We start from the raw sequence: 144,179 nt of genomic DNA on the forward strand, positions 1-144,179 counted from the left end.
CAACATGATAAAGAAACAACGAGACCCAAAATGACCTTTAGATATGAGAAACAAATGAGGGGCATGCAGCTTGTGCTTCTGATTTAAATTTTGTTATGCGGTATAACAGATGCTAAGTGCAATGGAAACTGTCTGATTTATGTTTCATGCTGCCATCTCGCAGTAACCCATGAGGTCTTGACAGATTTTATTAGTATAGGAATCAAATATCTGAAGAGCAAAAAGTTAAAATTGCTAAGTGCTAGATCACCTAAACTTCTAGGGAAAACTACAAAAAGATACATTATTGTAAAGAAGCACAATTTTTCCCGTCTTTTGTTGTTGATGTACCGGTAACTCAAGGTCATGTTATTTATCTTTTTTTTTTTTTTTTTTTGCTAAATTTCATTTTCAGTTGGCATTTTATTAGTCCCCTACCGGTGAAACCGGAGGGGACTATAGGTTTCCTCTGAGTCTGTCCGTCCGTCTGTCCGTCCGTCTGTCTGTCTGTCTGTCTGTCCGTCTGTCTGTCTGTTTGTCTGTCCCTCTGTCTGTCAGTCTGTCCCACTTGGTTTTCCGCACTTTTTTCCTAAACGCTTGTAGATATTGAGCTGATGTTTGGTATGTGAGTGTATCTTGATGAGTTACAGATCAAGTTTGCATTTCGTTCCGCTTCATTGATTTTTGACCGAATTACGGCCTTTTCAATTTTTACGGGTTTTCCGCAATTTTCTTCTAAACGCTTGTAGATATTGAGCTGATTTTTGGTATGTGGCTTTACCTTGATTAGTTATAGAACAAGTTTGCATTTCGTCCCGCTTCGTTAATTTCTGACGGAATTATGGCATTTTCAATTCTTAACGGGAACCAGATTACACTTGCCGGTAGGGGACTAGTATTGCTAATGCAATACTCTCAGAATGCTTGTTGTTTCTTCTTTTTGTGATTTACACATACCCAAGCTTTTGCAGGTTTTACAGCAATGTGAAATATACTTTATAATTGATGATAATTTGCAGACAAAGTGATCTGTGATGTGTAATACATGACATAATTATCTGCAGTAAAAATTTTTACGACATATCTAGACTCAGTAATTAATTCTGACGGGCACTTTTTATCACTGATGGAGAGCTCTACAAGCAACCAAGTTGAATTCAGTTTCTAAAATGATTGAAAGATTAAACAGGCAAATGTATTAAAATTGACAAAAGAGGCTCCACCTCTTGCACTTTCTGACCCTCCATTTTGGAGACTCCATCCTCCGCATTTTACACCAAGCCTTATTTAACGGGGTATTTCCTATTTATACAATTCTTAAAAATAGACATATTCATTGAAATGAAAAAAGAAAGTAGTATTTGAAATGGATTTACCTCATTAATGTTTATATAATATAACCTCTTAATCTAAAGGAAATTTTAGTTTTGAAGCAAACAGGAAGAATGCTTTTTCAACAAATATCAAGCGACAGAATTCACGTCTTAGGAGAAGTAAGTTTTATAGTTTCTTTCCATTTCTGTAAGTTAAACAATGTGCTTACGATTAAATTTGTATTTCCTACTTTCAGAATCCATTAACTGTAGGAAATGCTAAGAAGAAAATCGCCTCTACACTAGGTACCCAACACTACCATGTTGAAGTTGTGAATCTTGATGATGGAATTATATATGAAAATGATAGAGCTACTCAAAGCTTACCAAAACCATTACAAATTATGGTTGGCAACTCCAAGATATTTAGTAACAACAGAGCCTGATATGATTGACCTAGACGAAGACGACGAGGAACCGAGGCTGAAAATGTCATGTGGTCATGCAATAAGTACGTAAATATAAATTTGATATACTTTAAAATCATTTTAATTCCTGGTGTTTTATATTTGTGATGGACCTGGATTATACTAGACTAATGACGTTGGGACATAATTTTTAGTAAGACATAAAAATAATAAATGTATCCGATAGGTACAGAAATTTTAATGGGCAAGGGTGACACATAAAATACCAATATGTAAACAACACGTGAATATTATATGCAAATCATAATTTATGAGGATAATCAGGATACCATAGAAATAAAGCCCAAATCTAAATATGCATGTTGATATAGAATCCACCTTGAATCACAAATAAAGTTAAAGTCGAACAGTATTATTTGAATCGTTTGACCTGTGAATTAATAATAAAGTGTCTATGCATGTATATACGTAAAGAATTGGGTCTCTACAGTAAATACAAGACCACACAATGAGAACTTATATGGCATGTAAGTAACAAACTACTTGAACCATAACAAATCATTACATCACAATGTGCCACTACAGCACTGTTATATTTTAGCAGATTTTTAAGTATAATTTATTCATATGTAAAACATGCTGTGGCCCCATCCTATCCACTTTGGTTAAGATTTTAACAAATTAAAATCTACACTACCTGATATTGCTTATATATGAATAAGACCAATCTCTGGCTTTGTGCTTTATGGTTAGAAAATTCTAAAAAAAAATTTCATTTTAAATTCATATGTAAAACTTTGTGACCCAACCTTACCCCTTGGCGTCTTAATTTGGACAAACTTAAATCTACACCACCTCGGGAGTTTCTATATCATCTGACTTATCTTTGCTTTGATGTTCTTGATTTAAAAAAAATCGTCTTTACTCCAATGTAAAACATTGCCCTTAATGTCTTTTTGACCAACTCTACACCCGGGGGTCACAACGTGACTCAACACTGTTTAATAAACCTTTTATAAAGTTTCATCTTTTTCTTGTCCAAATGTTCTTCATCATAAGATTTTAAAAAGGTGCCATTTAATTTTCACTTGTTCTATATTTATTTATCTCTTCCATTAAGTAATCCGTTATTTTAGTAAATTTAGTTTCATCGCATCCATAGATACTTTGTGGCAAGTTTAATTAAAAATGGATCAGTGATTCTTGAGAAAAGGTCGAACAATGAAAAGTATACAGACGGCAGAGAGCTGATAGATGGATGCTCGTCGCTATTTTTCAATCAAAAATTCTCACTTCAGCCTGTTGCTCAAATGAGCTAAAAAAGAAAGGCGTAATTATCCTGACGATATTAGTATTATATGAACAGTATATTATCAATGATTATAAGTAGAGTAGATAAACCTGTCGTGTTTACCCCAAAAGTACAATTTTCTATTTCCTATTGACGTCTACAGTTTATATTTTATAGCAGTATACTTTCCTGAATCATAATATAATCTCCAATTCTACAGAAGGCGAGGTATTTTTTTTTTTACCAGAATTAGGAATTTTCAATTATATGAGGGATTAATAAGTTATCTCTTTTATTTTAAATTCCTCTTAAGTGGCTATGCCATCTTTTTCTTTCATATAAAACATTTATATAAACTATTCAAGAAGCTAAATTTCTGAAACACGAAACATATTACTGAAAAAGTGGACTAATTAATTTGTAATAGATTGTTGGTTAAAGGATGAGTGATTTTGCTTTGTCATCTGCTTTACTAGTAGATTTATACTTTCAAATATCTATTTATTTTTAAGCTCCATACAATTTATTTGGTCATATGAAAAACACATTAATGTGTGAAGTGAAGCCAGTCGTATGCTGCCTTACAAAAGATTGCAATGCTGAGTGGGATATGAGGGAAATTGTTAAAAAAGCCGACATGACAGAAGATGAGCGAATATTCTATGAGTGCAAGATTTCCGTCAACTCTGTCAATCAAGAAAGTGATATTACCTCAGAGTGCCCCGAATGCGGCCAATTCTGACAGCGACAGACGGATGTCCTGCCCATCAGATGTACGTCATGCTCTAAAAAGAAGGGCGTAGCCTTTGATTTCTGCTGGAGTTGCATATCACCCTGGATAACAAACCACCAGTGCAGCAAAAGAGAATTAGAGGCATTTCAAAGAATTCTTAATGAAGCCCCACTTAAGAAGATTGATATGTCAAATATAGAGGGTGTGCCATCAAAGCGAATGTGTCCAAATGTTTCCTGCAGATATCTGATCGAACACTTGAAGGATTGTAAAACCATGACTTGCACTAAATGCAAAACTGTGTTTTGCTTTTCCTGTCTGAAAGTTGCTGTAAACGGTCGATTGCCATGTGGAAACTATAATCAACAGTGTATTGTGGCTCCGGTTCAGAATGTGTTTTGAGGGGAATTAAATTGATATATTAAGACCATAGAAACAGCGAGACAATTTAACATGAAATAGTAACATTGAATCTGGTTTCTATATAGTATTTTCAATTATTGAATGGAATATTTTTTTGAAATTAAGTCTTTTCTTGTTTAAGTTGTCTGAAAAAAAAAAATACGCAACTTTCCTTATCAAGATGCAGCGTGATTAAAAAAAAACTTTTTTGAATTTTAAACATATTCTGAAAAGCTTATTCATAATCTGAAATACTATAAGAGATACATGTACATGTCCACTACCATATTTTTATCTATGCCTAAAAATTCCAAGTACGGATAGAATGATGGGTGCGTAAACAAGGAGAATTAAAACTCTACTTAGACATATAGGGCATGGTATTTGATAATCAGTATCTCTAAAATAATGAAAGAAACCTGATAATATATATAACTACTTTAAAATATTTGGGAAATACTAAATTAGTGAACAACAAAATATGAAAAAAAAAATTGACAGTTTTTTTCCTCTCAAAGTTCTTCCCCTTAAAGCCAACACGAATTTCTTTTTTTTTTTAGAATGAGCACAGGTTTGCTACATCACGAGCTAAAATTGTATTATACAGTATAATAAAAGACGCAATCAATAATGTCAAAGTACAATTTTAATGCACAAGTGTAAGATATTTGTAATATTCTTTTACTGAATAAGAAGACACATGAAAAAATCCCTATGAAAAGAAGTTTCGATCTAGGTTTTGCTATGCTTTTATTCAACATTTAGTTAAATATATTAACAACATATATTTTCATTCCTACAATGACCCGATATATCACTTTGAACACAAAGGAAAAGTACTAGAGAGTCTGGCACATTTTTCTTTTCATATTTGAATATTTTTCTTAGAAAAAGAAGTTAATGGTAATCTTACGACATTTTTTTTTATAATAAACTTAATGACTTCATCTTTTCTTTAGTAAACATCCCTTATTTACTGAATGTGTAACTTACAAAGAGGGCTTAATAATAACATGTTTAATAACAAAGAACATTTTATCAAATCCTCTTTTAAATTCAAAATTTAATACTTTTCAACCTTTAATTTAAAAATCGAATTTATTACATATGAATTTGTAAAACTGACGTAGGAGGTCCATATACATACGTTTTCCTATGATGTTTATGATCAATTTGATACATGTACAAATATTTCATGTAAATTGTGCAATAACTTTGTGGCTTCTTTGCTACCAAGGTAACGAGAAACCAGCTGTGTACATTTAGAGACAAATACTTACGCGCGGGAAATGCCGTTTTAATTTTATAACAGCATCTACTTTAGATTTACACTTGTATGTTTATATAGATAACTTGAATATTGTTTGCCAAAGTAATTGTGGACATTTTAAAAAAAATGAAACAGCAATGCAGTAGTCTATTCATATTTTAGAATATGATTAGTGTTATTCTGTTACATGTAATGTGCAATAGGGTTTCAGAACGTTTATTTACACCCTTGGTTCCGATTCTGAGTCAAATAGAAACAATTTTCAACAAAAACAAGGTCCCTTTAGTCCTCTTTTATTTTAAATGGAAGCCTATTTATCGTCTGTAAAATATGATGAAAGTTTCGTAAATTTTACTTTTACCATGTCAGGCGATTAGGGCTTGAAAAACAACGTATTCTTATATTAACAGGTTACATTGTATCTGATTTGAACGATATTTTAAGCAGTAGCCAATTAATCTTTTTGAAACACGACTGTTGATGCTCAGAAGACTTGCAAAATGGTTTGGAATTCTTATTTTCACCTTGGAGACTAATTTGAATCAAAGACGGACGATTTTCTACGAAAAATGTGGTTCCAAGCTTCTCTTACATTTTTTTTTTTTTGCTTCCCCCTTTTTTTAAATACCAGGTTACTAGTATCTTTTGGAATACAATTGGCTATTTTAGCACAGATGACACATACAAAAAAAAAGATGTATGGATTAAGAAAAAAAATATGAAAATCTTCCTCTAGGTGTAATGTAAAAAAATGAAGATAACGAACAGTGATTGATTAAAAAAATCTATAAACAATACAAATATGTAAAGAGGGCATAGAACACGTATCCTTGGAAATTCCAGAGGTGGGATCAGGTGCTTAGATGTATGCATCCCCTGCTGACCGGTCACACCCGCCGTGAGCCCTATGTATTGATTAGGTAAACGGAACTTTCCGTTGTCAAATTCAGTATAAAATCAAAGATCCAATCATAGGTTATATTTGCTAACATAGTAATAACAACGACAATAGAATTTACGAAATACCGACCTTAAATGAGGTTGTTGCCCTGTAACATTAACTTATGAGTAAGTAGCATGTCCCTCTTTAAATATTGATCGTACTTAGAGCAAGCTCTTGAGTAGGGAATAAGTTGGGAGACATAAACACCATAAGCTGGTGATAGAGGACTATTACTACATAAATCAGGAAAGTTGACGATGGAAAAGCTTAAGTCATCTTGTTTGTCAAACAATTTATTTGAAAGTTGGCCTTTATTGTCTATAGTCAGTGAAACATCAATATGAGCAGATGTGGAAGACTCTGTGGTGTCTTTTATTTCAAGTTCACTTGGATATATCAAGTCGACATATATGAATGAAAATAACTATATTGTTAATTGATAAAACATCGTCAGTATATCTGAATGTTGAAAAAAAGGTCACAGGCCACAACAAGTGTTTTCCTCCTCTCACGTAGAAGTATTTGAATAAATTATGCTAATAGAGGAGCACAATTAGTGCCCATCAGGCCTCAAGACCATCTATTGAGAACAGATTTAAGTAAAAAGTTCGATTTTGAATATCTTGAGTTTCACTTTACATATGGGCTAAAAAATATACAGATTTCAATAATATTAAAATTCAAACAAATGACAAAAATTTTGTTTTATTATCAAAATTATTTCAAAAGTGATATTGATTTGATATTTTGACTAAAGTCTGTTTTCAGTTCAGGCTCTTGGGGCCAGAACTCCAAAAGTTTGTTGAAAAACATCTCTGCGAAGACAACATAAATTGTGTCATTAAGGAACCCCAGCTTCCTTTAAATATCAACTTAGAGTACTTCTGAGTACAATCAAAGCGGTTTTAACAACGTAACCGAGTTCGAGTTCCGTTTTTATAGACGAAGCAGTTGGCTATGATACCAAAAAGATTTTCGTTTACCTTAAGGAATAATTGTATAAAGTGTAAAAAAAAAAAAAAAGTCGTTCGGTTTGATGTTATAGTCTAAATCTGGTGTTATTTCCATTCATATGTCGACACATATATCCCAGTGGGATTGAAATTAAAGAAAATACAGAGTCTGACATTTTCTTTTTTCATATTTGGATATTTTACAGGAAAAAGACGTTAATGGTATTCTAACATCAAAGCTTTATGATAAACGTAATGACTTCAACTTCTAAATCGTCAATTTCCTTTACCTATGCAGCAATGTACATGTACCATTATCACCTGCATACGTGGTTTTTAACTCTCAGTTGATTCGACACGCAAGAGCATGTGTGACGGTACATATTGTCGTTTTGTACATATTGTTGTCGGCGACAGTACCTACCTTCACTGCATATATTGTCGTCCATCGGTACATATTGTCGCCGGCGACAATATGTACCGAGACGAGCCTTATTTTCCTCCTGCATAATGGACGACAAAATGTACAGTCAAACACCAGCACATATTGTCGTCGGCGACAATATATACAGTCAAGGTCGGCATATATTGTCGTCGATATATTGGTTCGACGAATATTTAATTGAGAAAGGAAAGAGAGATTGACAAACACACACACACGCACGGAGGGAGACAGACAGCATTACCTGCAATGCTGTAGGGGGAACGCTTTTGGGTCAGAAAATTGTGTCCAGGATTGATGTAAATCAGCATTATATGTCAAGATACCATAATTTTTGAGATATCTGATAAATCAACCCATTCTTTTTTCTTGTAATATACTAGTATACTTTGAGATTGAATACATATATTTTTTTGCTTAACTTGTTTATAATCTTAATGTAGTCCACAAGTAAAATTTCATAATTAAATAATTTACTTAACAAAAACAGTAAAACATCTTTACATACAAATGACTTTTAAATTTTTTGAACCGCCCGCACCCCCCCCCCCTTTCCGTTCTGAAAGTTCTTGATCCACCAATGAGTACAGCAGTAGGCCCGTGGTTAGTGATGTTTATATGGAAAAATTCTCAGGTAGCGCTGTTTCAAGTACAAGAAAGTTGAGGGAGAGTCACTGCGGTTATTCGAGACGCCTTCTATGATACAAGTATTTTTTCACAACTTCTGCTGAGTATCTGCTCACCCAGTACCAGTATGAATGTTGTCACTATTCACATTTTAAGGAATTTATAAGGATAAGGATTATAAGGTTTATAAGGATAAGGCTATATAAGGTTTATAAGGATAAGGATATATAAGGTTTATAAGGATAAGGATTATAAAGTTTATAAGGATTAATGTTATATACGATTAAATAAAGTATATATTGTATAATGTAGGTCGTGGCCACAAACGCCAACTCAAAAATAAATAATTATAAGAAGTTATGCTTGTCTTCATCGTCTTTAATAATTATATGGATCATTGCTTTGCATTGTCATGCATCATGTTCTGATGGACGACAATATGCACAGTGAGGGTAGGTACACATTGTCGCCGGCGACAAAATGAACAGGACGACAAAATGTACCGTCACATCACGCTGCATGAAATAACATAATCGACACGTCAGTGTGATTCACATACCAATCACATTCACAAAACTACCAAAAACAACAAAAATCTGTCACCAACAAAATCTGTGGGGCGACAATATGTACAGTGAGGGTGAGGCACATAATGTCGCCAGCGACAAAATGTACATGTGTTACTTATCAGCCGGCGACAATATGTACTGATGGACGACAATATGTGCAGTGATGGTATAAACATGTTGTCGCCGACGACAATATGAACCGTCACAGCATGCTCTACATACGAACAATTTCTAAAACAATCAAATACAACTGCAATCAAATACAAAACTGCCTATCAGAGAACCTCTAATAGTAAATAGATTAATTGACTTTTTGCCTTTTTTTAAAATAGTTATTAAAATGCAAAGCGAAAACTTTCACCCTTTATGGATAAGAACTCAACTTATAGATTTGTCAACCTTTATTTATCAGGTATTCAAGAAAGAAGTAAACATAAGCACATTTCAAAAGATCCAAAAGTAGCAGTTCTCGGAAGAAGGTGACGCTCGTAAGTAAATTACATATTTTCTATAAAAGTGGTTGTCACAAACAAGATGAAATAGAAAATAAGCATGAACATTGACTAAATAAAAAAGAAATAACGTTTAAATTCGATGTACTATCCATATTCACTGTCTACCAAAGTTTTCTTATCATATTTTAGTCCTAAGTTTGTTTTTATCCAAAATTAACTTTCTCATCACTGTAAAAATCCAAAATCATTTCCACTTTTTTGTAGATGGGTATTATGGTTTTACATAAATAATTTACGTTAACATTTAGAGAGAGAGAGAGAGAGAGATTGATTATTATTGTTTAACGCCGAGTCGGCAATATTTCAGCCATATTTCGGCGATGAGAGAGAGAGAGAGAGAGAGAGAGAGAGAGAGAGAGAGAAGGGAAGATCAATGACCTTTAGATCAATTTTGTTATAGTCTTTATCGAGCATACCACGGTAAAATCCTTGTTATACGGAAAAAAATCGACATACGTATGTTTTAATTACACGGGAGAAGCTTTCTCAATTTTGTGGTAAAACAAAATATATGCTTCACTGAGAAGAACCTCCTTTAGCTTCACTTGTCGAACATAACTGTCATCTCGACGTTCCCAATTCTCATCGTTCATCTTTTTGACGTAAGTGTAGTAATGGCCACCTGTTAATCCTCCACTATGGACTATCACGCCATACAATTTGTATTTCGAAAATTCTTCTTTGTTTATTTTCTGTAAATTTAAATTGCGTAACCATATTATTACACCTATATTTAAAAAAAACCCACTCAATTAAGACCAAAAAAATAACTTACACCAAGATGAATATTATTTGAAAGTCCTGCAAAAGTTTCCCAAAACTTCGGAGTTCTTTGTACCCTTTCGAAATAATCCATGTTCTGTAAAGCAGATTGAAATGTTCAGACATTATATTTATCATTTTTATAAATTTGAACGAACTTTAATTGTATATTTTTTGTGGATTGCAAAATAAAGTTTTCAATTTAATGAAAATATTTGAAACTGACTTTGCATTTATTGATGGACAACCACAGACATTCATTCATTATTCAATTTGTGTACGAAAATTTTTCAGTCAACAAAGTTTAACACGTTTCTTTCCCTTACACGTAAATTGTTACATATTTGTAGTTAAATATATATACAACCTCATATATCATTCCTAGCTGCAAAACTAAAACATCAGGATACTTCTTAATTTGTATTTCTTTTTGTACAGTGTGGTGTTCTATGTAAAAGAAAAAAATGAATATTAAAAAAATTAACTAAGATATTTGTGTTTATACGTGCATTATACATTTCATTATTTTTTTAATTGTTAGTTCATATAAGGTAATGAAAATTTATAATCTATACATACTACAGTGTGAACAAGGGAATACATCTTTAATTATTTCAGAATCAAAAAACTGGTACAAGCATTCTCCAATCTTTGGATTCTGCAGAAGAAAATATATGGTAAGCAAGAAGTTTTGTACAGTACACAAAAGTGTTTGAAACTGAAGATCAAGTAAAGAATTTAGTGTACTTACGTCAGTTTTCACGGTTGGTAACGGTAATGAAAAAAACGTGCTTTCTCCATGATGTTCTTTCTGTAGTTAAATAAATAACAACACGAATATACGAAAACAATCAAAGCAATATTGTCTTTCTTTCCTTCTGTTTTGGAATGAGTGGCAAGTGTTTTTGACGATACAAATCTTTATTTTTATCTCAAAATTTCCTCACAAAATGTGTGTTCAACAAGTGTAAGGTCATCTGATATAATTTCTTCTTCTAGATGACCTTGAGGAAATCCATGCTTAGTTTGAAGTCATTTTATGATATAATCTCTTACTTCGTATGGTATTAACAAGTTCAAGTTCATTACAAGAATCTGATTTATAAGAGCTTTTTAACGCAAAAAAACTATACAACCGATTTCTTTTAAGGGATTATTTAAAAAAATGGATATATGTTCCTTTGTATTTGGTTCTCTAGCTTGATCTTAAACTAATGCTTTGTAGCTATGCTTTATACGAATGACTGCTACCTATTTGTTCAAACAAATCAAATTAATGCCCTGTTCACACGGAGAGTTTAATTCGAATTAAACGTAAGTTACTGCGAATTAAATTTGATCCGCGTTCACACGGAGAATTTAATGCGAATTAGTTAAATTCGAATTAGTTTACTGCGCATTAAATTACTTCACATTAGCTGCGTGTTAACGCTAAGCGAAGCTAATTCGAATTAAATTTTGACGCATGCGTAAGGGCAGAACTTAGTCACAGACCACATGTCGATGGTCAAATATAGGTACTTGTGCTATTTCTGAATGGAAAACAAAGGAAAATTATGTTAATCACTAAAATGTGCACAGACACTATGACATTTTGTCAAATGTGTATCTCCTCTGACGTGATTTGTAAATGACGTCATAATAGCCTCACTGAACAGCCTTGTTGTAGAAGTAAAATTATTATTAGCATTAGTTTACTTTGCATTAGCTGTCGTGTGAACGCAATTTAATTCGCATCATTTTACTTCGCATTAATTTACTACGAATTAAACTCTCCGTTTGAACAGGGCATTAATTCATGACCGACAAGTGTGTCGGTATCCTATCAATGAGAGAATTGGGGTGTACATTTTAATTAAACAAGAGTCTCATGAAAAACTTCTTTCGCTATACCATCTCTCATATCTTTCCCATCGGTCTCATTTTTAGTATATTTGTTCTAGAGGTTAAGAATTTAAAGAATTTCTATCCTTTACAGAGGACATAGTCCTTCAGTTGAATAAGTTTCAATGAAGTTAACAAACAATAAGAATGACAGTGGATGGACGACAGACGAGCTTCGATAAGATAACCTCACCTGACAATGTGGTTTAGAATACCTAAAAGCAATTGTCAAACCTGGCTTTATACATGTAAAATAAATCTTTACATACCTTTTACTTCTTATTTGTCTCAAATATTTTTAAGTTGTTGTTATTAACAATATTAACTTATTCTTCCTTTGTGATGTCCTTCTTTTGTTTTTCGTTTGAAATGTAGAATTCTTTAATTTTACAAAACTAAAAATGCATTTCTAAAGATACTTTATGGTAAGTCAAATTAAGTTAAGTATTCTCCTTGGTTTTAGGGGACGACGATAAATCGAGAACTTTAAAAACAGTAAACTTTGATTAAAATTTTGGATTTATGTCTCTGATTTACATAACATATAAACATAGCTTTTGGGCATTTCGCGAATATGATGTCTGCACAATTTATCATTTCGTCACAGAAATACATATCATCAAGTGGCCGTACCATAATTATGCAGAAACTTCTTAATCCAGGGCAATTTGGCTTTATAATAATTTTTTGTATACATAAAAATTATTAGAGATTAAGTCAACAAGCAGATTATTGAAAGCAATTATTTAAGATATAACTCAGATATCGTTCTGATCATAAACTGAGATGAGTACATTGCGCATTTACATTGAAAATGTTATCTGGTTTTTTTATCTTTGTAAAAATCACCTGTTTCATTATTTGTCGTCCCCTTTGCATTTCACAAAAAATATCAATTAACACCATGTCTTTACGCGGCTAGGATAAGGCTGCCCGATAAATATCACAGTGTACCAGCCGTTGTTACATGTACTTCTCTGAACTACCAAGATATGACGTCATAATAAAACATGACGTCAAGTCACTGCAAACTTGAGCAGTCATGACGGAGAAAGTGTCATAACTTTCACATTCCCTCCCAAGGCGTGTAGATTTTATTTCGACGTTGATGTTTAAATCAGGTGTCTGAATTGTTGGTTAAAGTTTCTTTGTGCTGTTATGATGGTGATTATTCGCAGTACAATATCGTTATTCCTTTCTCTTTCTGATAATGTACGTATTCCAACAATAACAAAAAATGAATATGAATCATTCCCCCTTACACTCCGTAGACAGTTAGAATTTTAAAATCATGCATATATTAGACTGGCACAAGTGATTAATAAAGATAAACTGAAGATGTTCTATGTGAATCTATTAGATAAGTGTGTCCTCTAACTGAAATTTGCTGGAGGAGTCGTACATAATTTATCCTATTTTGTATAAATTGCGATAAAGATTGAAACATGCCCCCTTGTATGTGGATAATTTGAATTTCTCGTGAAATGTTTTCTTAAGAAGTAAAACTCAGACTTGCCCCCAGCACTTTATATATACCCAAGAATACGTTTAGTTGACTTGTGTAGCAAACTTTTCTCAATAATATTGTTTTTCACTTGTGCCGATGGGATTTTTGTGCAACAATTAGGAAAATTTATAAGTGTCCGTTACGAAATCAACACAGTCATGTGACATCAAAAATTTGCTTTTTCACAATACCTTATTAAACTCTCTTCACAAATTTACTGTACATGTATACATTCGAGGGTTATATAGTTATATAAAAAGTTATATAAAAAATCAGGTCCTTTGCTAAAATTTTGAAAATTTACATTAATTTTTACTATGCAGTCATAGGATTCATTGAGCAATCACTTGACGTTAAGTGACGTGACAATCAGATTTCAAACCCGTTAAGCTTTTTCATAGTTCTAAATATTTTTCATTTCTTTAGATTTTTCTTGTCTTTGTTCTACTTAAAAGTTAAATATCTATATCAAGACTTGTTACTTTTCTTCTATAGTGTATTTTGTGCTGTTTCGGATATTAGTGAGATCTTAAAATAATAGTCTACGCAGTTAAGAGATCAGGTATGGAAACGATGCAAAATCCATAGGCGCAACGTCCATGCGATAAGTGGGGTATTGAGGTATCGATGGAGTTGATCATTAAAATGTTAATCCTTCCATTCTTATAAATCTACTACCATTTGAATACCTTTGTCCTTTGTACACGTAGGCAATTTCCAGCAGCAGCTAGAAGCATTTTAGTCTATTCAAGACATTTTCCTGTCTGCACACATCATTTTTTAGCAGCTCGGTGCTCCATGACGTTCAATAACGTTCCCATTCTGGGCTTTGTTTTTACTCGATTATTTATAAATGGCTATAAAACAGTCATACACCCTCCAATTTAATTCAAAATAATTTTGGCAAATGAGGTTTCATGAATACTGTAGCGACATGTAAAATATCATAATTCTTTCTGCGCTACAACTGTGCAATTTTTAATTTCCATATAAAGTCTATGTAATGTAAACGTGCGAAAAAAGCATGCTCCGTGAAGCATGTTTTATCAAAATAATACAGCTGTATAATTTTTAAGGATCATCGGAAAACACAAAATCTTTTTATAGTTATTGTAAAATATATAAAGTTTTTACCTGGAGAGTTTAACCGGTTTCATGGAAATAGCGCGCTCCCAATAGAACTGTCCGCGAACTTTTCTAACAACCCTCGTAGATTACAAATTGAAATCAAAATCTGGCTCCAAATATGATAGTGTATTTCTAACGTATATTAAGCCTTCGGGCAGCCTTAACACAGCCGCGTAGCGAAAGTGGACTGCTTTACATAAAGGAAACGAACATGTATCTAATAGGATTAACAGTTTTAAACTAATATTTGTAGTAATTTTTTGATTTATTCTGTAAACATCAGGATAAAATGTCATCGTAGGATGGAAAATATTTGAAGAAAAATATATGCGATGAAAAAAAAAAAACCAAGAAAGATAAGCATATTACCTTTTTGCAATTGCAGCATGTGTATTGATCGTGCATTGTACCTCTAAAGATGTCAGTCGGATCAATAACCTTATCCAAACCTTTGTAAAAAACAAAACAAAAATAAAAAAAAACAAAAACAAAAAACATATATTTAAATTGCTTTTACTTTCTCTTAATTTACGTATAAATCAAAACATGAGGCTCATGTTCCACATCGCTCACCTGAGCACTTAGGCGGAAAAACGGAAATCAGTTCAGTATTGAAAAATTGAAATATAAAAGTGGTCCATATATTTGATCTTCTGTTGGGGCCTTGCCCTACCCCAGAGACATAATTTGAACACAATTGAATCTACAGAACCCGCACATGCTTCTGAATCAATATGTCTTATCATGGCTTTGATGTTCTTTTTTACTATATATTCCTATGTAATATTTTGATCTCCAATTATGGCCCTACTTTGGATTATGATTTGAAGAAATTTGAATCTACAGTACCTGAGGTAGGTTTCATTTCAATATGACTAATCATAGATTTGCTGTTCTTGAGAAGATTTTTACAGATTTTTTCCTATATATTTCCATGTAAAACTCTGACACCCCCCAGCCCTCATTGTGGCAGCCGCCCTACCCATGTGGGTCATGAATTTAACAAATTTGAATCTACTTGAAGATGCTTATTTTATAATATGACTAAGCATGCTTTGCTGTTCTTGAGAAGAAACTTTTTCAAGATTTGTTCCTATATATTCCTATGCAAAAGTTAGATTCCTCATTATGGCCCCACCCAACCCCCGTCGTTCATGATCAAAACAAACTTGAATCTACACTGCCTTAAGATGCTTCAATATCAATGTGACAAATGGTAACTTTGCAGTTCCTGAGCAGAAGATTTATATATATGTATATATATAGTTCCTATATATTCTTACTTCAGACGTTGATCCTCTATTGCGGCCCCAACCTACCCCCGTGGGTAAGGATTTGAACAAACTTGATTCTACACTACCTTAGAATAATTCCTTTTGAATATAATTATTGTTTTGTTATTCTTAAGAAGATGTTCAAAGATTTTTCTTTTTTACTTTATATTCATTTGTAAAACTTTGATCCCCACTTTGGCCCAACCTACAGTCCCTGAAACGTTCTACTTTCCCACTTGAACGGTGAGCGAACGCTGAACGAACGGTGAACGAACGCTAAACGAACGCAGAGCGAACGGTGAGTGAACGATGTGTGAACGCTGAACGCAACTTGGTGAACGATGTGTGAACGCTGAACGGTGAGCGAACGCAGAACGCGAACGGAGCGCAAACGCGAACGCAAAGTGAACGGTGAACGAACGGTGAACGCAAGATGAACGATATATTCGGAATGCCTCTGATCTTTTCCTTGCATTGAAACTATTTTATTGTTTTATAATGTCAGGTGTAAACAAAAAAAAATACATAAATAAATCAATAATAAATAAGTAAACCAATAAATGAATGAATAAATAAGTCAATAAAATAAATTCTCCAAAATTGTCCTGAGAAAGACGATGCATGGACATTAAGTTTTTAATCACACGATTTTTATCGCATTAAAACATTGCAATTGTTGCCGAACGCTGAAGTATAAGAGATGTTTTTTTTAGTTGGAAAATAAAAATGTATATTCTTATTTGATAACAAATCAGAGAAAACTTCTGACTTATAGAATGAATTAAAGTGGTTGTAACATCCATTCATATATCTCCGTGTTAGGGCGATTTCGTGTAAAGTAATGAAAAAAAAATTACAAAGGTCAGTGGACGTTTTGCATTTATACGCTTGTATTTTAAATTTTTAATACAATAATATATTATGTGTCATTTCTATTTTACATGATGATTTATCAGGCCCGTAGGAAGCAAATTCGGTTGGGGGGGGGGGGGGGGGGCACAGCCATACATTTTCAGTTGATAGTTGAGGGGGCACTACCAAAAATTTCCTGATGACAAGCAAAAAAAAAAAAAGGTCATCAGACTTTTTATTGCGGGGGAACAAGCATATAGTATCTATGTTTACTATAGTAATCTATATATCGGCAAAATTATTGGGGAGGGAGGGGGCACGCCCCCCCCCTGCACCCCCCCGTTCCTACGGCCATGTTTACTGAGCAGACTTCTACATTTATCTGTAGATGGCCGTGATTATACTCGGACAAGATAATACAAAGATACATATTCATATTATTTGTTATAAATTCAATTTTCAGAACTTGATATTCAAGTAATATGCTGTTTTAGTTTTTATTAAACAGACAAATGAGAGAGAGAGAGAGAGAGAGAGAGAGAGAGAGAGAGAGATTCCGTTTTAGCCCCCCCCCCTTTCCCATTTCAGGCTTCACTACATGTTTGTACCTATATCAAACAAAAACTCTGAAATTTTTTCTAAGTAAATCAGACAGTGAAAGTAACTTTTTTTAATTAACAAATCAAATCCATTTGTTTGACAGTCATACTCGTTTTTTATTTTCCTGCTTCAAGTTCACACGAAGTCCACGAGCTTGTCCTGTCAATCAAAATCATTCGACACTGTGCAGGTGTGAAAGTTTCGTCGCATCGGAGACGAAGTGTGAGTATTTCCTACAAGTTATAACATTTATTTTTATCATTTCTAGGTTTAATTCCAACATTTGAATAATAATTGAATAAAATACATAAGGCATTAACACTTGAATTTGAAACGTACTCTCTGCCAATTCCAAATACCACCGCCGACACGTGTACATTTTGAACTACTATTGTTTTGTGACTTTTTTAGATGCCTGTTTGTTTTGAGACTGAAATTTTTGTTCTAAAAAGACCTTAACTTTTTTTTAAAATGTTAATTAAAATATTCTGGAAGTACAATACTGACTAAGTAACCGATTTAGGGGGAAAAGGGGGGGGGGGGAGGTATTAATCATATCGAATGGCAAACATATAAAGATACGGTGAAGAAAGATTTTTTTTCCTCTATAACTATAGACTTTACATATTATAATAGAGAAAATTCTGTAGTGCATTACATTTTAAATAAATATTTCCTTTAACCACACAATCAATTTAATTTGCTCCATAGATAATAAATTAATACGATATCCACAGTACTATGTATAACTCTCAGAACTAGTTCTATCATATTTTCTGTAGTAATTGAAAAAAAAAACGTGTTATAAAAAAATATTTTCGTAATTTTGCTGCGTAATTATTTGACTTGGATAATTATATCTCCATTAACGATTTGTCGTCTTTAACAAAACAACAAAATGTTGCAGTTCTTGAAGTATTTGCACATTGCCCTTAGTTAAATTTAATCTTTCAGCATCGTTCTACATAGGTACAGAATGTGCTAATAACAACATTTATTTTCCAGAGTAATTTAATAAATAACCTAACAGCTAAGTAAGAATAATAAAAATATATATCGTAGATATTTTCCCCTATGAAATAATTATTCTTCAAACATATGTAAGTTATTAAATTAAAAAACCTGTAACTCCTAACCTACAAAAAGATAAGTCCTTTCACTTCGGAGTTCCGAATGACAATGAAAACTGAACGATAGGTGAACGCTGAACGCAAGGTGAACGCAAAGTGAACGGAACGAAGAGCGAACGCTGAACGTTTTGTGAACGCTGAACGCGAGCGCACGGTGAACGGTGAACGCAAAACTGTGAACGGAGAGCGAACGGTGAACGCACGGTGAACGAACGGTGAACACACGCTGAACGAACGGTGAACGAACGGTGAGCGAACGGAAAAATGGGAAAGTAGAACGTTTCAGGGACTGTACCCCCGAGGTGATGATTTGAGAAACTTGAATCTACATTAGCTAAGGATGTTTCCATATCAATATGACTCAACATGGCTTTGCTGTTCTTGAGTGGATTTTTGATATGAACAATCTTGAATCAGCACTATGTAAAGATTGATTGATTGATTGTATGTTGTTTTACGTCCCATTCGAGAATTTTTATAGAGACGTCACCATATACTGGCGAAGGGCTTCAAATTTTGACCTTTACTCGGCACTCAGGGCCATTGAGCAGTGAGGGATCTTTATCGTGCCAACGCCTGCCGTGACACGGGGCCTCGGTTTTTAAGGTCTCATCCGAAGGATCCGCAACCTTCACTTCAAAGTGCCGAGCGCATGGCGAAGGAACAGTTGCTACCCATTTTTTGTCGACTTAGGTCAGTCGCGGCCGAGATTCGAACTCAAGACCTCCCGATCACGGAGCGAGCGCTCTACCGACTGAGCTACCATGAACGTTCACTATATAAAGAAGGTTTCATACAAGTTTCAAGTGTTTATGCCAAGTGTTTCTTGAGAGGAATATTTTTAAAAGATACCACCAAATTTTCAGAATTTCTTAACTATATCCACTTGAAAGAAGGCTGAAGTTTCATTTTAACAAACTTGAGTCCCCTTCACCCATGGAAGATTTGTGGCAAGTTTGGTTGAAATTGGCCGAGTACTTCCAGAGAAGAAGTCAAAAAAGTGACAAATTAACAGATGGATGGATAGACAGATGGACAGACGAGACGGACAAAATGTGATCAGAAAAGTTCTCTTGAACTTTTATCTCATGTGAGCTAAAACCCAGGAAATCTAACATGGCTATTAGTACCTAATTTGATTTCTTGAGCATTAAATGATACGCAGCTAAGTTAAGGCTGTCCGAAGGTTTAATATGCATTAAAATATACATTTTATTTTGAGCTAGATTCTAATTTAAATTTGTAATTTATGTATGAATTTGCAGTCAATTTGTTTTGAAAGTGCAACCAGGTATTAATATTAATGCATTTTTGTGATGTCACATAGCTTTGTTGATCACGTGACAGGCACTTATAAATTCCTAAATGTTGCACAAAAATCGCATCGGCACAAGTGCAAAACAACATTATTGAGAAACATTTGTCACATAAGTCAATTCACCGTGATCTTTCGTAAATAAAATAAAGTATTGGGGGCAAGTCTGAAGTTTACTTCTTAAGAAAATATTCCACGAGAAATTCAACTCACCAACATACAAATCGCCTCTCTTAATCGCAATTTATAAAAACAGGATAAATTACATACAATCCCCAAGCACATTCAGTTAGAAAACATACTTCTCTAGTAGATTCACAAAGAATATCTTCAATTTATCCTTATTAATCACTTGTGCCAGTCAAACACATTACATACAACCCCCCAGCAAAATTCAGTTAGAAGACAAACTTCTCTAGAAGATTCACAAAGAATATCTTCAATTTATCCTTATTAATCACTTGTGACAGTCAAACATATACACGATTGATCAATTCTAACTCCAGGATCGTGTAATGGGGAGCGTTTCACTGTCATTTTTATGTTATTGTTTGAATATATGTATATCGGAGAAGTTAAAGGAATAACGATATTAAATTACAAATGTTCAACATCATAACAGCACACTTAACCTTAAAGAATAATCCATACACTTGAATCAATCAACAACGCTAAAAATGTTTATATGTCATGTGCAAGGAATGTGAAAGTTATTACACTTTCCCCATCACGTCAGCTAAAGTATACAGTGCCTTGACGTCAAATGCTATTATGACGTCACATCTAGGTAGTTCAGAGAAGTTACTACAGTTTGAACAGTCTGATATTTTACGGACAGCCTTATCCCAACCGCGTATAAACTGCTAACAGAATTCAATATAAACAAAGTAACGATATATCGGTATTTAAATATTTTTTCCAAGCTCATCAGGGCACAGTATACGAGCCATCGACATTCTTATATTTAAATTCATACCTTCTTTTTCCCTCCTCAGAGCTTCATCGGTAATTCCACTCAAAATACTAGTGAGAAATGATAGACTATCATGCTGTGTATACTCCACGAATGAATTGTCGCTAAAATGAAAAAGTCAAACCTTTTAATATTTTTGATGATCAATTTTTTTATACAATATAAAAGATATTTTTACTTTAAGAATTTAGTTCACTGATCAGTTTCGTGGGAAATTTCCTGTACAACTTAAAGAAGGAATATGTCTCGGCAAATCGTTATAAAACTTGTCTTGTTTTATTTATTTATTTTTATTTTTGTATACAATACGAATAACGATCGTTACTTCAACTTTGAAATGCATGTAGATTCTGTTCAACGTTAGCATTTTTTTTTTCAAATTTAACTTCTGAGTTCTCCTTTCCAATCCTCCACAAATATGTTTTGAATAAGATGAGACCGCATTAACCGAGGTCCTGTGTCGCAGTAGGTGTTGGCACGAAAAAGACCCCTTCCTGCTCAATGACCCTGAGTGCCGAGTATGGTATACATTTGCAGCCTTCCACCGGCTAATAGTGGCGTCTCCAAATGAATGAAAAATTCTCAAGAGGGACGTTAAGCAACAAACAAACATGCAACATCTTTTAAATAAAAAAAAAAATGTTAGTGTATAGAACTCGATTTCTTTTAAATATGTTTGTTTTGCATGAAGTGAACTATGGTAAATTGAATTTTAAGACCAGAAAAGTGATACTATTATTATAAACAAACCCTATCAATTTTAAAAACTTCAAAAAATTATTTTGGTTTTTTCAACATCCTCATAAACATGATACAAAAATAATAAACAGAAAGAAAATACAGTGTTTTAAAATCTCAGACAATTAATCAAATCTGAAAGAATAAACTTGGTTTAGGTTAATCTCTAGTTCGACAGAAAAATATTTTCCGTAAAAACCAGAGAGTGTTACAACATACTATGGTGTACAGATAGGGCCATTCGCAAAAGAGTAACAGCGCATTAGGAATAACGCGCTATCGTAAAGTGACAACACCCTAGCGCGTTCTTAACAACACACCGTCGCGCTAACACACAACACGTGGTCACGCTACACAGCTTTACACAAACCGCCGTCGCGCTAACACACTGTTATACTTTTGCAAATAGCAGTATGGGGGATACCATAACATACAGCAACAGGGTTTATTTTGTGATTATTATTCTTTATCCTTAGAAACAATGAAACATTGACCGTCTTCACTACAAGCATTCATATATGCATTTTTCACTAAGATTGGATATGTTATTTGAAATAGTCATCCTTGAAAATTATTTTTGCAAAGTATTTTCCTCAAATAATATGTTTATCATATGTTGTAACCAGTGCCTTCTTCTTCTTCTAATAATACTACTAATAAAAATAAAACATTCACTTTTTTTATTGTACAATTGTGCTGTCAATCACTGCACTTTTCTTTTTAAGATTTAATCTTTCTTATTCAAAGGTTGGTCAATGAAAACATTTTATGTTAATGTACTCACATGCTTGCAAATTCAACCTGGAATCTAAGAAGCCAATCTTCGATATCTTGTTTCGACGAACTCTCTTTCAAAACTCGCCAAAGAATTTCAGAGAGCGTAAATGTCCAATTTTCTTTCTGAAAATATTTTTATTGCAGATTTATGGTATTGTAATGTACAATTACCATCATGTGTCTGAGCTATCAATGACTCAGAGTTTGAAATTGAAAGACATTGTAAAAATAGAATAAAAGTGACAGAAGCTATATTTCTTCTAAATTGTAAAACAAACTTCATCGATCACCACAGATTAAATACCCTAAAATTATTAAATCAATGCCATGGCAATGTCATAACCCAACCTTAACGTACCTTATATGGATGTATGCCACTTTTTTCCACCTTTTACAAATTATAAATATCCATTCAAAGGTATAACTTTGACTATTGTGAATTTGAAATAAATAAACATTTAATTTCATATTTTTTATAAATAACAATTTCAACTTATGCTCACAAACAATAAAGAGAAAACATTTGTATGGATTACACGTCATCACAGATGTAATTCTTGATACACTTACACTTTGTGTATTCATGCTTCTAAGCATAGAAAAGAAATTTGGAGTTTCTGCTAGAACCTAGAAAACAATTCATAATTTAATCATTACAATTCAAATGGAAAATAATTATCACTTACGAGGGTTGTTCGGATATTGTTGAGACATTGTGCATATTCTTCTTTCTAATGAACCTCTTTTGGTGAAACTTTGCATATACATTTGAAAAACACTAAGAATTAATAAAAGCAAGAAATATTTTACAAATATTCTATTTCCACTTTTTTAATGGTATATTAATGTATCAATGGTAGGGATACCCGGCGCATTCACGAAATCTGGTATCATAAATACCGTATAAGTGGAATTTTTTTTAGCTAGACGCAAATTTAGCGGTTTTGCCTTAAAAAATCAGTATTAATTTTTAGCGAGAAGTAATTTTAGCGACTCGGTGATGCCTGGAAAGACAACAGTAACCCCCAATGCAGAATGAATTGTTAGCGAGATTCAATTTTAGCGATCTCAATACTCTCACTAAAAAAAGCAAAAATAGATCCTCGCTAAAATTTCTACTTATACGGTATATAACACCAAGGTTAGAACTCCCGGTGGACCCATAGTAATAGCGAAAATAATTCAAACTAGATGAGATCTCGTTGCGAGCAACGAGTGGGTCTTCCGTCCGATTTTTGATAAGATGAGATGAGAATTTGAATGAGATTTTTGTTCAAATTTAATGACACAAATAAATTGTTTAGACGAACAATTTTGCTTTAGTACTGTGTAACAATATATATTGATCATTAAAGGGTTATAGATTACAGACTTAATTTTGGCCCCTTTTACGACTGGTCAGCCCCTTTTTCTTGATATCATCTTAAAGCTTTCATGATTTTGAACACTCTTTGTTAAAAAAATATTCAGAAATTCTTTTTCGTTTCTGTGATGTATGCAAAAGAAATATTAAGGGCAGATCCTTTAAGTCCTAAATGGGGACGTCTAGCAAAAATTGAAAGATTGCATATTATTAAGAATATTATTTTGAACATCTAATTATGTACCATATGATGTATATAGCATGATATATGGTTGTAAATTGTTGAGATAGACATTTTGGCTTCAGTAATGCATTACAAAATATTGATCGTTAAAGAGTTATTGTGAAAAAGATTTCGGCCCCTCTCGCCCCCTATTTTGAGGGGCCAGCCCCTTTTTCTTCATACCACTTTAAAGCTCTCATGATTTCGAACAATTTTTGTTCAACAACTAATCAGAAATTCTTTTTCGTTTCCGAGATATTTCCAAAAGAAATATTTAGGGGCCGGTCCTTCAACTCCTTAATTGGGATGTTTAGGAAAAATTGAAAGGTTGCATATTATTCAGAACATTATTTTGAACATCTTTTGTTCAATATTGCTTATCAAAATATTTCCCACTTTCGAGATATAAAGTGTCAAAGATTTAGCATTCTGGCCCCTTATGGCCCCTAATTATGTAACATATGATGTATATAGCATAATATATGGTTGTAAAGTGTTGAGATAGACATTTTGGATTCAGTAATGCATTACAAAATATTGATCGTTAAAGAGTTATTGATTAAAGACTTTCAGCCCCTCTCGGACCCTATTTCGATTAGCCAGCCCCTTTTTCTTCATACCACTTTAAAACTCTCATGATTTCAAACAGTTTTTGTTCAACAACTAATCAGAAATTCTTTTTCGTTTCTGAGATATTTGCAAAAGAAATATTTAGGGGCCAGCCCTTCAACTCCTTTATGGGGATGTTTAGGAAAAATTGAAAGGTTGCATATTGTTAAGAACATAATTTTGAACATCTTTTGTTCAATATTGCTTATCAAAATATTCCCCACTTTCGAGATATAAAGTGTCAAAGATTTAGCATTCTTGCCCTTCATGGCCCCTAATTATATCATATATGATGTATATATCATAATATCTGGTTGTAAATTGTTAAGATAAACATATTTGCTTCAGTGAAGCATTACAAAATATTGATTGTTAAAGAGTTATTGATTAAAAACTTTTGGCCCCTCTCGGCCCCTAGTATGATGAGTCAGCGCTTTTTTCTTGATATCATGTGAAAGATCTTGTCATTCTGCACAATTACCGTTCAGTATGTTTTCACAAAATAATTATAGTTTAAAAGATATGATACAAAATGTCTTGAAAGTTCACTCATGATTCGTGTCCTAAATTTTGACCCATACCGAGCTTCCATATTAGGCAATTCCGGAAAATATCTAAACCCAGGTGCAAAATGGCAACATGTCCTCTATCATCACTGAAAATTTCAGCGCTCTAGCTTAAGCCGTTTTTGAGTTCCATCACAGACAAGGAGGTCCTCTGAATTTTGATAAAAGGGCGATAACTTTCGACCGGAAGTGATTTTCGGAAAACTGTTCAGCCGGAATTAACTTCAGATAACCTAGCAACAATCCTGAAAATCTGAAGCAAATCCATCAATTCATCTCCGAGAAATCGAGAAATATTTAGGGGCCGGCCCTTCAACTCCTTAATGGGTACGTTTAGCAAAAAATGAAAGGCTGCATATTGTTTAGAACATTATTTTGAACATCTTTTGAACAATATTTCCCACTTTTGAGATATAAAGCGTCAAAGATTTAGCATTCTGGCCCCTTATGGCCCCTAATTATGTAATGTATGATGTGCATATTGTAATATATAGTTGTAAATTGTTAAGATAAACATTTTTGCTTCAGTAATGCATTACAAAATACTGATCGTTAAAGAGTTATTTATTTAATACATTTGGCCCCTCTCAGCCCCTAATATGATAAGTCAGCCCTTTTTTCGTGATACCATATTAAAGATCTTGTCATTCTGCACAAATGTTGTTCAATATGTTATTACAAAATAATTATACTTTAAAAGATATGATACAAAATGTCTCAAAAATTCACTTATGATTCGTGTCCTAAATTTCGACCCCTACCGAGCTTCCATACTAGGCACTTCCGGAAAATATCTAAACCCAGGTGCAAAATGGCATTATGTCCTCTATCATCGCTGAAAATTTCAACCCTCTAGTTCAAGCCGTTTTTGAGTTCCATCGCAGACAAGGAGGTCCTCTAAATTTTGATAAAAGGGCGATAACTTCCGACCGGAAGTAAATATCCCTTAACAAAATTGCCGGAATTAACTTCAGATGTCAACGCATCTACCATGAAATTTTGAATAAAATCGAACGAGCCATCTCCGAGAAATCGTCTGCACAAATTTTTTCGAGATATGTAGACTTGAAATATTTAGGGGCTGTCCCTTTAAGTCCTTATAGGGGCTATTTAAGAAAATTAAAAGGATGCACATTGTTCAGACCATCATTCTAAACAACTTTTGTTCAATATTGGTTTTCAAAATGTTTCCCATTTTCGAGATATAAAGCTTCAAAGATTAAGCATTCTGGCCCTTATGGCCCCTAATTACGTAATATTTGAAGAAAATTTCAAGATATATATTTGCAGATTGTGAAGATGAACATTTTTGCTTCAACATTTAATATCAAAATATTTAACGTTAAGGAGTTATAGATGAAAGACTTTTGGCGCCTCTGAGCCCCTAATTTGAGGGGTCAGCCCCTTTTTCCTGATATCACTTGAAAGGTCTTGTAATTCTGAAGACTTTTTCTTCAACAACTATTCAGAAGTTTCGCTTCGTTTTCGAGATATGTAGACTTGAAATATTTAGGGGCTGTCCCTTTAAGTCCTTATAGGGGCTGTTTAGGAAAAATTAAAAGGATGCACATTGTTGAGAACATCATTCTAAACAACTTTTGTTCAATATTGCTTTTCAAAATATTTCCCCTTTTCGAGATATAAAGCATCAAAGATTAAGCATTCTGGCCCCTTATGGCCCCTAATTACGTAATATTTGATGAAAATTTTAAGATATATAGTTGCAGATTTTGAAGATGAACATTTTTGCTTCAATAATTAATATCAAAATATTTAACGTTAAGGAGTTATAGATGAAAGACTTTTGGCGCCTCTGAGCCCCTAATTTGAGGGGTCAGCCCCTTTTTCTTGATATCACATGAAAGGTCTTGTAATTCTGAAGACTTTTTGTTCAACAACTATTCAGAAGTTTCGTTTCGTTTTCGAGATATGTAGACTTGAAATATTTAGGGGTCGTCCCTTTAAGTCCTTATAGGGGCTGTTTTGGAAAAATTAAAAGGATGCACATTGTTGAGAACATCATTCTAAACAACTTTTGTTCAATATAGCTTTTCAAAATGTTTCCCCTTTTCGAGATATAAAGCGTCAAAGATTAAGCATTCTGGCCCCTTATGGCCCCTAATTATGTAACATATGACATAAATATTATAATATGTAGTTGTAAATTGTTAAGCTAAACATTTTTGCTTCAGTAATGTATACCAAAATATTGATCGTTAAAGAGTTATTGATTTAATACTTTTGGCCTCTCTCGGCCCCTTATACGATAAGACAGCCCTTTCTTCTTGATATCATATTAAAGATCTTGTCATTCTGCACAAATATTGTTCAGTATGTTTTAACAAAATAATTATACTTTAGAAGATATAATACAAAATGTCTCAAAAATTCACTCAAGATTCGTGTCCTAAATTTCGACCCCTACCGAGCTTCCATACTAGGCACTTCCGGAAAATATCTAAACCCAGGTGCATAATGGCAACATGTCCTCTATCATCACTAAAAATTTCAGCGCATTAGCTTCAGCCGTTTTTGAGTTCCATCACAGACAAGGAGGTCCTCTAAATTTTGATAAAAGGGCGATAACTTCCAACCGGAAGTAAATATCCCTAAACGGAATTGCTAGAATTAACTTCATATATCAACGCATCTTTCACGAAAATTTGAATAAAATCGAACGAGCCATCTCCGAGAAATCGTCTGCACAAATTTTGTAAGAAGAAAAAAGAATAATAATAATAATAATAATAATAATAAAGGTAAAAAAGAAACCGAAGAATAATAGAAGGGTCTTCCGCTGAAGACGGAAGACCCTAATTATGTATGTTTCCATTCAATTTAGTTTAGAAATCTGATAACGACAACAAAATGGTTTTTGACCTCAAGGCGGTGCAGTGATAATACCCAAAATTCTGTGTTGCGCTATAGAGAACAATTGTCCAGACTAAACGACCCCCTAAAACAATAACAATTCGAAAAAGCATGCCTAAGGGTTTGTTTTTTCATTTGAACTTATTTTTTCTTCACAAATAATTCATCCAGAGTCAAAACAAAAGCTCCGGACGACCATTAATTATTACGGACTAAATAACGTTGAACCGCGTTGCATAAATCGGTTCTGCATGATGCTTAATCAACATTATATAATACTTCATGCATATTTTACAAGGGGGTAGCATAAGCACACGTTATATTATTATTATTATTTTTAAAGAATCGTTTAAGAAAACAGACAAGTTTAATTTTTGGAATTTTATATGTGATAACAGAAAAAAAGATAAACGCTTAACGATCGTTTCACATGAGAAAACATCTCCGGCTGACGTGACGTTAATATGACGTAGCGATGCTGTTAAAGGTCAATAGACATATGCATGTTTATAATTTAAACGGAACGTATTTAATAATCCTTTGAATTAGAAAATTTTAATTAATTTGAAATTTAATTTATTTGTAATCCTTTGAATTAGAAATTTTGCACATTTGTTTTATTTGTTCTATATAAAATGTTGACGAATTTTCATGAATATTTCTCTGTCCTTTGTGGAGTAAAAGTAAATGTCTCAATAATTTCCAAACACCCCTCGTATCATGCAAATTGAATGAAAGTATTATCAAACCCACATACACACCCTCACAGAACACACACATGCACATATACACCCACCCACCCACCCCCCCCCCCCCCACACACACACAGAGAGAGAGAGAGAGAGAGAGAGAGAGAGAGAGAGAGAGAGAGAGAGAGAGAGAGAGAGAGAGGGAGAGAGAGAGAGAGACCTGAAGGACACTGTTTTTGTAGCAACTTAGACCAAGATTTGGTAATCCGTTTTGTTTGACCTGAAAGGAAATAGAATAAATTGCTATTCAATGTCACCATTTTATAAATTGACAGACTGAACACCAGACACATTATAAAGGTCCACATTCTACTTACCCTATAATCATCGACTTTCAAGGACGGGAATAAGTAGCTTTTCACTTTCCCTATGACTTTCATCGCACCACCAGAACTGGTTGCTTTTTCATACAAAATGGCTGCTGGATTGCTGTTCTCTTTAAATATTTAAGTATTAAGAAATAGATTCTTAGCTTTTCCTACGATTAAATGAGATTATATTATCTAAAAAAAAAAAAAAAAAAAAAAAAAAAAAAATCAATGTATTAAGATGACCATACGGTACACACGAAACTATTTTGTCGAGAAAAAAATTAGGAACATGAAAACAAATCTACCTTAAAAAAAAAAAAAGAGAGAAATGATTAAGAATTTGAAATAGCACTCATAAAGTAAATTGCAACTTGATGCTTATTGGAAAGATCACGACTTTCATGAAGAAAATCGGGTTTGAGATGTTTTCAAACTTTATCTAACTCATAAACATTTCATCTTTCACTTTTTTTTACAACATAGGATGAACTTGATTGTCAGAAAAATAACTCTTTTTTCACAATTATTGGAAATTTCTGAGCACTCGCATTGAAGAGATAGGAACCAGAATTAATATTTGAGTGCTGAAACTTTTTTTTTATAAAGAGTCAAACAATATAGCAGATTTTCTTTATTTACATGTACACGCTCAATTTTAAACACTTCAATTTATAACGTCAGTAAGTATATCTTATTCCAGTTCCGGTAGCAAGAGATCGTGCATCACGGAATTCTGGTAAATTTATACCCATCAACGTGTAAAATGAAGCTATATTAAATAGTTTTATACATGTCCATAGGTTTTTCTTATAAATAGATGAACTTTTTGAGAGGTTGAAATCAATAAATAACTACCGCTTGACGGTTTCTTTACAACAGACAGATATACCACACACGATGAAACCACGTCTTAAGATCACTGGTTCTCGATTAGGGAGTCTTAACAAGAGGCCCATTGGCCACATTGCTCACCTGAACACTTTTGCAAGGAAAAAGCAGAAAGCAGTCAAGTATTTAAAAAAAATAAATATAGACTGAAGTGGTCCCTAGTGGGAAGGGGGGTTTGAACAAACTTGAATGTACACTAATTGAGGATGCTTCATAATTAATTTAACTAATAATGGTTTTGCTGTTTTTTACAAGAAAATTTTTATTGATACATCCCTTATATTCCTTTGTATAACTATTGATCCCCTGTTATGGCCCCTCTATACTCCGGAGTTGGTTTCATGTTTTGAACAAATTTGAATCTACACTACCCAAGGATGCTTCGTAATTAACATGACCAACCATGGCTTTGCTGTTCTTGAGAAGATTTCTCAAATGTTTTTATTGGGTATTCTTATGTGAAACTTTGATCGCCCATTATGGCCCAAACCTACCCCCAGGGACATAATTCGAACAAACTTGAATCTACACTACATGAGGATGCTTCCATATAAATGTGACCAATCATAACTTTGCTGTTCTTGAGAAGATTTTTACAGATTTTTCTTTTGTATTCCTATCTAAAACGTTGACCGCCCAGTGTTGCCCCACCCTACCCTCGGGGTCAAGATTTGACCACACTTGATTCTACACTACCTGAAGATGATTCCATATAAGTTTCATACTCTCTAGCACAGTGGTTCTTGAGAGGATTTTTAAAAGATGCCATAATTTTTTCTCCCCTTGGAAGAAGGCGAAGCCCTCCATTTGAATAAACTTGAATCCCCATTACCCAAGAATAATTTGTGGAAAGTTCGGTTAAAATTGACCCAGTGGTTCTTGAGAAGAAGTCAAAAATGTGAAAAGTTTACAGATAGTCGGGCAGCTAGACGGACGCGCACAAAATGTGATAAGAAAAGCTTATTTGAACCTTTGGCTCAAGTGAGCTAATTATCTAAGGAGTGACCTACATTAAAGTAGTGCATGTGACTCTAGAGATATTCTCAATATATACAGACACATTGAAATATGGGGATAACAATTAGCAATCAAAATCAAAAGTCCAATGAAAAGAATGCAAATCAAAGACAGAGAAAACAGGGACCTCTAAAAAACATCAGAGATGGGATCACTTGCCACGGAGAGGAAAGATTTTGTCCCTTGACAACCCGTCACACCCGCCGTGTGCTCATTGTCATGATCGGGCAAACAGAAAAATCTTTTGACAATTCGGTGTTTTAAAAATGACCTAACAATCAGTATAAAAACAACACTTAGCATTCAATTAATGGTGGATTATATTTGCTGACAGGGTTATTATATCGACCATAGAACTTGCAAAACGTTGACTATAAACGAGACTGTTGATATCCTTGTTTTACAAACTTGTTTATCAATAGCTTGCTTCGTTTTAAAAATTGTTCATACATATACGTAGGTCATGCTTATGGACTCAGCTGAGAGATATAAACTCCATATGCAGCATGAAGATCTTAGATTGCATTTTAGATCTATCTCATCTTAACATTGCAGTTTAGATTTATCTCATCTTAAAATTCCGGCGATACAAAGTTTTAGAAATCGGAGTAGGTAACGGTAAGTAGATCTGTGTAACGAAATAAATTGGAATTTTGTTTCTTTAAATAATATGGAAGGGACAAGAAAATTCAGATGTTAGTATTATAGCATGTTTGCTTAATTTAGGGAATATGAGACGCAGCAATGTTAAGGCTTCCCATATCTAGAATATTGCAGTGCACTCTGTGACTTCACTTCTCTGAACTACAAATATATGACGTCATGATGGAAAATGACGCCAAGTCACTTAGAACTTGAGGTGTTATGACGGGGAGAGTGTGATAAACTTAACGACTTATTTAAACTGCATGTAAAATTTCAGGACGCTATTACAAAATTCATATATTCATGTTTTATTTGTAATTTTTAAAATAATATGCATGTCGGAATATGTCAAAATACTTTGCTCTGTTACCCTTGATTGAAATTCAGCTAGTTAAAAATGAGTATATACTATACTGAAATTGATAATGTACTTTTGAAATGTTTTCTGTTTTACACCCGTGGTTCTAGGTAATTTTTATTATGTATGTATAAAAGAGTATGGCGCAGGCGATGAATGAGGATTATTTGAGATCTTTTGTGGAAATCTGTAAGAGGAGTTTGTTCTGTCACTGAATCTTGCTTGGGGAAAATTTGTGATTCCTTTGTTTTAATACACATTACAATATATTGAGTGGAAAATATCCTCAAATGTGTCGATAAGTTGACCTTCTCATGAGATATTTTGTACGCAAGCAATGCTATCACTTTCCTGAAGTATATCGGGAACACAAAGATATAATAAGTTTATTTATGTAACAAAATGTTTATAAAAATCGTGTTAATCGGATGCGCCGAAGCGATTTATGTGAAACACGTCAGAAAATTGTAAATGACCGTCACGTGTTCAACAAAGTCAAGTGATATCTTAACAAACATGTTTATAAATAGCCGAGAGAATCCTCTTTTTATTCGGTTGTTCATAAGTACATTAATTATATATTAAATTCAAAACTGACCTCGAAATGCAATATTGTGTTTTAAACTCATTTCAAAGCTTCGGGAAGCTTTAACATTGCTGTGAACGCGTTATATAAAAATTTCCTGATATTTATATTATAGTTCCGTTCCATTTTACACCTTGCTATATAGAATATAATATTATTCAACCAATTTGGGCCCAGAGTGGAGTATAAAGATGGACAATGTCCGAAATCATAGTCATAAATAACAATAAACAGAACCTAATAAATAATTAAATATTGATCACAGAGTTATCTGTCAACTTTTAGGATGCATAAATTGTATACAAATAGTATATGTATGATGGCTGTAATATGCCTATATTTTAATATGTTGTTTTCTCATATTAAAATTTGTATTTAAATGTTGACATAATAAAACAACAAACTCAGAATCTTCATTCAACATAATCCATGTAAACAGGTCAAAATTATTAAGCAGTATTAAATTTGGAAAAGTTTTGAAAGATTTTATCTAGAAACTCTCCTCTGGAATCATTATACAGTGGACATTCTAGCAATGTATTTCATCCTCAGTTGGACGACTTGAAGTACAGTAACGACAGACACTTTCACACCTGGGAAGAATCACATTTTTACGACATTTATTAAGTTTCCTTTCATATCTACCCGTCTCTACCCTTAAGCAATGATTACTAATTCTGAATTTTGTGAGCATTGCCCGATTGTCCCGATTTTTCATATTCAAGTATTTTTCAAAATTAAATGACCTTTTATACTTTAAATATGCACTTAATTTACCAAATCCTTCTAAATGATTCGTACGGATATTTTTCCAAGAGTTAAAAAATTATTACGTTTTTGCTTTTTAATGTACAATTTAAATTTGTTTTCAGTAAAATTTTTGCAAAGGGACAAATCAATACGTAGTTTTTTCACTGTAGAGTAATATACTGGAGTACCAATCACTGCTGATAGTGTTTGACGTGCACTCATTGAAAGCTGCCTCCAGTAAATTAGATGCATGTTTTAGTCTATACTAGTACATGAAAATTTGCTTTAACATATCTATATATAATAGATACCTTTCCAGTTCAGAATAGATTCCTACGTTTGTACAAATTTTAGATACCCCCATAATATATTTACAGAATTTCATATTGAGTTTTTCAACTCCCCAAACTTTTCGTACATCAAAAAGAGGGACATTTTTCCTTTTTGGAGTAAGATTAAAAATGCTCCAGTTCTCACATCCATACAAAGCTATAGGTTTAATACAGTGATCAAATATATGTAAAAATGTTTTTATAGAGGAATTAGCATTCTTTATATCTCTATAAAATTTGCATGCCTTTAAGCTTTTTTATCACCATCGTCTAAGCAGAGTAGTCTATCATTCAAATACCGCTTGTACCATGCATGGCTCGCTTTTGATATATTTCCTCCTTCCTCCGGCATTTTCAGAGTTTTTTTTTTCTGGAGTTTTCCAGAGTAGCACAAAATTGTATGATTAACTGCTGCTCCGTGACGTTCTACGAAGTCATATTTTTCACCCTTTTCAATGAGGAATACCTTTCTTCTAAAACTGATTTCTTTTCAGCGAAGCAAAATATTAAGTCAAAATTTGGAATCAGAAACGATGAAACAATTCTTAATTTGAACCTGTAGAATTTTTTCCGTTTTTTGTGTCATTTTACAGAAGATATAACTTCAGACATTAATTAGCGTCTTGATTGTAAATTACAAAATTTTGACCTGCTCCGTGATCCGATTTTTGCATTTTTAAAGTCTAAATTAATTTTAAATAAACCACTATATTTTAAAGATTTTTGATACACATCATTTGAATTTACTGTTGAAATATTTCTTCCAAATTTGGATATAACATGACGTTCAGTAAAAATGTTATGACGGTAGTCCACGAACTTTTCGAACAACCCTCGTACAATTGTTTTTTTTTTTTTTTTGCTTCAATAAACTTCCATTGTTTTCAAGAGTTATCCCCAGATATTGATATTGTTTTACATTCTATAATATCATAACCAAGATGAAATGTTTCCTTCAGTAATCTACCCGAGTTGCTAAAAATTATTACTTTCGTTTTTTTCTATGTTTCCTAGACATCACTCACCATAGTAATCATGGAGGAGATTGAGTTTATGTTGAAGTTCTGATTTCGTATTGGATATTAAAACAAGGTCATCTGCATACAGAAGGCATGAAATATTTCCTAGTAACAGGGATAGAATTATCATCCAAAATACTTGGGAGGTCATTTATAAAGAGTTTAAATAAACTTGCGCTAAGGACATCACCTCCAACAATAGATGTGAAAAAAAAAAACTGTTATTTTTTTCATTTACGAGGGTTGATCCAAAAGTTCGTGGAATTTCTCTCTAATTTTTTTTTATGTGATGAGATTAAAGTAAACAATAGACATATCTATAAAAGTTATGTATGTCACGCCACGTTCTAGGGGCATTTCACCCTCACGTTCAAATCGACTTAGAAATTCTTCGGAACACTGATTCTTTGTTTCTGCTTTCGAGAAAAGCGTATGTACCCATTACGCACCCTCTTTCTTCATATTATCATCATATTTCAAAGTAATTGAGAATCATTTCATATGATATTCCGAATTCAGTATAGTAATGCCCAGAATAGTACGTCCACTTCCATTGACGCTCTCAATTTGTCTATGAGGAGAAAGCAACCTTTCCATAGGCGACTAGACTTTTTATAATCCTCTATGGAAGTTTTATTTTCCTTAAATTTCTGATGCCACTTGAAAACCAGTTGCTTACTTCACATTTTCCTGCCTGTATAATAAGTATATGCCCATGAGTCGGAGTGTTCAGGAGATTTTCACAACACTTTTTATCTGACCGAAATCCGACCTTGTCTAACACTGTCATGATGAACAACAAATCATCAAGACAAATTACTAAATATCCAGTAAAAATAATAAACCTTTCACACAAAGATGTATATAAGAGCTCAAGAAATCATAGTTATTACATAAGTTTCGTTTAATATTACACTAAGCACGTTTTTACGCAAAGTGAGTATTAAGAATTGAAATAATAATGAACGAATATACATGGATGTCTCCCCCGCATTTTCAAAAATCCGTTTCAATGGCAACTGCCTAAGCGCTAATATCATGAATTATTAACAATTTTTTTTTTTAGGAGAATTCAACAAGAGTACACAATTTTAATTCAGTTTTCAATCACTTCCATTTATAAATAAATGAAATACAAGAAAATTCCACGAACTTTTGGATCAACCCTCGTACTTTCACACATAATCTAACATTCATATACACAGATTTTAAAATTCTGTAAAAATACCCACTGATATCATTTGTTCATTTGTATCATTAGTTTAAACATAATACCAACATGAATAACTTTATCAAATGCCTTTGAAAATCAAGAAAACAGGCATATGATTTCTTATCACCAATCTTGAGATATTTATTGATTAAACATTTCAACAGAAATATATGATCTGAAGTGCGAGATTTCTTGGAGAAACCTAATTTGATTTATGGATGATATCATTTTCCAGCAAAAAATTGTCAAGTCTGCTGTTCAATATTAAGTTAAATAATTTTCCAATACTATTATTAATAGCTATGCCTCTGTGATTTAATGGCTTGTTTGGATCCTCAGATTTGAATGGAGGACAAAGAAAACTTTCTGACCATTTTGAATGATACTCTCCAGGATCATGAAACAGACTTAGACTTAAGTCAAATTTTAAATTGCCTGTAAAATGTTAACTAATTATTGAATTAATCTTTAAATTTGCAGGTAAAGAGACTTTTGTAAAGCAATTTTGAAAAATATTTTAATTTTGGTCTGCTTGACTACTACAAATTTATGTACAACATAAAAGATTTTGACTTAAGCTTAAGATGTTTCATGATCCCGGGGCCTGATGTAAATACAGCATTTAATATTTTCAACAAGCAAGGATTAATAAAGTGTTGGGATGCTTCAAGCATCTCAATTGAAATATTGTCTCATCCATGTGTTTTTTTCAACTTAAGTTTAGAAAATACTTCTTGTAATTCTCTGTTTGTAATCTTTTTATCTATCATGGAAAAATTGCAATTACATGTATTTTGTTCCATTATTTTTAGCTTTTCCTCTAAAGTATCTATTTTTTTTTGCATCTTATCCGAGACGGAAGTAAGATCCGAAAAATGTTGGAATCAAGTATCACCATCGATGCAGTTCTGATCACCTCTTTTTTTTCCATTCCTCAACTGGTTCACTAGGGACCAGTACTCTTTAGAATTATTAGACTTTAATTCATCAAGCTGGTTTAAAATGTTTTCTTTAAATTCTCTTCTCTTTTTTTCCTTAGTTTTGAATACTGTTTGTTTAATTTGAAAAAGGAACATCGCACATTCGGATCTTTAAAGAAATGACACAGAGTAAATGCTTGATTTTGATCAGGTTTTTTTTCATTTTCAAAAGGTCCTGATCAAACCAATTCTTGATTTGCATTTTTAAATTCTTCTTTTTATTTAGTGAAGCTATACGAACTTTATCATAAATCCTATGAACTTTGTTAGTGGCATTATTTATTCCAAAATTGTCGAAAGAGATTTCTTCATCTAAGAACTGTCTCGTTTCTTTTTGTGTTACAGGGTGTGCTAAAGTCTCTTGGAAAATTAATGCATTATTTGCATTCCATACATATCTAAAAGGAAAGTCATGTAATCAAGACTCATTATTGATTTCATACATTCATTATCAAACAATGCTAAAATCTCAAAAGAGAGTTTACAGTGGCAATCAGAAAAAAATGCTTTAAAATCTGATACACCCATATAGAGAATATCATGAAATGAACTTTGTGAAACAAGCATATAATCAACTACACTACATCCTTTAGACAGTTAAAATTGCTTGAACTATCACCAAATCACCTTCCATTCAAAATACGTATTTGATTACTTACGCAAAATTCTAATAAATCTTTGCCTCTAAGATCGGCTAACTCTCTGTTCAATCGCAACATCAATATCATAGTTATTATTGTTAAATTAATGTGAAGGATACTGTCTCCTGCTATACGGTCTGCATCTGATCCTGTTCTGGCATTAAAATCACCAGTTAAAATGATATCTCCTAATTTCTGATATTTCTCTTTAATGTTATTTTACAGTAATTCTAATAAGTCACTATTACTTTTTGGTGCATAATATACAATGCATAGATATATATCCCTCTTAAAATTAAAGTAATCCCTACACAATTTTATCCATTGGTATTCTGAAGTACCATCATTAAGGATCGTAATTCCCTTTTTAACGCTTTTACGTACCAAAATACCAAGACCTCCGAAATATCGATTGTTTTTTTACTTTTGACGACAAAAAGGGTAGTAATTAAGTTCTTCAAATTTGATGTCATGTTCATAATCCACATGTGTTTCTGTTAAGAGAACTAAGTCAAAGTTATAATATTCTGCTAAAAACTCTTTATCTGAGGTCTTGTCATAATCTTCAGATAAAAGTCCACCAACATTCAAACTACAAATATTTAAACTGGTTCTCGTGTGAAATGTATAATACAAATTTTGGGATCAGTTATAAGTCAAAATGAAGCAGTATCTATGTATATACTAATTCTGATAGAGTAATTGAAATATTATCAATAAAATATACAACCTATGGGATATTCTAATGATAACCTTATACAGTAGAGAATAACTTGCAACCAGTTAGTTGATATTATATGATTATGTGTAATTTTGTACAATGTCAACAATAGCAACAACTATTATGAAAGTTTATTCTTTGGCTTAGGGTCGAGTTATTTTAACGTAATATTTCATTTCCACAAATTTGACATACACTTTCATATCCGGTTATGAATTCGACGACATGCCTTAACCTAAATTATTTTTTTTTTCAAACAATGCATGTGCACATCCTGCAGGATGTCACGCTCGTCAAAATTTAATTCCATACATTTTTGTCATCAGCCATAAGATTACCGATTTTTTTCCTTGCATGTGCTTTTGTGCAAGCAAAAAGAGTATTAGCCAATCAGAATTCAGCCTATTTGCAAACTCATGCTTCGTTTTTCTTTTACTTCAGATTTAATTTTATGTCTCATATATACTTGTATCTTCTTTCAATTTCTTGGAATATTCTTAGTTATTTTATTAAAAAAAAAGCGTACTAGATCTCTTTCATAACTCTTTTATTTAACGTCACATAATAACCAAATTTGGAAGAAATATTTCAACAATAACTTCAAAATATTTGTATTTAAAGCTAAAATATATCATAATACTTTTCAAATTTTTCAAAATTGAAAACTGCAAAAATGGAGCAAGTCAATACTTATAAATGAAGTCGCAATACACTAAAATGTCTACCTTCATACATCTCCTATAATTGTGTCAAAACAAATTTATTTAAATATGCAAATAGAGTATGGTTACATCATTCATGTGTCGTATTGTCATTTAATTTAATGTTTCTTTGAAAGAAATTAATTGCAGAAAATAAGTACTGCTTCTTGAAAAAAGTAGAAATAAACGACGTCGCAAGATCTCAGGAGCAATGATTTGCACTCGGAATATTTTTTATAACAAATTCTTAAATAGCTGACGGAATATATATATATATATATATATATATATATATATATATATATATATATATATATATATATATATATATATATATATATATATATTAGGGATGTCAAATCGGTCAATATTTGATAATCGGTTACTCGGACGATTTTCCGATCGAGTACCCGGGTACTCGGAAAAAGTGTGTACACATGTAAACGTTTGTTGATTTTATGGACCTGTATACCCCATCGATGTTTTCTTTCGTTTATAATCATGATCATGCATGTACATAAACATCGAGCCCAACGAAAATGATTTTTTTGGTACTTAATCCATGTATCAAACACAAAAGACATGATCAATTAATACGCCAATGACTACAAAATTAATGCATTACAGTTCTTGTTTAGGAAGACATTTTAATTAATTTGATCAACGGAAGAGAAGGATGCAATTTTGTAATGATTAGACTAGCGAAATAGAATATCGTTGTCGTTGTCGTGATCGCGAGTTGTATATTATTAACATTTCCAAATGTGTTCTTTTTTATAACTCTGAAAGTTAAGTATGACGATTTCTTGTTACTAGCATTTACAACTTCACCCGTCATGCATAAACTATCCCACGTTTCCAACTACATGCCGTTGATGCTTTGGCATACCCATCAAACTAGACCGTGATTCCTTAAATATATGGTTGTTTTCCCCCGTATACGCTAAATTTATCATGCACAGCTGACTTTTAACTTTTTTTTAATCTTCGGATATTTTTAAACATTCTTCACTTTTGAATTGGTAGCGGTATTTCTACGTATGTCCGATTTCGCTACTGTATGGTAATTAAATAATCTAAGGATAGATAATGGATCTATTAAACGATTGAAAAATTGAAATCAAATCATTAAAGCCATCCAAAAATTAGGGTTACAAGAAGTGAGGACAGCTGTACGTGTACAGTGTCAAGTGAGTGGTCACGGTAATTACTGTATATGCATGTACACAGCCACAGGCGATAACGAGTATGAAACTGGTGAAGGTGGCTCTAATTACTGTATAGACATTTTGGACAGTGCGTATTTGAATAACATTTTGTGATAAGTTTATTATAAAAATATGCACTTTGAAATATGAAAAAATATACATCCGAGTAACAGAGTACCGATTTTAGTATTCGATACTCGGACGTTCGATCGAGTACTCGTTGACATCCCTAATATATATATATATATATATATATATATATATATATATATATATATATATATATATATATATATATATATATATATATATATATATATATATATATATATATATATATATATATATATATATATATATATTTATATATATATATATAATTGAAATAAAGTCTCAGTAATCGGATTACAATATTAAACAAATATAAAAAGAAAACACAAGAATCCTCCGTAAAGCTTTAGCGCTTTCATTAAAAATCTTCAGAAGCTTTACATTACAAAAATGTATACAACGGTAACATAGTAACAATGATTATGACGTTAAACTAAGCGGAACGTTTAATGTCTATATTGTGACGTCATGGATAAAATACTGCAATGATGATGAAAAAGTTCGGGAAAATCATAGGTAGTTTATAAGAGACTATTAAGTTTTGGCTTTAGAATACAAATAAAATGTTTTTCTTTTTCCCGTCTCTGGATATCACTGGCACATCTGAGTTTATAAAAAGGGAAAATGTTAAATCGTTTTTTCCACAAGTTTCCAGGTGTGCACTTAACTGGATTTGTCTATACTCAGGTGTACTAATGTGTTGCTTATGTACACGTACACGGGCACGGAGACTGTTGCCAGTTTCACCAATATAATATTCTTTGCATCCAGGACATATGATGGCGTATATGACATCTTTCGTATCACATGACATGTTGGCATTAACTTTAAATTCACGCCCCTTAAAACTATAACTCGTCCCTTATGTAATGTAGTCACATGTGCCGCAGCGAGGGTCCGTACACTTTGACACTGTATAATTATGGTCAGCGAATTGGGAGGAACAAAGTATTCTCTTAAGGTTTTTGGGCTGACGTTTACTGCTGATAAAACGACAGTTTTTGTATGTAGTTTTCGTTTGTTCATCCTCTCTAAGTACTATGTTACTATGTTACCGTTGTATACATTACATTTTTGTAATGTAAAGCTTCTGAAGATTTTTAATGAAAGCGCTAAAGCTTTACGGAGGATTCTTGTGTTTTCTTTTTATATTTGTTTAATAAATATATATATATATATATATATATATATATATATATATATATATATATATATATATATATATATATATATATATATATATATATATATATATATATATATATATGAAGTGCATTTGTGAATAAATGTCATATTTTTCTTTTTTACTTTTGAGACAGTATTAGCAGTATTAGACAATGAACGGCCTCAAAATCTGGTCAAAACATTTTGAAAAGTCATAGAAAGGGATGTCCGCTTCATAGCTGTGAAACCAGTGAAAGCTGAGTTACGCGGTAAAATAAAAATTGAAGTCATTGAGAAATCATCTAAATACATAAATTACTATTAGGAAACTAAGTATGAGGTGGTAGAAAAAAACTTTTTTAATAAACAGACTATGTGAGCATTGAAGAGGAATCGAAGGGAGAATTTCATGGCGTTATGTGTTTTTGACGTTACGTTGATAAGAGTCCTCCCTGGCGAAAATATATGTTGATTTTAAAATAATCCAAAATAAGTTCCACTTAGTAAAATATAATGCGACTTCTCACATCAATAAAAAAAGTTTTACATCCGATGTTACATGTATGTTGATCTTGAATTTCTTAAAAAATAATATATAGAGCGGTATTTCTACGTATTGTTTGATTGACCTTCGTACTTGATGCTTACTGTATGTATTAAATTTCAAAGAATTTTTCAAAAAAAGCAACATCCATTTATGTATTACATGTAGCTAATCAGAATTCAACTCACTGATAGGTATTTATACTTTCAGACAACTGAAACTGATTTCCAAAGTATTTCATCAAAACATTCATAAAAAACATTTCAACGTTAAAGCTATCTCAACGACCTTGTCAGCAAATACAATCTATCTTTAAGTCAAATGCTGATGAGCGTTTTTCATATTTATTGTTACGCAATTATTTACACAGTCATAGGTTTTCCCGTTTTTTCAATCATGACAAGGAGCACATATAGTATGTGACCTGGCGGCAGGGAAACTCACTCCTCCAGGGCACCTGATCCCACCTTTAATGATATAGAAGTCCATGTTTGCACTGTTCCTGATTTGCATTGTTCGATTGGACTTCTGAGCCTGAATGCTGTTTGTTATCTCCATATTTCATTATATATTTCTGGCTGAAGGTGTCATTTTTTTCAAAGAAGATGGGCGTATTTAGCGTATTAACTGCAGGAATCATCTGAACGAAACATTTATAGTTTAAATGTCCACGATTTGGTCGGCTGACCACAGCTGGACAGACTTTCCATAGTTACGCACATAAGAGAATGTTACATTTCGATTGAAATATCTTGTCAAATTGTTATATTTAAGTCCGCTTATCTTAATAATTACTACACTGTATAATACAGTAAAACTTCACATAAATAATGAAACCTATCAGATAATGAGGGCATAGTTACATGCAATTACAAGTACATTTGTATATTAAAGTATCAGTAGGTTGGAACAATTGGTTTCGCTCTTGGTGCAATAGAACCAGAATATATTCATTTTAAAATAAAACAACACATTAAATTAAACTAATAAAAGAATTGATGGTTGCTTTAAAAAAAAAATACGCTGCATGTAAGGATCGAACCAAAAATTTTCGATTCCATTGCACTGGACAGGTAACGCACGCTTCTGAGCTATCATCGCTATACACATGATAGGGATGTTAAAACGACAATGAAGCACCGCATTTACAATCGGAATTTTTTTTTTTCGAAAAAGTTAATTTTTTATGGTCTCTGGGTCTTCTCTCAATTTTTTTTTAAATGTCTGTTTGTTTCTTTGAATTAAAATGCACACAAATTACGTTTCAAAATCATGGAGAGATCACCCAGAAATAGCAAACTTTCAGAAAAACGTGTTTAAAAATGTAACATTTTGTACAAAATGATTTCTCTAGCAAATTTTCAAGTTATTTTAAGCAAATCTAAACACAATATCAAGAAAATATCCCCCTTTTCTATTTCACAGGAACCCGATACATCAAAAGAATGCTAAAATATCAAGTGACATATCAATGAAATTTTCACTTTTCAAGTGCGCCCAGATTACTGCCTAATGCCAATCTAATTTTCTTTGATTTTTAAATCATTTTTTGCTATTGGAAAGTGCAAATGCATGTACAAAAGCTAAACATTTGCACTTGATATCTTATTGTTCTAACATTACATACCTTCAGATCCAATATAATCTTCTGTCTAGTTAGAAAAAAAAAAGAATTCGATTTAGGAAAAAAAAAATGTCTCAAAATGTCTTAAAATATAACATACATTAAACTTCCTGTAACTACATCAGTTAAGTGCCTTAACTGATGTAGTTACAGGAAGTTTATAATTGTGTCTCACATTTATAATAATACCTGTAATTGAGATGGCGCCATTTGGGGTATAAAGAATAATTCCAAGCAACCATCAGAAGGGCAAGTAGATATTCCAGTTCCCTTGCACTTTTCTTTAAGTTTTGTTAAGCAATTGGTGCAAATAAGATGATTGCATCTTCGAATCTGCACAACTTCTTCACTCTGTACAAAGTCAAAAAAACATTAAGCTGTAAAGGACATAATATATAAAAAAAAAAAATACATTATTCGTTATAAATTGTTGCTTGTCAAACAATTTATTAATTGCGACAGGGTATGTTACTTTTTGAATGAATAGATCATTATTATACACGTAGAATAACAAATTTACTATATAAAAAAAGTTTAGTCACATGAATGAATGGCAAATAAAATTTACTTTCTTATTCAAAACAAAACGACAAAGTCATCTCTCTGTCAGCATGACCAGTGCTTTTATTGCTAAGAATCTAAACAATCAAAACATTTTGCTGCTTAAAATTGGGTTTTATTCAGTATCAACATATTTAAGCTAAAGAAATGAATTTCAAATAAACATATCCTTAAAAATTTTGAATCGATATGAAATTAAAGAAGCTAGGGTGATGGTAGTATCGACGAAGTAAATCATTATTACTCGTTGCATCTATGAGGAGTATAAAATAGTGTAGATATCTTGAATGGACTTGATCCTTCAGATGTTTAAGCTAAGCATTTATCTATTAAATAAGGTATTTACACGTGTAAATAATACAAAATCTAAAAGTATGTGCTAATATTTACATTTGCAAATGTTTTTTTTTTTATATAACACTATTGAAAGCAATGCGTATCTATATCCGTATAAACACGGGTTCCTTGCGTCATAAACGTTCGACGTAATTTTTCAGTGACGTCATAAAGGGTCGACGCGCAATCAGAGGATCAAACACGTGCCGTTGGGTTTGAAAAATAAAACGTTTCACGCGTTAAAGATTATAATCAGGCAAATATAAAATATGAATAAATCACAAATGTAAATATAAGTAATAAGGTATCATTTTTAAACATCTATCGGGATATAAATACGGGTTGGTCACGAGATCAAATTCCATAAAGCCCGAAGGGCTTTATGGTAAATTTGATCTCGTACCAACCCGTATTTATATCCCGATAGATGTTTAAAAATGATACCTTATTTCTTAATTAGATTGCATTCTTACCTTGCTTGCTTTTTGATCCCCAGAACACATACAACAGACATCTCGAGTTTTAACTTGTTTACCAATAAATAACATGCCCTAAGAAAAAGAATGAAATCTAAGCTTGAATTAACTGAACAAAAGAAAAAAACAAACAAACAAACAAACAAACAAACCATTTGGTGATAAAAATTATCCCGGTTAGTAACTATTGTAGGAAGGTTCTTTTCTAGAGTCCAAATGTCGTGTTAGGTTTGCATATTAACCGAGAGAGAGAGAGAGAGAGAGAGATACCAAGGATATATATATATATATATATATATATATATATATATATATATATATATATATATATATATATATATATATATATATATATATATATATATATATATAGAATTTGTAATGCGTTATAAGGAAAAAATAATGTTACAATAATATTCAGTTCAGGCAAAAACAAAAAAAAAAAAATTAAGCAAACATGTATAAAATGGACATGTACATGTATATATATCAAATAAAATAGTCATTTTTTGAATCTTAATTTTGTTAAACAGGTCAAAATAAGTTTCAGTTCTTATTGTTATATTTATCATTTATAAAAGATAAAAGTTCTTATCAAAATATTTGAACCTAAGGACCCTATACAACAAACATTCCGATTGTACTGCATGAATTGTATTTTCTCGTGTCTTTCCGGTAAGCTCGGGGAAAAAAACATCGAATGTATTTACATCACCGGATATAACATTTTTATTCAAAATGAGTCCTTTTCTATTGAATAAAGCATAGGCGTTGTACCCGGGGGGGGGGGGGGCTGGGGGTTGGGGGGGAGGGCTTAGCCCCCACACTTTTTTTTTTGCAAAGATATACAAGTAATATAGCATTGAAAATTGGGGGTTACCTTTTTTTTGGTTTAACCCCCCCCCCATTTTCAATTAGCCCCCCCCCCAACTTTCAAATTTGCTTCCAACGCCTAGGTAAAGTATTGGATAGGCAGAACTGAGAGTCCCATTTGAAGTATATTTATGAAATATCCTGACATTCAATACAGTTCAATTCAATAGCTAAAGGCTATACACAGATAAGAGATTATGAAACATATATTTCAATGACCATGAAAAGGGAGGTTGTCATAGGTGTTTACATATTCGAGATTGTTTTTCCGTTTGTCAGGAAGGCCCGAGAAGTTGCCTTTGTTTTTCATACTCAATATCGGTAAAAAAAAAAAACAAAAACAAAAACAAACAAACAAAAAAAAAAAAACAAAACAAAACAAAAAACAAAACAAAAAAAAAAACAAAAACAAAAAAAAAAACAAACAAACAGAATTAGAAGTGCTGGATTTAATTATTATTGACTAATCTTTGATTTCTGTCGTTCTCTTCATTGATCTGTCCACAATGTTTCATATTAGGTATATAATAAGCATTTATTGCCATTTTCAGTAAAAGAATAGAGCACTATTTACGAGAAATGTATATTTATGAAATTAAATCCCGTAAATGAAGTCATTTTTATAACTTTTAAGTCTGCGTTTTATTTTTTGGCTTGTGTGTGTATGTGTGTGTGTTTTGTGAATAGGTAGGTAAGTTTTTGAAAGATAGATGGACGCTAAACGGAGAAAAAACTTGGTATGGCCTACCGATAAGTTACAGAACTAGTTTTCATTTCGATCCGAATGATTTTTGAAAGAATTATGCCATTTTCATTTTTTTTTATAAGAACTATATAACACTTGCCAGTAGAACTGAAAATGCAATACTCATTCGCAACTTCTCGGACCTTGTATTTATTGTATTAACAAACCTTATTGCTGATTATGTGTTTTGACAAAAATTCTGAGGTTGCGCTATCGATGAAGCTTTTGCAGGTTTTAATTGGACAAGGAAATATACTTTGGATACAGTTTTTACATGAAGCATGGCCGCATTCCGTCATCAGATCAGCTGCCTATAAAAGGAACAACACACTAAAATTAATTTTTAATACAGTTATACACTTCAAAAAAACCTTGTTTTTTCATTTTTTGATAACATCTACTTCATATTTCAACTAAGCATTAACATGAGGTCTACTAGCTTACAAATTTATATTCCCCGCTACAGTCTACTTTTGCCCAAGATATTTTTTTCCCTTAAAACCAATATTAAATAATTTAATTCTGGTTATAACGCGGTATTTGATTGGATAAAAAAATACTTTATATTGTATAAATTGGGTTGCCTACGTCACAATGACTTGCGTCAAAAACGTATCGATTCGCCTGACGTTAAATTTAAATTTTATACGATTTGAAGTAATTCTTTAAGGACAATCATCTAATCACTAAATGAAAGAAAATTAAATTATAAGGAATGAAATTTATAGCTACCCAATTTATACGGTATATAAACTAGGTTGGAACAGTTTACGCTTTTTTATAAACCGCTTCGCGGTTTATAAAGCGTAAACTGTCCCAACCCACTTTATGCCGTATAAATTGGGTAGCTATTAAATTCATTCCTTAAATAAAAAAAAAAATTAACTTGCCTTTGGGCTTTGATAGAAAAAAAAAATCAAGAATTTCTGGTCGGACGTAATATTTGTAGGAAGTATGAACCTATATTTCTGGAGATGAAAAGAAGTTATGAAGAGGACCCTTTTTCTGCGAGGGACCTTATTTTTTCTATTTTACCTTGGGTAAAGGTTTGGACCTAAATTTTCCAAATGGCTTTGAGTAAAGGTTCTGACCTACAATCAACTTACGATTAGTATTTGTTTGAAGTATCAACATCAAATACCTAGCCATTAAAGAGGTTAGGCTAGGCGCGAATTTTACTCTTTTCTGCTAGTAACATTGAATTGTCTCAAATGACATGTCAAGATCACGACACTTCTTAAATAATGAGAAATCTTCATATCGAGTATAAAAATCCCAGTTTTTATCCAACCGAGATAAAAAAAAAACCCACATACACACAAAGCGTGCACTTTTCTTCCAATGACCTTAAACTTGCTCAAATGTACTTACATGTATGTCAAGTTCATGACCCACCATATCAACAAAATCCGTTTCTATATCAAGACTAACTTCCAATGTTTCTTAATCACAAACACTGGTAAAGACAGGTTTTTAAACTTGCCCAAAATTGACATTAAACTTGACCAAAAGACATTGATTCCAGATAACGACAAGTCTTTAAATATGAACATGATAAAGCAATCTTTTAATAATATATGAACTTTCTCACACCCTCTGTTTCTCTACTAGACATGAAAAGTGTCATACAATTTAGTAAAGATGTATACTTGCAACAATAATGTATATATACGTACATTTTTCTTTCATGCAATTATCTCACTTATCAGTACAAGTAATCCCAAAATTATATGTGGCTACAAACTGTATTAAGATGATTTAATTATTAATTCATATGACAGAAAATTATATTCAAACGATGAAAGAGTATATATAGCATAATGTTTTACAATGAAAAAAAAGTTAATCTGGAAACTGTCTTCTAGGTTGAAGTTCCGCTATGAAGGGGATTACTTGCTATATAGCGAGACCCCCCCCCCCTCCCCGGAAGACTGGATTTATAGTGAGACGTCCCCGTGAGAAGTTTTACTATATATAACCAGTCTTCCGGGAGAAAGTATCAATACATAGCCAGCCTTCGGGGGAAGTATCACTACGGGGGAAGCCTCAATATAAGACACCGGGCACGAATCTCCTATTTTTTCTGTCAGTGATTTTATTCTCTCCAGAATGATCAGAAGTCAAGATTATGAAAATTCTTAGGTCAAAAGCAACGTTTATGTCAAGCACGATCTTCCAATGTTTCACTATTTAAAAGATATATCAGAACACTTTTGCATAAGCAGAGACATGCAGGTAAAGAGACAGACAGAGAGAAGATCATTCCAACAACCCCCCCCCCCCCCCCAAAAAAAAAAAAAAGAAATCGCTTTCGGGAGTATAAATATTCATTTACAATTTTCACATACCTCCATTTTTGAGCAGCAAACACACTTGGATGGTTGAATCTAAAAAAAAAAAAAAAAAAAAAAGAAGAGGCCATATGGCCTACTCGGTCACCTGAATATAACACAACATTGTAAAGGATCCATAAATTGGATATAATGTAAAAGAAAATAAATTTGGAGGAGATGAATGTATGTTGCCCAAAAGCAAGAGAAAAAGGATGATCAAGAACCATTAAAAATAGTCTAATGCTTAGTAACAAATCTTAAAATAGTTTTATTTACTTGCCTGTTTTGCCCCATTTGTCACTATCACCATTCTGACTAAACAAAACATTAATTGTTATTGAATACTATATACCAAAAATCTCATTCCCTCAAACATTGTCCTCTTCTGCTCTTTAGGATAATTTAATGTACAAAGATAAGACATTTTTGTTTCTTTAAGTATCTATTAATTACAACTCGAACTGATCATTGAAAGCTATGGACTTTTTACTATAATTATATTATAAGAATTCTTGAATAATTATGTTCCCCCAAAGAATATTTGAAACATTATAGTTTGGCTTCGTTTATTAATATTATTTCTCCGATACTTTTTGGTCCGCAAATGTTCTCGAGAACTATCCGATTGAGATGAAATCTTTTTATGGTTGATTGTGTAGATGTTCGGAACAAAGGTCATTTTACGCGCGCATGCATGAACGTGCATGTGCATGCGATGAAATAAGTGCCGGATATAACTAAAGTAGCTTTCTTTTTCGTATTTTCTTTTATAAAGTACCTTGCACTTTGCAAAAGCAAAATTTTAGTAGTCAAGACAAAACAATATGGCCGTTGGCTGGGACCAAAATCTCAATAACTTTCTTATTTTTAATCAAAATGCCTTGAAACTTTAGACATTGGTATATATACACATAAAATACAGTTTTGTTTAAATATGCACATATACGTGTGTTACAATTTTAGTTTTAATGAGAAGATTTTCAATGAATAATGTATATTCAATACAGATTCACGCGGCCCCTTTACATAAGGACAAATTCAATTCGCTATTTTGAAAAATTTTGAAAAGGGCACTTTTGTGCATATTTTTCTTAATATACATGTACGAAAGAAAGGAATATTTTTAAAGAATTTACGAATTTTCACTACATGATCATTATAGCTCTAAAACTCCTTAATCCTTGACCCTAGGATTATGAATTTCACAAATATTTATAGGGCTTAATGCTTATCAATATCATGTCAACAATTTGACTGCATGATGTCCGAGATTGAAGATGATTTTTTAAAGATAGCGCTTAATTTGATGGTTTTAGCCCAGCCCCCCAGGATGCATGGCACAGGGATCATGCAATTATCTAATTTTTGTACCCCTTGACCAATTGATGTTAGTGCTAAAATTGGTTGAAATTGGTTCAGCAGGTCAAGTAAAAAAAAACTGAAAAAGTTCCAAAGTTTACAAATGATGCATGACGCACGACAGACAAAGGACAAAGACGGACAAAAAAAAAGATAGCAATACGTCATTTCAGCGACTCAGATGACCTAACAAACTTTAATTTATCACACAATATACGAAACTGCACAGCTCTCTCTCTCTCTTCCTCTCTCTCTCTCTCTCTCTCGCTCTCTCTCTCTCTCTCTCAAAGATAATATTTACTGCAATTTGTTTGCCTTTCTTTTCATTTGCTTGATAATATTCAACAGATTCGCATCCCAATGCTGGGCACTTTGAAGTCATCATTTGAAGTCTGGTGCTTAAGTTCAAACAGGAATCACAAAACCTGTGTCCACATTCAGTTCCTTCCAGTATTGCCTATATATAGCATTAAATGACAACGTATTTTAAATTGTGTCATTACAACACCAGATGTCAGTGAATCTCAGTATATAATTTTTTTTTTCAGATACAATATACTTTACTATAACATACAATGAATTTTTTATGATATATATACCTCTCTTTTTCTGCAAAGGTAACATGATGTAGTTCCACTTATTGGTTTAAGATAAGAAGGAACCTGTCGAATTATCCAATCAATTTGATTATTGTAAATTAAAAAATAAGATATTTGTGCTTGTAGATTGCAAAATATCTTAAGTAATAATTTACTTCTTTATTATCCTTAACAAAATACAAAAAAGGACATTAACAGGCTAAAGTGGATATGACAAAACCATACATCACCATGCACTTTTACAGACATTTATGGAAGAAGAGCGAAATATTTACTGCTATTTTAATAATAACAATAATAATAATAACTAGATGAGATCTCATTGCGAGCAACGAGTAGGTCTTCCGTTAGATTTCTGATAAGATCTTAATTGGAAAAGGTTGAATGATAAAACAAAGTGAAACAACTTTAAATTTAAAGAAATATTCACATCAATTCTTCAAAATATGTTTAGCAAGACATAAAAGAGCGAAATCTATCAATTTCAACAACTTCCGGTCTTTTCATTCACTTCCGGTATGACCGGAAGTACTTAAAATGACCTTTATCTCCTCACTGAGTGTGAAGAAATCATCCCTCAAAGTTTCGAGGAAAAATGAGCATTTTTTCGAGTACTTCCGGTTCGGAAGAAATAACTTGAGATGGAAATAATATGACTCGAAACAGTCGATTTTCCTCTATTATGAACATTTCAAAAAGAAAAAAAATAAAAATTTGCATATATTTAAACTACTTCCGGTGGACAACGGACGTCACGGCAACAAAAACCAAACAGAAAATTCAAATCTAAGAGTCACAATCTATCATCCCTGAAAGTTTCAATACTCAATCTCTAAGCGTTTTTGAGAACACTTGCGGACAAAATGCAACTTTAAAAACAGAAAATTGGCTGTATCTCGCCACCGGAAGTGACGACGAAAAAAAAAGCCCTAAGTTCAGATGATTTGCCGTCATTGCTGATTGAGGCGTTCTCGAGAAATCGCCTGCATAAAATCGGTAAGAAAAAAAAAAGAAAAAAATAATAATAATAGTGGAAAAGAAACAACAGAATCAGTAGAAGATCTTAATAATAATAATAATAATAATTATATATATATATATATATATATATATATATATATATATATATATATATATATATATATATATATATATATATATATATATATATATATATATATATTGAGTTTTGGAAAAAAAATCACTTAATTCTCCGAAAAAGTTCTTTGAATCTGAAGTCATTTAATCACTGAATTTTATATGCTGACCTAGGGAAGCACACTTTGAAAAAGTCTCTCTACATACTATAGAAAAATACAACACTTGGCAACAATGTATGTCCTTTTCACATTTGTAATGCAAAATGCTTAGATATCTTATTTAAAAAGTATCAAGAACACAGACTTTTTAGTTAAAAAAAAAATTTACAAATGTCACTGGAGTTTTATCAGTTTAATATCATTACAGATAATTTGTGCTACTTTGTTTTTACCATCAAATTGTATCCCAAGAAGCTGTATAAAGTAAAAAGTTACATACTGGGCTCAACCAGTCATACAGTGTATATCCCAAACAAAAGACCCTTAGGCCACAGTTTTCGCACGAGTCACCCTCGCCCTGCTTTCTTCAATAGCAGATGTTTATTTTCTTATATTCCTATGTAAACTTTGGTCACCTGCTGTGGTTCCATCCTATCCCCAGGGGTCATAATTTGAACAGACTTGAATCTACACTATTAGAGGATGCTACAATATACATGACACTATGGTTACTGCAGACTTTGCTGTTCTTTAGAAGAAGATTTTTCAAGACTTTTTTGCTATGCAGTCTATAGTAAAACTTTGCTTATTTTTAACCTAGCCTTTCCCGGAGGGGGGGGGACTCGGGGGGGGGGGGGGGGGGAGGGGTCATGATTTGAACAAACTTGAATCTGCACTGTCTGAGTATGCTTCCCTATTGATGTGACAATACAGGGTTTTGTTATCCTATAGAAAAGTATGTTTTAACTAGATGAAATCCCGCGCAAGCGCGGGGAATTGAATTTATACCACTACCGACAGAAAAAAAATCCAATAATACATGTATATATATTGTAGTTTCTACTGACAGCCTACAGGCTTATAGCAGGAAGAAATATACTTTGTTCAAAATCCCGCATAAAGTTGAAGTACGTCTCCACCCCCACCTCACCCCCTTTGTAAAACTTACATAACAATTTCATTAATTGACGTTTATTGTGAAACCTGTTATATACTATGTAATGGATATTGTATATACTGTGTTTTGGATATTGTACTTCAGATACTCTTATTTATTTCCGTCAAGAAATGCACATTTTACTAAGAAATTGATTTTTTGGGGTAAGAATTCACTGGTACTTGGGTCTTAGTTTATAAATATGTATGTACCTAATTGATATGTAAAAACTGTACCTTACCTCTTTTTTACATATCAATAAGGTACACACATATTTATAATCCAAGACCCAAGTACCTGTGTAAAAATTAGCTTTTATATATAACGCTCTATGAATACTCTGGCGGATTTAGAGGAGGGGCGCCCCACTCCCGTGTTGTTTCCAAAATATACATAGAATATAATGAATCAATTTTTTTTTGTCCGTGGGCCCCTACCCCGACCCCAAACTGGTCGCCCCCTCCCCCCTTTTCAAAATTCCTGGATCCGCCACTGGAATAGGCCGAGTATTTGAGACAAACGACTGTATTCAGAAAAAAAAAACGAAATGTATTGATTAAAGTACAAAATTTAACAGCATAATTGTATTTGAACAATGCCTTATTCATTATTTTTCTCTTTTCATGTAACCAGGTTTATCACGAAGTCCAAATTGTACTTCGGGTTCGTTGTCACGATGCTCTAAGTGAGGAATATAAATTTTACCGATAAATTTATTAGGAAAACTTACTAAATATATGTAATAGTCTTTCGATATATAAATATATTCACAACTTAGTGTTATCAATGATTTACCATTATTTCAATGGCCATTCACACAAAAGCTTTTTTATGTTAAAGCAGCTATTTTCTTTTTAACATCGGGCTCGATGCTATATGATGATCTGGAAGCTTCCGTCAATATTAAGATCGGTGAATGACGAAAATGATTTGCACATTTTCCGTTTTAATCGGTTATCACAACTTATTTCTTTTATATCATTGAAATCAAGTTTTGATTGAATAATTCAGTAATGACGTTTAATGAAACAAATATACGATTGCTTGTTGCCAGTTTCATTTAAAATTCCAGTAACTTAGATCCGCCAACCGAAAACGCCACCGTACTCATGTGTTTGCTATTTCATGGCTGTTTATAGAAAATAAAAGTAAACTTTAAATTTAATGTACGATACTTACAATGTAAGTGAAATCTAAATATAGTTTACGGACATCATCTTGTATCGTGTGTATTCTTAAAGGAGTAAGTAAGAACTCTGGTACCCCCGTATCGGAGTTTATTTGCAAAATTTATTAATTTATAAGTATAGATGCTTTGCAATTAATTTAATCTTTTCAGTCTAGTGCTTCTTGAGAAGATTTTTAAATGATGCATTAAAATTATCCTCATTTATTTTTATGTCCCAATAAAAATAGACACAACCGTTTATTTGATGTAACTTGAGTCCCTTTCCCCGATACTGCTTTGGACGAAATGTAGGCTCAGTGGTACTGGAGAAAAAAAAACCACACTATATTTTGAAAGTTTACAACGACGACAACTACCACCGAGAGACAATAGAAAAATAAAATATGTTGAACCTTCGGCTTACGTGAGCTAATAAATACATCCTAAAATATCATTTAAAATACGAATCATTTATATTAGTTCTGCTTTGTGGAAGGCAATGAGAAATTTTATCTTAATAATTTCTTTAAATGAAGTATGAATACCAAGCTTTATTCAAGCTCATAAGTCCATTCTCCGGGACAACTTTCCCTTCAAAATTTCCCTTCAAATAATGGCCAATGATATGGAGTTGTAGCATCAAGCAATAGAATTCTTTATAGACGCGAGTTTAGCCATCTCGTAGTCGGTTGCGATAAATATTATTTTTCACTTATTCGTAATAATCTCCCATTGGAAGATGGTGTCGCCCTTCATTTGAACGAACTTGAATCCTCTTAACCAGTGGTTACTTTTTGGCAAGTTTGATTGCAGTTGGCCCAGTGGTTCTTTAAAAGAAGTTGCAAACGGACAGACAGGCGAATGCCGGTCAAAATGAGATCAGAAAAGCGCACTTAAGCATTTGACTCATGTCAACTAAGACAAAATTTAACTCCAAGCACTTTTATAGAATATACTATGTAAGCAATAAATGGTATTCCATACTTTAGCTTAAACAGTTCAGTCCATGCCATTGCATTTTGAGGTTTATGTGGAATATGCTTATCGTATTAGTGATTCTCTTTGCATTAATTATTACTGTGCCTCGTGACACGGCTTGATCAATTTAATATATACTCACGGAATTTTACATGAAAAAAATGTCTTTTTTTCAGATGAATTAGGCATGTTTTTTTTTTTTTTTACTTTATTTACGCTATCGATCTATTCCTCTTAAAAACCCGTACTACGTCAAGTCAAGGCGAATGACGTCATAAAAACACGGCATTTGGTTCTAAATATTTTACAGTATTGTTATCAAATTGTAAAATTTTGAATTCTTCAATGAATAACAGATAAAACACATTCCAGAAACCTTTTATTTGCGTATCATCATGAAGTTAAATTTAGTTTAGTTTTCTTTTTTTTTTATTTTTAATGATGTCACAATGATACTTGCTATTGGGTGTATTATAAATGTGAAATCAGACATTCCTTAACGTAGCCTAAAGGTGAAAATTTGTTACCTACCAACAATCCATCTGTTTCACAGTTTCTGATGAATCGTCTAACATTTCCAATGCTTCCACACGATGTGCAATATTTGCAATGCATTTTGTCATCTTTTTGAGTTTTGGTCAAGAATTTGAGGCATCGTAAACACCAACCATGGCGACACTCAGAAAACTTTATGACAGCCTGTATTTAGTTATATTTATCAATAGATATGTTTAAATATGTGTATGAAAAGAGGTACACAATCCAGCATTATCTTTTCAAATTTAACTAAAACGAAATATTCTTTTAAAAATGTGTGCTTTAGTCATTCAGTTTAAAGATTTTGATACCATTCTGGAACAATAGCTGCAAGACAGTCTTTCTCCATATGATGGACAAAGCAACTATTAATGAAAAAAAGAACATTGTCGTCATGGCGACATCTTTTTATTTTAAGAGGCAGTCCACCAAAAAACCAGGCAATGGGTGGCACATCACATGTCATGGATTTTAATTATTTTTCGCATGTAGACTTATAAAAGCAAATGTTTACACATGGCAACATCAAATTTTTTTTAGTGTTCCTCTAGTTCTATTTTTGGTAAGTGCTTAATTTTAAGTGCAAAAAGGTCAACAAGTTGGTTAAAAATTTACTACGTTTTTGTTTTGTTTTATTTGAAACAGATACTCAAAAACTGAATATGTCAATAAATATTATTTATAGTATAAACCCTTATCTTTTATAATATCAATGAATAAGACACCAATTTATATTTCTTTAAAAAAAATTCAGTTAAGCAAGTGACTTAATGAAGTCACTATCCAATTTTCATTACGTTCTAAAATCCAATACATTGAAATGTCAGAACTTTCTCCTCATGTTATTATGAATTCAAAGTACAAATTGTTGAATCAATTTAAAAAAATTGGTGGGAACAGGTATATTGAGTGAAATAAGAGGCGTCAAATTATCTACTTTTCATAAATTTATCCAAATTAAACCGATTCCGACCGGAATTATATAATGAAGAAAGCTACTATGATTTCATCATGAAATTTGGTTGTTTTGTTTCAATATGGTTTACAAATTACTTGATTTTTTTTAAACATGTTTTCTAGGTGGCAATTACCATTAATTTTATTACTTAAAAATTATGCATTAATTTCGATCGGGATCGGTTTTATTTCAATCGGGATTGGTTTCTATATTAAAAATTAGAAATGTTTTCTAAAATCGCTCTTCGTTGTATTTTATCATAAGAATATGTCTGTGTTTTATTTCTTTTCTGTATGTTACATGGTTTTAGATGATGTTATCCATAGATTACATATATCTTAATTACTAAATGTTTTTCAGGTCCATGAAGATCTTTTGAATTACTTGTAAAACATCTGTTTGATTTCTTGATACACACCTAAAAAAAAATATTTATTTCATGCAACAATTAATAGCAAATTTTAAGCTTAATAATAAGATATCTCATTTCCAAGAAAAATAATCTTTTAAATTATCTGGATTAAAAAGAAAATCTAAAAAAAAAAAAAAAAAAAAAAAAAAGTGACGAAATTATACATGCACGTACTTTAATCCAGCAAGTATTTTTTTTTATGTGTACAGCCTCGGCTTTAATCCAATTTTTTTCATCCATTCATCATATTAAGGAATATTTTCCTGCTCTAAGAAATTTAACTTGAAATAAATAAGAAAAAAACCTGTACACTTACATACATATAATCATGATAATGGAGCCCAGAAAAAAATCGGTTGGGGGGGGGGGGGGTCGTCTGGGCGGCATCCGTTTTGTAACTGGTTTGATAATAATGGGATATTTTGGAAATTTACCAACCTACTGACTTATTTTAACTCCATATAAAGTATAAGGATATGTGGAACAATTGTCAAATTTTAAAAACGAAAATAAAAAAAAGTTCCATTGAATCATCTGCCGTTTTAGTGTCAGCTTAAAGTGGGGCATCCAGCAGTAGTATTGGCAACATTTTCCTCATTAAGTAGTAAATTTATAGATTTCTATAGCTTTTTTTTCTATTTCAGGTTTAACATTTTTAAAAGATTAAAGTCTAAACAGAATCTGAACCACCGCACTAATAGTAAACAATTATTGCTAATTAGTGAAGTGGGATGTGAGGAGTACTTCCGTTCTTACTTATTCGGTCCGACAGTCGATCGTGAGCAATCGTATAATGCTGACTGCATATTTGATATTATTGCATATAAGTTAACATATTCAAGTATTAACAACACTTCATGAAGTGCACACATCGACTTTGCTGAATTTAATGTTGCGTTAATCTGGAATATTCATCATTACTGAATAATAAGAAATAATTCTTAATCTTTTCACATCCCAGTTTTATCAGAAATGTTCATAATAAATTACACTAGAAAAATTATTTTTAGGAATTATAAAATACCAGTATATGCATGTGCTATTAACTCATTTAAAAAAATAAAACAATTTATATAATCTATTATGATTACTGTAAAGACGTTTTGTACATGTATAGAATTACCTATCAACACTGACTTGTTTTAAAACATTTATAGCTGAGGCAACGCCCGTGAATAAAATACATTCTGGATCACAATATTATTTAATGCACTCGGAAAAGTAATTGGACAGAAAAGAGAAATTATTTAACTTAACTTTTTAAAAATCTTTTTCTTTGCACGTTTACATAAATTTACCAACTTCTGCGGAATATTTGCAACTATTGTGACGCAATATTAGATAGGTATTTGACGTCACTGATACATCAGTGGAATCGTGGATTCAACCTGAATAATAAAGCAAATTTTAAACTAAATATAATGTTTGGAGGTGAAAATTTATTCCGTTTTTGAAAATAAACCAATTATTTTTGGTTGAATGATATTCTTTAGCGTATCAGTTCTAAATATCTCATAGGGGTTCTGATAGTAAGATGTTTAGCCGATTTCCCGATGCTACGGGAGATAACTCTTTCATAACAGAATTTAATAAAAATGACTATCTATTTTGCAAGAAAATTACTATTGAAAATATTTTTCCCACTGATTTTATTTTTTAAATTAAAAGATGAAATATTTCTTGATTTAGTTTGGAGTGAATTATAGATCTGTTGAAAATGTATTAGAATTTACAGTTCTTTGTTTCCGACCTACATTCAATGGTTTATATAGGGGAATTCAAAAAACAAAACAAAACGATATTTTAGTAAATAAGCTATTTTCAAACAAATCTTTACTTACATTATTCCATATGGACTACATTAATATCATTTTCAATAAAATATCAAATATTCGTCACATTCGATGTGCCGCCTATTAATACAATACTGCCTGGTTTTCTGGTGGACTGCCTCTTAAAGAGATATGTGACAATTTAACTGTTACATGTACATGTAATCATCTAAACATAAACGGTAAATTCAGAGGATGTTTGATGTTTAAAATTATTTCGCAGGCAGAAACTGTTGCTTTTACAATCTCTTTAGTGCAAAGTAAGCGTAAAATATAAACAACATCCGGTATCACGAGAGAAATAATATCCAACTAAAAGGCATTGAATGTTCTGTTTAGTTTAATTTTCTTCAAATTTCCTTTCATTTTTTATTTTGTCTCTGCCATTTTGTAACGCAGTGTCAAGGCTGTGATGTCATAAGTGAGAAGTTTTGAAACTATACGACTGTGAGATTGAAGTTAGTGAAGATGAATTTTATGAAAATTTGAAAAAAAAATTAAGTCCATGTCAGGATTATATGTAGTCTCTCGCTATTTTTAAAGTGAGAGTATTTTTTTCATAACATTCGAAAGTTTTGCCGTACTTTTGATATTTTTTTACATAGAAAAATATCACTTTTGACATTTTTTTAAAATTACAAATCATTTCAATTCTCAATCTTTTATCAATTGATAAATCACAGCTATTAAACCGTTGAAAATATATAATAATTAGAGGATATTAATTGTTTTGTAGTTAGATATGGAATTTATTTTTCGAGTGAGAAAGGATTTTTTGATATTTGCATTAGGAAAAATGATTTTTAAAAAAATCCTGTTTCGCGAGTGAAATACTAGTAAATTCAAATCCAAGTACAAAGCAAGTACAAAGCAAAAAAATATGTTCATTATTATTTATTTATTTTCCTTTTGCATAGGTCTTTTCGTAAAAATAGTACCGTACATTGTGACGTCATAGTTGAGAGGTTGTGACTTGTTGGAATCATAATTAAGCGATTGACAGACTATCTGAAATTTCATATTACCAAACTTTTTTTTTTTTTTTTTTTAGAAAATTTGGCGGTTTTAGGTTGTGTCAGTATGGTTTATTTACTCTTGCTTTCTTATAACTAGGAGTACATTTTCTCACATTTCAAAAAGGGTATGAAAATCTTTCGTTCTGCAGAACTTTTGATATTGTCATAGTAAAAAAGAATATTTTTCTTAATATTTTTATGGAGAAAAATATCTCGTTTTAAAATATTACTTTTAAATTCAATGGATAAAAAAAACAGTCCTATACTATTAAAATGTTTTAAAAAGAGGAATAAAAGGGGGTGGGAAATCAAAATTCACGATAGAGAATAAAGTTTGCAACTAAATTATTGTAACATTTCTTACATCAATAACTCTTTCTGTCTCCATATGGTCTGTTTCATGCTGACCATCGAGTGCCTTTGAACTGCCTACATCTAAACTGTCATCTGGATTGATCTGAACTTTTCTGGTGATATCGTCTTTCTTGCTTATCTCTTTTATATATATATATATATATATATATATATATATATATATATATATATATATATATATATATATATATATATATATATATATATATATATATATTAAAATGGTAAAATTATGCGCATCTGTCAAGTGTAATCGAAATACACAGAGAGGAAGCCAAAGATACAGAAATTTTCTTACCATCAAAGTAATTTGTATCAATCTGAAACCAAATTATATATATATATATATATATATATATATATATATATATATATATATATATATATATATATATTGATACTTTCGTTAGTAAATATAAGACTAAGCGTTTGTTTTACATTCATCCAAAATTCAAGCCCATTAAGTACATGAATCAATCTTTTTTATCTATACGATTTTTCCCCCACAAACAACAGTTATTTGTTACACAAATACCTAAAAAATGCTTAAAGAATCATATTTCGGGTTTTAAAAACTGTAAAAGACAATAGGAAATCTCTTAGTGAACCGAAAAATATTTTGGCCGTGTTAATTTTCCAGATCCAAGACATGTCTTATTATGATTAAAAGTTATATATGCAATTACATGCCAAAAACAAGTCCTTAGTCAATGTCCACAAGCTTAGTCTTATTTTGTTCTCCTCATATAGGTTCTTGGAAATGTTCTTAAATTCTTTTAAACACTATTATTCTTTCTATATTATTACGTATGGAAAATGTACCTTAAGAAGTAATTGGTCGTTGAAAACTCTTTTCAAACACACCTCAGGAACACGTTGATCACAAAGCCAATATTCACATTTAACAAACCCGTTCTTTGATTTGTTGTACATTTTCATCACGCAAGATTTACATGCGCCATGTTTGCAGATAGCTAATTCAATATACACCTACAACATATTAAAAAAAATAAAATATAACATAGGTAGCGTATCGGTTAATTTTCATCTTTTTTGTATATTACCCTTTAACTTCCGATTCTGGCATACGCGATTATGAAAAGAATTTCATTTCGTTAAAGATACAAATAAAGCTCAGCTGTTTCATTAAGCCTTTGGAACCATTTACTTTTTTTTCTGGCTTGTGTCAGATATCATAATCTGATCAGAAAAAATTCAAAGAATCAAAATTTGTAAAATTTTATATTTTTGATGTTAGTAATTAGCTTGAATTATTAAATGTACATTCTATGTCCATGGTACATAGAATTAAAGAAAAATTACTTGAATATCAAACAAATTAAAGGTATGTGAGCACTGAGCTTACAAATGACACTACCGCTTCAATATGATTATAATTGCACAGTCCTTTTTTGCTTAGGAAAAGCCATAATATCTGTCTGATCAAAATATAAAGTATGAGGTGCACAAAGGCACCATGTAATAAACATTCTTTTAAAATATCATTAAATGTTATTCAGTGATATTATATAGGAGGAGTAGCGGATAAGGGATGGCCATGAGTACCCCGAAAAGAATAGCAGTGTCCATGTTTTGCTATGGGAAACCCAAAATGTGTGTGTAATCAAAAAGTGAAAAAAAAGAAATGTACAATGGCATTATGTATTAAAGATTCTCTGAAAGCATCATTAAATTTTATTTCGTGGTTTAGGAGGAGTTGTGGATAAAAGACAGGTACCCCTAAAAGAAGAATGACAGTATCTGTGTCTTTCTTTTGGAAACAAAAAAATATTAGTTGCACAAAGGAACTATGTAACAAAGAATTTTTCTTTTTTTATGGTCTTATATATTAAATCAGCAACTACATTTTAAAATTCACATATAATGTCAAGCTTTTGAATTGGAAAACAAAAAAAAAAACCCACAAACAAACAAACAAAAAAAAAATAACCAAAAAAAAAAAAAAACCCACACATTTAGTTTTACTTAGACAGTTCACAAGAGGGCAGTTGATTTAAGACTATTCAAACATAACCTGTTTGGACAATACTACATTTATTTTTCAAAAATGTCTAATTGTTTGATAAAAAAAAACAAAAAAAACTTAAAAATACTTTTCTTTTCAAATATTATGATTAAATTTTACACAAACCTCTTCCTGGTCACACAAAGAACATTTTCCTTTCCCTTTAGGGAATTGTAAGTACATTACAACCTGTGAAAAAAGTAAATGACAGTAATTTTAAAGGTTCAATTGACCTTTTTCTTTTCAAAACTTGCCTATAGTTGTCGACACACATTAAAAGGCAAAAAATAAATAAATAAATAAATAAATAACGTTGGGTAAGTTAAAAAAACTAATAAAAAATAGAAATCTAGCCAATGTCTCTTTGAAATAATTATATATATAAAGAATCAAATTTGCTCACTTTTTGTTGCACTTAGAAATACAGTCAGTCACAATAAGACAATAAGGAATACAAGGATTCTTTCTCAACAAATTGCTAAATCTTTTGAAAATCTTCTCTAAAACAGGACATTAATTATTCATATTAATAACACTAATCAACTCAACAACAATGTAAACATTTAGTGTAATTTATTCCTCCTACGATGTCTCAATATGTCTATTGATTCAATAGTAATTTACAGTTGAATAAAAGCACCATACTCAACATTCTTCTCGTAGTTATCCTGCAAAATCCCCCCCCCCCCCCTTATATTTCCTATGAAATATAGTGAAAAATATTAACACTTGATAAGTCTCCGTTTTGCAAGAAACGCAGTTTGCTAAAAACAATATGAAAATATAAAAATTAAAAGCACATCTCGGATGGAAAGGAAAAGCATCTTATTCTCACAGGCATTTTGTGTTTAGTAAGGGCGTAACCATATGCATTCTACTTAATAGAACATTTTAAAATCGAAGAATTAATGCTTAAAAGAAAAAGGATCTGATTTTTTTTTAATGTTGTGAATTATTTTTATGAATATTAAAAGAATATAGTTTGCAAAAGACTTTTTTATTAAAAGTAAAAAAGCTCTTTAGGAAAAAAATGTGTATATGTTGTTTTTTTTTTTGTTTTTGTTTTTGTTTTTTTACACCTTTAAACAATTGTCTTTATTTTATTTGTTGTTGCCTATGCAGAAAAAAATTACATAACCAGCTTACGTGGCTTATCTTTTTTCTGCAACATCTGTCACATTTATTTCTATACTAACAACCAAAAAGCATTTTATTGTTTATAAGTATATATTTACGAGGGGTTATCAAAAAGTTGGTGGACTGGCGCCATAAGCTTAAAACCGATTAAGGTAAATCAATGAATTTTGACAAATTTATATAAAATCATCATTTCTCTCTACAGAATAAACTATAAGATATACGATAAGCCATTTAATAAATTGTCAATGTATTCCTATGCAATGGTATGACTACGCAGCGCAACCTCAAAAAAGACGTATTTCTACCGTGAGTCCTCTATTGGAGGCAGATGTTTTGATAAGAAAATTCGTCCTCCAATTTTTTCGTTAACTCACATTGTGTGAAGTGACAATTTTTCTGTGAAAATTTACAATTTTTACCTCATTTTCTCAGTTTTGTGAGAGTTTATCGTAAAATTTGATAAAGAGTGATAACAAATTAGTGGCTAATAATGACGTCGGAAAGGGGAGGGGCTGTGTGCCTTTCTGCTACAGTTTATAGTTCAACTTTTAAAAAACTTGCTTATACTTTGGAAATCATTAAACAGGCCGGAGAGAGAAAAATAAGTCGAGATTACATGGTTTTTAACTGACACAAAAGATTCAGAAAAGGGAGAGACATATTTAATGTATGTTTGCGGACAGGGTGTCCAAAGTCAGTCTCGTCGAAAGGGAACGTTGCTCCCGTGCGGTAGAAATTGAATTCTGTCAAACAAGTTAAGCTGACAAAGTCATTTTTTTGAATAGGTCTATTTACAATATTGTACACTATTGTATTATGAAATCAGCTGTTCATGAAATTTTAAAGTCATATAAACAGGATGGGATTCGGTCAGTATTTAATACCAGAGTATCTCGTGAAGAAAAGTGTACTGAGGCAAGAGAACGGACTTTGAGAAGCAATGATGTTGTCGAACGTCATTAAACTCAACTGCAACAGCGCCGGGTGATAACAGGATGTCTTTTATATCTAATGATACATTTAAATAAAAAAAATACATATCAAATTAAAATTTTCAATTTTACTTAAACTTTTGTTGTTTAATGTTCTTTATAATTTTTGTAAGCACCTTTATATTAAATTTTATTTTATCGCATCAGTCCACGAACTTTTTGATAAACCCTTGTATGTCTGTATAAATAGCCATAGAAAGCATAATTTAGTTGTTTAACTGTTATTTTAATTATATATTTACTGAACTGTATGCTTCGTTAATGGAACAGCCGCTGTTCAAGAACTCTTTACAGGGGGCATGCTTAGCGGTGTTTACTGGTTGATTAGCAACCGTGGTGACAGTGGTTCTCATAGACTGAGATGTATTATGAACAAGTTTAATTCAACTGATTTGTTTTTAAAACAACAAGAGGTCCAAGGGCCTTAACGGTCACCTGAGTACAACAATTTAGAGGATCCATAAACCGATAAATGAAGCTTTGTTGTCCAAAAGCAAGAAAAATAGTACGATTAAGATCAACAAAATAATTGGTCTAGTATCTATCTATCTTTCCCCCATTCATCATTATTACCATGCAGACTTTTAACAAAATATCTATTTTTAACTCCATATTATTACCTCTCATATTGGCCTCACTTGGCCTAATTGAAGAACATTTAAAAAGATAAGTTATTTTTGTTTCATTTTTTTAATCTAGTATTTCCAAATCTACCTGATCATTAAAACTATGAAAGTACTTTTTGTATTATACAATTAATGTTCTTGCATAATTCTCTTATTCTATTAAACTTTCAAATACATTATCTACAGTGATTAATTATCAAAGGTGAATGGCAAAGGGGAATAACTTCACTCAGTATAATACAAATTAATACAGCCATGGCCAGGACCAGAACACTTGACCAAATGGTCCAGATGTTTAAAATTCTGGTAAAAATACCCTTATTTATTAAAACTTTTACTCTGTTTGCCTCCAATATGCCCAGGAGCAGAGAAGATTTTCAAAGAAATAATGCATTTTCACTATTTAACACAGCCCTACCCTAACACCAGAACCGATGACCCAGGGTCATGAAATTTACAAATTTGGAAGAGGTACCCTCATCATCATAACTATGCAATTAGTTGAAGATTTTCAAAGAATTCACACATTTTCACTATATTATCAATAGAGCCCCCCCCCCCCCCCTTCAGAGAAACAACAGAACCCCTAGGACCACAAGTTTTAAAAATTTTGTAAAAGCATCCTTCTTTTCTTATCACTAATTAATGATTTATCATATGATTTATCAATAATATATATATATATATATATATATATATATATATATATATATATATATATATATATATACATAAAATACATAACTATACACTTGTTTAGTTGTTTTATAACCAGGAGTAGAAAAAAATATTTAGAAAGAAATTATGAATTTTCACTTTATAATCAGTAGAGCCCCCCCCCCCCTTTAACAAGAACCCCTGACCCTGGAGCCATGAATTTCACAATTCTGGAAGAGGCATTCTTGCTTATCATAACCATGCACTTCCTTTGTTTAAATAATCCCCAGGAGCAGAGAAGATTTTCAAAGAATTGATGCATTTTCACTATATAATCAATAGAGCCCCGCCCTAACACCAGAACCCCTGATCCAGGGGCCATCAAATTCACAATTTTGGAAGAGGCATTCTTGCTTATCATAACTATGTAGTTAGTTAGTTTATTCAATACCCAGGAGCAGAGAAGAAGATTTTCAAAGAATTAATGCATTTTCACTATATAATCGATAGAGCCCCGCCCTAACACCAGAACCCCTGACCCTGGGGCAATCAAATTCACAATTTGATAGAGGGCTCAATGCTTATTACAATCATGCCAACAGTTTGACTGCTTGATGTCCAGGAGTAAAGAAGAAGATTTTGAAAGATTGCATTAATTTTAGTGGTTTTTACCCCACCCCTCAGGCCCCAGGGGGGCAGGGACCATGAAATTTATAAATTTTTTCCCCCTTCACCCATAGAAAATATATGCCAAATTTGGTTGAAATTGGTTGAGCGGTTTCAGAGAAGAAGTTGAAAATGTTCAAATGTTAACGCACGGCGCACGCCGACGGACAAAAACGGATAGCAAGAGGTCACCTGAGTAAACTCAGGTGACCTAAAAATACTTTGGGTTGAATTGCCTAACATGGTGTAATGCTGGAAATACTCCTAAAAGTCGGATAGAATAATAATATTTTTCAATCTATGACAGTTTTTATCATAGGCATGGTGGTTTATGAATCAGGAAAACTCCCGGCAGTCATTTTAAAGTGATTCAAATGTCTGCCTTTTTTAAATTTTATTTTGAGCTGTCAGGTGAAAAGAGAGGCCCAGGGTACTAGAGATTTAGCGTGTCCTATGATCAATTAAATCAAAACGAAATACCATTAATAACCAAACAAATTTTTAAATATAACCCAGATAGTAACATTTTAATAAACAAATTGATGATTTTTCGATTAACGAAAAAAAAAAAACGAAATTCAACGATTTTTTAATTAAAGATAAAATGTCTAAATATTTTAAAAAAATAATAAAATTAAAAATTAGAAAAAAAACCTCTGATCTTGACAACATTGTGGATTTAATTGCAGAAGACTTTAATCTTTAGAAAGGAAATTTGACTTTACTAACGTAAAATGATGAAGGAGCACATATAAGACCCAAAGACATATGGATAGAGAAAAGACAAAAACAATACAATTCTTAATACACATTTTTAATAACAAATTTTATAACAATGCTTATGTGAGTAAGTGGGGTAAAACATGTACAATGAATATAGCACGTGTGTACATTGAGAATGTGAAACACCTGATGTGTACATGTATTTTTTTAGGGAAACGGCATGGAGCATATACAATCGTGTCAAGAAAACAAATTGATTTTACTCTTCAGTATCAGTTAATTTTTTTGAGTATCTACATGTAAGTACTTCGGTAGTAGCTTGAAAATACGGGTATACGTATATGTAATTACTGTGGTAAAATTTAGAAATTTATTTCAAAATCAAGGATTATTTCCCTCGGGTATAGCTCTGGTCCTTCGATGTATTAGACTCCAGGCTTTGGTACCCCTTTTTCAGCTCTTTCAAGTTTTCTTTTATAAACATTTTTTCGGATTTCCAACGTTTCAGCATGAACATTACTTAATTTGCCGAAATGCGCATCTGCATTATGCATTAAAATTGGTACCGTATATTATTTACATATTTGTTGTATCATATCTTTATGACAGTATGCAACACTACTGAGAAGAAACCTTTCTTCCAATCTGTCACAGACGGGAGCAACATCTATACAAAGCTATAAACCATATATTAATTGATTAGCAGTATACCCGTTTATGTGTTGGAAATACATGCATTTTAACATTGCTAGAAGCTTCGGCCCCATTCCTTGAGGCTGCCTCATTCTCCTAAATTAATATATGTACGTATATATGTTTATATAGATTTGGATCTGGGGAATAAAGGGGAAAACATGCAAATTCTTAACGGGTATAACTATAACGAGAAAATAAATTTTCTCTCTACGATCTGCTTAATCTTCTTCAGAAAACCTTCACTGCATCCTTAATTTTTTTTTTTACATTTCATATGAAATTCCTTTCGAATAATTGATATGTTTTTTTTTTTCAAATACAATTTTAGGGGCGGATGACAAATACACATACCACAAAAAAATTATTAAACAAAAATAACTTACAGCAATGGGCTCTCCTTTGATTGCCATACTTATTGCTCTAAGGCATGCTGTAGGAACTTCCTTTTTACAACTAGAATGAAAGCACTTTGTCATCGTCATTGATAAATCGAGATGCATGGACTGTCTTCTGTTCTTAACGTCTACGATGTAATTTTCAAAGCAGGAGAGGCAAATTTTGTGAACGCAATTCCGTAGTTTGACTAAAAGCTATAAGTAAAATTTCATGTTATATAAAAACAATTATATTTTCTGTTTGCATTTACAAAACAATTTTAACCGGAAAGAATCAGTTAAGATGTTATGTTACAAAATAATTACCTTTTTTTCAATTTCTTAAGAGCTTTACCATATATTATTATGAATAAATAGCCTGAATTTATAACCCTATACATGTAACCGTTTTTAGTTAATTAAAAGATGTCTGGACAAAATTTTCATGCGTATAATTTGTAAGCATAAGTCTCTAATGAGATTGTAGCTTCAAATATTTGTAAGTAAGGATTGATGTCCGCTCCTCAGCCAGGAAAAATAACTCTAAAAATCGTTACTTCGTTGAGTAAGTTTTGAAATGGAGTCTGGAATTTATACCTTTTTGTGCAACAACTTTCACTTAATGCAACCTTATTTGGTTCAAAATCCTAGAAAATGACTTGTAAGAAGTATACATTTGCACCGCATAAAAGGAGGTTTTTTAATGAAATCTTGCCTTAAGCTATTTCCACCCTCAAAATCTTAATTGTTTAAAGTAGAATGCACTTATTTTCAATGAATATAGTTTAAATAAAGCACTGATAACAAAAATGTAGAGGTTGCCATATTTTTTTTCTTTAAATGTTAGGAAAAATTAAACGAAAGCGTATGTCATCTTAAAAAATAATCATATTTTCAGTGACTGAACAATAGTTTCTCCAGCATTATCAGAGTTTCTTTTAGAGGATTCCCGAATGCAAAGCCAATTTTTATCTATTTTCGCCGTTACGTGATGTCCTTCCACGTCATCGTCTTTTTTTTTTAACTATTTTATCTATTTAATATTAATTGAAATTAATATTTTAAAAAGTAATGTATTACACTACCTTTAACATTTGAAATAAAATAACAATCCAATTTGACAATTGATTTTTCTTCCGTTTTGTTTAAAGTCATCATTTCGTAAGTTCTATGGTCGATACAATGACCTTGTCAGCAAACACAATTTATCATTGAGTCAAATGCTGACTGACTTTTTCATACTAATTGTTAGGCCATTATTTACACACTGAATTGCCGACGGATTTTTCCGTTATTTCCTGATCAGGACAAGGAGCACATGGTGGGTGTGACCGGTCGGCAGAGGATGCTCACTCCTCCATGGCACCTGATCCCACCTCTGATGTTTTGGAGGTCCGTGTTTGCTCTGCACCTATCTTGTAATGTTTAATGGACTTTTGAGCTTGGATACTGTTCGTTATCTCCATGTGTTTCATTAAGCGCCATTTATTAGCGGAATGACATTATAAAGTGCATCATTAGAACATTAATCTATTTTAAACCTGCTTTGTGATCCCGACTTAAATTTTTGATAGTTTTTATAAATATCAAGATATATTTAAAATTATTTGACTCTTTTTTGACTCTTGTTTAATCTATTGTTAAAATATGGGTACCAAATTTGGTTATAATATGAAGTTAAAAAGAAAAATAAAATAAAGACAAAAGTTTACAAATATTTTGAGAGAGCCTCGAATATATACCTCATTTGTAGTTTGTACACATCTACAACACTCAGAAAGTGCTCCTTCAAATCGTAGTTCTATATATGTAGTTGCCTGAAAAGAAAATTAACCAAAGACAGACATAAATTATTGTGTTCGTAATTTCAAATCAGTTTGAATTCAAACGTTAATGGATCAGACCAACATTTGCAAACAAGTATACATAAAAGAAAGAGAATCTAACATCACACGAACAGGGAAACACAAAGAAGTAAATTTTATCTATATGATATCATAGATTATGGTCTATTCTTATCAATTCTTTTTTTTCTTTTCTTTTTTCCCCTTGTTTTGGCACTCTAGAACCATTTAGATTTAGATACATGTAAATACGTTACCAACTGCATGGATGACATAAGACATTGAACATAATATTTTAAACAATCCAAAGGAAAAGAAGTCCCACAATTCCGAACTGGACACTTCATCGAAAGTTGACGTTCAATTTCCCTGTTTTCTGCAGTTGATCCTTTTGTAATGCATTCCCAACACAGGCTGTGGTTACATTTGATGAGTTTAAGCAGCGTCTAAGTAAATATATGAATATTAAATTGAATGTCAAAATCAAAAGTGTACATCCTCAGGCACCAACAAACAAAATGTATATGAAACCCAACATGCCAATTCAAGAAATTACGCTCCTGAACATTTGGACTTCAAAATGACAGGATTAATACATTTCAATTTCTTCAAACAAAAACTATGGATATTTCAGTTTTGTAAAACTAATAAAAAAAAGGATTGTTAATGTTCCCAGAAACTTTACGGTAACTAAAAATCTTATCTTTCTAACTTTTCAAAATTATTTTCAACTCTAATGTTACACTTTCCAATTTTTTCATTCAATTATATTGTATTTCTTAAATCAAAATTGTTTAACCGAAGAGATATTACTTCTATACCGAAAGAGGTACCTATGTACGAAAATGTTTTAAAAAATATTGCACAGGTAACAATGGTATTTGCAACAATTTTTTCCGACTTTAGACAAATAGTTAAGACTTAGAATTTTAAAGTAAATCGTTTTTTTTTTCTTTCCAAATACACATAGCTTAGATTTATGGGAATTCTTAGAAAATAAGAAAAGAAAATAACTTGGGATAAAAATGAATTTACTTTTTTTCATTGATGTTTATTTACAACCTTTCAAAAAGAGAAATCCAATGATACACCCTGATGTGGTTCAATATATGTAAAAAAAAAAAAAAAAAAGTTATAGATATAATATTCTTTGTTAAAAAAAAAAAAAAATAGAGTGGCATAAATCTTCTACAGATTTTTTTAAACATAAATTTTTCATGTAACTTACTTTTTCCTTAATTTAAGTCTAGGGCCAGGATCATGTAAGAGACTTAGACTTAAGTCAAATTTTCAACATCCGTACATGTAAGATGCTTTAGAATTGTGAACTTAATTTCAAAATTAGTAGTTATAGAACATGTAATTTTGGTGAGGCAATTGTGATAAATACTTTGATTTGTTTGTTTGTTTATTGTTATTTTACGTCCCTCTCGAGAATTTTTCACTCATATGGAGACGCCACCACTTGCGGGTGGAGAGCTGCAAATTTATACTTATACTCGACACTCAGGGCCATTGAGCTGTGAGGGATCATTTTCTTGTCAGCACCTACTGCGACAAGGGACCTCGGTTTATATGGTCTCATCCGAAGGACCGGTCTCCACGTCCCACCGTAGGTTTCGAGCCCGCGACGTAAGGATCAACTCCTTACTCCGCGACTCTAGAGCAAACGCAGGCTACTAAATACTATGATTTAAACTTTTTGACATCTGAAACATTTCAGCAAAACATATTTTTCTTTAATTAAGCTTAATGTTTCTTTTTTATTTATACTAATCAAGTGACTCATTAGTCATAAGATATTGAAATTCATTTGTCTGATTGATCCCCCTAAAAGTAAAATTGAATCTCAGACTTGAATCTCCTTAGAATGCTCATCGACGCATTCATCCTTCTTAAGGGGATATACAGAGTATGTCACTCTTGCAACAATATTATGGTAACTGTTTTTTGGTTGAAAATAGTTTGGGCATTCCATAGCCTTTGTACACTACTGTCAAATCCTTTCATCGATGTTCGATTGGAAACAGAGGTATACTGTACGGAGACTAGTTGAGTGGGTTATTGAGATTGATTGCGAGAAGTTCTTGACAAACTTTGGATACGTTAAACTAGTACTTGGGTAATTATGCTAGAAAATTGGCCATATGCGTATGTATATTTGTACGATGCACACGTTCACAATTTACAGGAACAAAATACTTAAGATTAACTAGCTCGCATACCACTGCATACCAAATTCGTGCTAAAGGTTTCTTAATTCCAGTCTTGTGGTAAATATGAGGATTACGATTCCTCTTTGTAATAATAGCCATTTTAGTGGTACATGTAGTAACATGAACATTTTCCAGATGGCAAGGCAAATACAGCCCAGATTTGACATGGTGCCGTTCCGCGCAGACGTTCCCGCTGTTCAGAAACCTTTTCAGTATAGCTATGACGTTGTTTTTGTGGAAACATTTAAAACCAACCTGTTGTTGCCTTTTCTATACTTCAGCGAAGCAATAGGATCAGAAACCTTTTAACTTCCCTAAGCCGACCATTATTGCAAGCAATTCATATTGACTGTTAATAGAGTTAAATGAGGAGTACATTTTAGACTTTCTATTGGCATTTCAAGATGTGTAGAACACCATAATTCTGGGCGTGTTTTTGTTTATACATCACGTGTTTACATGTATGTGACGGCATATATTTCGACAGCATCGTTAGCCGCTGTATTCCTGCACTATGCACTTAATTCAAAAATGACTTAAAAACCAAGGTATATCTATATCATTGGTTTAATCTGAAGCTTATATTACCATTGGCCAATGCAGTTTCCTTTTTGTAAGCTTTTGCGATTAAACAAACAGGTGACTGAAAACATGGAGCTGTAAACAAGAGATTTATCAAATACGAAAGAATTATCAAAGAAATCATCATTGTTCTTGGGAGACCAACATACGTGGTTTCCGAGGGTTTCCCTTACAAGCAAAATGACATCTCCTTAAAAAATGTTTTGTAAACATATCTGTTCCTTGAATCTCCTCTATTTACATTGTACGAATAACTCGAGAAATTACGTTCCAACGGACCATTAAAATCGTAATTGCCCATGAACATCAAACCCATTGTTTTCTCTTGAGTCAGGGACACCCATCAGAGTTTTTTCCACATTTACTGAGCCAGATTTATCGTTGAGTAAGTTATGGTGTGAAGATTTCAATTCATTAATATTGGTTCATTATATGACACTTTACTGTACTAAGAAAGCTTTTTGTTCAAGTTTAGCAAACATTATGTATTATGTACACGTACATGTACAGTGTACAATACGTTTTTGTATAAATAAAAGTCATGTATTGTATATTTAAGTCTTCTTCCTCGTTGATATGACATTGAGGCAAAATATGTCACTTCTAATACTCAGTTTTGTTGATTTATTTTTTAGCTTTAAGACCACTTGCTCCAAGTTCAAAAATCATGAAAATAGATACTAGATGTTTGTTCAATTAAGCATGAATAAATGTATTCATTAAAGTGATTTCTAATGAATAAATCTCCGTGGTGTTCTATAGTGATAAAAAAAAAATTGTGAAGCCATTATGAGGTATGACAAAAAGTTGGAATATTGAACATCATCGAAAATTGAACATTTTTTTCACTTTTAGGAATTTGATATTTGCATCATTTACATTCAAAATAAATCGAAAAATATACTCCAATTCATGAATCTAATGTATTCTTTTTCTTTATAGCAAGTTGCCTTAACCATCCCCTAACTCAGTAAGACTAGGCAACATGCAACTAAGAGTATTTGAAAGCGCAACTTACCAATTTTGAACAACCTGTCATTGAGCAATTGCTTCCTGGGTACGCAAAGATTTTTAAACTCTGTTTAAAGAGAATAACATCACATAAATATGAATATGCACATCATTCATAGGCTCTACTGAAAAAGTCATCTTTTTTCAAGGAAAATCAAATTATGATTTAAAGAAAAAATGACACAGATTAGGACAAATCCTTGAAGATTTTCGATAAAATTTCATGACCTACATGTTGTAAGAGCATTTTAGACCAATGTACTATAAAATTTTTTTTATACTTCCTTTATATGAAAAATATCACATCTACGAATTCTTGGCGTGTATTAAAGTCATATATCATGGCACTTTTATACTCTATTACACTTTATTCGCACTAATTTTTAATATTGAAGAAAAGTAAGAAATATGCTGTGTATTGAAAGAAGTTACATATTTAAAAATGAAGTAATAATGGAAATAGAAAAATTAAAATTTGTAAACAAACCGGCAATATTACTGTGTCCATGTCCATTTAAGGAAAAGTTCTATGAATGGTATTAGTTCATTAATCTTATCAAAATGTTTCTGCACCAACCGTGTCTGAAATGGATTTTTCATACATTTCCAGTATGTCCGAGAGATCGTATTTTACGTGACAGCCGTCTATCTTGCAAATATATTCACGAACATCGTCATCCCTCAGCATTCTCTTTAGGCAAAGGCAGCACATATTATGTTTGCAGGAGGATACATCAAATGTCTTAATAAGGAACATTGAAATGTAAGATAATTATTTAATGAAATTTGAGGAAACATTTACCTTAGATTCATTAAATCTGCTTTCTCAATTCGAAGAATAGTAAATAACTAAATAACTTACCTTAATTTGAAAACAACAGATACAAATATTCTGTAAGGTAAGAAATTTAAAAAGTTATAATTATACATTGCATATACTAAAACAATGAAGGTGGGTGTTTAAGATTAACATATTGAAAACTGTACAAACATACAGTACATTAAACCTTTTCGATAAGAAATTTGTAAACGTCGTTTTTCTCCACCCATGTGATGCTATGAGAGTAGCTGCTTCCTCCTCTACAGACGCATACAGGACAGGCATATGCCTTCTGGGGCTCATGCTTTTCAAAATTAACTTCTGCATCCGTTTCTTTCAGACAGTAACCACAAAAAACATGCACACATTCACGCAATTGGAACCTTACCTTTAAAAGAAATATAATTATTCTTTTGTAGGAATATTGTAGTACATGACATGTATTTTGGAAATAAATTCGAAAAGAAATAAATTCTGTAGGACAAGAGTTTTAAAAATAATTGCTTGTACATTATTTCGATAAAAACATACTGCATATGAAAACATTTAAACAAGAGTTTAATAAATGCTTGTACATTATTTCGATAAAAACATATTGCATATGAAAACATTCAAGCCTTATATGGATAGATTTTACAATACATTTCAGAACCTGGAATACCATTTTATCGTTCAAACTATCCCTTACTTTTTGTTTGCATCCTTCAACCTCACATTGACTGAAAGAACGAGTTGAAAGTTGTGCTCTTTTTCCGAGAATCGGCGGTCCATATTTGCCATCCTAATGGGAGAAATGTTTGCATATGCATTGTAATCATATTGTAGTATTAATAACATTGAAGTTTAATGTAAACTTGATCATATTTAAAAATTGCAAAGCAGTATACTATGGTCATTCAATAAGTATTGCAACATGCACTTTAACATAATAAATGTAGAAGCATTTAAATTCATTTTAATAGTTCTATCAAAGAACTTCTTATCATATAATCCCCCCCCCCCCCCCGCTTTTCCATATTGTCCTCGCAAAGAAAATTGCCGAAGCGCCCATATTTGAAGACGTGATTTTGGTATGTGGAAAAATTAGTTTTAACGCTGTATACTTCTCACATAAATTCAGAAATTCAAAAGATAAAAAAAAAAGAAGAAAAGATCGCAGTCAAACTGGTGGGTCGAAATCTGCAGGAAAACGAAAAGAAAAAAATCGATGCTGTGAGCAACATATCTGAAAATGCCAGATTAGCATTGATAGACTCTGCTTAGACATTAATTAAACATTTTATCATCACAACAGTTTTTAAAGTTTTGACAAGGTACATGAATCTTTTAAAATTGTATATCGGATGCCTTAAAGCTTATTTCGTTTGAAATGCCTTGAGAAAAGTGCATTAAATGTGTCATGGTCTATTTAAAAAAATGTACATTTTTACGTAAAAAATGATAAATTTGGGTATTTTATGACGAAACATGGGTGCATATTTATAGCCAAAACGGAAGATCAATAATAAAATATAGACTAAGAGAAAAGGCGATCGTCCTATTATTGCAAAAAGAAGCAAGATCACCGAAAAAAAGTACTGTTTTTATGTACATGTAATAGTTCAAGTAAAACCAACAGAAGGACCATTAATGATAACTATTATGTCAAAATTGCAGTAATGAATGTTAAGGATGACCAAAAAAAATACCCTTTATAAGAACGAAAAAACAACCTATTGTACACCTAGGATTCTTGTGTTATTATTCACTTTCAAATAACTAGGTCAGTGACCTACTTTTCATGCTAGTGACCCCTGGGCATTTCTCGAAAGTACCTATATTTTTTCACTATATGACCAGCATTTTCTTTTCTCAAATATATTTCAAGAAACAAGGGCACCCCTTGTAGAGAGCATATCTAATATGTTGACGGTGCAACCGTTAGGGCGAGCGCAGACACTTTTTCAGTTTTAATTTAGATCGCGCTCTTCAAACCGCAGTTGCTAATTCGTACTCTGACGTCACATGACGTCGTATGTAATGTTGTATTATCGAAACAAAGTCTGAACAGTGCTAATTTTAATAAAGAACGTAAAAATCTACAATTTATCTACTTTATATCCATTAAATCAAGGTGAGTTTGTTTCTTTTTGGAATTTCTGGGTATCCGTGAGAACGTAGTTTGCTGCGAGATGCACCATTCGCAAAGCATTTTGGGACCACAGGTAACTGCGGGAAAAAAATCGTTTGGATCAATGCTTTAAGAGCTCGCAGTGACGAGCGGCGCTTTGCGCCGCCGCTGCGCTCGCTATAAATCAAGGCAACATTCAACATCGATCCCGATGCAAAAACGTTACTTCCGTTCCGTACAGAATTAACTCACCCACAAACAAACGCACAGGATTGCGATACTATATCCCCTCAAACTTCGTTGCAAGGGATAACAAAACTCTTTAGATTAATCATATAATATGAATAGAATAGTTTTTCAACATATAAATACACAATTACAGTTTGAGCCATAAACTTGTTAATTATTCCAAATTGAATTTCCTCTGTCAATTTTCTGATTTTTACCCATCTTAATCTAATATTACAAAATTCTTAATAATTAAAACTCTAAACTATTCATGGCTTCAGCGTACTTTTCATGCCCTTATTCTGCTGGTATCAAATTTTATGCGGTCAATATTAATGTTAAAATTATTGAGATATGTTGTCTGGAATGATTTTCTTTCATATTTTTGAAAAACTTCATAGCTTGTCATTCAATTATTGAAATAATACATGAGCTTTGACACACATAATATTTGCAAAATAATGTTAAAACACTGTGAACTGTGAATAATATTGCAAGAAAAAAAGGATGAAATATTAAAAAAAAAAATAGTCCGAATTTCATTTGCATCACCATATTCACGTGTTTACATTTGGTCTTTCATAATTTTTCAAATAATAAAATATTAAATTTTTAAATTGATATTGATTAATAACTTGGTTATTTTGTCCATTCAGAATATTTTGTTATTAAGCATGTTGTACTTAATATTTCCAATTTCTGTCATCTTAGACCCTGAGTAAACGTCATCCTTAAGCAAATTTCCTTGGAAAGAAGTTGAAATATCGGTCTCCTGGGGAATTTCCCTGTACCTAACAAGGCTGATACAATAAGCATAAAGAAATAAATGAATCTTTGAAGAAAGAAACGTTTACAGACTTTAGTTATACTCTATATTCGTTAGACCTCAGTAATTGTAAAATAGTTTTAATCCAAAATGTATGAAAACAATAAAAAGAAAACCTTACGATTTCAGATATGTCATGGGGAGTGTTATTCGGCAGTGTCTTGTAGGCATCCATAAAGATGAGTATGCTGATTTTTTTTTTCAATGTCTAATCACATGTGTAAAGAATAACAGGGAAAACTTTAGGGATTGAACAGATTAAGAATCTCCTCTACGTGCTTTACTTAATTTTAGATGACCTTTTGCATTACTGGTATTTATAATATTTTATTTGTAAAATACTTAAATTGCATGTGCTCTATTATAGACTTTCGACTGCATGCTGTTTGGATGGATTTTATTTTACCTAGTTGCAGCACCAAAACACATGAGGACTTGTTAAAAGCAACGGAAATACATCGTTGCACTTCCTTCATTCTTTTTATAAGGACATTCGAGTTAAAACTTGCCTTTCCTTTTAGTTGTATATAACCACATTGTTGCCCAGTATTACGATCTGTATATAATTCTGCATGCCATGGCATTTTTATTCTGAATGTTCACTACAAATTGAGAGAAAATGTTACATTATGCATAGAAATATAAATAAGACATACAAATAGCACCAAAAAAAAAGTTGATGCATACTTTTCATTTTTATATACATGCATGATCATAATTTAGCCAAGATTCTATGACCAGGGTCAATGACAACACTCTTGTTCATCATAACGATGCACTTAGTTTGTCTAATACATGTACCTAGGTGCGCCATGCATTAACATTTAGCATTTTCAGTTTCTCCTCTTAAACTGCTAAACCATTTTCAATTAATTTTGGCATATTGCATTTATAGGCAAAATAAAACGAAAATTATGAATTTCTTCGTCCCTGCCCCTAATAAGGCCTGAGAGGTGTAGCTAAAATGATCAATCTTAGAAATCTTCTTTCTCCTTGACATCAAGCAGTCAAGCATGACTGTAAAGTACAAGCCCTATACCAAAATTGTGATATATATGGTTTAAGGGTCAGGCATCGCCTCAAGGCACGGTCCGGAGTCCGCATATAGCTCTCTCCTACCCGTGGCCGCTTGATAATCCAATGAGGATAATTGTTTTCATCGCAATTGAAATCAACAATTGACATGAACAGTAAACGAGATATATTCCGTAAACTGTGACTGGGTATTGAAAGTTCATTTTCTGACTTTACTTGCATTGGTCATTATTTAAACGCGCTTCGAAATATTCTCTTTCCATTCAACCACGGCCAGAATGGGAGAGGATCGTAAATTTTGGCTGTGGTTTGCGACGATGAGAGTCCGGGAATTCTGATGTTAGGTTGGGGCTCAATAGATTAGTGAAATTTCAATTTTTTTTTTTTCAAAAATCCTTTCTCCACAAAAAGTAGACGAAAACAAATAGCAATAGGTCGTGATTCATATCACCTAAACTATTTTTGATTCGAGGTTTCTGCACCTTGTTTTATTAGAAACTACTGCATTTCTCACGTTTGAGCTGTCTGTGGGCTCGAGCTCATACTACCAGAACTTAATTCATTATTGACAAACTAGTTTTGATGCATGCTAATCGGATTCACTAGGAGAGAGTAGAAAAAGATACCTTCAATGTTTTTCGGGGATGTGTCGTTTTATTCCTTTTCAGGCTAATTTGTTGTCTCCTTTTACTTGAATAATGTGAAACGAAAGTATGAATAACAATAAACAAAATGAAAGCAGGCTTTCGCAGAAAAATGTCAAAACGAAAGAAACGCTTAGTACATACATGTGAATTTTACATTTTTAAAAATTGTTTTTATTAAAAATGTTACTGTTGCAATATGACCTTAAAGCATTATCGAGTCGCATACTTGATGGAATTAGGCCATGCAGTGATTATCATCATATACCGGTAGCTTAGTAAGGCGAAATGCGTCGTGTTTCTGTAAAAATACACCAGTTTGCATTTTAATGTAATTATAATATGCATGTATGATACAACATTTTCGAGCAACTTTTCCGTTCACCATTGTCGCACATTTCGTGCCTCAAAGTTCTGAAAACGCCCCGTATTTAAATTATTTATTTTTAAATCCCAGTAAATGTCAGTGCGTGCATACATGTATATTGATTGTCATCCACATCGGCAGCTATTTATAGGGATTTTAATCGGTATTTGGAAAAGGAAGTTCTTTGTTTTCTACTTTCTATTTCTTTGTCATTTTTTTCCCTTATTCTTGTATATTACCTTTTTAGGGAAAAAAAACTAAAAGTCACAATATAAAAAGAATGCAATTTATCATCCAAAGAAATCAATCTTTAGAAAAGATTTCAGATCAAACAAATTGTCAAATACTAGAATAAGATAAATCGATATATTATGAATATTTAGTTTATTTCAGTGTTTGATGCTAAGCTTATAGATGTGGGACTTCAATCGACTTGGAATTTTTTCTCTCCAGAAAATCAAAATTTGTAATGTTTCTTTGCATGCATAAAATTAGGTAATTGTTATCAAAAATTGGCTTATGCATTCCTTAGTAATATTTCCTAAAGAAACCTGAATGTCGACAACAATCCTTCTCCGACTACCGCTATATGTACATGTATGTTCAATCACTCTCGTACAAGCCATGTGCTCTTTGACAATCAAGTGGAGTTGAAGAAATTCTGTAATTACACAAGGTAATTAACGAGCACATGTTAGCATAAATTGTAGGAAATTAAAAGCTACTGTTTGTCTAGTATTTTCCAGTAAATATTATTTTTCATTACATTGTAAAAATATATCCAACCATTCTTAAAGAATTTTAATTCTAGTACATACATGTATATACCCCTGTGCCTTTATTATTGGTTGTCCGTCTTTTGTTATGACTTTTTTTATCACGTTCAGTAAGCGAAAATATTCCTTAACTATATGACTGGCTATAAAGTTTTATGTCCTATAGCTGTGCAATAAAATTTGAAAATTTTATATGCTTTGTCCCGGAGTCTTGATTTTTTTTTAATTTTTTTTTTTTTTTTGTCGTTAATTGTTGTTTCTTTCCTTTAACACTTCGCCTTGTCTCTGCTTCCGCATGCACATTTTATCTTTTTTTGTATTTAATAGATATAATAGATCATATCGTAAATTTTTGAGATTTTCATCCTTAGGTTTACCTGGGGCTCTAAGTAGTGTGTTTTTGTCGTGAAATACGTGAACAATACATTTTATGAATTGATTTTATTTGATTATGAAGTACAGTCTTGATCTCTATACATACAAAATGTGAAAGTTAAGATCCTGGTCACTTCTGTGGTTCTAATTTAGGTAAATATTAAAGTCTCCAATCAACACTCATTCCTAGGTTGGTAGGGCGCGACAAAACAGGGGATGAATTTTATATAGGCATATATAGGAAATATCTAAAAATAAGTCATCTCAAGGAGAGCATAGATTTTATAAGCCATTTAATATAGAAACATATTTTTAAAGAAGCATCCTCAGATAGTGCAGATTCAAATTTATACAAATCACGACTCCTGGGGATAGGACGGGGTCACAGCAGGGATCAAACGTAGCATCCCGAGGTAGAATTAAAATTCATTCAAACAAGTAATAACTTTTCAAATAGCTTGCCGGACTATAAAGCAATCAATGTATAAGCATGATAAACATTTCTGTCCAATTGTTTTGTTGTTGTTGTTAGGGGGTGGGTTGGAGTTTAGAAAGCACTTTCCTACCTAAGTATATTTTCTGTGTTTCCCATGGGAGTGAGGGTGGGTGGAAGGACATCTTTAAACTCTGAAAATCCCAAGGTGGATGCGAGCGATATAGTATCAGAATCATCATCAATATTTGGCCAATTCTTCCTTTTAAGAAGTTTTTGTATGTTTCATTTTAATTATTTAAATCCTTAAATAGCGTGTGATATGACTTCTTATATTTTCCCAACATCAAGGATATGTTACTTGTTTTCCAAAGTTCGTGAACAAACTTTAATTCCATTGAGAAATCATTTCCATTCAATAGAATAAAAAAAAAGGCGCGAAGATTTACTCGTGACATTTTGAGCGAAAAAATTGTGTCACCCGCTTCCTGGAAGACAAACGGACTGATCCTGTGGTAAAGAACAGCAGAAAAAAAGTAACACCGACAAACTGTATAGGGAATCGCATTTTTAGAACAGCTGCATGCAAAAAAGTAAAGCAATGAAATGCATCAACATTTTGCATCCGTAATATTATAGTTTCTTCTGTTAAAATGCAGGTAACAAATTTCGATGTATACCAGCTTGCAAAAAATTTAGCTGCCTAACTGTGACCACGTAGTTTCGCACAAAAAAAAAAAAAAAAAAAAAAGATCCTTACAGTGTAACTAGCTGCCTGACGCTCGTGGCATCAGGCAATCATGACCCTTGGAGTTGGATGTGGCAAAAAATACCTGATCAAAGTTCTACTTAAAAAAAAAATATTTAGGAAAAAGAATCTGCTGTTGAAGACCAGAAGGGCCATAGTTACCCAGGTAAGCGTTGTGGTCCATGGGCATCTTTTTTCGTACAGCGATTTCCCTTCTTTATCTGATTTGTTATAAAGTGCATTTACCTCTAGATCGTAATTACTTTGATGACAGTATACATGTACATGTATATTGAAAAAAAAAAAATCAGAAAACTGAGATCTATTTCACGATGCAATAATTCTTCAGACTAAGACGACCTTCAGCTAGAAATTTTGATTTCGCAGTGCGTCATAATACTTTTAATTACTAATATGTGTTTTTATATATCTGACACAAAATACAACATGTAAAACTATGTAAAATATCGATAGCTATTTCAAACAAAGAAGTGAAACGTTGATTAAATACCCAACCTCATCTCCCTCGAACCCCCTCCCACCAAATTAAAGATAACAATAATAATCACAGAAAATGAGGAATTGTATCTACACAATTTTAAAAAAAGAAGACAAATTTGTTAGTTTAATAACTGAAAAATCAGCATCATACCATTTTCGAAACCAATCCAAGATACAAGTTGCACATCTTTTATGTGTGAAAATCAATGTGCAAAGTTTCTATATGAACATTACACGTAGATGTACGTGTGAGATATGTGCTTTATTTATAACAAAAATGTTGAAGAAAATTTCAGCAATGGAAACAAAAAAATATAGCCCCTTTTTTCTTAATAAACAAATTATAAGATCCAAGTACACATTTTCATGGCGTATACAATCATTGTGCAAGTAAAACAATGTGTAAGTGAAGCTGTTGAAGATTTTTTATATATAGCGAAGACATCCTATCAGTGTGAGTGGGCAGACGGAAGGCCAAAAGGAAGGATCGATTACTAGTTTTGAGGACACTACTGAGGTAAAAAAGTTATCGGAAATGAATTTCGGTCGGCCACTCTTCACATTTCTAGACGATTACAAGGGAAAATAAAAATAACTATCTTAATTGCACAGCGAATTCAAAATATATTTTGTAGACTTTGATACTATTGAAGTTTAACTTAATTTTAAAGATAAACAAAACTGTCTGATTTGCTTTTAATAAGGTGGCAGCCTATGCACCAAAAATATTTAAAATGATATATTAGAACAAGTTTTTTTTTCTCATTTTGTAGCAGATCAAGAATTATTCGCAGATTTATTCTTCTACATACTTACAATGAGTTTTTAAAACAGCACACGAAAATAACATTCCGCAAATTATTTCTTTCTGACATTTTGCAACATTTACAGCATTTATACCAACAAAAATATGTAACCATAATATTTTCAAGCAGGCCAAAAAACAGCAATTTATGTTTTACCTCACTTCAGTTAGTAAATAAACAGTTACACATACAAGTACAGAAGTTTATTTATAATTGCATAATTAATTATATATCGTTGATAAATAAATACACATATTCAATGCAGATGTCTGTTATTGCTCATTGAATAATAGATAATACAACAACCAGAAGTTTCTGATGAGACTGTAACTCGATTGGATTGAAAATCGTGATTGAAACTTTGGCAACAGCAAAGGCAAATACTTCACATTTTAAGTGCATTCAAGATTTGTAATTGTTATTCACTACTTAAAAAGACATCAGTCAATCAGAAAAAATATTCCAATAAGCATATGAACTCATTTTGTATACATTAGATAATTCATATTACTTTTCGATAAATGTGCAATATTATTATCCCAGTCACGCTTCCGAAAAAAAGAGGAATGTCTTGATATATGAAAAGAAGTGGTGGAAACTTTATACAAGTATTCTTATATGGAAATTTGCTCGCTGACAGAATAAGGTGAAGAAGCTGAGTTCCCTTTTAAAAATTAGGAATGTTTTGTATGCCACCGACAAATTGACAGAAATAGTCATTCCACCTTTCACATGTACAATTATTGCACTTCGTAAAATAAGATATAGGCGTCCTTATGGCATAGAGCTTCACCGGCATTCGCCGAACGAACATAATCATCGCTCACATAAAACCAGTTATCCCTAACGTTGCATCGATCCAAGTATCCCGAATCATCTTGCTGATCACGCTTTTCCCTCAACAAATCTTCTACTCTAGTTTTTAATTCTTCCAAATCTCCTGTCGATCTATTGAGATGTTCTTGCCACTTTTTAACGTCATGTTTCCGTGTGGTGTTAACGTATGCATAATAATGACCACCCCATAGGGCACCAGAGTGAACAATTACGGCATACAGTTCGTAATTCAAATCTTTCGTTGAGAGTTCCTGAAAAATTCTCTAGTTTATACAAATGTACATATCTTATTACTTTCCAAGTACATGTACAACATACATGTTTCTTTGTTAAATAATTAAACAAAGAATGTTTACATACTGTGTTTGCAACTGAACAAAACTTGGCCATATTGAATCTCCTAGGATACCGTACACATGTTGTGTCTTTGGTAAGGTTGTTGAAATCATTCTGAAAGTTAAAAAAAGGCGTTGCTTGGGTAATCTGACAATTGTTTTACCACTTTGAAGGATAAAAAGGTTATAAATAATTTACGTAAAAAAAAAAATGGAATTACCATTTTAAATCTGTTTATGTGTATCACAAGAACAGGAGGAGGTTGAAACACCAACATTCGTCTGTAAGCTTTTCCTGATCCCTCTTAATGTATATAATTTACAATCTATTATGTATTTTTCTCATTTCGAAAAATTGTTTACATGTAGTTAAGTTTCAAAATGTAATTTATCGCAAAACCAAATCACCATATATTGAAATATGATTTGAACAAGCATTTCGGTTTACTGATTTGTCTTGCTGATTGACGAGTAATTCGAATTATTTGTAAGACACAATGTCCAAAGTACGAGAGAATGAGGAAATAATTACCTATATTGCAAATTCGACAGGAGAGACTACTCTCATCATAGTCTTCTATCTGTATCAAGTCTGCTAAACCCTTTTCAATGTCGTTTTGTGGTTCCTCCGAAGAAATTGTTTGTAAACCATGATGTGGTAATTTCTAAGGAAGAATGATAGTGTAGAGAGAAGATTTCTTTTGTTCTATATAATTTTACTACTGCTTAAATAACCGTTATTTCTCAATAATAAATAACTCCTACATCGAAATTACGTTCCAGCTCTTCAATAATTGGAATGCTTAAAGTTGTAAATTCCTCAAAGTCAACCTCAACCTGAGAAGAAAAAAAGTGTTTTTTTTTAGTATGTTTGTAAACCGTCCCTAACAAAAATTTACTATAATTAACTATAGTAAAAACTTTTTTTTACCTTCATTTAGTGTGAAACTTAACTCTGGACTTTTTTTTTGAAGTGTCAAAGCTTAAAATCTCTTATATTCGATAACAGTACTGTAAAATGTGGAAATAATTTGCAAATGTACCAATAATAATTCCATTTAACAAAGATATATGCATGTATGAATTTCAGAACAAAAAAATATATATAACAATCTGAAATACATAGTAAAAATACTTCAATTTACTGTAGTAAAAACTATAGTTGTAGTTTACTATAGTATTTTTTTAGGAGTAGTGCGTTGATAATTTTATAGCCTTTTAAGAATCAAATTAGGAATTAAGGAACTATGTTTTGATCATGCATGAACCAGCTTACATGCAAACGTGCTTCAGCGTAATTAATGACAGCAGGAAAATAGAAAAAAAATTCTTACGTCACAACAGGAATCATAAACGTAGATGGTTATGAAAAACCCGGTGAACAGATTTTTTACACTTATACCATTTTGATCAGAGTCATAATCTAAAAATGTAGAACAATTGTAGAACTTTTAAAATTGCAAAACATCTACGAAGCACATCAAATAAAGAATTTGACACAGAAATTCATATACAGTTTGAATACCTGCTGATTGCAATGTTCCATTTTCCTGAAATAAATATAAAGTTATCGAGAATGATTTGATATTTTTATTAAACTGAATCAAATGTTTTGTATAAAACAATTATTTATTTTACATGTTTTTTTTTAAAGATTATATGTGCATTTGTGATACAGGGTATATCACTCACACTAACAGTTCGGAGTTCATCAAATAATCCTCCCAGTAACGTATTTAACAATTCGTAACTATCCTCTTGTGTTCCTCGACCAAATTGATCGTTTCTGAAATAAAATTACATAAAATACTGACTTCCATTATGCTGAGTTAGTGAAGTTTCCATACATTTGCAATACAACAAAAGTTGAACAGGCATTTACGTTGTACGTATTTGATATAACTATACAACATAATTTATGGATAATGGTGCTCACATGTTCCTAACAGTATTCAGAACATCCGTTAATTCCTGAGAGTGGTTAGTATTCTTTTTCTCCAGCAAATCTAAAACCCTTTCCGTCAGTGTTGAAGTATCAATGCTTGAAAGGGATTTCTTCGAACAAAATAACATATGAATAAGAAAAATACACATGTGTAACGATGTATTGGTGGGAAAATTCAAAGCTCTATCACCAAATAAAGCCCCACATGATTAAATCTTAAGAATATATAAGGAAATTTCATCAAACATAATTTCAAAATTTTGTATCTGGATTATTTTAGATTGTGTATGTTTTTACCAAATCCATATTGTAAAGCCAAAAAATGGTTCAGGTTATATACGATGTGTGAAAAATCTTACCTTCATGCAGGAAAGAGCATCTTTAAAGGATTTGGTAAAGTACAATGCCTAACATAGAAAGAACAAGAAAAAATGAATATAATTATGAATATAATTATTTTTGCGCTGTAATTAGTCTATTTCTAATTAAATACACAGCCTCTGGACCATAATCGCAAACATATTTACATACGTCAAACTTTAAATTGATGTATCTTTAGAATATAACAAATTTCCAGCATATCTTTGTATTTAAAAATTAAACAAACTTGCACATTCTTTAACACATGTGCAATTTTCAAAATTTAAATTTTGACCTAAGTCTTTTCTATGGTTTCTTACTTGTAGCGTTGAGTTGAAGAAACAAGTATTACCAAGATTTTTATTTCCCTAAAAGTATATGAAAAATGGTTTTTGCAAAAAATAATACATGTAATATCAAAATTGTCTATTCGTTAATGAAAATGTTTAGAAATATGACTAAAGAAAAGCTATAATGTAGTGAAAAGCAACAAAGTGAATGCAATACAGGAATTACATCAAAAAAGAAACTTGCCTTTGGAGGATCAAACTCTATCAAATTAATTGTTTCCACCTTTAAATGAAATATTAAGAGTGCTTTGATCAATTGATATAATACTTTTAAAAAATAAATATCTGGAAAACAAGAGGCCTATGGGCCACAACGTTCACCTGAGTCAATTTTGCCCTACTGTTCGGTATCACATTCTCTTTGTATGATGGACATGTTTTCCTATGTAAAATTTTGACCAACAATTGTTGCCTCCCCCTATATACAGGGACCCTGATTTGAAGAAAAATAAATCTACAGTACCATAGGATGCCCCCACTTGATATGGTTCATCATAGTTTTGCTGTTCTTGAGTAGAGGAGTTTAAAGATTTTTTCCAAGGTTTCCCTATTGGTTTCCCACCCCACCCTTTTGACCCATGATCTGAAAAATGAACAATTTACACAACTTCAGGAAACTTCCACATAAGTTTAAGCTTTTCTGGTCAGCAGTTAAAAAAAAAGTCTGTTATTTTTTTCCCCTATATATTTCACTGTTAAAATTTGATTCCCTTCTATGACCAATCCCTGTCCCAAGAGGACCTTGATCTGAAAAAAATATCTACTCTACCCAAGGAAGCTTTTACCTAAAATTAATCTTTTGGTCCAAGCTTTTAGAGAAAGAATTTCATTCAGCATTTTAGTATAAAACGTTGATTCCTTATTGTAGCCCCAGCCTATTCCCGGGGCTATGTTTCGAACAACTTAGAATCTACTCTACCTCAAAAAGTTTCCAAATAACTTTCAGCTTTTCTGCACAATAGTTTTTGAGAAAAAAGATTTTTAAAGATTTTTCCTATATATTTCAGTTTAAAACTTTGATTACATATTTTGGCACCACTCTCCTCCCGGGGAGAATCTTCACTACCTCAGAAACATGAGAAAGGTTCCATATAAGTTTAAGCTTTTCTGGCTTAATGGTTCTTGAAAAGAAGATTTTTTAATGGTCCAAGCCTAATTTTCTTTTCCTGATTATCTCTCTTTGGAAAGGGGTTTGCACCTCCATTTCAAGAAGTTGGAATCCCCTTTACCTAGGGATGCTTTGTACTAACTCTGGTTAACTCTGCCTATAGGTTATTGAGAAAAACTTGCGAATGTGAAAAAAATTACAGACGGACGGATAGAGGTACAGCTAGACGGACGACGGACAACGGGTTATCAGAAAAGCTCACTTCAGCTTTCAGCTCTGGTAAGCTAAATGGCAAGGTAATGAATATCTTGATGATATACATTGAATTAATATTTTGTATAAAGGACTGCATGTAAAGTGTAGGACGATTACTCTAAAACACATTTTAAGTAATATTCTGAAATAATCTGTTTTTTAACTACTTTATATATTTACCTCATTTACCACACTCTGCTTTGCATCATCCTGCAATCCTTCTGTGGCTGTTTTCTTTGATTTTGATTTTTTCTAAAAGATTTATTTTGGAAGTCTATGAACATATTCTTTAAAGTTTTTTTCAAATTTAGTATTTTAGATTTATGTATGACTTATATCACTGCAGTTTTACCTTGCGTTTCTTTCCTTGTCTTTCTGATTTATGTGGGGTATCAAGGCCAACACCTTGCTGAATCCTTCTCGGCTAAAAATAAAAAAAAAAACAACAAGATTTAATAACAAACAAAAGGGCGCTTTTATGAGCAAATAACTACAACTTATATCAAATTTGAATGCTTATATATCTGAATCTGTTAAGTCATCATTAAGTGCATCTACAATGTATCACAAAGACCACAATATATACAATGTAAGTATTTATCGTGGTTGTAATTTTATTTAGGAACTTACAAAAATAGCTTTCCAGATCAGAATAATTAGGTACCCAATGACTGAGAAAGTTGCAGATGTGATTAATACATCCTGCTTGATTGAATTATAAGCTTCAGAGGTATCTTTAGACGCTTATCAAATTTAAAGATTGAATAAAAATAAATATTACGGAATCAGGAGTTTACCTCCTCGGTTTGGGTGCACTTGTTCTCTGCTGCATATAAAATCTGTGTATATTTTTCCGATGTTTCAGGGAGTGTTGTCTGCAAGGCTATCTAAAAAAATAAATTACAGAGGAAATTTGGAGAAAGATACAAAAAGAAGACACTTAAATCGACTAACGTCGTACTGAGTCATTTTTTTCTACATTTGTACAATGTAATTCTACATGTTATGATGTTCTGTACCTTTGTATGTTAATTGATACTAGATGTGTGGGTGTTTCTTTACAAAGATCTAATACAAATCCCTTTGTATAGAAAAGTGAGATACTCGCTTTGTAATACATATTTATACTGAAGAACCCAAGACATGTTGTCTAAGGCAAATAATGAGTCAGACGTTAATGTTCTATTCTACTCAATGAAATGAAAAAAACAACAACAAAACATCTTCTTTTCAAGGGCATTTAAGAGTAAATATTATAGAAATAAGCCATATCAATAATAAAAAAAAGAATATTTTATGGTTGTCATTGCTGCACAAATGTAAACAAGTCAACTGTACTTTATGTTATGTACACTATTGCAGATTTTCGGCAGTAAATTGATACAGGAAAAATAAAGACATTTAAAAAAAAAAAATATAAACGCGGAATGAACAATTAAGTTATGTCTCCGAAGAATGGGGATTTTTTTATGATTTCATTCCATCAATTCTGATTCTTTTTATGCACCCAAAATCAAAGATTCGGAGACATATCGGTCATTCTACGATAAATGGACCAATTCAGAGTGAAAAAAAACACGAACAAAATAATTGTTTCAAATAGCAAAATGAACATCATAATTCTCTAAAGCACCTTTCAGTGCACTTGAAAACAAAGAATTGTCCACAAATCTGCAGCTGGCTTCGTTAACTTTTTACAACATTTTCAAGATACCATCGATTTCAAGGTGATGTTACGGAAGTTAATAGCGATTCTCTGTAACCACTTAAACTTCTTTGCCACGCATGGTCACCGATTTTGATGAAACTTTGCCCATTATTACAACTTGACACCAGAAACATATATCAAATAAAATTTCGTTGCTATGTGTCTTGGTTGCCATGGTAACAGCCAGAAAAGTTGAAAAAATTGAGATTTTCAGCTACTTCAAATCTTTATTAAGCCTTAATAAAGACTAAGAAAAACAAACAAACCATTCTCCCAAAAACATGACACCTTGTTGCCACTTATGCTATAAAGAAACTATTTAGAATTTATCTCTAAGTAAGTGGTAACCATGGGTACATTTGGAATACATTTTAGATGCTGAAAAATGCTGAAAAACGCTCAATATTCACAAATGATAGATGTTACATGGTCAAACTCAATCAACAAACTAAGAAAAACAATGAAAAATATTTGACCTTATGTTATTAGGTATTGGCAATATTATTCTAAAAATAGCTTTCATGGTTGCCATGGTAACACAGTGTCACCATGCAAAATCTGTTGCTATGATTGGGTTAATGCTACTATCTCGAGGAAAAACAATAAGATTCATGATTGGCACATATACATCCTTAGGACCTTGCAACACAGACAACATAAGAAAAATTGAGATTAATTGTTACTTTGCAGTGTAACCATGGAAACAATGTACTAGTTGTTTAAAGTGATATCTTTTTGCTGCTTTAGGAATTTACTAACCTTTTAATCGAGAAACTTTTTATTTGACTCACCTTGAATAGTACTTATCTGGCAGAACTAAAGTTGAATATCATATATTGATAAAGTTTGTTGAAAAATACAACACTGTTGCTATGGTTACCAAGAAGAGAAAATGTTCGATTTTGTTAATTTTATGTCAATATTAGACCCTTTGTGCCAGTTTTTTGCATCCAGTTAGAGAATGGGTAGTAGTCAAAATTGAAAATCAGGTTAGTTGTTCACATATATCAATCATTAAAGTTTTGGGAATCTACATACAAAGGGTACGTATCCAAGGAAACAGAGTATTTTTCAGATTTTTATGCATGTTTTTTCGCCTTATTTCCATAGCAACGCACTATTTAAAGAATTGAAATTGAATTTTTTGGAATGTGAAAATTAGGGTCACACCAACGCCTTTAAAAATTGATCATCAGTTATATAAAAATATGCTTTTAAAAAAGATAGGATAAGATTAAAACACTAAGAGAGTAAATTCAAAATCCCTTCGTGGTATTAAAACCATGGCAACCATTGCCAATCTATAAGAAATATCATATTTCGTCCTTGGTATATGTTACAAGGATCTCTTGTCTATTATTTGCTTGCCTTTCAACCTATAATTGTTTTTCATTTTTAAGTGTATGACTTTATAAGTTTAAATGAACAAAATCATTACTTTTGAATACTTTGTTTCCATAGTAACGTTTGTTATAGTTGATTTATCAAACATGTTTGTCATGCATTTAAGACATCAGGCCTTCAACTTTCAGAAACAGTCATTGCCACTTGTTTGCTTTGCTGCAAACGTTAACTGTGGGACTCTGAACATGTTTAAAAATGCCATTTTTCAAACTTTAGGACATGTTGCTATGGTAACCATGACACATAGCAACCCATTTTTGCCTGATTTGAGTTTACGGTATCAAAGACTTTTATCATAGAGAGTTTGGAGAAATTCTGAGACTATGCGTGCCACAGCTCCTATATAAAAGTTCAAGTCATTACAGAGAATGGCTCTTAATGCTTGATCAAGCTTTATTATTTTTTAAATAAAGCTGAATTTGACCAATTTTTCGTTTCTGATGTTCAGTAAAGAACGCTAAAGTATGATTCATGAAGTTTCGCATGAATCCGAATTTAAATTAAATTTTCGGGAAAAATATCGTTACGGAAGTTAATCGTTACGGAAGTTTATTCCCAGCAATAAAAGTTAAAATTCTCTTCAATAGTTAAAATTAAAGTTTGTTTTAGGATATTAAACAAAAGTATGAAGCATTTCACTCCCAAAATATTCAAAAATTTTATACCTTAAATGGAAAAACTTTTTTGAATTACCCTTACGGAAGTTAAATTTTTAAGAGAGACAACTGTTTTTGTCTAATTCATTTTGCTATGTCGAAAATGTAATCGTGTAAAATAGCTGACTCGCAACTAGATTCGATGATATAAGGTTCCGTGGTCACTTTCAGATAAGTTTCAGCTCTTTTTGAAATCTGCATTCTATGCGGGAAATTTAAAACAAAATCGTTCAGGAAGTTAATCGATTTTAAGCGACATGCTTATAAATTCGCATGAAAGGAGATATATGTATTTCTTTGCCAGAAGTGGTTTGATTTCTTTTTATATAGGATAAAAGACATTTTTTAACATTCATTGCACTATATTCGGAACGATTTTACGGCTGAAAATTTTATCTTGAAATTTGTATATAAATGAAGCGACATTAAGATTTGCAGTGGAATACGTTTTTCAACATTACATTATGTTCATATCATAACTTTAACTGCATATATATCGGTGAATATTTACAAAACCATGTGTGTATTTTAAGTCATAGAGTTGGAATCGACCTTTAAATTTATAATTAAGATATTACAATGGTAAATTTGCAAGCGACATAAAAAAAAATTCTTAATTGGTCATGTTTTTGTAGAATTACTGATATATCTTTTAAGTCTGTCCTTTAGTTTGTCTGCTGTTAATCTGTTTTTCTGCAAAGACTTAACCTTGACCATAGCTTTTGAATTGTTGAATGTTCGGACTTTTAGTTTTCATTTGTGTATTTCTTTTCACAAGACCTTTCTCTTGGTACCAACATATTTAACCTTTTGACTTGGAGTTTGACCAACTTTTGCAAAAATGTACCAAATTTAACCTTAGCCACAACTTTTGAATAGATGGAGCTAGGGCTTTTATGATTCACATGTACAAGTATATTTTATGTATCCAGTGTGTCCAGATCTTGTTGTGGGTAGCAACATTTCGACCTTTTGAGCTTGACATTTGAATGTATTTACTTTTGAAAAATTTCAACCCTGGCTATAACTTTCGAACGGTGGGTGCGTGGACTTTCATATATCACATTGTTTTGCTTGTAACAAGACAATTAAGTGGGTACCACATTCGTAAAAAAAAGCCCCCCCCCCCTATATTTTTATCTGATGAAATTGACCATGGATTATGACCTACTTTTTTTCAAAATCATAAACATTAGCCATAATTTCTGAATGCTTGTTTCTAGGGGTATTATGTTTCAAGTGCGTGTTTTTGTGACAAGACCCTTCTTTTGGGCATAAATATTTTTGTAACTCTTGACATTGGTGTTTGACCTGCAGTGAAAAAAAACCCACTTTAACCATAGCCCTGAGATGCAATACAGGGACTTTGTATTTTTTAAACACATCTCGTTCTAAGCGTCTTTAAAATTGTATGTGGTTTGCCTTTGTGCCGAAGATTTATTTGATATTCACTACTCCTTTAGGTTGTAAAGAATAATAAGACAACTTCTTAAGAAAAAAACTTAAGTTTTGGGTAGTGGGCAAGCATTTAAATGTGGTTTTATACATTCTTTCTATAAAAAGGCTGTTCCATGCGTGTTTTAATTAGCATTTGTAAGCGCCCATGTCTAGTCTTTACTAAACTGTATTTGTGTAACAGACATCACTAACATATCTAAGACTTACTTCCTTTGTGCAAATAGAAGTTTTAGTTCGTAGCTGTTCTTCTTTTTCAGCTGCAATGTTTTCAATGAAATATTGCTGAAAAAGCATCATGAACATGACATGAAACACATTAAAGCAAAATGTTCATTTCTATAAATCCTGATACTTCTAAAAGCAAATGAAGCTTGTGGTTTAAGTGAATTTGAAAAATGTCTATAAATTTACATGCCTGATTAGTATTCCGTTGTGTGCCGTCATTTTCTCGTAATACCATTAACGGAATCTATATTTATAGTAGTATTAGTGCATTATTAGTAATGGTAATGTCTGGTCTAGGAATTAAAATCGTACAGTGTTAGATCATCGAATTAAAGCACAGATAAACTTCAGAAGCAGTGCAAATTCTATGATTTCAATATTTTATGATTGAGAGTTAAGTGGTTAAGTTAACCTAAGTGGTTGAACAAAATAAAATTTATGCAAAAGCTTTTACCATTAAATCTCATATATTTACATTCACTTAAGATTTTTCCATAATTTCTTGTAAAAACTACTTCTTCCATCAATCAGTAAAAGCTGTTAAGCTAGTTAGAACAGGTTATTCAAGCCGCCTGTATATTTTTTCTTAACAGGGTACTTTTCAATCAATGAAGCATACAATGGCATACATAAAATAATTATCTTAACATGAATATTTATACAGACAATTTAACCAATAAATTGTATTTCTATGTATATAAGTATGTTTAGGAAATGTGAGTTGCAGCAATTGCCTATATACACATATAAAAAAGTCGATTGGAAAAGGAAACATTTCTAAAATTTTAAAATAAAAAATCCTAATAATGGCATCTTTTTTTTTTTTTTTTTTTTTTTTTTTTTTTTTTTTAATATCTCATTGTTATTATGTAGAAAAATCTATAAGTAAGAGTTAAAGATTAACCCTTTCCTAATATAAAAAATACAAATATGTAATACATTGGGTAAACTAGAAATTGTTCAACATATCTGTTTTTACCCTACTGAAATTAAATATTAGTATACAAGTCTAGATCAACGGTTTTAATCTCAAGCATGTTGTTCCAACAGCTAATCTAAGAAAGGTGATTATGGAATATCCTGAAAGCAATTGTGTTAAAAACAACAAATTTATAAATATGCATGTGAAAACTCATCATTTTCTTTCCATAGAGCTTTAACTTTGTATTATTATTTACTCAATAATTAATATATGTCTTATGAATGTAAACCACCACTACCAAAGGAAAAATAATTATCTCTCTCAGAAAAAGACGTCCTGATGCTCACCTGTGTTTCTTCATGTTTGTCCTTACTGTGGACTTCATCTTGAAACTATCATTCAAGAAAATGATACTATTGATTAAATAAATATGGAAGTGTTTACATTAAACTAAACTGTAAACATAACATTACATTTATAGTTCAAATTAATTTGAAGGTTTCAAGGATTTATATTATTATGGTTTTGTAATAATACTATTGTATCGTTCCACAGGAGGATAAATATGTTTTGGTATATATTCATATATCTGTTGTTACTTTGCTAGTCTAGTTTTCCTTTTCTCTGTCTAGCTTTCTGAACTCTTAAGAACTCCTGATTTGAATGAATCTAGACTTGATTAAATAGTTGCTTATCACCTACAAGTATTTTGATACTTCGTTGATCAAAGTCCAATGACAATGCAATAGTGATGTGTTGTCTGGAAATATGCATTTTAAAAATGAAAAAAAAAAAATTCCTTTCTTGTACTCTTTTAAAAATGAGCGACTATTTGCGTTTCTACACTGAACTTGTACTAGAAAGAAGTTTGTGTTAATAATAATTTATACACATACATATCTAGAACTATTGTCAGAGTGGATTGTGAATACACTTAATTTTCTGTTATTGACAGATAAACTGACAGATAATCCCCCCCCCCTCCCTAAAAAAAAAGAAGAAAAAATGGATGCCTTGGTCGGTGCATATTTTTCTTATTTCATACATTGTACACATTTTTGTTACTATATTTGACATTATGTTAATATTTTATAGGAAAAACAAAATTAATGCGGCTTAATATCATTTATTCATTTTGCTTAAATAGGATGACTGTTTCAACAAGTTATTTTTATGATCTATGATGAAAGTTTGTACCATATTTAATTCACTTTATACAATTTATTAGCTACTACAGGATTTTATTATTTTGTACGATATCGCATAAATTTTAATTTAATGCAACGGTTCCTCAGTTGTTTCAAAGTTTATTTATTAAGCAATGTAAACTTTCATAATAAAATTACTACTCACTCTGATGATGTTTTCCTCATTTTCTCTGGATTTATTCTGTAATAATAAAAGAAGTATAAAAGTTAATTGTTCTCGTGACGTAAATTTCGACGAAATTATATTTTCTGAGAATTCCTGAAAGTCATTTTGTAGAATAATTTGTAGTATTATTACATTGGAGCTAACTTCAAATAGCAGTTGAATTTTGACTTATGTACATACCCTGCTTCTAGTATCTTTATGAGCCTCTATATGGAATGATTTCTAAAAGACACATATAAGCTATAATTGCTCGAAAACTGTGTGCTTGTAAGCAATGCTCTTTTTTGCATATTAATGAAAACTTGAAAATTAAACAGTTTTGTCCCTCAAATTAATGTTGTCAACCTAATTGATAGTGAAGTTATGCACGCAAGATTACCTAGGAGGCTTAAATAGTTACTGCACAAAATATATTGTATAATGAAACGTGGATTACATTTCTTGATTTCCACTTCTTTTTCCAATATATGGAAACGCATAGAAGACATAAAATCAGAAGAACAATGACTGGAATCTGCAATTATCAAAGAAGCCATGTGTGTATCTTAATAAATATACTCTCCAAAGAATAAAACTATGCTTTTTCATTTAAAAAAAAATTATATTTATGAACAAACATAGTACAGATAATACACTTACGAATACACATAGTAGGATAATGCTCAGCTGTTCCATTTTCTGCAAATAAATAAAGCGATTTAATGCAGACCCATACCAGCATCAAAGTACATATTTACATGTAACACAATGCAGACACATTTCAGCATTTAAGTATACGTTTTACACAATTAAATGTATACCTGTATTTGACAGTCAATACGTAGTAGATTCCGGAAACAGATTTATCATTACCTAGAAAGACAAGTGAAAACGAAACTATAAATCTTAAATATAAAATAAGCATTTTAACATTCTTTGTGCCGCGGGCCTATTTTGGGCCTATTTTCAAAAACTACGTTAAGTGCCATGGGCCTATTTTGGGCCTACCGTTAACTCATTACGTCACAAGTAAAACTGCATGACTATGACGTTCCGTCATCATTCTAAGTTTCGCGCCATTTTGGCCTCTTGTTGCAGAAAACAATCAATCATTTTTAAAACCAATTTAATACTGAAAATTATAAGAAAGAATTTTAATCAGATTTTTCATTTGTCTTGATCTCCAGAAAATGTAATCGATGCATTCTGATTTGAAATTATGCAAATTTATCAATATTTTCAATCCTTGTCTGCACGATAAAAGCAATACAATGCCGTAAAAGTTCCCGTAGGTTTTTTTTTCAGTAATATTTTTCCTAAAACACGGGAATAACTTTAATTTCTCTGGGTAATGGTGTTTTAATATTTATCGGACACGCGATGTCCGGCATGGTTTCAACTTTTGCCGGACATGTGTGAAAGCTACCGGCGATCGTCGGTAATCCGGCACATTTCGCCAACTCTGCAGTAGTAATGCAATATCATTGTAATTTCTGTAAATAATTTTTAAATCTAAAATCGGCATTATATATGCAGGTAATAAAGTTTAACAATTTAACATTTAAGCCTTGTAGAGATTTTTAACCGACTATAAAACCAAGTTTTATCCTCAGGAGCATCACAAATTTATGCAGAGAAATGCAGTTTACAACAGATTACATGTCGCATAATAAAAGAAATTCGGCAAATAGACAAAGAACTCTACAGATAAACATTCAATTATAGAATACAAGTAGTCAGTGCACGACATTTTCATTAAGAAAAATCAAGATGCCTTCTTTTGTGGCACATGTACATGTGCTCGTGGATGGTCCTACCCTCTTCCCCAAATACACAACACCCAGTTTTGATAGTATTTTATGAATTATATTTACCATTGTAAAAATCTGGAGGGAAAGCCAAAAAAAAAAAAAAAAAAAAAAATCGCGACTGTGTATATTTATGGTATACATGATTAACAAGATGTGTTTGTGAAACACTATGCCCCCGATGATAACACAATTCTGGTGTGGGACGTAGACTACAGTGCAATAGTTATGGTCAATGTTAAAGTTTTTCAAATGTAGGTCAAAGGTCACAGTTGAGGTCACATGATAAAAAATTTGTGTACCAATGGGTAGGTCTTGTCATAATGAACACTCATGTCAAATATTAAAGCATTACCCTTGACAGCGCAATAGTTATGGGCTAGGTTAAAGTTGACAACAGCTAGACAAACAGACAGACAGGACAAAAACAATATACCCCCGGGATCTTTCGATCCGGGGGCATAAAAAGTCTTAAGAAAAATAATTTGTGGGGGGAAACCCCCAACAAGCCCGGGGGTGTATATCGGCGAAAAAGGGGGAGGGGCATAATTGTTGGTGTTTTGTTGTTTAAATGTTGAAAACAAGGATATAATTAGGGAAAAGAAACATTTTTTTTTTCAAATTTCCTTAGCCTTTTTGTTGTCCCTTCGAGAATGTTTCGCTCGAATTAGAAAATCGCCAATTGCAGGAAAAGACTGCTTATGTCCATTGGGCAATTAGGCTCTTATTTCTGCAGAAAACGGCTGTGACATGGAACCTCTGCATGTTTATAAGTTCCCATCCAATCCCATCCATTCTGTTTGTGCATACGACCAATACAGGTTTCTTTTTGGCACGAATCATAGATTTTAACTGCGGAGAGGGGGGGGGGGGTATTATTAGCCGGGATCAGATATTTTGGCATGCTTATCGTGTCAGATTAATGTTTTGCTATTAAATTAAAGGAAGAATTATGGGAGGTATTAACAATCAGATGGCAGGCTAAATATCTTTTCGGTTGAAATCGGGGCAAGACCCCCACCCTCGCAAATACCCATAAGATCTTGATTTCCTCCCAACGTAACTTACAATGTACCTAGTAGTAATAGTCTATTTTATTTTCTAACAGCTAGGCGAAGCATTCCAAATGAAGTAGATAAATACATAAATTAACGGTTCTTTTTGCTCAATAGGTTCCACACCTCTCCAATGTAATTGTGAAAAATCATAATATACTTATATACATGTACAGTAGTAACCTTGTCATTTATCTACCATGTTATTTTAGTTGTAGGATCGCACATTAAGAGTTGCCGATCGCCAAAACGTTTGCATTGTGTACTCCTAATATTGTACTTTGACGCTTTCAGTTTGAAAAACATATTTGCAATGAAAACTTTTAAACTTTTAAGGCCGATTACTACTTACATGTAGATGCACATTGTAAGTTACAAGTTGACGGAATATTTAGTTTTAACAAATGAAATGAAGTACAAAGCACAGGCACTTGTTTTTGTGATATTTTTTTTTAACCCACAGCATAATAATAACATTGTTTTACTATGGGTTAAAAAAGTATTACAGAAACAGTGCCTGATACAAGTCATAAATATTGTAGAAAAAAAAAGTTGTAGTCAAAATACAAAAAGGACAAAATATAAGTTTTATAAATCTAAGCTTCTTCATTTGATTGAATTAAATAATCCATGTATTGCATCAGAGTTGCCGATTAAGGGTGGTAAAGACTCCGAAGAAAACGAACATTTGGAAGTAACGTACGTCTTAGTCGGTGTATTCCAAGTTATAATTTGTAAGAATACGGTTACAAAAATGTGACAGTAAAAGATCAACATACTAACGTTTGAACAAATACAACCATAACAATTATATAATTTAAAACAATACAAGTGGTTTCAGGGAAAGAAGTGTGTGTACATGTGGTTATATGTAAGGCCTATGTTCAAAAATATGTATAAGGTTTACGAACAGAAATTAACCTTTTTCAAGTCCAATCGAATTTTTATGTTTTAGAACACTTTCACTGATAGATTCCGAAAAGAATTATTTACGTATCACTGTGTTTCAATTACACTGTACTTGTATATATTTTTAACTTAACTCGTACTGCGTTCAATATATGTTGTACGTGTATACACTTGATCCACAGGTACCCTACCCAATAATTCACGTGAATTGGATATGAGGTTATATTTTTTAAATAAGAAAAATATGTAACGTCAAGTGCCTGTGACTAGATCTACTAAGAATATTACTATTAATTTTGTGCGTTCTATAAATGTATTTTTTTTTTCGAAGGGGCCTGTCGTTGTAGAATCTATTATTGTCTCTATTGTAACAATATTCTGCAAATACGAAAAAGTATACACGTATACCTTTACCTACGTACATTGTTTGTGACGTCACAGTTACGTTACATCATAGATTTAACGTAATAGAAAACTGTCACGGCACTGTACGTAATTTGAACTGGAAATCTGCACGGCAGCAAAAGGGTTAAATCACCTTTACTTTGTGTGTTTATCTTGTCTGAAAAATCTAATATTCAATCGAGATTATTTATATTAATTAAACCATAACGTGCTTTAGATGAACTATAAATTTCCTTTAAAATGTAAAATACATGACTGTACAAACTATGACATTTTTTACATAATGTTTAAAACATTTTATTAGAATAAAAAAAAAAAAAAAACTATTTTTTTCTTTCCGAGAGGTTTTCACACTTTTTCTGAAATACTCCATATGTACATTAATCCCAATACTAAAGTAAAATGAAACTAAGAAAAAAATAGGAAATTCTTAATGTTCATTCAACTTTCTCTTTCGATATGCTTTGTGTAAATTTTACTCTAGCTAAAAAAAAAATACACAGATATATTTCCAACTTATGAAACTACTTTTTAATCGATTTATATGAAAGCATCTGAAATGATTTACCTTAAAAGAGGGTGGGGGTGGATCTTAGCCTATTGTGAATTTGGTCGAGTTAAAATAAATATAAAACAGGTACCTTTACTACCCCGTTTTTATTGAATCCAAAGTATCATTCTAGTACATGTATTAGCCTTGCAGCCCTAAGAAAGGATTATCATTTTAGGGACACAACCTTACAGGAATGACAAGCTAAAATCAATTACTTAGTTTCCATCCCCGATACAATATCTTTATTTAAAGGGACTTAGACACACCCGGGGAATCGTAAACAAAAATTTGAGGAAATATTAACTTCAAATCTGTGTCCAAGCCCCTTTAAGGCCAGCCTAGATTGCATGTGTGCAGTCAATATATAATTGCGTAAAAGCTATCAGATTAATTCAAAGAAAGAAAATAAATGATGAAAACAATAAAAAAATTTCAAAATATTTATTCAATTACTCATATGCAATGTGTTATTAGATTTTCCATTTCTAAACATGACAATAAATTTTAATTGTTTATCAAAGCATTATTATCGTAAGACTTAATAAAAAAGAATTATTTAAGACTGATTATAAAAACTTAAAAGAAAATGAAAACAAAAAACCCATGGACCACAACGCTCCCCCGAGTAAATTTGACCCTGATACTCCTCCTCAATTTTGTTTTTATGGAAGTCTCAACCCATACTATGTATCAAACATAACTCCAAGCTGTCAAGACTTACTCGAATACAATCAACATTGTGTCGTTTCATTATTAAAATGACTATCATGGACCTGCTACTCTCAGGAAATGTATACATCTATTTGGTATTAGGTAAATTTTTGTCACAAAATTTAATCCCATCCTAAATCCCAGGTTCTAAAATGCTTGATATCTTGTGGAATGTATGCATATGTGTGATTAAGTGTAAATATAACTCTGTTACTCTTCAGAAAAATCGTGTTAATTTTCTAAATATTCATGTGTAAGGCTCAGAATCTATATTTTAGCCTACCTTAGACCCAGTTGACATGGTTTTAATAAATTTGAATCTACAGTAGCTTGTGATGCTTACATATTATGACTAGTACATGTAATAGCCCAGTGGTTCTCCGTAGCAGATGGATTTTAAAAGGTTTTCCTATGTTTTTCCATGACATTTGAACTCGCATAACCTGTTATTGCTTGCATTTTAATATGACCAATCAATTTCCTTTTGTAGTTAGACGACACGACTTTCCCTGCATAATTCCAAGATCCTTAGGAACCAATTTCGGTTTGAAAGGGGTGGGTAACAAATAAAGTTAAATTGCATTGACAAGCAAAAAAAAAAAAAAAATGAGAGAGAGAGAGAGAGAGACATAACTGAGGGATCGCAACAGAAAATTATCTATGGTTTCTACTTTTTAGCAAATGTTGGCAAGATGCCTTGAGACGACAGGCACAATTGGTTGAAATTGGCCAACAGGTGGTTTTTAAGAAAAAAATCGAAGATGTGCAATGTTTACAGATGGATGGATAGACAAACAGGCATGTGGATAAAAGAGCTTAAATCGACAGAATTTTAGTGAATGAATAATTCATTCTGTTGATTGGATAGGTGCTACGATACATCGCTCATCAAATTCCCCACAGGGAAGTTTTCCATCCCTGGCAACTTTCAAACATGCAAAACAGAACTCAGTTTTACAGAACGTGCAGAGCATAGATTTACAAGCTTGGTCATGCTGTAGAAGAGTTTTGCAGTTTGGACATAGACGTTTCGAAGGTACATCCTCCATATGAGAATATATAGGATATACAGGGAAATCTATTTTCATTTTGCTTTTGTGTTATATTTGATATATTTTGATAGTTATTATTATTACAAGTAAGATGTCTCTGACAATATTTGTGAAAATGTCAACAAGAAACAAATCTGAAACTATCACTGTTCAAAAGGTATGTGATTAATCTCATGAAACTATGTTTAATTATATTTTGAATCCATGGCATACAAAAAAGATACTTAACATTACATTTCAGTTAATTGCAAATGACCATTTTTTCAGACTGACGAATTTCTCAGGATATTTGAGACTTTAGCTGGAAGGGTAGGGATTGAGTTACAACACATCAGGCTAACATTTAGTGGTAGGGAATACAGACATGACCAACCGGAAGCTCGAAAAAGGATAGAGGACATAGGAATTAAGGACCGTTCTACTTTGTTTATGGTCTCAAGATTACCGGGAGGATTTCTATAATCATATGAAAGACTTTCATACGCAATATATTTATTAAAAACATCATCTAGGCAATCTGATTGAACATAAATTATGAAATGAGGAAGCCTTGATATTTGTCAAACATTTATTGACGTTTTCCATATATTGTAACATTTGCTGTTATTTAAGTAAATAAAATTGTAAAGAACAGCTGCTGGCTTCAGTTCACTGTAGGTGTACAGGTATAATCGTTTGAATGATTGTAATCGGATATCAGGTTATGCAGCTATGATATCTATAACCTGTGATTGGCTGCAAACATTTTGAGAGCACATTACGTCTTTGTCTGTTATGAGCGACTTTAAGGTTATTTCAGGTGTTAAATACATGTAATGTAGAATCTATTCAGTAGATTTATTAATATATGTCTTGGATATAGATTGTGTATATATACTTGTGCGACAAATCCTACAACTTTCACTTTCGATTTAATCATTTTTTTTTGGAAAACACCGTCTCATAGACACTTTTCGTATCAACAAAAGAGTAAGTACGTTTTATCTCCTTAAAATATGGTTTTTGTTATATCATGAGATTAGAAAAAATAATAGTTGACATTTGAATCAAAATTTGTCCTTGTTTTATTACTTTTTACTTGGTTTTGTTTTTTTTTTTTTCGTTAGATGTAAATTACAGTACAAACAAAAAATACAGCAATCCCTATTTGATCATACTGTCATGTATATTGCTAGTTTTCTTTCATCGTTGAAGTCATCAAGAAAATTGCTGAGGTTGGTTGCGTAAACAATACAATTATGTTATGTTTTTCACGACAATGCTAGCAAATTAAGTCCTTGACAAATATGTTTTTATTAAAAGACCTTAAATGACCACAAGTAACACTGAAGTTTCAATGAAAATTAGAGAAACACATAAAAATCTCTTTAATGTCACACTGAAGCTTATTTTTATTCATAAATAACAAATAACTATTATGTTGACCAATAATGAACAATATATTTTAGTTTCAAATATCTCTCCAAAAATGCACATTTTAAATATTTTTACAATGTAAGCCTACGCTTTTATCGGTTGTTTTACAGCAAAAAACCTTGTAAATTTAAAAATAATTCTATAACTTACTTGTATGGTGGCAGAAAGTATTATCAGACATTTACTTTTAACTTATTGGACATTACCACCAGGTCATCAAAGAAATAAAATGTGTCAACAAAAGCCAATTTTGATTTCAAATTAAATGGAACTCGGACGTAAATGAAATGTGAAGACAAGAAATAGTAATAAAGCCAAAAAATCTATTGAATAATGGAAGTAGTAAGGTGGGCAAACAAGTACCTAAAAACAACAGAGACTGGAAAAGGTGCCATGAAGAAGTACGCGTAAGAATCCCCTGTTCACATATCAAAATGTTATGTATGTAAAACATATTTACATGTATTTGGCTTAATAATGAAAGCGACTAAACATGAAATCGATAAACGTCGATCCAGTCATTTATACATCTTACCAACAAATAAGTGAAACAAAAGACACCGGTTTTATTGTTTAAAGAAATAACTTTACCTGGAATAGTACATAATGGAGACACGTGTTGATAGAAAACATCACGGTAAACAAATTCCTGATACTGTCCAAACTTTACACAACAAATATTGTGTTAAGTCCAACCTCCCCATTCTTTACTGATATGTATAAATTCTTTCTCTTACAGAATGTAGATTGAAGCCTAAATTCTATAATAGAATTCTATTTATATATTGCTTCAAATTTTATCTAAATATATAAAAAAAATATTATATCATAATAATCCATCCAACCTGTTGTAAAATGTTACAATTTTATTTTTTTTTCCTTACAGTCCTTAATCGTCACATTTACTACCATTGTGTGAAGTGCTGCAAGGAAAAAGACATGTCAAAAGGGAGGTAAATATATATTTCATGTGCTTCTTATGTTCATTTGCATCTGTATAAAGGACTTCCATATTCAAAACGTTTAAACTCTTCACTGAAGAAATTGTCCAAACAAGCTTAATATGTCTCCTTCTATTCAAATGATGTTCATTCTTTGATTTTGATCAATAAAATAAAGATATATATATATATATATCTTTACACTGCTTCATTACCCTACCCCCTTCCTTTCAACCAGTTCTTCTCGCAGGGGTAAGTAAATCTGAATTTTTAACTATAGAGATTTTACTTATTATACACTAAATACCTTAAGTTTTTTTTTCTCTGCATACAGAACATTTACTAGGCAAAATATATCAGTACTAAATGTAGTGTTACAAAGATAATCTGATCAATTTTCTCCCTGTCAGTTTGTCTTTTTTTTTTCCATTATCTTATTCATGTCATTTTATCATTATTTATTGGACGCAAAAACAAATTCATTTTATTTACCTCATTACTTTTTTTTTTTATTTACGAACGATTTTTAAAGCCAGAATTTAAAAAAAAGAAAGAAAATTAGACACTATCTGGGCCATAAAAGGAGAAAAAAATTTATTTACATAGATTATATAGGGAGCTTTATAGAAAAATCGTTTAAAAACCAATTTCTTGCGTTAATTTGCAACCATTTCTTCTTCAAAATTTCATTTTTTCCCCAAACTTTGAACGCTAGGTTGGGACTGAGCTGAAATTTATATTCTATATTAATTATAAAGATTTCCCTTTTTAAATATGAATTCATGAATATGGAAAATGTTTTTTAGATGCCTTCTGCATATTAAAAAAAATGCCACATTAGTTGTTGATATTCAGCATCCTCCTGAAATTAGATTCGAGATTGGTTCAGCCAGGATCATTGTGATTACAAACTATAAAATTAAATCTTTTAAAACTATGATGATGATCAGCAAAGCAATGCTGGCTAAAGTGTGAGTTGAAAAATATTATTGGATATATCTCATATACTCCTAAAAGTTTCTAACAATGTAGCTTTTAAATGTTTCATCTACAATGTATACTGCGTAGTTATCATCTTTCTAAACTTACAATTTAACAATTTTACATTTATTCATATTTTTATCACAGAGGCACTGCAGGTCGGCAAAGTGGTCAAAGCCACGCAGAACTGAAAAAGAGCTGTAAATATACATATAAAATATATTATCATATTACAATTCAAAGACATGTAAACACATGTACATAACAATATTATGAAAATGTAATTCACAGTCTACCCAAAATTCATTATAAGAATAATCATTAAATTATTTTTGTCTTCACAGATAAACATGAAAAGCATCATATGATCAATCAATCAGATAAATTTCAATCAAAACAAGAGGTTAGTATATATAAAAATCGATTTCTTAAATTATTTTTTACAATCCTTGTCTGTGGCTTTTCACTGAAAAATATATAGAAAGTGTTTCCAATAATCTTATATGGTGCCTATAATATCAACATTAATTAAGAATGAATTTACCCGGTGCCTGTTTGCATGCCTTTCTGTCTGTCCCATTAATCGAAGGTAAAAAAAAAGATATCAATTTATACCTTTATGCATTATAATTTTCTGCATGTTCAAATAAAAAAAGATATTATCAAAATATATTCATGACCTCACGACACTCTGATGTATTTATCCATACAAACTAAACTTCAATGTGTAAAACCGTTCACGGTAGCTCAGTCGGTAGAGCGCTTGCTCCGTGATCGGGAGGTCGTGACTGACCCAAGTTGATAAAAAAAATGGGTAGCAACTGTTCCTACGCCATGCGCTCGGCACTTTGAAGTGAAAGTTACGGGTCCTTCGGATGAGACCTTAAAAACCGAGGCCCCGTGTCACGGCAGGTGTTGGCACGATAAAGATCCCTCACTGCTCAATGGCACTGAGTTCCGAGTAATCTATGATTGGGTTGTCATATTTAACACCTGCATAATCTATGTAAAAACTTTTTAAAAGATATTTTTTTCTTTATAATATTTACTTCTTGACTTAATTTTACTAAATCATAATATAGGCTGTAACTTTGGCACCTTAAGGAAAAGGGTTTTAGAAGTTTACATGTGCCACACCTGTGATAAGTCCTATCAGAAAACATTATGCTTTAGACCTCATGACCTTGATTTTGAACTATTACATATATAAACTTTAACCTATGCTGAACATTTTTAACCTGAAAAGGCAAGGCTTTCTTACTTTTACATGTGTATTTTTTGCTAAATTATATTGTAATTTTTTTTACTCAATGACATTCACCTTGAAGTTTGACCTCTTTTTCAAAATGTGAACCTTGGCTGTAACTATTAAACTTACAGAGACAGGGCTTTCAATTGAGATTGTCGTAGTATATAATATACTCTAATTAGTCAGTTTAGAGTGTAAATTACTGTTTAAAACCGTGAGATCACCAAGTTTGATCTTTAGTTCTATAATGAAATTAACTGTATTTTTCATCTGACTGAGCACAGTGGCCTTATAAAGTGAAAATTTACATTGCTGAATGTTTTTTTTTTTTCTGTGAAACTCTCTGAAAGTTAAATGTGTTCATTTCTTGATATTTACAACTGAATGTAAATTTCGCAAATTGAAAGTTCAAGTGCCTTATGCATTTCAATCACTTGCTGCGGCTTTGTTATAAACCTCAATTGGCGGGTGAAATGAAAATGAACATAAAAGCCTCGCCTATTTATGATCTAAAATCAGCATTTAAAATTTACGTTTTTATTTCAAATATGAATATAAGTACTCACTGTCTAGTTTGTTGGATATGTCAGGGACATCAAGGACATTTGAAAACTGTCGCACGCGTGGCGCAGTGGTAAGAGCGTCTGTTCTAGAGTCGCGGAGTAAGGAGTTGACCCTTACGTCGCGGGTTTGAATCCCACTGTAGGGCGTGGAGACCAGTCTTTTGGATGAGACCATATAAACCGAGGTCCCGTGTCGCAGTAGGTGCGGGCACGAAAAAGATCTCCATATGAATGAAAATTCTCGGGAGAGACGTTCAACAACAAACAAACAAACATTTGAAATAGGAATATTTTATGCTTAAGGGACTTGAGGAAATAAAATACCAAGTAAAATTGTAAATCCGATTAACCGGTAAGGGGTGTGAACGTCTTACGGTCAACTGATTGGCAATTCTGTATTTGTTTGCCTTCCAGATACATAATATATCACAGACTCAAGGATTTTGTAATAAATCGTCTGAAAATAAAGTGTTGCACAGACACAGGTAACAGACAGGTAGACAGAAAGAGGAACATACCCAAATTAATATCCCTGTTTTCAGTGAAAGTTGGGGCAAATATAATTTATTTCTTCCCTCAACAATTCAACATTCCCACTGATTTTTAACTAGCAATAGATAGCTTTTTTCTCATTCTGAATGACTTTGTTTTTACTTCATTATTATCATCTAAGAACTTGAATGTATCTTAAATGTGTAACAGATTTAAAGGTAATTATGATGAGATGAGGTTATAATCTTGGAAATACATGCTAGTTAAAAATATCTAAATTTAAGTATCAAAGTTATCAGTTCAATCAAATCGATGAAGTATTCTCGAAAAGTGTATTAACTATCACAAACTGTAACACTGAATTCTTTCATCATTATCACTTATAAGAAGCGATGCAAAGTAAAACTGACTAATGACTCAGACCTAACTCTCAAAGTTCATAAAATAAAGTGTATACATGCATTGGGGCTATGAAATATTTTGAAAAGAAAAAATAATGTTCAAGTTTAAGGTTACAAGTTTTGTAATCTTGGTAATTAACAACCATTCCGTCGGGAAATATTATCTTATCATTTTAAAGTATTTTAGAGCTTGTCCTAGATCTCAACCATTTTGAGATCTTTTTATTCCAAAAATGTATGAAAACAATCAAAGGGAGATTGCATAATATGAGATATGTCATGGAAAGTGATATTCATCAGTGTCTTTAGGGTATCCTTAAAGATGGGTATGCTGAAGTTTTCTGGTCATGGGTACAAAGACTTAAGACATGTGTAAAGGATAACAGGGAAAGCTTTGACGGATTGAAAATGTTTATAATATGTATTACGTACTTTTCTTACTTCTAGATGACCTATTGCATTATTTATTGAACGGCCCTCGTATCATTCTGCTTTGCAGGGAACACAGATATTATTATATAAGCTTGTATGTTATTCATATAGAGTTACCCGACGAAACTAGGTGTAAACAGCTTAAGAAGAGGATCTGCCCCATATCCACAATTTAGTGGCAAAGGGAGGCATACTGAATCGGTAAAATTTTAAGAAACTGCTACAAACATTTAATTTGGCAAATATTTCATTTAGTAAGCAGAATATTACGTTTGAATCACAAAGCTTAATATCCCCTTCTCTTATAGTATACAATAAAGGACTTAGGACAAAGTGGAAATCTGCGAATGGTGAAATCAAATCAAAGTCATAGTTTACAATTACCGAGTATTAACAAGAACGAATTGAAATGTCCAGACAACGCTGTCTCAAAGGTAACATAATTTATATAGTTTCAATTTTCCATAAATACAAAATTTTAAATAAAAAAGATACTGTAGATTTCTTTAAGTTGAATCTTAATACATATATTTACTTATATATTAGTTATTTGTTTCCGAACTTAAAAATTTTGTATCTTTAACATATTTTTGACCATAACATTACTTCTGTGCGTAACGAAAATATTAATAAATGTCGTATATTATGGGATGAAACTCTGCCAAGCAGTCAAATAAAAGGTGACTAAAAATCTAAAAAAAAAAAAAAAAAAAAAAAAAAAAAACTGGATGACAGAGCTCTGCCATTCAGCGACAGTTCCAGACCTTTTAGTTATCATTCAGTTGACTGAATGGTGTAGGTTTATCATTTGTATTATGTATATCACAGTTGTCGAATGGAGATGCAAAAGTTAAGAAAGTTCCAAAACATCAGCGAACTACTGAATGCTCTATACAGAGAGTCGGAGAGTTGAGCACAAACGTTCTTAAACCACCATCAAATGAGAAACATAGAGTAGGCTTTGGGGATAAAAACCAAATGAAAATTACGGTACGTAATATTATCAAAATATTTTTTTTTAATTTTTCTTTTAAATTCTTATTCTTATATTTTCTCTGCCTGTTTATGAGAGAGAAAAACACACAAGAATAAACGGGTAATGATTTAGATTAAAGATTCAATGTGAAATCGAAAATTAACTTTCAGAAAACATTTGATTTATTTTATTTTTACAGGAAATGAATACAGATTCATTTTACATGCACCAAGTAAATGTAGATTCAAGACACAGAGGAGAAAAGGCACAGGTAAAAAGTTTGCATCATTTAACGTGACTCTAAACATATATCGTATTTAAACTACATTCACGTGAAGAAAATGTTACACTTTTTTTAATCTTGCTTTAATTAAGGTATATACCTTTGGGATGTCAGCAATTCGCAATGACAAAGTATTGGGCTCTAGCCATATCTTACAACAGGATAAAATTATACCTCAAAGAGAAATTTCAGCTAAACACACTTTCCATGAAAATGTAAGTACTTTGTGAATTATTTTGTAAATTATAATACATAACACTGATACAAGCAATATCAATAAATGAATGTCTTTGATCAATACTTTATACTTGTAAATTTAGCCTTTTGATGATCGAGGGCAATGTCTAAATACTGTATATAAAGACATAAGAGAAAGCAATTAAATGCATGTATTTTACAGGATCATGCTTTTTATTCAACTTGGGAATCAACGGTACAAAAGAGGGAACCACCAAAAGTAATTTGACGTATCGAGGAATTTTAATTTTAAGTGACCAATTAACATCCTTACTTGATAAATTTCAATTTTTTGTTTCTTTTTAAAGTATCTTATTATTATGTCTGTTTCCCTAGGGTCTACCAAACATAGGAAACACCTGTTACGCTAATTCCTTGCTTCAGGTAACCAGAAGTCATCTTGGAAAGCTATTCTTAAAAAAAATTACAGACTACTTAATTTCTGAAAGAAAAATATGTATACAGTTGCATAAGGTCTTAAAGACATGTATAAAACAATTTCAGGTGTTAGGACAAACACCATTTTTGAACGAGAAACTAGTTTCCTGTATAGACCATTCATTGAAACGCTTTGACTATCAGACGGTATGAAAAATGCATTCGCAATTCATTTACGTAAAGATATACCAAATATTTAATTTATATCATCAATTCATATGCTGAATAGGAATACTTTTTGAGGCTGCTCCGTGGTGAACATTTTACTTTTTTTTGATACATTAAGTACCTTTCCTTAGTTTTCTCATTTGCATTATCTAACATATAATTTAATCTTGTTTCTATTGCAAAACCGTCTTTATTATTTTTTCTAGAAAACAACTGTTACGTCTGCTTTTCGGAACCTTTTACGGTCAATGAACTCCTTGACTTTTGATCCAATCCTAGCTGCAGGAATGATATCAGCACTTATGAATAAAGTTTCAAGCAGGTGCTGCTCCAGCTCCGTATGCTTAAGCTTCTTTTAGTTATATAAAAACGGAAAACAAACAATTTTTGTCACTAAATTGTATTTGTTGGTGCTATTCGTATTTTCAGGGAACACGAATTTCGAATTGGGTTCCAAAATGACTGTCACTCCTTTTTTCTAGCTTTGTTAAGTGAAATATATGATGAAAACCAGGCAAAAGGTAAATGCATATTCGATAAAAACACAAATATGATAATTTAACATCTATTCATGAACAGTTATTAGACTATAAAAACAGATGCAACGTCCATTATATATGTCATCTAAAAGATTAGGTAAGGTATAATATACTATACTTTAATACATGCACAACATCTAAAATCTTTCAAAAATATTTTTATATAATTTTTATTTACAGAACTAAGGCCTGGAATTTTTTTAATTTAAAGTAAGAGAGAGAGAGAGAGAGAGAGAGAGAGAGAGAGAGAGAGAGAGAGAGAGAGTGTGAGAGAGAGAGAGAGAGACTTTGAACTTATAAGGAAAATAATATTCCTCCATTTTTTGTTTCCTTTTTAGAAGCTACACGTATATTTGAAATAGAAATGGTGGATGAATTTTATTTTGATTCCTGTGTACATGTATGTTTGATAATGGTCATTTACATCTTTTGAGTATGAAGCATGAAAACATAATATTTAAGGAGAATTGTTCATAAATTACATCATATTTCTTTGTAGAAAGAAGAAACAGATACTCAAATTATGAGAAGTCTAACTATTCCCTCAGAATCACATGTAAGTTTGCATGCACATGTTGGTTGAAGAAAAAAAAAATCTTTATTCTTATTCTAATACAATAACCCTAGTGATTAATGTAATATGGTTTTAGAATGTGGAGGGAGGTTTGGATTCATTGCTGAATGAAGAGGAATTCGATGAGGCAGATGTCCCTTGTAGAAAATGTGGTTCAGGTGGTATAGATAAATACAATACATGCATAAGCAGATTTTTTGACGCGAATTTTATTCTAAGATTAACAGCGAGATTGTTCAGATCCATATCGATGATAAAAGCTTAACATTTCTTATGATATTCAAATCGTTAAAATTAGTTTTGCTAGATATATACATATAGATATACATGTAGATATACATGTAAAATTCTTAAATCTAAAGATACAATTGCACGGAAAATATTTAAATTTAAAGATTTATTTGTACATAATGTTAAATTATGCAAGTGAACACGACTGACTTTCATGTTGTTTTCATGGAAAGACCTTTGGATATTTACCTTCAGGGAAAGGAAAAACAAGAAAAGCAATGGCATTTCGCATCTTGCCGAAAGTTCTTGTAATCCAACTCGGGTGTTTTCAAGAGGTATGGAGAATTTAATATTTCTGTGTGAAATGTGTAGCTAGATTCTTAATTGTATTCTAGCTACAAATTCGTTTGTTTAATAACGGACTATTTTACAGTTGTCTTTCTAAAAATTAAATATTAAGGAATTTTCAGAAAAGTTATGGCGGACATCTCCATATTGCAAAATCCCTGCGAAGAATTGGCTTTGCTGAAAAATTGAGAGTACCAAAATCGGTAATTAATTAAATGTATTCTCATACTAGTAAATTATATCAATTATTTGATCAACAATCCGACTGCAGTTAATCCTGAGAAAAAAAGAAACTTATTTTAAAGTAGTTTTGGTGCTTCTTTTTTCATATTTTTTTTTAGATATAATATGATAACAATTGCTGATCATGAAAAGATTAAACAAACTTAACCTCAAAAAAGTATATGAAAATAGATACAAAGAAAAAAAAAGGAATTTTAAAAAGGACACGGTAGAAACATGCTATGGTTTATAAATTTGAATAGTCAGTTTTTTCCTGATGGTACCTTGTCCTCTTTCCTTTCACAGGTATCTCCCTCCATTTCTCCCTTTTCTCTTTCTCCTTACCGAACCTTTTCCTTACTTATCCTTTCTTCGCATATTTAACTGAACAACCATACCATCCCAAAATGAAAAGCTTTATCTTGGCATTGACCTTTAATTTATGAAAAGCTTCATAAAGAAAACAAATAGCTGAGTTCTGATGCATAAATGACCCCTCAATCTCGCAATTAACCATTAATATTAATGTCTGCAAAAAAAAAAAAAAAATGCACTGTCTCTTAAAATACTAGTATTTTTTGTTAGTAAGTAGTTAATGATCGCCTGATTTCTCTAAACCTGAACTTCAATAACTTAAATATGGGTATGCATACTTGCTCTGACAGTCTTCAAATATCCAAAATTATTCAAAATATGTTCATTCTGATGTGGATATACTTTTTTTATTTGATTTTCTTTCAGAATGGCAGCAGTGTGACTTATCATCTGTACGGTGTTGTGAACCATCATGGATCAATACATGGCGGTCATTACACGTCATTTGTTAAAAACCTTTCACCCAACACAGAGCATTGGTACTATTGCAATGATAGCAATGTAACACATTCCACCCTCACAGAAGCTTTGAAATCTCGGGATGCGTATCTCTTGTTCTTCAAAATGTGATATTTTAAAAAAAAATTATTTTATTCCGCCATTTTGTTTTAGATAAAAGGTATTTTGAACTCCTATTATTTTCCCTTTTACCATTAGTAGCTAAAACTAATAATATTATGTTCACATCTGTATTGTAATTAAATCTAATTACGCTGGATTAATGATATTTGTCATTGCGTTCAAACCAAAACATGCATTGGAAATACTTATCATGGAGTTTCTCAAAGAACTAAGTCCATTGTTAGGTGAACACTAGCTGGTACTTATGAAGTTAATTCATTATGAATTCAAGCAACATTAATATTGCACTGTGGACTTTGCTCAGTGCACTGCAACATTTTGTTCACACAGAGTTACATGTAAACAAGGAATTCAAAATTCGGACTTTCAGCTCGAGCATCCGACTTTCAAAACATCTTTGCAAGCTCAGTGAGAAAACTGCATGTTGCTTGCATTTTGAATAAAGCGATAAAAGTAAAACAACGCAATGCCAATGATTTACAAAGATTGTTAGCAAAATCAAAGTGTGAAACAATGCCAAATCACACACACACACACACCCTCACACACACACACACACACCCACACACACACATATATATATATATATATATATATATAGAGAGAGAGAGAGAGAGAGAGAGAGAGAGAGAGAGAGAGAGAGAGAGAGCAGAAAGATGTATAAGGATACCTACTTCCGCCGCAAGCCGGGGTTGAACTCTCGACTTGCGGAATCTGTCTCCTAGCAGTACAGGAACAGCGTGCTAGACCACTCGGCTATCTAGGCAAGTCAAAAAACTTGCTTTCGATGCCGATGGAATTCTTGCGGCGCTGTCCTACACTACACGGTCATTGAGAATGGAAGTGAGATACAGTTATTTGGAATTAGTTTTATTAGTTTTATTAGAGGATCGTTACCAATACATGTTGTAATGAATTATTTTTTATCTATAAAGCACATTTTACAACAACACTAAAACTAACATAACTGCCCTACATGGAAAAAATGTTAATATTTCTCCAAATAAGGCAGTAATGTTAGTTTGATATTAAAAAAAAAATGCAAATAATTTTATCTAAATCATTGTACGTAAAATTTTCCTCATTCATAATCATGCATTCCCAAGTTTAAAAGGGGGTATAATTAAACAAGCATTCTGAGAGTATTGCATTAGCAATACGAGTCCCCTACCGACAAGTATAATCTGGTTCCCGTAAAAAATGAAAAATGCCATAATTCTGTTGAAAATCAATGAAGCGGAACGAAATGCAAACTTAAACTTAAACTATAGCTCATCAAGGTAAAGTCAATACTAAAAATCATCAAAATTTCTGCAAGCGTTAAGAATAAAAATGCGGAAAACCCTAAAAAATTGAGAAGGTCGTAATTCCGTCAAAAATCATTGAAGCGAAACGAAATGCAAACCTGATTTGTAACTCATCAAGATACACTCACATACCCAAAATCAGCCTAATATCTGCAAGCGTTTAGAAAAAGTGCGGAAAACAAAGTGGAACAGACTGACAGACAGACAGAGGGACAGCTAGACGGACAGACAGACAGATAGACACACAGAGAGACTCAGAGGAAACCTATAGTCCCCTCTGGTTTCATCGCTAGGGGATAAAAAATATAAGCGCACACTTGTATGAATTATATTAAATAAAGGTAGCCCCCCCTCCCCCCCCCCCTTCGGTATTGGCTATTAAGAATTTATGACTAAGCAAGATTGCAGCTCTTGTTTTTCCAAACAAGACCGCGGAACATTAACTGGCAAAATTGAAAATATGCAGCGTACGTCATTTTAATCTGTTACAGTTATAGACAATGAAATGGGAGGGTACAATTCGACACGACGTCCGAGAAAATATTGCAATGAAATTCTAGTTTGAAATTCATTTTCAATCCACCTGAGCTGTTTTCAAACCTTAGGTTTAAATGTATGATTCAAATGACAAATACTTTCAATTCCTGTTGTTTGAAATTCATATTTATAAAAATTTTTAACCTAATATTTTAAGGACACATAAAGGTAATACAGTGGCTGCAACGTTATTGTTGACAACTTACCCGAACGATTACGTTTCACGAACGATTCCGAACGTTAACGCACGATTAAACCTGTTACGAACGATCCTTCACGCGCACGATTCTACACTTACACGATCTTTCACGATTGCAATCGCACGATTCTTCACGCAAAATAGTTAAAAATATTAACGGGTGGATATTTTCAAAACGATTTATTAAGACTTAGCATAGTTGTTTTATATTACAAACAATTATTGATGCAAATTATTGAAATATGAAATTAAAAAAAAAAAAAAAAAAAGAAGAAAAAAAAAAAGAATGGATATTTTTGAAAGTAAATAAGCCTTAATCGCTATTTAAAATCACAAATAATTATTTATCTAATTCTCCAACTTAGGAAAAGTGATTTTTTAACAACTTTTTTAGTACGTAAAAATGTAATTTATGATCGATTGCTGCATATTCTGTCAAGTGATATAGGTGGACCGTGAGCATGGTGTGTTTTGATTCTATTTATTTTTATGATATGCAGTAAGGGCGCTTAAAATTTAAATTACGGCATAAAATTAATTAAAACCATATCCATCTTTCCATTGGTGAATCTCTTAAATCAGCAATTATTTTACAATTTATTTATTTGCAGAAATTATAAAACTAAAATAAGTATCGTGGATAAACACTTTGTAAAGTAATCCCGAGAGTCATGTCGTGTACATTCGCCGACTTAATATTTATTATTCGGAATCATTTATTATTTTTTGTAAAAGATATACGTTTTTAATGCATTGGTATAAAAATATCTTGACCACAATTAGCAGTAATCATAGCTAACATTAGAGTAAAATCGTTCAATTTATTATTAAAAGTCACTCTATTTAAGAGAATACAATATTGTACGACTTATTATATTGCTTACTTACTAGTGATAATTAGTTCGTTCAATATTGTAAACCGCGCTCCATATTTATGCCCCCGTAATCGAAGGTTTTATAGTTTTTGCCCTGTCCGTCCGTCTGTCTGTCTGTCTATCTATCTATCTGTTTGTCCACAAAAACTTTCACCTTGCCCATAACTTTTGATTGGTTGGAGCTATGGCTTTCATATTTTAAAAGTGTATTCCTTGTAACAAGACCTTTCTTCGGGTACCATCATGTTTGACCTTTTGACCTTGACCTTGGAGTTTGACCCAGTTTTTCAAAATTTTACCCAACATTAACCTTGGCCATAACTTTTAAACAGATGGTGCTTGGGCTTTCATACTTCACATATGTAATCCTTCCTTTTTATACCAAAAACTTTGACCCTTTGACCTTGACCTTGGAGTTTGACCTTCTTTTGGAAAACTTTAACCTTGGCCATAACTTTTGAACAGTTGGTGCCAGGGCTTCCATACTTCACATATTCAATCCTTGTGACAAGACCTTCCTTTGAATACCAACAAATTCGACCCTATGACTTTGACCTTGGAATTTGACCTTCTTTTGGAAAACTTTAACCTTGGCCATAACTTTTGAACATTTGGTGCTAGGGCTTTCATACTTCATATATGTAATCCATGTGACACGACCTTCCTTTGAATACCAACAACTTTGATCTTTTGACTTCGACCTTGGAGTTGATTTTCTTTTGGAAAACTTGAACCTTGTCCATAACTTTTGAACATTTGGCGCTAGGGCTTTCATACTTCATATGTGTATTTTTTGTGAAGAGGCCTTTCCTTAGGCACCATTAATTTCGACCATTTGACATGACCTTATGTTTGACTCACTTTTGAAAAACTTTAAACTTTTTATATATCTTTTCAATGGTTGCTGCTAGCTATAGAGCTTTCATATTTCACAGGTATATTCTTTGAGACAAGACCTTACTTTGGGTACCTACATATTTGATTTGCATTTGAGAAAGTTTAATCTTCGCTATAAGTTGCCATACGGGGGCGTCAGTGTTTTACAAACACATCTTGTTTTTTTTTCATTTCAATTGAAACAGACGATCGAAATGCTTTTTTTTAACAAATTACATTCCGATAAAAAGTTACAAAACGAAATTTGCACGTTTCTTACCGCACGATCACGCACGATTTAAACCGCAAATGATTGAGACTGATACACGCATGATCTCTCACGCTACACGAACAATCATGCACGTTACACGAACGATTCTACACGATTGGTTTGTCAACAATAACGGTGCAGCCACTGTAGAACTCAAGGCAGAGATTATTTTTTTTCAGGGAACGGTCATTTGATTCTAGAAGGGGGTGGGGGGCTGTCAAAAATTGTGAAGTCAGATCATGCCTTCACCTGACAGAATATATTTATTTCTAGGATGACAAGAGCTTTTTTTTTAGTTTTGTCTCCACTGATAAATGTTAAAACAAAAAGAGGGGAGGGAGGGGGTGTTGTCCAAACTAAGCGAAAACTTTTCTTATTTATTTCAAAGATCGCCCCAACCGCCCCCGCCCCCAGCACAGACATACACATACCAAAAAGAAATCAAATATCTTGCCCTTTATATTTCCTTTAAAACCCTGTAAAGAAAATTATGATTATATATATATTTCAAACTATCTCCGAAATTGAAATTATTTGTCTTCTGGGTCAATCAGTAACACCGTGCGTTCTAGAGTGACTGAGGTGGATTGAAAACTAATTTCAAACTAGAATTTCAATCCAATGTTTTTTGTACTTCCGTGTCGAATTGTACCCGCCCATTTCATTGTCTATCATTAAATGTTTTGACTGTAACAGATGGAAATGACGTAAGCTGCATATTTTCAATTTTGCCAGTTAATGTTCCGCGGTCTTAAACAACTTGCATGCATATTGCATGTCCACAGGACGTCTTCAGACTCGTCAAACGTGATCATGTCTGGTTCTTCAGTATTCAGATATGACGGGAATTGCCTGTTTTCATTCCCTACCATAACCTGAAGCGGGGATGAGAGTCCAGATATTGGCCACTCATTTTCATAAATGATTCCCTTTCCAAAATCCACATTACTGCTGGTATAACGAGCCACCCCGCATTCAGAATTTATTTGCCTTTTTTAAATTGAATTGTTTATTTGCAACCCTGTGATGGGAAATTTAAGATATAATGTATGAATTACAATTGCATAATACCACCAAAACAACCATTAATATGCGTTTTGTATTTTTAAATATTATCGGATATGGTCTACAAAAAGTAGACTTTAAATTTCTTTTCATAGAGTGGTGTAATACTCGGGAAAAGAATATAACTCCATCTGTCGTTTTCGACTCAAATGGAAAAAAAAGATAATAAAATATTATTGTGTAAATAAAAATAATAATAATAACTAGAAACTCATTGCGAGCAATGAGAGGTCTTCTGTCCGATTCTGAAAATAGAAAGGAAAATTCAAGCTGAAAAAGTGATAAAAGAAATTCAGACACTCTGGAGATTTAACCCTGGTCGTCAGCGTGAAAATCCAACGTGCTAACCATTAACCATTCACTTTTTTGCATCACTCCCTGTCACGACCGGGAGTAACGGCGACACACGATTTTCATACGCTGCAAATAAACTGATGACTGTCAGTCCTGAAAGTTTCAGACTTCAGTCGTTTATTGTAGCCGAGCAATTGTGAGAACAAATTCTAATTTCGAGGACAGGAAAACACGCGACCGGAAGTGAATTTATAAAAAAAAATCTCTGACGTGTCTCTAGATATTTACAGTATCCACAACATGTATTAAAACATTTCAATACTTTTTCTTTAAGCGATATTTGTGAGAAAGTTAAATATCGAAATAACGTATTTTGTCTCCTAAAACCGGAAATTGACGTTTTTTTTTCCCGGTGGAGTCTTACGTATTTCAAAACAGCGAAAGAGATGCAATAAGATGTTGCAAGTTTTAATTTAAAAAAGAAAAGTTGAAATTATTTACTTTTTTGATCACTTCCTGTGACGACCGGAAGTGACGGCTGACAGTTTATCCCAAATGGTTTCGCCGACTCTTCAAGGTCTATAAGTCGTATAAGTTTGGTGTCTTAATCTCTGACCGTTTCTGAGATCTAGGTCAGATATTTTCTCATTTTCAGGACAGGAAAACACACGACCGGAAGTGAATTTTGCAAAGATAATTGAAGTTACTCTAGACATTTGCAGTTTGAATAACATATCTAAAAATCATTTCAATTACTTTATCTATAAAAGATATTTATGGGAAAGTAAAATACCAAAATTATGTAGTTTATCTCTTATAACCGGAAGTTGTCGTTTTTGTTTCCTGTGGGACCAACATATTTGGAAACTGCTAAAAAGTTGCAATAATTTGATGCAAGATTTGATTTAAAAAAGAAAAGTTGAAATTTTCGATTTCTTTGAACACTTCCGGTGACGACCGGAAGTACTGACGACTCATAAAAAAATCGATCCACAAATCTACAACTCATGTTCTTTTATCTTTGACAAGTCTCCAGTTCCTCTCTTTAGCCACTCTTGAGAAAATTCGCGGACAACATTTCATTTTAAAATCAGGAAATTGCCCATAACTTGGAACCAGAAAGGAATTTTCCAAATTTTCTTGGCCATGCCACAAGAACATATCATTGCTCAAAAACGCTGAAAGTTTCACAGAAAATCACTGAATAGTATTCAAGATATCGCGTGCACAAAATTTTGTCTAAATAATAATAATAAGAAGAAGAAGAAACAATAGAATCACTATAAGGTCTTCCGTGAAGACGAAAGACCTTAATAATAATAATAATAATAATAATAAATGTCAAATGCTTCTGGTAAAAGCTGACAACTAATTTTGCAATACCGCATTGGGCATGAATGATCTGCTCCGGTGAACCAAGTTTTAATCTACAATTTCATAAAATCAATAGACAATGTAACAGAAGTACACATAATTATGATTTTTTAATTGAAAAAAAAATCAATTTTAATTAGGAACTGTTAAGAGGGTTCTCCATAATATTCGAAGGCAATGATGTTTTGGTCGAAGTGAATGGTTCTACATGTGCCAGATTGGTTTGTCAATAAAGTTCGTAGACAAATACAGTACCGACCGGATACAACCTAACACCAGAGCGAACCCAAAACGCACCCCGGGTTCGCTTCCTGGGTTCGCTCGGGGTCCGCTGCGGGTCCGCTTTCAGAAAATTTGGGACCGCTCTGGGTGCGCTTCGTGTTTGCTCTGCGTTCGCTCGGGGTCAGCTCTGGGTCCGCTACAGCGATCGAAACAAAAGTAAGTGACAATGTGGAGAACGTTGATAATTTTTCAAGAATTTCACCGCACATTCGACGTAGAATCATCACTTTTATTTTTCTTAACTTACAAGCTAAGTATATCTCGAAAGAAAAAGAAGAAAAGGTGTTAAATTTATTTCAAATGTATCGGGTGGAGTGAAATTGAAAAGAGTATCTTAATAAAAAAAAGCTTTCAAATTTATTTGCTTACATTATTCATGCGTTTTAAAATAAGTTGGAACTTCCAATTGTAATTGCAATTGCTAAATCGTAATTCAAATGTTTGAAAGACAAACAACTGAATTATGATCTTACCTATGAAATAGCTGAGACATACTGTACACGTAAAATGCTAAGTTTTCATATTTAGCAGTTTATATTTAAGCTAGGTTGTCGTCCATTACATGTATATGTAGGTCGTGATAATCACTAAAAATTCTCATACAGTGTAACTTGAGTTTTGTTTTACAGATCATTTATAATTTACTTTCATGCTATAAATCATTGTTTTATAAGGCGAGTTTAACGGAAGAATTATTAAAAAAAAAACAAGAACACCAACAACAATCAAAAAACCAAAACAAACAAATAAACAAAAACTAATAACTGGTCCACTGATAAGAATATATTATTTTTTTTATAAGTTGTTTTCAAATACATGTAAATGACCACTTGAATAGTTTGTGTTCTTTACTGGTTCCTGATCCCCCCCCCCCCTCCGCCCCACTACATACATGTACATACTGGAGCGGCATGTTAACAAATAAAATTCTAAATGTTTAAAAATAAATAAAAACAAGAAAGAAAACAAAGAAAACAACAATTCGATAACTGTAAACTTGCATGATTAAGTAGATGAAATTAAGATAATACCGCCCGATTTTTTTTTTTTTTTTTTTTTTTTTTTTTTTATGAGCACCCACCCCTCTCCGTACTCGAATTGTTTTCTATGGGCCGGTTGTAGCAATTTTAATTTCAAATAATATACAGTGCTCTCTCTCTCTCTCTTTCTCTCTCTCACTCTCTCTCGTAAAGCTATTTTACTGATTTTCAGCATTCAGGTGGCAGCAAATTATATGAACATGTACTCTTCATACAACGTACCAAAGAACTATGACGTTTCCAAATTCAAAAATAAAAAAAAGAATAAGAATAATAATTGAATTTCTCATTGATAACATGCCCAGACGAGGTACATGTAACTTAAGGGGCATCGAATGCAGGGGGGTATATACTCAGGTATACCGTGACCATGGAGACAGTATACATCCACCTAGCAAGTGGCATTTAAAAAAACCCACCGCAATTGCTCTTAGCACCCGCAATATCTTCGAAACAGGTGGATGATTACCGACACGTGATGACCTTGGTTTCACTTTGAAACTACATGTATAATTATTAAAGTGTTAAAATTAAATAATTATGACAATTGCAAAGTTCAAATACAGGTACCTATGTAATGAAAAAAAAATATATGTACGTTTTCGTATTAAGGTATCTTTGCAAGTTCAATTTACTGATGTTGGAATTACGTATACTTTTCATGCACAAGTACAAAACGTACCCGTCTAGTATTTTTTTTTATATCCATATAAAGTATTTCGAAAATTACATGTAGTACATGTAAGAGGTTCGTGAACATGTAAACCTGTATAATTATATATCTCGGCGCGAAGGAAAGTGATCAGCATTTTTTTTTGACTGACTTGCAAGTAGTTACAAAAATTCAAAAACATATAATGTAAGGTCTACATGTAGGATAATTAAAATTGACAAAATAATCTTTCCCTATATACATGTATTTAAATCAGGCTATTTATTAAATTTTGGTAAAAGATTAATTAAAAAAATATCATAGTAGTTAAAGAATATGAGATTTTTTCTCCAATTTACGCATTGACATAATGCAGATTTATACTGCACAATGTACTTTAATTTTTTTTCATGATTAATTATCAAGATCGATAATTTCGATTTTGATCTGGATAAATAAACACGTGCATGTAAATTGAAATAATGAATAGAAAATAATTAAATTAAAGCACATACATGTTCTTGTACTGTATTTTGAGATAATAAAATTCTATAATTTATCGAAGACCAGTTTTCTTTTTTCTTCTTTTTTTTTTAGAAACAATTGTTATAACCATTATCTTCTTTTTTTCTACTATGAATTAAAGTACTTATTGTCTAATAAATTTACGCAATGTATATTTATATATTAATGGATTTTAAAAATATAAAGAAAATAAATATGTAACTATACATGTAACATGCTACCTGGATAATAAAAATATATAATGTATTAATAGATTTTAAAAATAAAAAATAATGAAAATAGATGTGTAAATATTGCATGTTCTCTGGAGAATTAAAATATATAGATGTAAAACATGTTTAAAAATCATATTAATAATATTTTTACACTGTACATTCACACGCTTTGCTTTTACAATGTTTAGATTACAAACTGGCATGTTGACTGGTCGATGCGCTGATGGTCAACGCATTTTATCACTTATCCTGATTGACAGACCTGTTCAGCATGTTGATTGGTCGACGCGCTGATGAGTTAATCGCTAATCCTGATTGACAGCTCTGTTACGCAACACCGAACGCGCGTTCGCTTTCTGGGACCGCTACTGAATTTGGGGTTCGCTTTCAGCGTTCGCTTTGGGTCCGCTCTGGGTTCGCTGCGGGTTCGCTACGGGTGCGCTCCGGGTTCGCTCGGGGTCAGCACTAGCGGACCCCAAGCGAACCCGAAGCGAACCCAGAGAGCGAACCCGGGGTGCGTTCTGGGTTCGCTTTCTGTTAGGTTGTGTCTGGTCGGTACTGTACTGTATTTTTTTTTAATGATGACCACACTGCAAAATGTGAAGAACATTGTACATGTGTATTTTGATATAAACCGTGATTTAGCAAATGTATAAAAATTAAAACAAAGCACGCTATTTTACGAAAGTCATAGGTGTAAATAGATTGGATATGCAAGCTGCATGGCCCCGTATGATGTTTAGCTAAAGTTCTGAAAACATCATCAAATAAGGATTTTGATTTTTTACCGTTGTCCGTTGACATTCGTTGACGTAAGCTGGTTTTCATCATGCCATACTGCTAAGTGTGTATGAAAATATTTACATATAGACCATAATTGAGTAAAATTTGAAAATTCAAAATAATTAAGGATACTTTAACTGTCATCATACACAGGTGCACATCCTGTCCGACGTTGCACTAGATTCTTCAAACCGTCATTCATAGGGATATTCTATTTATATCAAATAACAGTAGATTTCTTTATCTAATTTATTCAATGAACTGAAAATATTTCTTTCCAGTTGATTAAATGATTTATTTTTCTTAAACGTCGTTTAAACTATATCAAAACATTTTATAATTGGACACTGTTGGATTCGTGTGGATGCCGTCGCTGATTCTGTCAATTTTTGCTGATAAGATTTCTGATTCTTTACTCGCCATTTAAACACTGCTGGTTATGCATTTCGTTTCCATTGCAAATTGCTTGCTATGTAAAAAAAATTATTTATGCTGTACAATTCATTTCATACTTTGGATCACTACTAATGTGTTGATGCTAAATTCAAAATACAAGTGTACAACGAAACTTTCCTTTTCATAATCATTGTATTTTGTAACGTGAATTGTCAATGATACACTGCACAATTTTCTATTTGTTATGAGAGTATGAGAGTATTGCAATTTTGAAAGAGTTCATTCTCTTTAAAGTTTTCTCAACAAATATAAACTCAGACAATTATATCCGAACTTCACTTATACTTTGCACATAATAATACTTGAAATGTTCTGTATTCTTTCCTCCCTGTTAACGTGATATCTTCTTCCTATCCGGATAAAAATTAACATTTCAGTTCACAAGTTTTTGATTTTGAACCTCTTACTGTAAAACAGATTAAAAATCTATAACCTTGGTGACTAAGTCTTTAAAACAAGGTTTCATCTAAGAGAATTTAATCTTTTAGAAACAAATATGAGTTTTAATATTAAAATAAAGGCTTTGTCATTAACATTTCCCCATTTGGTTCTAAACACATTGTTCATAAATTACCTTAACGTTATAATGAGTAATGTGATTCATTTAATGCAGTTATCCAAAATCAAAAGAAATATTATGATCAGGGATGACGAAAATAGTTGCTCAGTAACATTCAAAGTATGTCAATTCACTTTCCTGCACTTGTCTGTGCTAATACACCATCGTATGTTACTATCACAACATCACAACAGTGCTTATAAAGTTCTTATACTAACCCATTTCATTCTCTAACATCAGCCTACCTTAGTCTTTGAAGATTATGTTGTTTACAAAGATAAGGTATTTTTGTCTCATTTTAATTTATCTTTTATTTTACATAGATACCCAAACATTCATATTTATGAAAGTAATTTTTGTATTATTTCCAAAAACTATCTTGAATACAAAAAGTTATTCTTATATACAACTGACTTATCAATTACATTCACATCATGGGTGAATAGCAGAGGGAAGCAATTTCTCTAAGTAGAGTCCAAATTTCCCTACAGCCGCAATAGAATCGTACCCAGCACCTAATTTAAAAAAAAATCCCAGTGATCAAGACTTTCACAAATCTTCTTTGGAAATGTTGAACCAATTTAAACTATTAAACAATTTAAAACTGTTTTTGTCCTTCGTAGTGCGTCGTCTGTTAATGTATAAATGTATACACAAAGGTTAAGATTGTGTGTTTTTGAAAAGACATTTTTCCACACAATATTGTTAATCGACTTAATAAAGCACCTTGATAAATGTTATCCTTAGCAGTTACGACCCGATACTGTTCCGTTAAAGAGAATAAAAGATATAATTCTATGTTATGAGTATTTTTAACATGTTAAGAGTATAATTTTAACCGTGCGAAAAGCCTATTAGGAGCAATCTATGGAGAAAAAAATCAAAAGACGTTATTACGCCTTTTAAAAGGAAAGGCGTAATAATGTCTTTTTAAAAGGTGTAATAAAGTCTTTTGGAAAGGCGTAATAACGCCTTTTTGAAAGGCGTAATAACCTCTTTTTTGAAAGGCGTTATTACGCCTTTTAATTTTTTTTTTCTCTCCATAGATGGATCCTATTAGGCTTTCGTATAATCATGACCATTATCATTATAATTCAATAGGGGAGGACTGTCGATTGGCGATTTTCTTTCTTGCACAAGCCAAGCGACTACTTCTTGAACATCTTATTATCAATTTTATTTCAACAACCCCCAAAAATAATTAATTATTCTTTGGAAAAAATGTTATCATATGTAAATAGCTACATATACATGGAAAAGGAAAATGACAAAATCTGATTTACTCCTCTTATGATGTTAAAGACTACTTAGACTTGGAAGACAAGTCTCGTACATGCAATATACATTATGACGATTTACAATCTAGTATCTATTTTTGCAAAGTGCAACATTTATCTCTGCAAAGTGCACCCAGTGTTTAATGTTATCATTGTAATATGAGTCATCATATAACCACGTAATAAGTGGTGTGCATCTAAAAGGTAAGGTTTACCCATTTTAGCTGAAAATGTTTACTGGATGTGTAGTATACCTAATTTAAAAAATAATCGTTTTTCCTTGTCATAAACAAATCTGATGGGAATAAAAATAATGAATAAAAAACAGCAATAACATGTTTTGTTTAGAAGGAAATCTACATTATGATGTTACCTTTATTTCCTTTGTATCTTATTTTAAATAGAAAGATTGTATACCCCAGAATAGGAAATGTTTCTTCATAAATATCATTGAAAGGGTTTCTCTAGTTATAAAGTATAACTCAAACGTTTATACGAAAAAGAAGTATATTATGCTATATGTGGATTTATTTAGTATCCTAATGGTAATTACAATCCTTTTAATACACATACATGTATATTTAGAAGGAATCATCAGAAAACTCACTGTTTATTGTACTACAAACAAATTATAATTAATATTTTAATAATTTATATAAACAAATAATAATTAATAACAACCAAAACAAACAAGAAAATAAAAGTTAACGCTCTTCGCCGATAAATTTGTCAGGAAATAATTTTACTGATAAAGATAATATGATTAGTGATGTATTTATTGGTACAAGGAACTTAAATAGAAGCAGACTATCGCCAGCTTTGTTAATTATACCCGGTATTAAACCCAGTAAAAAAAAAATAACCGACATAAATAGGAATCTGTGTGACTCTTCTGTTTGAAGACGAATGCCATATCATTATATATGGATTACTGTTTCCTCACATCCTTAATAATATGCGTTTGTACTTCTTGATCAGTAGAAGATACGAAAAGAAATATTTCTTCTAGTGACATAAGTTCGTTCATTCCTTAATGTAAAATGGCAAAAGAAACTCTTAAAGTACAAAAAAAAATTACAGGAGATACAAAATGCAAACTTATTGCAGACTTCTAACTTTTAAATCATATATATGTACAATATTCGGCCAAAAAACTGCAGATTTTATTATGAGATATGAAAATATTATTCTCTGGTTTTCCGGCAATCCTGTAAAACTTGGAAAACACCAAGAAAAGGGATGCAGCTTTGTCTTTTTGTGTATATAATATTAATTACATCAATGAAAACAGTAAGTAATATTACAAAAAAAATCATGTCAGCAAAATGCATATGAATTTATTTCTCACAAATGAAAATGCATATTATGGGGGAGGGGATTAAAAAAAAGGGAAAAAAAACAAAACAGGTTCAGAAGCATGTTTGTATAGTGCAGCATGGTCCATGCATTTCAATAATTATTATTTTGTGATAGTACATTTGTTTCGGGTTTGGCATTATGTCAGAAAGACATATATAGTTGGGAAAAATATCTTTTAATTCAAGAAATATAAATTGAGTAATAAAAATTAACTATAAAATGTAACATTTATATAAAAAAAGGAAATCAGCTCAGGTACATTACTTAAATATCATTTAATAGGAGGGTTCTGTACATTTTTATAATTGAACAGGTGAATGTATATGGAGACACTGCAGTTAAGTATCCATCTTCATTGTCAACGCTTATTGAAGTTCCCAATTGTCCTAGAAATCAGCATGACTGGGAGGAAGCTGCAGCTAGAAAGAATTGCAACCAAATTCAGAAAAGTGTCAATATCCCCTTTGTTTATCACTGTTTAATAAATGAATGGGCAAATGCTACAAGTTAAGTTTGTGCTCCAGCTTGGTTTGTCTCAGGTACGGAATTAGTTCTTTAATTATTTCAATGATAGATATTCATACGTGTTAAATAATCTTTGTTTTGCACTTATCTGCTTTGTTTCAACATATATTTCATCGTAAGGATACTGTGCAATGTACAGCTCTACAAATGCTCGAGTTATTGACAATAAAAATTACGAATGCCTCCAATATATTCCACCTTGCCCACCACGGTACCCACCATCAGATGCTTACAAATGTGAGAGAAATATATAATTGAAGGTTTATCGTACGCTAAATGATATATTTACCGCTATGCAAGAATTAAAGGTATCCATATTATAAAGAATTTATTAACTTTCCTGGTCTATGGGGTTTGCTACGACACTGCACGACCTACTACAACACAATTCACAATACAAATCAACATAACGCAAGAGGGCTTAGTAGAAAAGTATGAAAAATGTTGAAAAATAAAATAGATTTAAAAATTCATTTTTCGATTATTTTCTACTGATTAAATATCGCAAAGTATGTTGATGGAAAAGATTTAACACAGAAATGGCAATGGTTGACTGTTTGTTCTTGTTTAACTCCGTGCTGGCATTATTATGGCAATATTTCAGCCATTTTTGGCGGGAAATGACACTAGTTCTTTAAATTAGAACTCAGAAAATTAAATTTACTTACTCAAACTTAATACAGTTTATATCTATATCTTTGTCAGCTTCGTCAATAGTTTTCACAGACTAATATAATGTGACAAAGTTGCATTTTGATTCACGATCAAATCGCTTTTGAATCTAAATTTTAAATTGGATAGCATTAACCAAAAAGTAATACAATGTTATGTATATACTTTTCATATTCAATCGAATTTGCGAAGTTGTTTTGTTCTTATTTCATGTATGCTACACGTATATATATCAATAAATATTATCATGCAAATTTCAAGCAATATAATATATGTAGTAATATAAATGCAGACAGCAGTTTCGAAAATAAATACAAACATTTACATTAATTTTTGGGAATTTTATCATTATTATTAATATACATTTTTGTAAGCATTTTATTAATCATAATTTATATAAACACATAAAAGGTGAAGTTGATAAAGCAATACGATTATGTATGTTGATCTCTTTTCCCCCCATTTTTTTTTAAAAGATCTATTTAAGTTATTAAATGAAATAAAATTAATCATATTTTAGTATCACGGAGATGACTTACTTGACGTCAAATGGTAGATTCACCAGTGATGGATTCACCACAACACACTTGATACTAGTTACTGTTATTCCAGTTGTGTTTTTAATTGCCTTATCAGCAGGATTATTATTCCATTGCAAAATAATCGTGAGGAAAAAAAAGAGCAAGTATGGGTGACCTTATCTACTTAAATATCTTACAGTTTCCGTAAAACAAACAAACAACTAAAAAACATATAAATTTTAATTTACTTTTGGCAATGTATCTGCAACAAATTTGATAATTACTTTATTATTTATTACGTTTAATTACTAAATGAGTTTGAAAAGGCAGATGAATAAAACAGACGAAAAGGAAGTGTTATTTATTACATAAGAGTACATTATTACTAAAAAAAAAGAAGATAATTCTGTGTTAGGAATTCTAAGCCATGTACATTCAATAAAATTTATTTTTCTAGAAATGGACGTAAATAATCATGATTAAGATTTAATATTAGCTTGCTGCAAAACATTGAACTTGCATTTTTGAAGACGAATGTAAATAAGCAAATGCACGTATATACTCAAATATCTGCACATGGATCTATCATCTATTATGCATCATAAATATACAATTGTCGAATGAAATATTGTTAAAATAATTAATTTCATGCTATATATTGTCTTTTTGCGGTCAGTTTCTACGATAACTCTTTTTATTATTAATTTTTTTTAAAAAAGAAATGTGGCCATTGATAAAGGATAAAAAGAAACTTTAGGCAAAACTTACAGGTAGGTTGCAATTAAAATTATCTGTATCAATTTTTTTTTTTTTTGTGTGTGTGTGTTTTCAGTATGCACATATCTAAAAATAACTCGTACAGGTGTATATTAAAAAACGCCATTAGAGGACCAGTATCACTAAAGAATGTAATAACTGCTTATATGCCTTTATCATTGCATATTAAATTATTAAGAAAGGTCTCGAAATCATTTGAGTTTGCTTTTATTCATTTCCGGTGGAGACGGTCCTCTTGATACAGAAAAGAATAAGGAAAGAGAACTTCATCATAAAGAACTGTAATTGATATAAAAGAAAAGTTGGATATGGTGTAAAATGCATGCCAATAGTGGTTTCAGAGAAGCATATATGAAATGACAGGAAGACTATTGCTTTAGTGCTTAAAACTTCTGTATACATGGAAATTCCCTTTCCCAACACTGTTTCACTTCTGCCTCTTTTGACCTCGTCAAGTGGACGAATTCAAAACTTGGCTATTTTGATGACATCATCATCTCTTTAGCAAAGCCGTGTCCTGTACATAAAAACTGTATTAAACCCTTTGCACATGCGAAAGAGGACAAAAAAGGTGGAAGTGAACTAACACTTTATACAGTATCTCTTCAACTAGTAATATATTTAACATATGATTAAGCAGTTTTTTTTATGTTTCGTCTTCTTGTCAGTGGTATACGCTAGGAGTAGTTTTTTCCTACTTTCTCTGTTGAAAAAAATCTTTAGTCATATTTTTTATATTTCAAACTGTTATAGTTATACACGTATATGCCCAATTTATTAATAAACATATTAATAAGCATTTGTTTTTGTTTTTTATTTCCATTTCGTTCTGTTATCGACTGAAAAAAAAAATCACACGTTGAACATGTCATTACTGGTGAGGTTAGTATAGTTAAAAACGAAGACCTTGAAACAATCTTGTAAAAGGTCCTAGATGCAGAGGGCCACCATCTTTTATTTGAGGACAGAACTTCATTTTCATTAGGAATCCTGTAGAAAATTATGTAAATCGGTGGGTTAAATATGAAAACAAGACCTGAACATTTTGTCAGAATGGATTTTGTGTCTTAGAATTGTATAAAGTATTCGTACTAGAAAATTAAACGGCAAATGCGAACCATTTTTTTCTTCATTTTCACTAAGCTGGAAGTGATGAAAGAGTTAGAGAGACTACATGAGCACTTTGTTAAAGAAGACAAGGCTTGTAACAATATCGTCTTTGTTTGTAAGGCTTATCATTATAACTGTATTTTGAAAGTACTTGGTTTCTTTGTACTTCTGGATCTCCAACATATACTCAGAGTTCACTTTCCAAGAAAGTTCTTTAAATCATATTTCAATGATAAAAACTTTTAATATACATTCAACCAATGAAATTTTGATTTACCCTACCTGTACTGGATTCCTACACTTCATAAAAACATTCTTGCAAACAAAGATACATTGCTGAGTCTAGCAAATGCTCTACCAAGCCCTTATCTTTACGCCTTATAAAAATATTACATGCTACAAAGGAGAAACATCAGACGTTCTAGAATTGGTGTAAATCAGATGGACGTTACGCACGATGGTAGTGCCATTTTACAATTTTAGTACCAGGCCTATAATTCTATCAGTGATTTCAAAACAATACTTGCAATATGGGTGATTTTGGTATGATTTGATAGTGTAGATGTTAAATAGAAGTACCCGATTTCAGTCGGGGAAAATAACATTTGAATAGATTTAATGCAAAATAAAGGATTTTACAGAGAAAATAAAAGGTATTTTAAGCGTATAACGCGTTACATTTTTAAGCTAGGATCAACTATTTTTCTTATGTAGAGTGTTCAAAAATGAATCTGCAGTTCCCATTCTCCTCACAAAATAAGAGTAATCTAAGTCGTTTCTGACTTATAATAAAATAAACATTAAATTTACTCAATTACAAGAAAGTTTAAATAGAGAATTTTCCAGAGTCTGAAATGACGTACAAAAATGAGATCAAGTCATTTTTCGGGGGTTATTTTCTATTTCCCCCCGTCAATACCAAAAATAATTAATATGTTCATAATGCGCTACTCCAAACGATCAAAATGAATGTCAAATTGACCAGTCGAGCTTGTAAGATATCAGATTCGTTATATCAAATTTTCCGTAGCGCTATGGAAGCGCAACATCAAATTGGTACCGTAAAAGATTTTCATGTCACCACTAGCACGCGTAAAGTCATGTTGATCCTCAAAAACTCTATCGAACCTTTCGAAACTTTAAAATCACCATTTTTTTTTTTTAGAAAGTATATAATACAAAAAACGTACGACTTTTCTACACTAAATGCCATATTCCAGAAGATAAATTAAAATCTAGACTTTTTGATCAAAGACAACTGCTGCTTCAATAAAAACGGAACTCGGAAAATTTCACGTCTAGTGATTGTTACTCAGCAAAATCACCTTCACTCTGATTGTACACGCAAGTACTCTGAAGTTGAAATGAAAAGAATGAAAAGAATGCTGGAGTTCCTCATTGAAACATTTATGTAGACTTCGGAGACCAAGCTCTCCAGCAAACTGTTGAAATTTCGATGGGCATTAATTGTTCTTCTTTTTAGTTGAAATGTTTTTATATTCCTACGAAGATTCTGCTAAACAACTAAATTGTATGACAGATGAGATGACTTCAGCTTTTACATTATGAACTTTTCTTATCTATGTAGTAATATTCCATGTTATCACCTGCTTCTGGAGTTTTTTCTCTACTCAAGAGCTTGCTCTGAGTACGATCAATTTTTAAAGCGAGGCATGCTACTCACTGATACATGTAAGTTTATGAGAGAGATTTTAACAACCTCATTTGAAGTCGTCATTTCGTAAATTTTTATGGTCATAAAAATTACCTTATTAGCGAATATGGCCTATCATTGTATTGTATTTTGGCTAACTTGTTTCAAATCAATAGTTAGGTTTTTTATGCTGAAATTGATTACGGAAAGTTACGTCTACTTGATAAATACATAGAGCTCACGGCGGGTTTGACCTGTCAACAAGGGAAGCTTACTCCTCCTAGACCTCTGAAATTTCCAGGGGAATTTACATAGGTTCTTGTTTGATGCCCTCTTCACATATTTGTTTTGTTTATAGATTTTTGAGATTGCTCACTGTTCTTTATCTCTACCTTTTACGTTCCATCAATGCATAACAAAAATGTAACAATTTGTTCATGACCTGACTGACATTTCTGCTAGAGAAGAAGTAGGTTACGCAACAAAATAATCTTTTGTTTATATTCATATGTTTGTAAAATATTTATGGGGAAACAAAGGTATTTTAACGTATATTAAACTATTTTCTTTTTTAACTTTTGAAATGGACCTCGAAATACAGCTTTATAAATAGCTCAGTCGTTAAAGTTCCATATATATATATATATATATATATATATATATATATATATATATAGGTATATGAGGTTGTTTGTGGGCACCGACCTTCTAAACAGGTTTGTGGGATCTCGCATTTCTACATTGCATAGCTATGTCATATTCATGATTTAGGCGTTATATATGGTCATTATATAATATATAATATAATTTTTGAGATAAGATTAAAAATGTTGTATATCATTGTGGGTCATTAAATTCATATATACAGAGCATTGTGGGATAAAGTATATACATCGCACAATGCTCTATATATATGAATGTCATGACCCACAATATTATCATATGCTATATATATTATGTGCTGCATTTCACAATATTAGACATAAGAATTAATGTTTGATATAAATATATATGTATATTTACATATGTACAATATGGAATGAATCATTAAGAACAGTTTTGCTGGATTCAATATAAGATTTTAAATATTACTTTTCAAGTATTTTGGGGTCATATTACATAATGACTCACTGCGATATACGATTTATGAGATTCTTAACAAGGTATTTTAGGGATATCCTCTCTCTCTATATATATCCCACAATTTCTTACATACACAAATATATATAGTGACAAAGTTGATTTATCAAATAATGTCCACCCCACAATGTATTATTTATAATTTATTTATTCATTAAGCATTGTTAGATATTGAACGGCATATTTTATCTATATGCCTACTTATCCCAGATTTTCTTATATACATGTATATAGTGAACCACATTTAAGCATTGAATTCTTATTTTTAAGAGTAAATATACAGATTTAATCACTGCATTGATTCCATAATGTCCAATCTGTAATGTATTTTTATTAATTCAACATATAGGATAGCAGAGTAATATTACAAGATTCTACACTATATTTTTATGCAATCGCCTGTCCCACAATTCGTTATATACATATATATATATATATAGTGACCCACAAACAGCTATCATCACTACATTTATAACATAATGACCTTCCATTCGTGAATTATTCATTTAAACAATAAAGAGCTTATCAACCTTATATTATGAGATTTTAAAGACAATATCTTACGTATATGCTTTCATATCCAAAAGTTTGTTATAAATATATCTATATCATGACCCACAAACAGGTATAATCACTATATTTATCCCACAGTTCATATATACATAGATACATGTACCGTGACCCACAAACAGGTATAATCACTATATTTATCCCACAATTCATTATATACATATATACAGTGACCCACAAACAGGTATTATCACTATATTTATCCCCCAATTCATTATATACATATATACAGTGACCCACAAACAGGTATAATCACTATATTTATCCCACAATTCATTATATACATATATACAGTGACCCACAAACAGGTATTATCACTATATTTATCCCCCAATTCATTATATACATATATACAGTGACCCACAAACAGGTATAATCACTATATTTATCCCACAATTCATTATATACATATATACAGTGACCCACAATCAGGTACAATCACTACATTTATCCCCCAATTCATTATATACATATATACAGTGACCCACAATCAGGTATAATCACATGCAATATATATATCCCACAATTCGTATATACAATGACCCACAAACAGGTATAATAACTTCATCTATCCCATAAGTCAATCCCTTATCGTAATATATTTACTATTACCATAATCTATTTATTCAACATATAGCTTATCAGCCTAATATTAGAAATTCTCAACAAGAGATTTCATCCCCGAGCCTACATATCCCACAGTTTCTATATACGCATAGATAGTGACACAAAATAGGTATAATTACTACCTTAGCCCGATAATGTCCATCTCATAATATTTTATTTATTTATTCAATATTATGACATTATTAAAAAGATTATTTTATGCATAACACCTACTCATCCAATAATTTCTTACATATACATGCAGTGACCCACAAACTGGTGCATTCATTAGACTGATCCCATAATGTTCATCTTATCGTACTAATATTTTATTCATTTATTCAATATAAAGCTAATAAGCCTTATATTATAACACTCTTGCATGTTACACTTTTTTTTTGCAATCGCCTACTTTTCAAACAATTCCTCATATACATGTAAATTCGTGTATATAGTGACCCACAAACAGGTATTAGCATGTACTATGCATTGATCCCGTAATGTCCAACTCGAAAGTGTATTAATTATTTATTCATTATGCAACGTTTCATCCGAAATTATTAGATTCTTAACAAGATATTTTATCTAAACGCCTACTTATCCCAGAATTTCTTTTAAACATAATTATTAATTAACCAAAAACAAGTATAATCATCGCGTTGATCCCTTAATGTCCAATCCATTACGTATTTTTTTCTTTATTCAATGTACAGGTTATCAAATTAATACTATGAGATTTTCACAATATATTTTATGTAATCGCTTGTTTATCCAACAATTCGTAATATACATATATTATAGTTACCCACAAACTGGTATGATTGCTACATTAATCACATAATGTCCATCCCAAAATGTATTATTTATTTATTCAACACAGAGCTTATCAACCTTATATTATGAGATTTTTAACAAAATATCTAATCTATATGTTTCGTATCCAATAATTTTTTATGCATATTTAAATATAGTGAACCACAGAGTGGCATATAATCACTTTATTTATCCCACAATACATTTATATATACATTTGTACAGTGACCCACAAACAGGTATAGTGACTATAGGTATCCCACAATTCGATATATACATATATACAGTGAGCCAGAAACCGGTATAATCACTTCATTCATCCCATAATGTCCATCCCATACCATAATACCATTATAATATGATGATATTTTTATCAATGAAGAGAAAGGTTTAAAGCGTCAAGTGCCTGTGCATTGATCCTAATAATTTACAGGAAGGGGGTGCACCCTGTGAAAATGTCTACATAATGTACAGTAGTTACGAAGATTTTAAAGATTGTATGAATTTTGATGGATATATGTCGACACAACAAACATTAAAAGGCTAATCTAAAACTGCAATATTCCGATTAGTATTATCTGCAGAAAACACTCAACAAAATATATCTGAAAGCAAATATATGTCTAATTTGACAAGAAATTTTACTCCCATTTCACAGAACTTGAATATTATTCAAATAGAATTACTAAAAGTTAAACATCTCATTTAATAAATATTCTTATTATGATCCACCTTCATAATCCACCCATTTCAATTCAATTGACGGAGTATTAACGGAGAATATTTAAGAACCCGGGTTTTTAATTTGCCCGTACAGGTCCGACAGCACCAACCCATTTTACCAACACTCGAATTTTGACAATGGAAGGAAATTTTCAATAAAGAAATTATAAAATTTATACCGAACACATCTATCGTATTTTGTATCATAAACCGACAACGCAAATGGCGTGATATCTTACATGTACATTGTGAACAAAATACAATAAGTTTCATTTTGATAACTGGTCATCATGGTCATTATTTAGGGGATTATTATTGAAGAATGATTCAATTTGATCCTGAGAGAGGATTTTGGGGCGGGTCATGTCTCTTATTGTTTCCTCACAAACCAACCTAATTTGAATATATAATTAATTTTGTACGATATAGGTATCGATACACACAGATTTGAAAAAAAAAAAAATGTTTCGTGATACATGTACGTTGATATTAAAACATATATATCATTTTTCATTCTTGTTCTATAAGTTAGAAAAGAATATCAAAAATTATAAGAGGTTTGGTATAAGTTTAGGAGTAAGGGTTTGAACGGAAACCCGCTGAGAAAATTGCATTTAAAGAGATTCGCTCCTCAGCTTTTGAGCATGTTTTTGGTTCGATCTCTATTTAAAAAAAATCTGCATAATATTTTAGTTCTTACAATAAATTTGAGTCTACAAAGTTTTTTTTTTTTTTTTTTTTTTTTTTTTTTTTTTAGAAAAAATGATAGATTTTTCTCTTTCGAAGTATTTACACCACTGTTAAGTTTGAATTCCTATTTTTCCATGCAAGTTGCACACAGAGTTATTTTGTGCAGTGAAATGTTTTATGTTGGTCCCAGATTATTTATCAAAATATCTGCCATGAATTCTATTATCATCTTGTGACAAATATAGCAAATTTATTGTGAAAGTCCAGATAAAAAATAGCCTCACTTTATGATAAAAATTGACACATTTTTAATATATTTTTTTTTAAACTACATCATAAACCCCCACATCTAATTTTCTTTTCTGAATATATAATATAATTTTAACCATTCTGCTGAAATTCAGCAAAATCTTTATATTCTAAAATGATTGACTGCTTGTTTAATGTTTAACGCCGAGTCGGCAATATTTCAGCGGTGGATAATTCTGTTTATATGATCGGGTTTTGAAAGTTTTGGTTTCTTTGGCGGCCCCCGATGAGCCTACTCTTTTTCGAAATCCAGAGAAAAGATCCTTTACGTGCCAAGGGGGTTGTAATCCTTGACAAGGGGCACCATTTAATGTCCTATCCGACGGACTTAAAAATACGTAAACTGTTAAAAAATAAATTGAGCTATGTATATTTCTCATCAAAATTGCTTGAATTACTTACTTCTAAATTTTCCTGTAAAACCAGTTTCATGCAAATATTCTAAAATTGTATTAACATTTGTAAGAAAGTTCTTACATCATTCTCACATTAACTAAAAGTCTCCTTTGAATAGGCGAGAAATCGGAACATTCCAAAGGAATATGATTAATAGTTAGCGGACAGTCACAGGATATACATTCTGGCTCAAACCCTCGTTTTAATATTATAAGTATGCATGTTAATTTTTTGAATGAGCAATACGTATTCTTGAAATAATCACTTCGTCTTGACGTTTAAGGTTGAAGTCAAATGATTTATTAACTTTGTTTTCTATAGCATATTTTAAAATGATTTTATTGCTTGTTATTTTTTTAATGCCAGAAAAATGACATTTTCTGAATGCAGAAAGGTCAAATAATTGACTATGCAAAGTAATTTGAAAATTTTTCGTTGTCATAAATTTTAATGTGTTTATTCTGGATAAAATAAGACTTTATGATTTGTTTGGATAAGAAATATTGAAGGAAAAACTTCGAAAAATTGATATATTTGTTAGACATAATTACAGTGCAAAAAAGTCATATAAAATGATCCAAAGTGCCAAAAAAGAGCACTACCACTCATTTTTTGTTTTCATTTTTAATCAAGCTCTATGTGTAGATTAAAAAATTATACTACTGAGTATTCTTAATGCTTTTTGTAACATGATCCAATCTCCTAAATCGCATTAATTATTGCGTTTAAACAAAAAAAAGACTGCGTTTAATCGCAATGTTTATTGCTTTTAAATGCAAAGCACAACTCGTAAAAATGCATACGCCATATTAGTTTTCCTATTTCCGATATACGCAATGGGGTATACTTTTCGCATTTGTTACACCTGACTGCTTTCTTGTCAGGGGTATACCTGCGTGGAATGTATGACAAGTGTTCCTGTTGGTTATGTTACATTACCTTTGTTTACATTTTATTGCAGTTTACGTGTATTAGTGTTTGTTTTGCACTGACCTGTGCAACTGATGTTAGTTTCTTTAGTAACTTTTTTTTCTGCCGTGGAAGAAGCACAGTTACTTTTGTCGCTACCCGAGAGTTTTACAATAGCTATGTAGAATACAATTCGTCCGTCACCGATGAAAACTGATTACATTGAACTGTGACCATGATAACGGCTTATTTTGGGTCCGTACAGGTAACGGAAAATGCAAAGTAATATGGCAGACAAACCTAGATTTCTACCTTTTACGAATCGTGTTCAGCTTTAACTTATAAACCATTAAAAAAAAGGAATTTTCTGGCCGGTTACATGTACCGACTGCGGTCCAAACGTACATTGTATCAGGATATATCAGTATATCATTACAACACTACATAAGCATCAAAACAATTCTTGAAAATTTACAAAACATTGACTTTTTATGAAATATTTGTAATGTGTAAGGATATTATTTCGAACAATGGGGGATGCAGTTGGGAAAACATAATTTTGGCTTAAAGATTTTCAATCCTCATGCTTTTTCGGATACTTGCAGTTTCGGCCCAAGATACAGATCATCGTGTAAGATCTCATGGACGGCAAAATCAGACTTCCGCGTATATTCCAAGTCATTAACATGTCTCTATTAATATATATATATATATATATCGAAGTACAGTTAAGGTGCGCAATGGAAATATCAGCAATTTTTGTGATTAAAAAATATATTCTTAATCAGGATGCCGATTCTTTTTAGTACCTTATTTATATTGGACAAATGTAATTACGGTTAATAACTACATATTGAGGACGATTAGATTTTATATTTAGACATGTCACGTGTAGCGACAGTCACGTGATTTTAGCACATCTACTTACAATATTGAGGTCACCTATAAATTTCACTAGTGCAAGGGCATAACCAAGTTAAAGTTGTAAGTTTAGTTTATAAATATTTTCAACACGCATTGTAGTTTGTGAAAAGTGCTGCGATCCTATATAGATTCTGCTATTTCATTGTTAAAATCAAATTTGTATGACCGCATGCTGTATTTTTTGCTGGTCAACGGCATAAAATATAGATATAATTAATTCATTTTCAAGATTTCATCAGGATCGCAGCACTTTTCAGATACCTTTATACTTCTAGAATTTATTTGTAAAAGTTTACTATGATCCATTGAGTGTATGCCCTTGCACTAGATCGATTTATTACGACCCTTAAATTACCCTCCGATGTACTTGCATACAAATATACGGCAGTATCAATTAAATAGGAAATGTACAGAAAATATATGAATAAAATCTTAAAGAAGACATTGCATCCAAGTTTATGGCCACTTAAATATCTGCAAATAATATTTTATTTAATTATAGAATACATTTTTCGTTGTAAAAATATTACTTGATCCGCCTCTCACTGCGTACAAACTGCGTCAAGTTTTACGAAATGACGTCACATCGACAAGTGCATCGCGATCATTGACTTGTTTATATCTTGCTATGTGGGATTTAACTAACGACAAAACAGCATGTTATAGTAAGTTTTGATGTAGTTTGATGGTCTACTACAGTTTAAAATAGCAAATCATTTCATTTTGTGTTATTTTAAGGAATTGTTGGTTTTGTATGATGTCATAATTAATATTTCCCGTACAAATTAGGCTCCCCCCCCCCCTTTTGCAGCCTTAACTGTGCTGCATTTCAACATAATTTACTTTAAACATTTTAGCATAATGACAGTTTTTTCCTTTACATAAGGCCGCATGTATATATATATATATATATATATATATATATCAACGTATCTTTAAAAATATACATATTAGGGATGTTAATTTACTCGGGTAGCCTAATAGAATAACCGGGGTCTTTGGTCAAGCGATAATCGAGTGCTCATTAAAATAATTTTTGTCTTATCTGTTTATCTGTACTTTCTTGTCAAAATGCTTGTACACTCAATATTAAAAGCAAGCCACTGTCACACCTATAATTTATGCTTCTGTATATAAATTAAAATTAAAATCTCTACCGCATATCTTGTCTTTAAGTTCACTTTATCAAATACTAACTATGGTGTGTAATTTCTTCTCCAGATGCTAATACATGTATAAGTAATTGAACGATCAATCGTGTCTATAATTCCAACTCATTTATTGATCCGCTTGACAGTGGAACAGTTAGACTGTTCTTTTCATCAAAATTTAAGAGAAGCCTGTGATAAATCTTAATTATGCAAGTTTTGTGTGAACAAATGTGTTAAATTAATTCCATGGTGGAATTTAATGTTCACCATGGAATTAATTTAATTAGACATTAAGTATGTAATCATTCTAGTTAAAAATAATTCGTTTCGCAAATCAAAGGGTCTAAGCTTTGATAACAACCGAAGATAAAAAAAAAAGCGATTTATAAATGAATTTAGATTACAATAGCACATTTTTAACGAGTAACCGAGTAAAAAATATTTAGTCGATAGTCTTTATGACCGAACGATAGTCGAATACTCGATGACATCCCTAGTACATATAATAAGCCTAATTATGTTCTATCTTTATGTAGTCTACCAATTTATGTTCCAAGTTTTATTAAAACTAGCTGCAGATCAGTAGCTCGCTGCTCTGAAAAAAAATTGTGATGGATGACCAGAGAGCTACAGTGCCACCCATAGAAAAAACTGTATATTTATTGCGCACAAAAAGTTGCGCTCAATTTTGGATTAATTTCTCCAAATTCTTACCTCAACTGCAGAAAAGCTCGATATTAAAATATTCCTTTGATTTCTATCAACTACTCTCATATTTGATATCTGCACGAAGCGCGTTGGACTGAATTATCTTGCCGTCCAGTGTACATAGGCAAAATTTTCGACGGTTTCAATTTCAGACCCAGGAGGGATATTTACAATGGCTATAAGGAATGTTTTGTTGTTGAAATAGTAAAAGAATATGTTAGAAACACATGGTTAATAATATTTTGAGATGGCACTTTGAAAAACACGGAGAAATTAATCGAAAAAAAGCGTAATTTTCTGTGCGCAATAAATATACACTTTTTTCAATGGGTGGCACTGTAGCTTTCCGGTCTGTCAATATTTTTTTCCGGAGAGCTACAGTTCTGCAGCTATATTAAAACTGGACGAAAACTGTAGAAAACGTAGCACTTCGAAAATATATTTAGAGACAAAAAGACAAACAAAAGAACGGCTATCCCAGATCTAAATCACATAAGCTAAACATATGCAATATTTCTTCATTGAATATTAATACAGTAGTCAATGAAGACCTATCATTAAGAACACATTTTATATCGAGTAAAGTTTCCAGTTTAATTTTATTGCCGAATATGAAAAGTATAGAACACCGGAAAATAAAAGTTCAAGATTTTCAATAATATCGGAAATGAAATGCAGCCCGTGAGACACAGTTAAATTATTTAACTACATAATTTATTTACCTTTTTCGTGGTCTATTAACCTTTTCTTAAGAATCCGGGATCGTTTCCCATAAGTTCCCCTTTGTATTACATGGCGCGTTCGGTACAAAAAAACTCGTTTAGTACGAACACGGATATTGCGAATTCACGGATATAGCGAAGTTTTCTTGGATCCCCATCTATATAAAATTAACGAATTCCTAATACGGATATAACGAATTACGGATATAGTAATTTCACAGGTCCTCAGGACTTCGCTATAACCGAGTTTTACTGTAGTTATTTTCACAATGTGAAACCAACATTATTTTCACAATGTGAAAGGTTCCTTCTGAGAGTTCCAAAAAATCACTCTCATTCAATAAATGTTACAGTATTTCACTGTTGAAAATATAACAAACTATATTATTATTTGAATATTCTATGTTGCTGTAACTCTTACTTAAATATGAGGTACACTACTATTAATGTTTATTAATCAAGTTATTATTGTTATAATCCTTAACAGAACTGGGTAAATAATGATAAAATTAATCTAAGATTACCAAAATCAAGATTCAATGAATTTACTCCACATATCAGTACATAAGTGTTGAAAAGGGAGGCATTCCCTACATGAAATTCTGTTTCTTGTATTTAGTGATTTGACGGTGCTTAAAAAGTCTATAATATGTATTTCGTGACGCGTTTCTGTAATTGAAAGTATGCAGCTCATAAAAAAAATGGAATGGACGAGTACGATGTATCCTTTTTTCAGATCATTTTTCCATCACAAACCTGCCGAAGACGCAGTCATTACGTGGAAGGGGTGGGGTGGGGGTGTCAACTGAGTTAAATATTTGAGAAGCAAATAAAGTAACAATTTGTTTTACAATTTGAAACAGACTACGAGCATTTCCTAG

At 31.8% G+C, this 144,179-nt stretch overlaps 4 protein-coding genes and 1 pseudogene across 4 annotated transcripts; 2 read left to right on the top strand and 3 right to left on the bottom strand.

Annotated features, from left to right (window-relative positions):
* The window catches only part of LOC133178645 (uncharacterized), a 4,776-nt pseudogene extending 598 nt beyond the window's left edge, over positions 1–4,178 (top strand).
* Positions 4,179–9,333: 5,155 nt separating this feature from the next.
* Positions 9,334–68,465, bottom strand: LOC133178503 (uncharacterized). The gene is made up of 25 exons (XM_061313193.1): positions 68,263–68,465; positions 62,506–62,568; positions 61,176–61,343; positions 60,652–60,673; positions 60,343–60,473; positions 56,072–56,125; positions 55,755–55,922; positions 50,882–50,944; positions 50,584–50,739; positions 48,939–48,977; positions 46,758–46,901; positions 44,970–45,047; positions 43,789–43,950; positions 43,603–43,627; positions 29,104–29,222; positions 28,947–29,006; positions 22,976–23,032; positions 22,413–22,528; positions 20,894–20,994; positions 15,116–15,195; positions 10,979–11,038; positions 10,807–10,885; positions 10,595–10,674; positions 10,241–10,324; positions 9,334–10,157 (listed from the first exon to the last, which is right to left on the bottom strand). The coding sequence occupies exons 1-25, from the start codon at positions 68,377–68,379 to the stop codon at positions 9,933–9,935; spliced, it is 2,451 nt and encodes an 816-aa protein (XP_061169177.1). The 5' UTR covers positions 68,380–68,465; the 3' UTR covers positions 9,334–9,932.
* Positions 68,466–70,180: 1,715 nt separating this feature from the next.
* LOC133178709 (uncharacterized) lies at positions 70,181–74,640 on the bottom strand. The gene is made up of 3 exons (XM_061313422.1): positions 74,484–74,640; positions 73,914–73,973; positions 70,181–70,543 (listed from the first exon to the last, which is right to left on the bottom strand). The coding sequence occupies exons 1-3, from the start codon at positions 74,616–74,618 to the stop codon at positions 70,316–70,318; spliced, it is 423 nt and encodes a 140-aa protein (XP_061169406.1). The 5' UTR covers positions 74,619–74,640; the 3' UTR covers positions 70,181–70,315.
* Positions 74,641–84,311: 9,671 nt separating this feature from the next.
* Positions 84,312–86,998, bottom strand: LOC133178646 (ubiquitin carboxyl-terminal hydrolase 16-like). The gene is made up of 10 exons (XM_061313371.1): positions 86,990–86,998; positions 86,684–86,802; positions 86,440–86,533; positions 86,273–86,297; positions 86,082–86,170; positions 85,513–85,584; positions 85,280–85,412; positions 84,969–85,051; positions 84,773–84,862; positions 84,312–84,663 (listed from the first exon to the last, which is right to left on the bottom strand). Exons 1-10 carry the CDS (start codon positions 86,996–86,998, stop codon positions 84,316–84,318), a joined length of 1,062 nt encoding a protein of 353 aa, XP_061169355.1. The 3' UTR covers positions 84,312–84,315.
* Positions 86,999–110,825: 23,827 nt separating this feature from the next.
* Positions 110,826–114,497, top strand: LOC133178711 (ubiquitin carboxyl-terminal hydrolase 2-like). The gene is made up of 11 exons (XM_061313425.1): positions 110,826–110,933; positions 111,119–111,175; positions 111,292–111,339; positions 111,460–111,540; positions 111,768–111,883; positions 111,991–112,082; positions 112,439–112,500; positions 112,751–112,835; positions 113,161–113,240; positions 113,376–113,456; positions 114,217–114,497. The coding sequence occupies exons 1-11, from the start codon at positions 110,826–110,828 to the stop codon at positions 114,418–114,420; spliced, it is 1,014 nt and encodes a 337-aa protein (XP_061169409.1). The 3' UTR covers positions 114,421–114,497.
* Positions 114,498–144,179: the final 29,682 nt, after the last annotated feature.

This window comes from Saccostrea echinata, unplaced genomic scaffold (genome assembly GCF_033153115.1).
Source record: "Saccostrea echinata isolate AGI-Se365-2 ecotype Australia unplaced genomic scaffold, CSIRO_AGI_Sech_v1 ptg000003l, whole genome shotgun sequence".
NCBI classification, from domain to species: domain Eukaryota; kingdom Metazoa; phylum Mollusca; class Bivalvia; order Ostreida; family Ostreidae; genus Saccostrea; species Saccostrea echinata.

What these genes read in the sequence shown, in the direction of transcription:
- LOC133178503 (XM_061313193.1), bottom strand. Translation starts at nt 68,379, where the DNA reads ATGCATCTCGATTTATCAATGACGATGACAAAGTGCTTTCATTCTAGT. An exon ending in ACAAAAACAGTGTCCTTCAG is followed by an intron (nt 23,033 to 28,946) that starts GTCTCTCTCTCT and finishes ATTGTTTTCTAG; the next exon opens with GTTCTAGCAGAAACTCCAAA. An exon ending in CAGGTTGAATTTGCAAGCAT is followed by an intron (nt 20,995 to 22,412) that starts GTGAGTACATTA and finishes TTTTCATTTTAG; the next exon opens with CGACAATTCATTCGTGGAGT.
- LOC133178709 (XM_061313422.1), bottom strand. Translation starts at nt 74,618, where the DNA reads ATGTGCTGCCTTTGCCTAAAGAGAATGCTGAGGGATGACGATGTTCGT. An exon ending in AAAAATCCATTTCAGACACG is followed by an intron (nt 73,974 to 74,483) that starts GTTGGTGCAGAA and finishes CTCTTTAAACAG; the next exon opens with AGTTTAAAAATCTTTGCGTA. An exon ending in TGACAGGTTGTTCAAAATTG is followed by an intron (nt 70,544 to 73,913) that starts GTAAGTTGCGCT and finishes ATATTTACTTAG; the next exon opens with ACGCTGCTTAAACTCATCAA.
- LOC133178646 (XM_061313371.1), bottom strand. An exon ending in CTGAATACTGTTAGGAACAT is followed by an intron (nt 86,534 to 86,683) that starts GTGAGCACCATT and finishes ATTTTATTTCAG; the next exon opens with AAACGATCAATTTGGTCGAG. An exon ending in TTTATGATTCCTGTTGTGAC is followed by an intron (nt 85,585 to 86,081) that starts GTAAGAATTTTT and finishes TTTTCTTCTCAG; the next exon opens with GTTGAGGTTGACTTTGAGGA.
- LOC133178711 (XM_061313425.1), top strand. Translation starts at nt 110,826, where the DNA reads ATGTCAGCAATTCGCAATGACAAAGTATTGGGCTCTAGCCATATCTTA. An exon ending in AAAAGAGGGAACCACCAAAA is followed by an intron (nt 111,176 to 111,291) that starts GTAATTTGACGT and finishes CTGTTTCCCTAG; the next exon opens with GGTCTACCAAACATAGGAAA. An exon ending in ATTTTGATTCCTGTGTACAT is followed by an intron (nt 112,501 to 112,750) that starts GTATGTTTGATA and finishes ATATGGTTTTAG; the next exon opens with AATGTGGAGGGAGGTTTGGA.